The sequence below is a fragment of the Marmota monax genome, unplaced genomic scaffold, assembly GCF_021218885.2.
Source record: "Marmota monax isolate L192 unplaced genomic scaffold, Marmota_monax_Labrador192_F-V1.1 WCK01_AAM20220418_F8-fsc00006, whole genome shotgun sequence".
NCBI classification, from domain to species: Eukaryota; Metazoa; Chordata; class Mammalia; order Rodentia; family Sciuridae; genus Marmota; species Marmota monax.
This window is the reverse complement of record NW_026693712.1, coordinates 11779663-11901558: the sequence shown is the minus strand read 5'-3', so window position 1 is coordinate 11901558 and position 121896 is coordinate 11779663. Positions and strand designations below refer to the sequence as shown.

General features: G+C 40.0%; 1 protein-coding gene and 1 pseudogene across 2 annotated transcripts; both read right to left on the bottom strand.

Moving 5' to 3' along the window:
* Positions 1 to 1379: 1379 nt before the first annotated feature.
* On the bottom strand, positions 1380 to 106162 carry Dpysl3 (dihydropyrimidinase like 3). Of its 2 annotated transcripts, none has more exons than XM_046460310.2 (14): positions 105614 to 106162; positions 30779 to 30867; positions 26753 to 26937; positions 24367 to 24531; positions 21773 to 21834; positions 20803 to 20883; positions 17061 to 17129; positions 13799 to 13919; positions 9620 to 9776; positions 8832 to 8973; positions 7097 to 7267; positions 5698 to 5877; positions 3849 to 4011; positions 1380 to 2130 (listed from the first exon to the last, which is right to left on the bottom strand). In XM_046460310.2, exons 1-14 carry the CDS (start codon positions 105992 to 105994, stop codon positions 2042 to 2044), a joined length of 2055 nt encoding a protein of 684 aa, XP_046316266.1. In that variant the 5' UTR covers positions 105995 to 106162; the 3' UTR covers positions 1380 to 2041. The 2 variants fall into 2 exon arrangements, with proteins under 2 accessions (XP_046316266.1, XP_046316268.1); XM_046460312.2 differs by lacking the exon at positions 105614 to 106162 and adding an exon at positions 56501 to 56691.
* Positions 106163 to 110044: 3882 nt separating this feature from the next.
* On the bottom strand, positions 110045 to 110357 carry LOC124103700 (peptidyl-prolyl cis-trans isomerase A-like; annotated as a pseudogene).
* Positions 110358 to 121896: the final 11539 nt, after the last annotated feature.

Sequence of the window (121896 nt, the reverse complement as noted above, 5' to 3'; positions counted from 1 at the left end):
CCCAGCCTGGCTCCTGAGGTATGTTTCAGATCTGGCAAACTCCCTTTGTACATGAAAGTCATTCTGAGTTCCTTGAAAGGCCCCCAAATGTTTGAATTGTAAATTAAAGCTACATTTTACTTTTTATTTAAGTTTCCCTTAAAAAAAAAGCACCATAAGAGCCTTAAAATAGCAAGATTCCCTACTATGAGGTGAAAGTCTTTTTTTCATGACTAGAACAGAAAGTAGCTTGCTTGGAGAAATACTCTTCCTTAGGTATTTCTAAATAATTTTGTAGTCAAGTGTTCACTTTTCTCTAGTTCTCAACTTATTAAAACCTGCAGACAGGCCTAGGGGGCAGGTGGGTGTGGCTCAGTGGTAGAGAGCTTGTATAGCATGTGCAAGACCCTGGGTTTCATCCCCAGCACCAGAGGCAGGGAGGGAGGGAGAGAGAGAAAAAACAGACCAAAAAAAACCTCACACACACAAAAAAATCAGAACATGCAGTCAGAGGTAATGGTTTCTCCTAAGCACTGAAAAGGTGTCTGAGGCCTGCTCTTCTCTTCAAAGTACTTAGTACACAGAGTTATGGGTTCTACCAGCTGTATTCCCCACGGCATGGAAGTCGGATCCCAGGTTGAATATTTTCTTCCTGCATAAGAGTCTCTCAGTTCTGTACATCCTTGCCTTGCTCATAGAACTTGGTCCATCACTGAGTTTTCAGAGGTGGCCTGATAGAGGAAATGGACACATTGGTGCTACTTTCTTTTATGTGTACCATCAGGAAGGCCATGTCACGTCACTTCCACTCACCTCAGAGATTTTAGTACCGAAACTAAAAGTCCCCCCCAAGGATCAGCTAATGGAAGAGGAAATAGATGGTTTAGAATTGAAAAATGGAACCAAGTTATGTAATGAGCTCCCTCTGCTCCAGACTGGCTTTCTCAAATCCCTGCTTGACTCCCACATAAGCTGAGATTACCTCTTCATAGTGAAAGTTAGTGAATAACTCCTTTTTAGTCATGCTGTGCCTGATCTCAGGAGATCAAGAGCATCACTCACTGCTGCCAAGAGAGGCCCTTCATTCTGCCCCACGCAAGCTAAAATCTGGTCTCAGGATGCCAGACGCATGCTCTTCTCGTCTGTGGAGAGGTGACTTTTCCCATGTCTATAGGGAAGTGAACTTAGGTTTCTGCGGCCCTCCATGCTGAAGACCTGTGCTTTGCTCTCAGCTACTACTTATCAAGAGCACCAAGGAGACAGAAAGGACTAGAGGAAGAGAAGTGTCATTTGCTCTCTCCCAGTCTGGCCTTCCCACCACCAGGAAAGAAGGTTCGAAAGCAACATTGAGAAAGAGGCCCCAGCAAACACTGGCATAATCAAGCAGGTGGAAGAAATGGTTGGGTTTTGGCGTTTTAATTAGCATTCAAAGGAACAAAATCTACTAGGGAGGGACATGACAAAGTCCAGAACCCAAAGATCCCCGCTTTCTCTGCAGACCCTGGGGCACTGTGATAAAGTAAGGGCTGCCACAAGTGACCACCTTTCATGAAAATAAACACGCTTCATCGACACAATACACAATACCCCTTCAGCTCACCTGGCCCACCCACCTCCCTTCTACACGCCCTACCCTAGCCCTCTGCACCCTCCATCTTGCTCTGGGCTCCCACCACCCACTCACCCCAAATAATCTGTGTCCCTTTTGTTCATTTTCCTGACATCCCAGCTTTGTCTGTCCCCTTGTCATAAGATGCAGCACTACACACGCTCTCAACACTATAATATAGCAGACTCTTTTACCTTAGTGGCCTGTCTGATTGCATGCATGTAAATGAGGGAGAGGGTCAAACAAACCAAGGCTATGCATAAACAGAAAACAAAGCAATATTCGTAAAGCTAGGCAAGCGAGCGTAACATGGAGAAACATAAGGCTTGAGGCTTATTGATTCTTTAGATCACAGCCGTTTGGATTCGCTTTCCTTCTTAAACATTGGTGTACCATTTTGGCTTGGAAAAAAATCTCTTCTTGCATCTGCCCCTCTCTTCAGGGAGAGGTTGCTTAACTCAGGGATGTGATATTAGAACGGCCTCCAGGGGGCGCCACGATGCGCTTGCTGGCCGAGCGGACCCCCTCATCCACTTGGGTGCCTGTGGTGGAGAAGGGGTAATGGTAAAAAATAAATTGATTAAAGAATGTAAGAGAGTAAGTGTCTCCCTGTAAGAGAGTAAGTGTCTCCCTGGCCTCATCTCCCAAGAAACTTAGATGGAGCTTTTTTTTTTTTTTTTTTGAACTTTTCATATGCACTCCCCTAGCCCCTGGAAAATGACCTTCTGGTAGGAACAGCCAAGTTCTTATTTAGATTTCATCTAAGGCTCATAATAATACTAGGAAGAACAACAATGATAAGGATATGAAAGATAGCTGCTTGCATTATTGTGGCTGGCCATGTTGAAGAGTTCAAGGGGTACCCCATGGAGTCTCACCAGTGTGAGAGCCGCAGTCACTTGCCCAACACCCCACAGCTTGAAGTGGGGTGGTCAGGTCCCTGCAGCTACACAAAAGAAAGCATCAACCTGTGCCTGGATCCATTCAGAAAGGAGCCACTGAAAGCTTAAGGATTAAGGGAGCCAGGGAGCAATGGAATGAGTCCAACACACATACGAAGTTTCCTGGGACGTCCGGACCCCTGGCAAAGATTCATAAAATCTTAAGCACTTTTCCTTTGTCTTTCTCTACTTCTCTCATCTCTTTTCCTCCCTGTTTTTCCTGCTTCTTCCATTCTTCACTGATTTTCCTTTCCCTATAGACTGAGATTTTCCCTTTAAATATATCTTTTCTTTCATATTATCTTGCTTCTCTCACATTTAAATAGTGTGTTGTAGAGATGCAAATCTACATTTTTCCCCATATGAATCCTATTCATTATGGAGCAATTGAATGATTATTTTCATATACATACATATATATATTTCATATATATATATATATATTTCATATATATATATATATATATTAGTTGTAGATGGTCACAATATCTTTATTTATTTTTATGTGGTGCTGAGGATAGAACCCAGTGCCTCATAAGTGCAAGGTGGGTGCTCTACCACTAAGCTACAGCCCCAGCCCTTGAATGATTATTTTCTATTTGTAGAAACGTTCTTAAAGAAAAGATTAATAATATAGGCAACACATGGCAAATGTCCAATCAATCGAAACTACCATTAGCATTGTTGCTACTAGGGAAGGGAGACTAGAATAAAAATCCTACATTAAAAGAAGCTATTGCTGGACTGGGGTTGTGGTTCAGTGGTAGAGCACTTGCCTGGCATGTGTGAGGCACTGGGTTTGATCCCCAGCCCCATGTATAAATAAATAAAATAAAGGTCCATTGAACAACTAAAACAAAATTTTTTTTAAAAAAAGAAGCTACTGCTATTTAAGGATAAAAATAGTCTGAGTGTTCTTTAACCCTGAACAGTTTTTTAAAAACAAAACAAAACAAAAAAACACCCCCCACACACAACATACTGCCCAATTCTCATAGGTTAATGTAGAAAATCACTTCATAGTGGAAATCAACTCCTCTGCCTGCTTCTAACCCCAGCCAGGTCTGATCTCTGAGCAGAATTTGTCATCGTTTGAACTTGATCTCTAACTTGACTATGGCTTGTCTGATTTTTTTTCACTCTCACTGATAGAGCAAACCTTCCTGTTTGCCCTAGTAACCTTCTCCCTAAAGACTGTGCCCAGCTCTGGGCTGGAAAACACTCAGGCTGAGCTCTTAGGATCACACTCTAGCTTCGAGGGTGCACACTGACATTTCCCTCCTCCTTTTCTCCTCCCTGGATCAACCTGTCCCACTCACCTGACAGGCTAAATCCGGACTGGTGGAGATTCCTCACAGGTGGATTTGGCCGAGTGGGAGAGCCCCGGGTAGAGCCTGCAGGGGTGCCCCCTTTGGGGGTGGTGGTCAGGTCAAACACAGGCCCATCGTACATGCCCCTTGGGACGGCATGCAGGTCCGCCATCTGCAGCCAGAGAAACACATCAGCATTCAACAATTTAGGGTCTGCTCTAGGTTGCATAAGTGTATCGGTGAATAGTGTGTGTTGGGGGTGGGGCACCAGGATATAATAATGATAACGAAGGTACTTTCAAGGAAGGGAGAACTAGTGCAAAATAAAGCAGGTGTCATGGAGGAGGTCATTGAGGGGCCCTCTAGAAAGACAAGCTTGCCTCTGAAGGATCCAAAGACCCTGTTATGGGGTAGGGATTGGAGGTGGGAGAAGCCAGTGGGGGGATGCAGAGGAGTGGTGTGGATGGCAGAGGATCGGCAAGTACCAAGAGCTGAACGCAGAGATGTTGTGGGGTGTAAGAAACATCACACAGCTGCAGTGCAGCGATTAGGAAGGGCGGCAGTATGATGTGAGGCTGGACATGCTGGCCAGGATGGGATCACAAGGGAGCTCTTCTTCAGCACATAGACGAGCTGGCTGGCCCTGAAGTTTGAGTCTGTCTGTGGTCTGACCCACTGACCTCTAGCTGTGGCTGTGAACTTGCCCTGGACTGTGGAGCCAGCCAGCAACATCAACCAAGTACTCTGTGCTGGGCCTTGTGCCAAGGGTTGGGGTTTACAGTCACATGAAACACAGTGCCTTCCCCAAAGGGGCTTACAGTCTATTAGACAAACACTGCCAGACCACCCACAGCAGCAGTACAGTCGGCTGGCAACCTCCACCTAGGTCTTAGCAGGGCCCTGAGGGAGGCAGGGAAGACCCACTGCTAGGCGCGCTTGACAGTCCAGCATGGGTCAGTGCAGAATTCCAAGGGGGTGCTGCTGCCCATCCTTCCCTCCATGCCAGTGACTCAGAGCAGGCACAGGAGCCAAGCTCATCAATCTGCAGAAGCTAATGACACATGGAATGATGGCTGTATCTGTTCTCCCCAAACCAAGAACTCCAGATCATCAGCTTTTCTTTGGTTTCAGAATCTAAGTCACATTAATAGAAAGAGTTGATATTAGGGAAGTTTGAGTTTCATTCCCTTCTCAATCAGGAAAAACCTGGAATGTGGAGCTCAAATTCTGCAATCTCAGGGCTCCTCTAATCTTGCTTTGGATTAAGGTTATAGGAGGGTAGTCTGGAGAGTGAAGAGGGGAGGAGAACCAATGGGAAAAGGAATTTTCCCATTCATCCCTCAGTTAACTAGAGCCACCTGTGTTCGTGTGTGTGTGTGTGTGTGTGTGTGTGTGTGTGAAATCAGGGACATTAATAGGATTTTACTTGACCCCAATAACTCAAGTTTGTGAGCATTTGCCCCTGTGAAGCAATCCTGGGCCAGCTGGGACAGGGACAGGGAGGTGCAGACTACTTCTCATTTTAAGCCTGTAAGAGTAATTTGTTTTTATTAAAAATAAACTAATATTACAGTGCAATGTTGAAATTTTAAATTCTTTTAAATAAAAGCACTATTAAATATAGGGAAGTCATTTGGAAAAAAGTTTTTTTTTTTTTTTTTTGCCAAATGTTTTCAAACTCCCTTCCATAGCATGTTAAGTCTGTGTATTGTTCCTGAAGATGAGATCACTGCTATAGTTTTCTTTATCAGGGTCTGGAGAATGCAGGCCCCTCTGAAACTCGTGGTGGTCACTATCCCTGAACCTGAAAGGGACACACAGCCCCTGCCCCACCTCTGGGGTTCCACCTGCTCCTTACCTTCCTCCTGGCTTTAATGCGCTTGTAGACATAGTCGGAGAATGGGCTGCAAGGGATGAAGCGGCCTGCCCCTTGAGTCACATGTAGGTTTCCATCTTCCAGCATGATCTTGCCCTGGCAGATGACGACCAGAGGCGCCCCACGCAGCTCCATCCCTTCAAAGATGTTATATTCTGCAGCCTAGAGACGGGTGAGGCAAAGCAACAGCATGGGTGTAGGGAAAGGAAAAGAAGACCAAGGTTACCTTTTGTGTTGTCTTCAGTGTCCCTAGGAAATGGGTCACCAGGTAAGCCAGGAATAGCTCACAGTGTGTCTGCAAGCTGTCATGGGTAGAAGGCACAAGGAAACCGATGCTTACAAAGTATAAAGACTGGGCTTCTAGCAAAGAAAAGTGTCCAAACTTGATAAAGATCTTCAAGTACCTGTCAGTTTCTGTTGCTGGCAGTATTCAAAGAGAAACTGAAAAACCACCAGGGCTGCTCTACATGGAGTCTTGTGTTGAGAGCGTGGATTGAGGGAATACGTGGGTCCCTGCTGGCTCAAAATCATGTTATGTGACATGATGTGATGTTTAAGCAAAGACTGTTACCACTCAGAATGGGTTTCTCCCTACTTGCTTTGCTTATGCAACAAGGGAGAGACATTACTACAAAGTGGTTAAGGACATCAGCTGTAGTCATGTTGTCTCGGTTTCAATGTTAGCTTCACCATTGACTTGTTGCATACATTATTTAATTTCTCTGTACTTCCATTTCCTTATCTATAAAATGGGGGTAATAAAAGTACCTGTCTGTGGGAGAGTGTTTTGGAAATTCAATGAGCTAAAAACACAGTGCCTGAAACATAAATGCTTAAAAATATTAGCTATTGGGCTGGGATTGTGGCTCAGTGGTAGAGTGCTGCTCGCCTAGCACGGGAGGGACCCGGGTTCAACCCTCAGCACCACATAAAAATAAAGGCATTGTGTTGTGTCCATCAACACCTAAAAAATAAATATTAAAAAAAAATTTGCTATTTTACTAATAAGTATTTTTTGAAGGTATTAGGTTTGATTATTATCTTCCACATGAATAGGAATGTGACAAAAATATTTATATTTTCCCCTCCTCTCAAAACACAGAGTCTGTCTAAGCCTCAGCAATCACAGGAGTATGGGCAGAGGTGGAGACACCATCATTGTCCATCCCTGAGTGACACAGTCCCTCTGTTGCCGTGCCACTTTGGAAAGCAGAAATGAGAAACAAACAGTTTGAGTTTTAAGCCACTAAGATCTGGGAATGGGTCATTATTGCAGCCATCCCTGGACTAAGTATGCTGGCACACCACACAAACGAATTTCTCATGGCCAAGCTCTCTGCAGGCACTCTCCATCCCTGCACTCTGGCCAGCCCACACTCACCGACTGGTGGTTCTTGGCAGAGACAATCCTCACAGCATCTGGATCCCAGATGACCAGGTCGCTGTCAGAACCCACAGATATTCTTCCCTTGCGGGGATACAGGTTAAAGATCTTGGCAGCATTTGTGCTTGTCACAGCCACAAACTGGTTTTCATCCATTTTCCCAGTGGCCTATTGAAATACAAAAAATTTATATATCCATCTCTTTCTCTATATCAACAAATGCGAGGCTTCTGGGCTCAAAGGAAGAGGATCAGAAATCCAAAGAAGTACCCATGAATTAGTGAGCACAAATCCTCACCAGGAAGAGCTGGGCTGTCATGTTAACCAGGCAAAGAGGGTAAACTCGTGGTTTAAGATGAAAGTTAATGCTCCAGCAGAATGCATTTTCTGGATATGTATATACATTTACTTATTTACCTCTTATAATTCCAAAAAGGATTAGACAGAGTTCACAGTAAAAAGAAATGTGATTTTGATGTGACTTTTTAGATATGTGTGTGTGTATTTATGTGCTCGTAGGACAAATATACAAGATCCTCGGTGACAATAATAGTTACCCCTGGGTTGCAGAATTTTGAGGTTTTTTTTTTTCATGTACATGCTTGTCTGAGGTTTCCAAGTGTTTTTTATTAAGCATATATTACATTGGCAACTCCAAAATATAGTTATGCATCACTTTACAATGAGGATATGTCCTGAGAAAACTGTTGGTGGTGATTTTGTCCTTGCGTGAACCTCATAGAGTGTACTTACACAAACCAAGCTGGGCTATCAGTAAGTGAGATCATCTTACAGGGCCATTTATATACTCCATCATTGACCTAAATGTCATTATGCAGCACAGGAGGATGTGTATTACTTTTAAACAAATCTGTAGAGTGCCAGCATGCATACATACCTACATACATATGTACATACATTCACAAATACAGAACAGTGTAAAAAAATACAGAAGCTTAACTATGTGAAAGAAGAGACAAAAGGTTTCATATTTTACCTTTTCAATAAAAAGCCTGAGTAAGGAAAGAACTGCATTTAAAGGCTAGCCTTGAGCTTCTTGGGGACCGAGAAGAGACGTGAGTCCATGGGTTAACTATGTAGATGAATGGGGCACTAGCTCATATGTATTCTATTTGGTGCTGAATATAGGGAAGTAATTGACTTAATAATGAATTTATTATTAATGATGTTTCAGTCAATTTACTAAAATCTTGGAGAGGTCTTTATTTACTTGGCTATTTCTTTTACCAGCCCTTGTGATGTAAATGAGGACAATTAAAAAGTGAGGCCACTTTGCCAGAGACATTGGTAAACAGCAGCCTGGATGATCTCATGCTCGCAATACAGGGCATCCTTGATGAGCAGGATGACTGGGTACAGAATCACTGCTTACCATTTCAAAGTGCTATGTGTAGACCTTTCAAAAGAAGCCATAGAACGCTCCAAATGAAAAGAATTGATTCACTGGTATTCTAACTGCAGATGATGCATGCAGGGAGGTGAAAGAGCTGTGTGTTTGGTTCTGAATTCTTAACATTCTAGATGAAGGTCTCCTTAGAATCCTAGACCTCAGGACTCATCACTAGAAGGTAAGTCCCTACAACCCAAACCCTGAGCCTCCTCCCCAGGGCAGGCTGGAGGAGCTGTGCCTCAGGCTTGGTTGGTACAGGAGGCTCTGATCTGGCCCATGGATATTTGGGTCCTGGCCACCGTCATGACCTCAGTCCCTTACCACGGCCTTGTCCCAGATGACAGACATCCGCTCCTCCACACCATTGGTGCCCTCAGGAATGGCAGTGAAGTTGTCCTTCCCAATGGCTTTCTGGGCAGTGCTGAAGGTGCAGTGGGCACTGCCAGAGAGCTGAAGATCCCCACTGGAAAAGGAGAAGAGCTCTGTGTGAACAGATGGTATGGCTGGGGCCCCTCGGGGACCAGAGTCCAGTGTCCAGTGCCAGAGTTTGAAATCCCTTTCCTAATCCTTACTGTCTGTGTGAGCTTGGATGAGCTTTTTCCCCTCTGTAGGCTCAGTTACCTCATCTGGAAGGTGAGGGGGTGGGATGAGATCATCTCATTTGTAGCAAAACCAAAGGACCTCAAAGGAGTGATGGCCTGATCTTACATGTACACAGAGCAACAAATGAGTATCCCTATAATTTTGGCTAAGTGTCATCATGGTTGATTATTTGAATTTAGGCAAATTATTTTAACTTTTTTGGCTTAGAGTTGCTTAATCTGTAAATTGGGGATAGCAGAGCCTCACTTGTAAAGTTGCTAGGAAGAGCAGGTGAGATCATGTGTGGAGTTTCATCCTAGCTGGGCACACACAGGTATTCACTGCTGTGACCATTACCCACATTGTGACTGTATTATCATTTGAAATACAATGGGGGAGAGCCTGTGTTCTGTACTCAAGCCTGCAGGAGAACTTCTAGCTGGTGGACGGAACAACTGCAGCCCCCATCCCAGCTGGCCCCAAGATGCCCCCACAAAACCCCTGTAGCTCTACAATCCTGCACCAACCTGGCTAGCAAGGAGTTGATGTAGTCAGGAGTGGTCGGGTCAGGGCTCAGAGGCGGGGATGTCACAAATGCAGCCGCCTTGGCCCAGTTCTTGCTCCAGTAATGAGTTCCATCTGTACCAAGGCTGGCAGTAATGGGCTCTCCAAAGACCACATTTCCTGGAAGGGGGGAAATAGGCAATGGATTTGCATTAAGTATATGCTGCACTGAGCCATATTTAATCATAGCTCCTAAGCCTACCCAAGGCTATGGCTCTGCTGTTAGGCAGATCTGGGTTCAAGTCCACATTCCCACCTTTTCTAGGCTTTTTTTTTTTCTTTGTGCTAAATGTGAGGAATTTCATATTACTTGGATAGAAAGAATGTTAGATGCAGTATTAATCCACAAATTTTGAGGAAAATTAAAATTTGAGGCAAAGAAAAATATATATTTATTACAAGATTCATCCTTATTTCAGAAATATTGAAATGCAAGGTACGCCCTAGAATGGATGAAATGAGATGATGTCTACTTCCCAGGCTTGTTAAATTAAAGGATTTTTTCAGATATGAAGGATATGGCACGCAGGTGATTCTCAGGAAATACATATTTCTTTACCTCCCACTTTTTTTCCATTATAGTGCTCAAAGCCCTGAATGTGCCCTGCATCAATGGGAATTGCTAGATTCTTTTTTATAAGATCACACTTTTGTTTCCAGAAAGTCAAATCCATGAGCTCTCATGAGTATTTTCATTGAGTTTGTTACTTCTTAATCTAAGGAAAGAAGTGACTTGCTCCAGGAGACCCAAACACCTGACATGTGGCCATAGATGATGAGGCTGGCTTCTGGAAATCTGTGACAGGAACCAGGGGAATCAGGTGAGGAAGGAAAATAGAAAATACACTGATCTAAGCTTTAGTTGAGCTTCTTAAGGAAGAAGAGACAATGATACAGAAGGCAAAAGATGTCTCATAGAAAGTTGGTTGGTACCAAGTTAATCTATGCCAGCACCTTGGGCCAAGGATGCTTTGTATAAACCCTCAGTCTTTGGTCATCCATCTTTCACCATCAAAGTTTGTATATGGTCACATTCTGGGAGGCTCTATGGCCAGGATTATCAAGAAATTTTGCTTTGTTTCAATTCCAATCAATTGGTAATGGTTATCTAGAATTATAGGTAGGGAAGAATCTTAATAATGCTTCTGGTCTCACTAAAATAGATTTCTGATTGATTAGTGATGTTTGCCATAGGCAAAAGAAGAAAGCAATGGTGTGATTTGCATATAGCAGCCCTGTTTTTATGGGGTGCCCATAAAAAGGATCAACATGTAACTTAGGAGAATTTCAAGAGCTCTCTAAAAATATTGACCAAACTAAAGTATGCAGGACCACAAATAAATGAAAAAATGAAATGGATGGCACTAGAGCAGATTATGCTTAGAGAAGCTAGCCAATCCCTAAAAAACAAATACCAAATGTCTTCTTTGATATAATGAGAGCAACTAAGAACAGAGCAGGGAGGAAGAGCAGAAAGAAAAGATTAACATTAAACAGATACATGAGGTGGGAGGGAAAGGGAGAGAAAAGGGAAATTGCATGGTAATGGAGGGAGACCCTCATTGTTATACAAAATTACATATAAGAGGTTGTGAGGGGAATGGGGAAATAAACAAGCAGAGAAATGAATTACAGTAGATGGGGTAGAGAGAGAAGATGGGAGGGGAGGGGAGGGGGTATAGTAGAGGATAGGAAAAGTAGCAGAATACAACAGTTACTAATAGGGCATTATGTAAAAATGTGGATGTGTAACCGATGTGATTCTGCAATCTGTATTTGGAGTAAAATTGGGAGTTCATAACCAACTTGAATCTAATGTATGAAATATGATATGTCAAGAGCTTTGTAATGTTTTGAACAACCAATAAAAAAAAGAAAAAAATAAATAAAAGTGTTTTTTGACCATTAAAAAAAAAAGAAATTCAAGGCAAGCACTCAACTACTATTGAGAAAAAATGCAACCTTAACAATGGAGGAACTGTCTCTTTGGGCTACACTTAGCATGGAAATATAAAAAACAAAGATTGTCACTAGGAGTACTAGCTCTCCTACCTGGGACATCTAAACAGGTCATACTACAATTCCTACAAATGAAAAGGGTGATGGCAGTGCCCACAGCACATGCCTCAGAGTTCCTTAAGAATTCTGCATAATAATAAATATAAAGTATTTATCTCAGTGCTGGGTATTAGAGTTGGTTCTCATTAAATTGTAGCTTTTTAATATTAATTCTGGGCAGCCATGCTGAGCTGCTTAAGAGTCCTGGTGGTAGGTGATTAAACTTACAAGAACTTAAACAGAAACATGGTCAGGAAGGGAAGAGTAAGCACTGTGAGCCTCTGCCTTCCTGCTTGGAAGGCTCTTCCCTGAGAATGACAATCTATGAGATGTTTACTGGCTTCAATCTCAGCAGCCAGTTTTTCATCACTGAAATAGGACCTCCCTTCCACCCTGGAGGCACAGCTGCACAAGTTCTCTTGCCAGAGAATCAGGAGCCAGAAGACTAAGGAGGAGGAATTTTCTCTATGAAGTTTGAAATAAGACCAGCATACAACTGAAATGTCCCATGCTCCGGGGTGCCCAGGATATCCTGGTGATGAGTCCCAGGCAAGATAAAGCCGTCAGACAGAAGGCATGAGAGGGTGAAGATGGTGGGTGTTTATGGCCAGCGTGGTAGGGATGGGGGCGCCCATACAGTTTCTCCTTTCTCTCTCCCTGTCTCCACCACCAAGAATGGGTACAGAACATTGGGCTGCTTTCCTGCTTTCCAATGACTCACACCACCCAGGGGAACAACTGCTATTTCACTGGAGGCATTTAAATACTGCAAGAGATAACAGCAAGTCTACTATGAACATGAGGAGGTTGAAGATGCCTCAGAACCTACCTCAGACAAGTGATAAGACTCCTTCCCATAAGAAAGGGACTACTCTCAGCCAGAGGCCAGGCAATTGAAAACCCAGTTGGCCATCAGCTGGGACTATTCTTAGCCACTCCAGTCACTCACCCACACATGGAGTTTTTTAGACTAGTTGGGCAGATGAATCACTCATCTTGGGTCTCTCCACCACCAGGGCGGACACTGACACTACACAGCAGTAGCCACTGAACAACTAGGCAAGGTCAATTCTCTTTCACAACCAAACACAGAACCTTTATCTCCAGCTTCTCCACCATACCGTTCATTTCCCCGACTTCACAATCGAGCCCAGGGACCAAAAACAGAGAGCTTTGAAATGGGAGTACACTTAAGCTAAGCACAAGCCAAGCAACTGAAACCCAAGTAAACAGGAGTGGAGAAAAGGAGAAGGCAGAAGCTGACAGGGATAGAGCCCCAGGTCATGAAGCCATTGTTTTAAACATCCTCTGGAGACCCATTCAGCCCCTTTGCTAAAATACCTTGTGCTAAACTGTGTGCTCAGGCAGTGGGGCCCTGTCCCTGCATTCTGCCCCCAATCCTGGCCACATTAGACCATCCATCCCCACAGCTGTCTTTGGTGCAGTGATGTGAATATGGTCACAACCAAGACAATTACATGCTCCTGGACATTATTGCTTGAGCTGCTGCAAAAGATATGTTCTACTTCTCCATCATGTCTCACCAAGAACTGAAGAAAAAAGGTGTCTCCTGGCTTCTATTCTTGTCACCTACTGAACATAAAGCCATCAGGCAGGAAAGAGAGTCAAGAAGGGAATAAGATTGATAGAGTCCTAATGCCACTGTTGAAGCCCCTCAATCGATCTATGCCTGAAATACCCACAACCAACCACTGACTTCTGTTTGCTTATTGAAGCCAGTTGGGGGTAATCAGTGCAATGGAGACTAATAAGTCCATTTATAAAGTTCAGATAATGTGAACCGAAAATGACAGATCAAAAAGAGGAAGGAAGGTGCACTGAGTCTCAGAAGAACTGATTTGAGCTGTGTTGTCTTAGACAAATCACTGCCTCCGTTTGCTCATATACAGGTGGAAGAAATCTCAAGATCTTGGGTGTAGCAGAGGCTCTCTAGAGAGCAAGGCAATAAGGCAGTGAGCACTGATATTACATGGACCAGCCAGGGAAGGAAGGATGGACCAGCCAGGGAGGAAAGGGGCTTTGCAGTACATCACTGGCTCTGAGATCTTAGAAGCACAAATCACCTTTTTTCCTGGCTTGTGAGATGAGATCGGCTGCACTCTTGCTCATGACCTTGGTGATGTAGAGGGGGCAGTTGGTCTGGCTGGCGATGGTGATGGCACGGAACACAGCCTCAGCTTCCAGCTGCAGGAAAAAAAGAATGTTTCCAGGAGTCAATAGGAACCTGAGCCTCACCCCTGTCACGCAGCACCTCCACATACTGTGAGCAATGCAGAGGTTCAAACCCTGGCAGGGTCTGGAACAGGATGGCCTCAGACCCACCCCCTCCTGCTGTGTCTCTTCACTTAGCTCCTTGGTGCTTCCACCCTCCCTGGTAAAATGGAGGTAAGAGAGGGTGAAGCACAGGACTGCTGCCTGAGATCATCACTTAACAGAGAAAGTACTGATCTCCCGAAAGCCAGAGTTCTCCCTGTACCTCCTCTCTCCTTTCCCTGGGGTATCACAAATACTGCACCCAAACGGAGGCCTCTGCTCCCTAGTCTTCTCAGGGCAAATTCTTTGGGAAAATACAATCACCACACCATCCACTCTGGAATAACCAGTAAAGGCAATTAGGCATGTGGCTCCTCAAATCCTTCCCTGCAGCAATAGGTGGTCAGCAAAGGGTTAATTCGAGGAGGCATTTCTTATAAAAATAATTCCCAGGCTTCTCAGCACAAAGACTTCTTTTATTATTGATCTCTTCCATCCCACCCTAGTGTAGAATTCAAGTTTTCAAATATGCTAAGTAACCCAGTTGCATTTATTAAGCAAGAAGTAATGTGTTTTCCCTTATTTTATTAACAAAGTAGGATCCGAGAGCTCAGGCTCTCTCGCATGGCCTGATTCTGAGTCCTGATTCTGCTTCAGGCTGTGTGACTTCAGGTACCTTGCACAACTTCTCAATACCTTATTTCCTTGTCTTTGATGTGGGGATACTAACAGGACCTGTCAATCAGGGCTGCTGGGAGGATTAAATGAGTTAATCCTCCCACTTGTGGGCCAAAGCAAGTGTCCTTTGAGGAGTGGCTCTAGGTCTTACTGCTGATCACAGTTTCTGACCAGGTGAGAGTCTGTGTTACTACCCAAAGCCCCAGTTAGTTCAATTGAGCCCAGAGCAGAGACATTGGCATTTTTCCATTCAATCAGCAACAGATCCCTTTTGTATGGATATGACTTTCTGGTTTGCTAGTGCAGCCCAGAGCTTTTTTAAAAAAAAAAAAAACACCAAAAATAGCTTGCAGATGCCCAGTGGTTGTATAATGCAAACCAGTGACTATTTGTGGTGGATGCAGATCAGTAGAAAGGCTCCAGGAACTTGATGACTGAGCTGGCGACCCTCAACCTGCACTTCATTCCATGCAGACAAGATTCTGGAGGCCCCTTAGTGCAGGTGAATGCAGTCTCCCATCTGGAGCACCCAGAGGCCCTACCCTGGAGCGGCTGCTCTGTGCCTGGGGTTCTACTCTGAACAGCATCACTTGAGATGGAATCTGCGTGTGCTCTGAGTTGAAGAGGGGTCAGCCCCTCCTACACTCATTCCTACCCCCTCACGCCTTTGCTGACCACTTCAGCTCCCCCTTGACCTCAGCCCTGACCCCTTTGATGTCATTCCCTCCAGAACTGCAGGTTCTTCCACACTTCGACAACATGACTATCTTTGGAAGGTTACATCACCTTCCAACTTCACCCAAAAGGGTTTCCAGGGTTGTAGAGATTTGCAGTTCAGAGGCTTTTTTTTTTTTTTTTTTTACTAAAAAGGAGACAGAACTGAGAGAAGGTTGGGATGGTGGGGGTGGGGAGGAGGTTGAAAAAACAAACCAAGGAACAAAAATAGACTTTGTTCTGAAATCCCCTGGCTGCTGCTGAAGAAATCCGTCTTGCCAGCACATCTCTCCAGTGACCAGCATTTACAAAGTTTCACAAACAGTGCTGATCATTCTGGCCTGCTCACACTGCATAAATGATTTTCCAATCCTTCAAACATGATCAGTCAGTCGCTTAACTTCTCTGAGCCTCAGCTTCTTTACCTGTGCAATACAATGCCAACTACCTAGAGCAGCAGCAAGGATAACTGAGGTAATCTATGCAGTTACTACAGACTCAGTCAGGTGTGTAAGCTTTCCAAAGCACCCAGAATTACTAAAGAGACAGACTTCTCAGGAACACCTTGTACAATTAGAATCCCGATCACAAACTTATACATTATTTCAATGGGCAACAAAAATGTTATTAGACACCAGGGAGTTTCTGGGAGTTGATAATGTTCTCTATCACCACCTGTGTGCTTCTTGAACAAGTGTATCCAATTTGTGAAAAGCAATTGCATCCTTATGACAGGAACAATTTTCTGTATCTGTTGATTACATTTCAATTTTTAAAAAAAGCTCTAGAAGCAATGTGCAATGGAATGGCATCTTTTCTGGTTTTGATTCTTTCTTTTACCTCTTGTATAGTTTGGAACAACAACAGAAACAGGATTTGCTTCACTGACATGAAGAGCTTTAAATTCACTCCAGGTACCCGTCCCTGGTTGCTGTCCCAAAGCCAAGTTGCAGCCGTATGGCAGCCTCAGCTCTATGCCCCATGCCAGCAGGTAAGTTGTGGACATCCCAGAGAAATGTAATCAGTCACTAGTCACTAGTCACTAGTTACTGGCTTCTTCAGCTGCTAAACATAGGTGCACATCATCATTTATTTTATATGTGGGAAACTTCCATACCAGGATATAATCATCACCTTATGCAAATCAATGGGCATGGTCCCTGTGAAAAACTCACAGGCAAAATTTTGCAAGACTCAAAACACAAAATGAAATAAAGAATAAGTACAAATGTCTCCAAGATTCACAATGATGAAGAAAGAAATTAGAAACTTAACATTCCTACTGAAAATCCGAGGACACTGCAACTTGTATTATCTTTAGAGAGATTAAGGGGTCAAAAGGAAGTATCTCCTTTACATTCCTTTCTAATTTTCTCACAGCCCTTGAGCCAGGATCAGTCCAAAGTAGTCTTTGAAAGAAATGTTCCAATACTGCTGTCTGGTATTTATAAATTCTCACCACCTTTCAGCAATATTTACTCCTACCTTTGTATATGTGTGGCTCAGGAAAAAGATCAAACAGAAACACTTCAAAATCAAAGGAGTGGCAGGCCATGGCTAGGTGGCCAGGACTGTGATAAAAAGAGTCTCCCAGAAGATTCTGGTAAAAAAGAGAGCCCCCATTGCTACTGCTTCTGTCTCCCCTTCCCTACCCCCTAGGCCTCCAGCCCTGTAACATACCTCCTCTGGTCTGCTCAGAACATGTCCTTCTGGGCCAGTTATCCCAATTTCCAACATCCGGGTTTGCTCCTAGAATGAGAAAAAAAGTTTTAAAATTCTTCAACGAGTTTAGCTAAGATTTGAAAAAAAAAAAAATTACACTGGTATGTTCTGATCAAAAAATGTGCTTGAGAAGAAAAAATGTCTCTGAAACAAATATATTAATTCTATATTTAGAATTAAAATATAGGGTAGAGTCTTAACTAAAAAGTGGGGGAAAAATTTAAGCGTGGTTTCCTTTTATTAGGAGGAAGACAGTGAGTCTATTAAAGGGTCCACTTTTTGTCTGCATTAAGCATCAGAAGTCACATCAAATCACTTACTTGTCATCTATTTCAGCTGCCTCTGAGCATATGCTTGCTTAACTTGTTGGTTTGTTCATTCATGCACTTTAAACCCTTTTATTAAACAAAATGGGCTGAATATCAGCTTCATGCTAGGCTCTGGGTTAAGCACTTGAATTAAAGTGATACAGCCTCTGACCTCATGGAGTTTACCGTTTAGTGCTGCATTCCCCAAAGTGTGGTTCACCCACCACCTACATCACAATCACCTGAGATGCTTTTGTAGTGATGAAGATTTCTGGCCCTATTCTGGCCTTCAGATCAGAAGATGCAAGGCTGAATCCTAGCAATCTACAGTTAACAAACCCCTCTCAGTTTTTATGCTTTAACACCGTGGCTTAAATTAATGGATTCAGAATTTAACCAGACAAAATAATGCCTCTAGACAGCATTACTTAAATTAGTGTTTTGGTTCAAATTCTATTTAACTACATTGTGGATACTGCAGAACTGCCTGCCCCTCGTGGTTGGTTGCTAAATTCCTCTGACTTCTGGCCAGCTTTCACAAAGAAGCAGGTGGCTGGGCAGTGAACACACACAGGGGCTAATTGGAACTGGCAGAAACTCTAAGCCACTACATCTACAGTTTTGCTGGCATTCACTCTGAAATAACTGGTTCCTAAGAACTTCTGCTCCAGCAAGCCTAGCCTAATGGCCTGGGAGTATTCTGGTATTGCAGGGGAAATGGTGAATGGAGCAAGCCTTGTCTCACTTTGCAACTATGAGATCTAGAAGAAAGAATTATGACCACCTGGAAAAGAACTCCTCTTGTTTTTTTATGGAATAAAAAGGAAAATGCAAATGCAGGTACTAAAACCAATACAAAAAGGGAAGAAAAAAGAAACCCAACAAGGTCAGAAACTGATTTTTTCCTGATGAAGCACCTCCACTTTTCATTCTTGTAGTTTTCATTGGTTGAGTCTGGACTGGATAATATTTCTTCCAAACTCTTGTGGGTATTCACTCTGAATTGCCCCAAGTAATTAAAGGTGAAGGCTCACAGCCAGAGCTTCTTGGGAATTACACGACACTCGCTTTCTGCATGGTACAGGTGTGCAAGGATAATGCAGAAGGTGAAGCTAGCTCAAGCAGTCATTTCCAAATACATTCACCAGGGATACATCTTCAACGTACACTTTCCTGAACCCTACTACTGAACTACTCAATCAGAATCTCTGGAATCCATAAAACCTAGTGATTCTAATGTATTGCTCATGTTGGAAAGCCCTACTCTAAAATCCATGGTTCTCCTACAGCTGCAAGATTAGAAATGGCAACATGAAGACCCATCAATGGTGCCTGACACTGGGGTCCAGGGCAGTGAGGCGTTCATCAGTTACAACCAAATATCAGATGTGGTCATGGAACCCTTGTGGCTTGTGCCAGTGAGAAAAGGAGCCCATTCTTCATCCTCTCTCTCCAAGGCCTGGCACATAGTAGGCCTCTCAGACTATCTGCCAATTTGAAAATTTGAAACTTGCCCTTGTTGGTACCCAGAGGAAAAGACTTCTCACTCTTAAATCACTTGCAGAAATGCACCAAGAAACTCAGTACAGCAGCTGTCTCCATTTAGACAATGTGATAAAATCTTTCAGCTCAAGCTGAATTTAATAAACACACACAAAGAAACTCATCCAAATGGAAACATGCCCTTATTCCTTTCCTGACTGAGAACAGATCTCCCCAAGGTAGGAGAAGAGTGGGGGTGTAGGGGGACCAGAGAAACAAATGTCTGCCCTGAGAGGCCACAAGGGGAAAGGAGCTGAGATGAGGGTCTGAGGGCTGGAGTCCCTTTGCCTCTACTGAGGCTGGAATGAAGGAGCCAGGAGTTTGGATTCCAGCTGGGGGGGCGGGCTGGGACCTCTGGCTCCCCAACTGAACACTTGGAGACGAGAGAGGACTAGCAGTCCTGAAACACCCCCCCCCCCCCCCCGGAGCAAGGCAACTGGGCCCTCTATGGAAAATGATTTCACTATGTCTGGGTATGTGGGGGATGCACTGCTAGGGTCCTAATTAGTCTCCTTGGTCATAAGTGAGAGGAAACTGCACAGTTGGCTCCTCTCCCCTACAAGCGAGAGCATTCAGAGTCTGAAATCACAACAGCTGGAGCACACTGCAGGGGCACTGTGTCCCCAGGGGGCCTGTGACTGGGCTTGAGAAGCAAGGTACCCCAGATACACCATCTCTGGGTAAAGATGCCCCCCAAGGCAAATCACTTTAGAGGTTGACATCTATTTTTCCTAGTTATCTCCTGTGATCTTTGGGTCAATCCCTCTGAGCCTCAATGTTCTTGTCTATGAAACAGGGAGGATAGTAGCATCTTTGGAGGGCTGGAAGAAAACTAAATGAGAATACACTACAGCACTCACCAGTGCCTGGCACGCAGTAGAAAGTGTTCACCAAACGGCACCTGCTAGGAAGCTAATGGGTTTGAGATGAGGGTCTGCCTAGGCATGGCTCCACACCCCTGCCAGTCACATTCACCAAGTCCCAGACATCTGAAATGAAGGCACAGCCTGGTACTTGTGAGTATGGAATGCATCCGCTTTGGCTCACTTTTATAGACCAGTGCCTGGTGCAAAGTACTCAGGACACACTCTTTCAAAGAATGAATGATGGTTCTCACTGGTGCTAGCCAGTAGACTGAGAGAGCTCCCTCTTCTATCTTGGTTGCTTCCTCCTAGCAGAGGCCAATGCTGAATGTTCCTGAGATTAAGCAAACCCTGCCTAGGACACATCTGTTCATCTATTCCATTAAGCAACCCAGGAGATGAGTGGGAGTGGTTCTCTGCTTCCTTACAAATGGTCAATTGGGCCTTGGGGCCTCTGCTTTCTTCAGTCTTTCCTTGGTTTTTCAATGTGATTTCTAGGAAATGCATGAGATTTCTGATTCCCCCAAGACCTAAATTTTATTATCTAAGGCAGTAGGTTCACCAGACTTGGATTGGATTCCTGGCTTCTGAGAAATGCTGCCTTAGGGTTTTTCGTTAGGACAGAGAATGTTCTACAGTTTTGACTCATTTTCAGGAGAGAATCAGCACTGCCTTCCCATTAAATGGCCCAAATTGAAAGCCTCTTCTTTCAAAATTCCCATTCTGATTCTCCAGGAGGGCCAGACGGCTTCCTGTTGTACAGCATCTTCTAGTTTCTCTGTGTTTGTCTTCATCCCGCCTCCTTTCACCTTTTGTGCAGACTGTAAGATTCTTCAGGGCAAGTTCTGCCATTAGTAACCTGCTTATGATGGAGCCTTGCACATGCTGAGAGCTGAAGCAACGCTGAACAAATAAGGAAACAAATGGAAGCAGACCCAGAAAGCAACGCCCAAACAGAAAGCATGCCCCAGAGAGCAACGGGGTTACCTGGGCAATGATATCTCCATTCTCGGCATGGACTTGAGCAATGGCTCCCAGTTCTCCCAGGCAGGTGAAGATCTCATAGAGCTGAAATAGAAATGAATCTTTGTCCCCTTCACAGCCACTTTGAGCAACTTCACATAAAGACCAATTACTAAAGCCAGAGCTAAAATAAATGGAATAAACCAGAAGATATCAGGAACTAGGAAAACAGACTAAAATATGCATGAGCAAAGAGGAGTGTAGTCCAAAGAAACTCTCTCGGAGGTCCTATCTAAATGCAGAAGCTGTCCTGACTCCTGGAGAGGCAGGATAAACATGTGACAAAGTGCTGCTGGCCCCTCTCCTCTACCTCTGACACACATTTTTAATGGAATCACTTCCTACTGAGCTGAGACACAGCTTTAGAATCTTTCTCAACAAGGGCTCCAGAAAGGCATTAACAGCCCTGTCACAGCTAACACAAAACATGAAACCCTTATCTCTGAACGACTCAAGACAGACCTACCTTCACCCTTTAACCAGGAGGCATGGGAACTAATTTCTTACATTTTCTGTGATACTGGAGATTGGTCTAACACCAACACATGACATGACTTTCTAGGGACAGAGTCAGAGGCAAGTTGGTACAATTAGTCCAAATGGCAGGAGGCCCTCCCGATCTTGTTGGCAAAGAGCCCCGCACTTCCAATGAGATTATAAGGGATCATGCTATAGATGGAGATTTAGGCACGCCCTTCCTCTTTGCCTTCAAGAAAGCTGCTCCTAGTGGAAATCTAGCTCTCTGTCTTGCCATAGGCACCCTGCCCATTACCTTATTTTTAATGCAGCATGGACTGCAAGGACTTCAAGAAGCACGCTCGCCCAGCAGTCTCCCACAGTGACCACAGTGACTCATGTCAGAAGGGCCAAGGTCAACAGCAACACTATGAAATTTGTCAAAATACCCCAAACCACATAGCAAATGTGTTGTTACCTCTGTGTTGGACACTTGATATAAATCCTTATAGGCCATGTAAACCATGAAGGAGTTAACCCCTGCAAGACAGGGACGGGAGAAAAAACAGGAGACATTATCACAACCACCCTTCATCTTTACTCCCACTCTGTCACCCATGGGACCCAAGCACATTACTCAGGTGCTTGTTCAATATAAAGCCGATACTTGGAATCCTCCAAGAACGTTCTATTATACCCGCCCCTTTCCTATAAAAATCAGTAGTTCCTAAATGATGTCAAAGCAGAATGGTCTCTTCTTCTGCCCTACTTTTCACCTTCCACCTCCAGCACAGCAGCCCAGGAGGCCAATAAACTTAGACATTGCCCCCAAGCAGCAGACACCATGGAGAATCAGTCTAGCACAGTAGCTGTGGTCACTCACTGGGGTGAGTGGATCCACCACATATTTCAGTGAGTTGAGAGTACTTAACTCCCTGGGCCTTGATTTCCTCATCCATAAAATGGAAAAATAACAATATCCTACTTCATAAGGTGGCTGTGCACATTGACATGTGTTGTTACCTCTGTGTTGGACACTCGATACAAAACAGTGGTTGACAATGGTTGATAACACAATGAAGGAGAGTTCTGAGCATCCATTTTGACAGAATGCTGGTCTCCACGATGGGTCTCCTGGGATATGTTTATCTCACTATTAATGAATGCTTTCTCCACCACCATGCCTGTGCAGGGTGTGGTGTCCAAGAGGAGAATGAAGGAAACAAAATTAAACTCTTTAAAACCTGCTTCTAAGATGCCAGCAGGCATAGGAATCTTTTCTGGTTAACGAATTTGTACTTCTGATTATATCTATAGATACTGTTTTCTGTAAAAAAACAAAAACAGAAAAACTACTTTTGCTTTCCATTCTCTACAGTTTGTTTAAAGAGCAAAGTTCAAATTCAAATCTGGATATGTCAACCTAATAATACTCCTCATGATTTTGTAACAAAAAGATATTTGCCCTACATGCAGTTTTAAGAATTGTTCTTCAGGCAAGTATGGCACACACCTGTAATCCTAGCGGCTCAGGAGGCTGAGGCAGGAGGACGGCAAGTTCAAAGTCAGCCTCAGCAATTTAGCTAGGCCCTAAGCAACTTTACAAGACCTTGTCTCAAAATGAAAAACAAAAATGGCCTGGGAATGTGGCTGAGTGGTTAAGCACTGCTGGGTTTAATCTCTGGTATCAGAGGGAAAAAGAGAGGGAGAGAGAGATCAATCCCAAATTTGGGAACTAGAAGAGCTAATAGAGGCAGAAAGCAAGTTTTTAATACCTAAGTCATATGAGTTATAAGGAAAGAGCTATTTAATTTTCACCCAAAATAAATAGGTGGGACTTGGGAATAGGGGATCATTTTGAGGAAAGGAAGACAATTTTGGTCTTTAACCATTAAGGCCATCTCAGCCCACAGTGTTCCAGGCCAAAAATGGATTATAATTTGAGAACATCCCTACCCAGAGTGGTTCAACTCAGGGCAGTTTTCCCCAACACTACTCTTCCCGAAAGCCTCTATGTCACCCATGCAGTGACCCGACCCTATGTGGTTGTTAAAACCACTCAACTTTCTACCCCTGTTGAGATACCCTGAGTAAAAGAAGATACAGAGAGAAGGGAGGGAGCTAATGTCACTTTCTGTGTCCCCAAGGGTTGGGTAGGGCTTGGGAGAAAGGAGATGGATAGAAAGAACAGCTCATCTTTTGAGAGTTCATCATTTCCCCTCAACTCGGGCACACACTCTTTGCTGAGCTCCTAGCATTGTCTAGACAACTAATATGATAACCATGCTTGCATCTTGAGGCATGTGTTCTGTTGCTCTGCTTGGGATGGCTTCCTTTTGCATTGGATGCTCAGCAGAGGCACCTGAACTTCCCTAAATCCTTTGGGCTGCTTCACAGTGCTGAGCACATGGTACCTAGGTGTGCATGTGTCGGGTATGTGGGTACATGTGTTGAAGAGCTAAAGACCAAATCATAGAAAGAAGTAGAGAACAGAAGACTCTAATAAGATAATGGGACCTAAATCATGTCCTCATTGAGAGAACACACACATACACACATACACAATTTTCATATCCTATGTTCCTAGCCCATGTACCAGCATATCTTTGCTCCTTTCCTTAGGATGCTATTGTTATCTAATAATAATGGTTTATGACTCTGGAGTCAAAATAATAGAGGCTAAAAAAATTCCTAATTTCATATTTGCTAACCATGTGACCTTCTGTTGGGTAAGTGAAACTCTCCTTAGATTTTTCCTCTGAAAAAAAATGAGTAACACTGCCCAGAAGGGAACAGCATTGACTTTGGATAGATCTACTGCTTACTAACACTGTGATCTTAGGCACTTAATCTGACCCTGAGCGTCTCCATCTGCAAAGCAGGAGTAATGATCTCCAGCTCATGAGGATCCTGTGGGAAGTAAGATTGAGTAACAAAGTAGAACTCCTACATCCAGTACTTATGTGTAATGTTCAAGACTCCAAGCAAGAAGTGACTCAATTGGGTGGACAATGTGGGATGGAGAGGCAGGAGAAGCCAAGGGAAGAGGGAGGAGGGCACGCTGGGGCTGACCTTTGTCCTTGATGAGGTTCTGCACTTCCTGCTTGACGCTGTCGTTCCAGTGGGTGATGTCCACATGCAGGGCATAGTCACAGCAGCTCTTCCCATCAGCCCACTCACGCCACTTCTCATAGGCCTCCGTCAGGCCAGACTCAGGCTCCGGCACCACGTGGTCAACTGGACGATAGAGACCCAGATGGTGACTTAGACAGGGGTCCGCTCCCCCTACCAGGCCTGTGCCTGCTTGCTTAACTATGACATTAAACTTAGAAAGTGTTCCCTGATAGCTCCACAATGCTGAAGCGTTAAATGTCTCTTAGTTATGGGATTTGGGACAAATTACTAGTTTCTCTAAATCTCTGTTTTCTCTCCTCGAAACAGGTGACAAGGTGGACAACAGGATGTAATGGCATCTTCCATCTCAGTTTGTTATATCACTAAATGGTAAAAGTCATGTAAAGTGCTTTACTTGATGCTGGGCACGTGGTAAGTGCTCAGTAAATGTTAGCCAGCAATGAATGCCCACTAGGTGCTGTTATTACAGGGCCGAGTCACTGTTGATAAAATTGGGCTCTCTTCCCAGGGTGGGAGGAAGCACTTTAAAGCTACACCAGGTACAAGAAATCAAGGTGCTTCTGTTTACTTATGCAAAAAGGGCGGCATCAGGTAAGTGAAACTGAGGCCCAAAGATCTCATTTACATGTGAATTTTCTGGTAAGAATCCAGTTTCTTTGTGGTCCAAAACTACTCTTTCCCCTGCAACAATTAATAATTTTTAAAAAAATCACCACATCTACAATTGGTGGGGATAATGTAAAAGTTCCTCTCTCATATTCCCCCCTCCCCTGGGCAGCTGAGGTAACGTGTGAATTGGTACAACTCTCCTGAGAACAATTTTGAAATATATATAAAAAATATGGACATTTTTCATACCTTAATTCAATAATTATTCCCATGCTTAAGAGTTATTCCTATGGAAATAAGTGTGGCTTATTTATTATTATGTATGCAAAATTTCAGTTTCAAGGATTGTGCTAATATATTTATATAAGTGGAAAACCTGAAAATAATTCAAGCCTTTAATAATAGGGAAGTTTGTTTAAATACATAAATCAATGGTTAGGCATCCGTTTTTAAATATTGTGGTAGGGAAAAAAAAATAAAGAGTGGAAAGATATTCAGGATATATAATTTAGTGAAAACGTCAGGCTAAAATACAGTACAAATATGATGATTATTGTTGTTAAATGGGGAAAATGTGTGTAGACAGCCAACTCTAACAGTGATGTGGGATCATAAGGTTTCTTATTTATTTATCTATTTATTTTGCATATTTAGGGTTTCTAAGTTACCTGTGAGGGACACAAAAGCTTTCTGTGGCTCCTGCTCTGCTTTACCCTTGTCACCAGATCTTGGTTTCACCCATTCCTAACACAAAAGTTCAAGCAGGATGTGCATCTCAGGCTAGCTGAGCAGGTCCCACTGTGCGCCCACATGGCAGAAAGCCAAGACAAGATCACTCACTTTCTCTGCCTTGTGTCAAAGGCAGCCTGAGTGCACTTATCGGAAAGCAAATGCATGCAGCAGCGACATCGCTAATGTCTGGAGCAACACCAGGGCTTTCATGGGCAGCAACAGCCAAGAAGTCAGCTGCTTTCCCCTGGGACTGGAGAAATGCTTTCATCTCCCTGGACTGCACCTTTTATGGCCTTGATGCAGTTTTCCTGGGCTTCCACACCCAACTAGCTAAAGCTGAACCCTGCCAAAAGAGGTGCATGAGCAGTGGGTGATTCTAGGGCTCAGGCTGTTCCCTACGCAGGGTTGGATGTATATGATGTTAAAATAAACAGTGCTCTGGTTGACCAAGTTTGGAGCCAGTGCCGGAATAGGGCCCAATTCATTGAGATTGCTTCAGGACAGGAAGGACTGCCCTGGAATGCTATGGGTTCGGTAATCCAATGGCATGCAACTCCCTAGGCTTCTTTGGAATTACAAGTTACCAGAAACAAAACAAAACCAAAAAACAAAACACAAGGAAAACCACTCTCACAGCTTTGCCTCATCTTAAAGATACAAATTGGTCCGAATACAGCACAGATGAAATAGCACTAAATCCACTGAAGCCCACTATTTTCCCAAGAACTGCAAGTCTGAACTATCATTCTCTCTGTGAATTATCATTCTCTTAGCTGCATTTATGATCATGAGCTTCATGACTGTCCTCTACACAGCTACACGGAGCTGTCAATTTCCTTCGACCAACCTGCTTTTCTCAGGTCCAATAAGGTAAAATGTCTTGAAAGAAGCATACCAGATACCATCAGGGAGCACTTTGGTTGGTACAGTTGTAAAGCACACACCTTGGGGCATCAGGAGTGTGCAAAATCTGAAGACTTACTGATCATGGTGGTGCCACCTGCTAAGGCAGCCTTTGTGCCTTGGAAGAAGTCATCCACGGTGGTCATTCCCTTGTACGGCATCTGGAAGTGAGTGTGGACGTCGATGCCTCCAGGGATCACCATCTTCCCATTGGCTTCGATGGTCTTCACTCCTCCAGGGACAATCAGATTGTCTCCAATTTGCCTGGTGAGACAGTGAAACAACCAGCAATTTAAAAGACCAGACAAACATAGCATTTTAAACATTGTAATATATTTGTTGAAGTAGTCTTTGCAAATGACTCACAAGTCTAGCAATCTTTAAACAATGATAGCTATATATACAGAAAACATGTGTTTTTATTGACATGAAATGATCTGTTATGGGACTATGTGTCCTGGTTTTGGACCATAACTGCAGTGGTTTGACAGTGTCTAGAATATAGTGTGTGTAATGAACATTTTTGAAAAAATAAACATGTTCCTTTTGTTCTTCATTTAAGGGTGAAGAATAATTTTGGAAAGGCTAGAAGAAGTGTAAACTACTAGATTGTTATGAGAGACAGAAGAAGACAATGAATCATTTCAAGGACAGGTGTGGGAACTTTGTTACATTCTAAGCAGGTCATCTGTGCTCCTAATAAAAGGACTCTGCCTGGGTCATTTCCCACCTCTGTCCTCACTGCCAATCCAGATCTTTCCCTGGTGATTCACCAACCACAGCCGGTAGTAGATTTGTAGGGGATAAAGTAAAAAATTTGGATGCCTCTAGCACCAGCTGCTGTTGTGTGGTTAGCATCTCTGTAGAAGCTTCAAGCCAAGGTTGGTGATTATGACAACCTCCCCAAGACACAGCTTGGTCTGGGGAGCTTCAGAGCAATGGGGACTCAGGTGTGGAGTAAGCCGACCAGCATCTGAAAGGCACACCTCACCAGGAAAGTGTCAATAGCAACTGCTCCCTGCACATTGTTCCTTATAGACTACCCAAGGTTTGTTTGTTTTTATGTGATTTCATACCCTGGATTTAGACAGCAGGTCAAAACTGTCCAGGTAAAACCCAGATGCATAGCCTCGACATCATCACTGGACATCTCCTATCTTGGATATATAAGTACCCCACTACTGGTGGCTTGAGTACTTTTCCTTTCTGTACACAGGCAACTAGCAAGACTCTCTCCTGGGGCAGTAAGAAGACCAACACTGGCCTGCCAGACTTTCGAGTTCTGCATCTAAAGTATTTCTGACATCTCTAAGAGTTCAACTTTACCACATCACCACGGGTCATTCCAGAGCCGCCACAATTCAAAACACACTGTGGAAAAAATGCAGACTCTGATCCTAACTCTACTCTAGACCAGATACTGGCTAGTTCTGTTCCCATTTTTCTTCCTCATCAGTTTTCCTCTGGGAGAAACTGAGAATCAAGGGGATAAAGAACTGTTTGGCCTGTGTGTGTATGTGTATGTGTGTGTGTGTGTGTGCACGCACACGTTTGTGTTTTCACCGTTTTGACATTCAGCATTACACCAAGTCTGAAACAGGAATGCCTTCTCCTTTTTTCTCCACCATCCTGATCAATGTCACATAATTCTTGGAAGTTTCAGCATCCATCTCCTCCTCTTCAAGTTTCTATTGACAGCCAGTCTGTAATGAAGAGTGTGACTATGCTCTGGATGGAGGCTACCTGGTTTCCCATTTGCGGCTTACTCACCTGCAGTGTGACCATGGGCAACTTAGCCTCACCATGCCTCAATTATTTCATCTGTATAATGTAATGTGTCCTCTATAGAATTATGTACATTAAATGTTAGTTTCCGTTGAGCCTATACAAGACTAAAGGCATATTACAGTTCAATAATCACCAGCTGTTATAACTAACTAATGTCCAGCCCCCTCCCTCCTCTGAATTTCATCTATTTTTCTAATTTAATGCTTGATAGTATTAAATTAGTAAAATAAAATAATACCTCATGGTGTTAGGTTCTCTGTATATAAATTATATATATATATCAGTTTCCCTAAAAGACTATAAGTTCCCTGGGGAAGAAAGCATGATGACTAGTGCCTTAGACAGCTGCCTTGCTCATAGTAAGTATTCCATAAATATTCAGACAGGCAAACAATTTTGCAACAATTAAAGAGATTATTTCTGTCCTTATATTGGTGAGCTAGAAGGTTGTCAGAGATATACAAACTTTCAGGATTGGATAAAGATCACGTTCACCCAACCTTCTCTCTCTCACAGAACAAACAACTGATGGTCAATTCCTTCTGTAATATCCTCAACATGTGGCTTTGCAGTCTTTCTAATAAACATGGAAAAAAAGATTCATCCTATGTATTCAGTTCTGCTTGTGGATGCCTGAAATAACATGTGAAGATCTTAGGTTCAACTGCAAAAAAAGCTGTGTGGTCAATTAGTGATGACTGTCATGAGTGCTGAAATGAGGAGGAGGCATTAGGTACTGAATTTTTTTCCATCTGTGAAAGTCTCTAAGTGAGGGAGCGCATACCTCCAACAATATAATTTTTTAGTCATAGAAAAATATATACTCAATTTTGGTTTATATTTTCAAGAAATTGTTGCATTACACTGTGGTTTGCCTATTATTTCCACTTCTCTTCTAACATAGAAGAGTAAAAATGTGAATTTGCAAAGAAACTATGAATGAATATTTTTGTATTTGTTCATCCATTCATTCATTCACCCAGCCATTCAATGTATTTCACAGATGTGCTGACCTTTTGCTTATTTACTTTCTGTGTGTCTCTTTCTCCTTACCTAAGAAAGAGGGTGACAATAGTACTTATTCCACAGTGCTGCTGGCAGACTGAATGAGATAGCATGGAAAACATCTAACACAGTGTTTGGCACATAGTGCACACTCTGTAAAAGGTAACTCTACCCAAATCTGTAATGTGCTAAAGCACTAGATTAAGAGTCAAGGGTACAGAGATGAGCAAGATATGGTCCTTGCTCTAAGGGGACCTATGACAGAATTGCTGTGATTGATAAAAGCACAGAATGTTTTGAGAACACAGAAAGGGAAGCTTAGGCTTCCTTCCCTTAGCTTAGGCTTGGGATTTGATAAGAACATGTGCCTCCCTACAGAAAACTATATCTGAGCTAACTTTTCAAAGATAAATAAGAGGTCTCGTATAATCACAATCTTAAACTAACCAATGCAGTTTAGTAATATAAAAATAAAACTGAATGAGATCACAGGTAGCTAAGAAGATGGATTGGATACTCCAGTTTTATACAATGTCTTATCAGTGTGATTGGTGTAACTTGTGGTACATGATTAAAGACCTAAAAAACAAGACTGCAAAAATCAAATCCTTCTTTGAGGTTCATAAATAAGGAACTTATGCATAAAAATTAACTGGTATGCACTTATAGGCACCTAAGAGCCAACTATTTTTAAAGAAATTATACCTCTCTGATGAATCTATTTGGAAATCATGCCTGAAATCCATGTTCAATCTGTGCCCTGACATTCTAAGCCCTACCCCTTTGTCAAACTTCAACTTAAATACACTTTCTAGCACTGAGAGGCCAGTGCTGGGAAGTGATACTAGCCAAATTATATTCTTACATTGAATACATGCATGAATATGTAATATCAAATCCTACCATTATGTTCAACTATAACGCACCAATAAAAATCTGGAGAAAATAAATAAATACACTATCCCCCAAACCTTACCTATAAATGGATATCTTTCTGTGTACTTCTCTTATCCTGATTTCAACTTCTTTGATACCTTTTACTCAAGGCCAAGGGATTTTTATGGTGCTTTTTAAAGACTTTATTTTTCTTAGATTTAAAGCAATAGTGATGCCTTCAGAAACTGTGAGCAATACACACATGCCACTTTCCCATGACCCATAGAGTGCTGATCAATACAGCTTGTACAAAGCAGTCTTGAGAAATATCCTGCTAACCAAACTTAGATTTTTCACTTCATTAATGCAATACAGACTTCTTTCTAGGCCTCCATGAAGACAGTAAGTTTAAAAAGAAAAAGTTCTATGTACATACTTTATCAAGCCATCCTCCATGTAAATGTCAGCATAGAAGGACTGATCATCATTGACAATTCGGCCTCCCTTGATAAGGAGACGGTCACTCTAGAAAAGAAAGAAAACATGAGTTATTGTCATAGTTAGTTCTTCAGAGGAAAGTGGTCTGCCAAGTTTTCCCCCATTTGTTGTTCTGGAAATCTGGCAGGAATGTTTTTAATAAAGACATCTCATGTGCTCAAGACACTCAGCGTCTGAGCTGGGTGTATTTGTAGGGGATTCACACTTTTTTGTTTGTACCCAATTGAAATTATTATGGAGTTTCACGTCCTGCTTCTGCAATCTATCATGGCCACAGGCTTCTAAAAGTATTTATAATGACACAAGGACACATTCAGCTTATATTATATTTAAAATTCAGGATACTCATATATGTATATACACAAACACACAAGTTGTGATATATAAGGAAATCACTAAATAGAAACAGACAGAATATCTATATTGTTTAACTCAGGGTGAAGAAATCATGCAGGATTCATATTTATTTCATCATACTCAGTATTGCTCACAATTTCTGAAGGCATCCTTATTGCTTTAAACCTAAGAAAAATAAAAAAATTTTTACTTAGATGAAATTTGGATAAGTGATCCAAATGGAAACAATGAAAATATATTCCAAGGTTATTAACAAAAAATATGTTTTCTCTATATAGGTCAGGAGGTGGGTAAATTAGTGTCAACCCTAGGGATCATATATTTCATTAAACACATGAAGTTTAGACTGAAGCAGGAGCTTGTGACTGAACAGATGCAACTTTGTTGGTTAATGGGGAAGAAAAGTATTCCCAGGAGTCTGGCTGGTGGAGCTATGGTGTGAATAAAGAATGGCTGGCTGATTTTGTGAAGAATTCAACTTAGAGACTTCAACTCTGTCCACCTGTCCATCCATCCGTCCATCTACCCATCTATCCATTTGTCTATCATCCATCCACTGATACAGCAAATAATTATTGAATATTTATCATGAAACTTGTGGGGAGGGAACAGTTGTGAATAAGGCACGAATGTCACTGCTTTATGGAACATAAAGGGAAAGTCTAACAATAAAGAAGAAGAGAAAATTCAAAACAATGTAAAAGTGCATATTAAGTGTCAAGAATATAGGGGAAGGGGGCTTATTTAAACAAAGATGTAAAAAAAAGTCTTTCCAGGTTTGAGCAATTTTGACAGGGTGAGGATGTAGAACTTCTGCCGGCAGAAGGAACAGCATGTGCAGAAGGTCTGAAGTAGGAATAAAGCTTGTTTCTTTGAAAATCTGAAAAAAAGATCAAGTGGCCAGAGCTTAGGTTCAAGGACAGTAGCCTGAGATGAGGCTGAGAGGTGGGAAAGCTGTTCATGTTGGCATTGGTAAGAGTTTGGGTTTGAATGAAAACACACTGAGACACATGGAAGGACAATGATTGGAGGAGTGAAGAATGCCTATGTAGAAAAAGGAATCTGGCTGCAAAGCTCGGGGCAAATGTCCTCCATGGCTCTTTGACTCTGGGGGTGAAGGGTGGCAGGTCAAGGGGTCAAGGTCAGGAAGACCTCATATTCAGAACTATCCAACATCACCATTCCCATGATGTTCATTCCCTGGTCCCTATTTGATAAGATAGCTTCCAAAGAGTTTATGGAAGAAGCCCCACAGATGGGTGACTTGTGGCTTCAAAATACAAACATGTTAACAAGGCCAGAAATTGAGACATAGAAGTAGGGCCCCATGTGGGATATAGAAAATTACCACTTAGCTTCTGTTCCCAAGGTGTTGCAAGAGAATAAGAAATTTCATCATGCCATATTGTCAGGAGAGAGGACTTTAAAACAATACAGATCAAGGTAGTATTTATGAAAAAAAAAAAAGAACCTTAAACATGGGGCAGGGAAGCTGTGGTGATGAGGTCCAAAAGGTACTCCCACCAAACATGATGCAAAAGCCCCTCATGATCCAGTCTCTGCCAACATGTCCACCCTTATTCCTAGCATGTACTGCCTCAAACTCTGTGCAGTGATGAAACCATGAATCAGGTAGTTCTTGTCACCTATCAGGCTTCCTGGCCACCAAAGCTTTGCAAAAATGTTCTCTCTGCTTTCTTATATGTTCACCTGACACATTTTCCTTTGCCAAGCCTCCAGCCAAGGGGTTTCTCCACCCCACCCCCCAATGCATTACCTAACTTCTCAGCAAATTTCACCTGCTCCCACTGCAATTAAGTTTGATCAATTAAGAAGTCCTGAAATAGCTGATTTATGTTGTTTATTATCCTCTCACAAGTCCAAAGACTCCTTTAGTGTCTTGATCTGTTTGCCTTGGTTCCTAAAACTCATCTTAGAAAGCTGTCATGTATCAAAGAAATGGTAAAGGGTGGGACATAGGGGGCTGTATTATATCAGCATAAAATAAAGGCAACTGAGTCAAAAAAACACATGAAGTGGCTATGAATTTTTACCTTTGAGGGAAAAAAAATGATAGGATGGTGCAAGCTACTGTTTGAACAGTACTGCAAGGCTGTATGAGACAGCCTAGGTCTGTACTTCCAAACTCATGTACACATTAGAAAAATACCTCTTCCCAGTCCCTGCTCAGGTACCACATCTGTATTTCATAAGCTCCCAGGAGGCTCTTCTGCAGCCATGAGGCAGCCTTGCACTGAGTCACAGTCCAACACAGTCCCCCACATAGTTCTGTGTGTCTGTGAAGGCAGCAGAATCTCCAGTAGACGCTTCATAATGTAATACCTTGATAACCATAAGAGTTCCCTCTCAGGATTCAATGCTTTTCTAATGTTCTTTATCTTTCCAGCAAAGAGCTGAACTAAACTGGGTTTTGGAAAGGGGCCAATCTGAGAACAGTTATGAAACATGACCAGGCCGAGGACTAGGGTTTCAGCCCGAACCACTAATGTGATCATCACTTCCTTCAAAAAGCATCAAATGTCAATAAAGGGGAGGGACTCCTCTCAGGCCCCGTGGAGCCCTTAGGAGTAGAAGGAGCTGAGCCAAGTGGAATTAACACCATGGAGCTAGTGTCATTGGAAACCCTTCAAATGAGTATTAAATAAACTCTTTCTGGCTCAATGATCAAAGATGAATGATAGATCTGGTGTAGGTCTCAGAGAGGGGAGTGAAAAGACTCCTGCTGCATGGGTTATGGGTATTATTATTATTAGTCTTTATTTTTAAGAACAGGATATATCAAAACCTGAACTCATAGATCTCTAAAAATGCTTCTTTGGGGGTCTTTAGCTTGCTTTCCATTCTTTCCCCACTAAAAATGCACTTGATGATTCTGACCTCTTTCCATGCATGGTGTATCTACTATAAAGGGCAGCCCAGAACACAGAGTCACAGAGGCTGAAAAGGCACTGAGGAATTTGGGGGTTAGGTGTGACATAACTACTGACCATACCAGGCCACATAAAACCAAATGTCATGGGACACAGAAATACTTGTCTATAAACTCAAGGACCAGCCTCATAGATTAACATTCTGAGGTCAAAAGCTGAAAAGTTGAGCACTCAACATCTCTGATTACATGTCATCGTCAGTGATGAGCATCGCTTTTGGGGGCTCTTTGTTTTCTGTTTCTGGCAGCTAAGGCTTCTAAGCACCCACATTCTAGTTGGAGCTCAGCAGTCTTTCTCATGTAATGATATACATAAGGAATGGTGACATTTCTAGGGCATGCTGGGGTGATCTGGAGGGTCTCTGCACCCAAAATGAAACTATTCAGAGCCTCGTGTAACCAGCTGGAGACTCTGCTTGGGCCCTGTACATGCACCAAGGGCCAGTACTTCACCCTTCTGAAGCCCAGGAGGGTATCAGGCCACCAATTGGCAAGCTGTAGTCCAGCTATGTTCTCCCCACTACTGGGAAAATTAGACCACTCGACTAGGCATGGGATCTTAAGTTCAGGCTAAACATCTCAGAGCTTCAGGTTTTGTCTTTAGATCAGAGTGATGATAATACTTATCTCACCTCCCAGAGTCACTGCCAGGAATGAGGGTGAGGGTATTGAGGGGGGAGGAATGCAATACCTAGTCCAGAATAGTATACCTAATAAATATAAGTTATACGTTTTCCATTAGTATTATTTAGAGTATGTTAAATTGTTTTTAAAGCCTTAAGAAGTATACTAGAGAAAATTATTGCTCCCATTATCCAAATAGGGATACATACACAGAGAGGTGACTCACACCAAGAGACCCAGTGAATCAGTTACAGTCGCAGGTGTCTCACCTCTTGGTACTGATTTCCCTGAGGCTACTGTACCAAGTCTATTTAAGCCTTACAATAAAAGGCTCTTTCTGACAGGGCTCTCTTCTCTGATACCAAATCTGACTGTTTTAGTGTTTAAATTGCAGGCCAGTTCTCTGAAGTAGGTAACTTTACAAATACACTAAATCTAGCCAGAACTTACAAAATCAATGCATTAAACCTGCCCCTGTGGCCTGAAATGTTAATGCAGTAAAGGGAACTAATTTACAATTCAGGGTAGCAAAGGTCCTTGAAGCATGATAAAAGTGTAACCTCTTTTTCCTTCACTAGGGCATAATAAAGTTTAGAAAAATTTAAAATTATGGTTTTGTGAGAGAGAGAGAGAGAGAGGAAAAGAGAGAAGGAAGAAGGGAAGGAGGGAAGGAAAAGTAGGAGGGGAAAAGGAAAGAAGAGGGGAGAGAAGCAGGGCAAAGGCGTAGGTGATAAACCCTTAACAAGGATGTTAAGAACAGCAAGCACTGACTGATGACTGATTCCAACTAGCATAGGGAGTGAGAAGACAGCATCAGGAACTCAAGCTTATTGGGTATGTTGGTTCCCATTTTAATTTTCCTCCTCTAGTTCTCGTTGTCAAGAATGTAAGCTGCTATTATGCTAAGTGAAGCTAGCCAATCCCTAAAAAACAAATGCCAAATGTCTTCTTTGATATAAGGAGAGTAACTAAGAACAGAGTAGGGTCCAAGAGCATGAGAAGAAGATTAACATTAAACAGGGATGAGAGGTGGGAGGGAAAGGGAGAGAGAAGGGAAATTGCATGGAAATGGAAGGAGACCCTCAGAGTTATACAAAAGTACATACAAGAGGAAGTGAGGGGGAAGGGAAAAATAATACAAGGGGGACAAATGAATGTCAGTAGAGGGGGCAGAGAGAGAAGAGGGGAGGGGAGGGGAGGGGAGGGGGGATAGTAGAGGATAGGAAAGGCAGCAGAACACAACAGACACTAGTATGGCAATATGTAAATCAATGGATGTGTAACTGATGTGATTCTGCAATCTGTATATGGGGTAAAAATGGGAGCTCATAACCCACTTGAATCAAAGTGTGAAATATGATATATCAAGAACTATGTAATGTTTTGAACAACAAACAATAAAAAATTAAAAATAATAATAATAAAAAAAAGAATGTAAGCTGCTGGTTTTATCTTAGGCAAGGAGAATGTGCCACCAGAAGAAACCAGAGCTAAAGACTCATCTGTTCCATGCTCAGTAGACATTCCAGCAGCTCAGTATACAAGCTATAATCTCATAAAGAGAGAGAGAATAAAAAGTGGAGAATGAATCTTCTAGAATCAAATAATTTGTTACCTGCATTCAAATCACAAAGCACAGACTCTGAGTCCCAGTGGGGATTCAAAATCCTTTTAAAAGTCCAGATGAAGGCGTGGATAGTTATTTTAAGTAAATTCTCATTGGAGTGATTAGATTTGACTTTCAAAAAACATTCTCACTCTTAAGCATATATCAAGATGAAAAAAAAAAGAAGAATATATCAGGATGGATAGACCACATGGATGAAATCTTGTTGATTTTCTAAGAAGGTTCTAAGAAGACCTGCATGCAACCTTATTATGTATGCACCTTAGGTAAGGGCAGCTTAGGGTGCTGGTTTAAGGATTATGGGGCTTACTCTATATAAAACATTGATCTCTGCTTGGCACACTGTAAACACTCAATGTGTAGGAGCTACCAACATTATCATTCCTTATAATTATAACAAGCCACTGTAAAACTCTTCTCTTAGAAATAAAAACTGAACTAACATTTTGTTAATCAAAATATAACAGACCTTCCCATAAAGGGAATTCTGGAGACACCAGTCTCTAGCCAATCCTCACCAACTGTTCTGAGTTCCTGTCACCAGCTAAGACTTCTCCTTTTAAACCACCCGCACAGGGCAAGTTCCCATGGCCCTTCCAGGTCATTCTTCCTCTACAAAAAAAAAAAAAAAAAGCCCTTATGAAAAGATAAAAAGCTACTCTCTTCCAGCAGGAGAGTGGGTGGTAAGGTATTGCCCCACATCCACCCTCCCTACCAGCATATTGAACGGCTTTGGGACCCTCAATGACCAGCATGCCTGTGAGACAGAGATAGAGAAAGGTCTGCAAATCTTTATTGAAACTAGGCAGAGTTTAACAGGGTTGGCTCTTCCAAACCACTGACCTGCTGCGAGTCTCAAACACACTCTTCATTTTTCTCTTTATCCAAACACACTGGTGCCCACCAAGGTGTGCAGGATGGAAGTGAATGTGGGGCACTCCTTCACAACGCAACCCACTATGCAGAGTACACAGCACACGGGGAGCTCGCGCTGTTTCACGGTATTATGTTTGGCCCTGGAGGTAGAAAGTGGCAGGGAAAACAGAAAGGAGGAGACAAGAGTAGCCAAGGGCAGTATTAACCAGGGCAGAATGGCTGGTCAGCCTTCAGGAACAGAATATCAAAGCCAGTCCTATGCATTCTTCCCTCCCAAAACCTCATGCTTACCATTTTGAAGATGCAATTATCAAAGGGCCTGACAAGTGATGTAACCTGACTTGGATCAGAGTGGATAAGGAATAACTGTGGATGGCACTTTGGTCTCAGCCCCCTGATAAGTAGTCTGTCAATCTTCAAGAGTGTTCCAAACATGGATACGCTCAAATGATAGACATTATTGGAGAACCAGGCCAAAATCAAGAGGATGGGGGAGGGGCACTGGGCAGGAGGAACCATGGAGCCATTCGGTTCTTGTAGGGAGGTCAGCTGGGTCTACGCAGCCCAAATCTCAATTACTTATGCTCGCTTCTCCTTTACAATATTTGACATATCCTGTGCAAACTGTTCTGTTATTTAATATTATTCTTAAATAAACAATTTTAAAAGTAAACAACATCTTATTCCTATAAATTCTAAGCCAACATCATTTGCCAAAAATAGTAAACATAGAATAAATAAAATCATTAGTAAATTTTACATATATTTTGCTACCTTCAAAAAGTTTCAAAAAGGAGCCCAGTGCCATGCTACATGCCTGGGGCTCAGGAGGCTGAAGCAGGAGGATCCTGAATTCAAAGCCAGCCTCAGCAACATTGTGCAGCCCTAAGCAACTTTGTGAGACCTATCTCTAAATAAAATATAAAAATGGGCTGGGGATATGGCTCAGTGGTTAAGTGCCCCTGGGTTCAATCCCCAGTCCAAAAAAGGAAAGTTCAAAAAGGATATTTAGATCTCCTATTTTGTTAAAAAAATTATCAAGTATCAAGGAAGTGTTAATGAGAGATAACCATCAAATTGAGACTCCTTACTTGATCTCATCAGAAGATTTGAAAAAGAGGAAAAATTTCCCATTTGAGTCAATGTTATTTAATGCCCTCTTTCTGAAATAATCTGATTTAACAACAGAAATATCATGCTGATATGGGCCAGGCCAATATGGGAAGACATGAACCAACATGGCTTGGTTATGTATCTATACAAAGTTTACATATCTATGAAGTACAGATAAGAATGCCTATGTCACAGGCCTACGACAAGAATTAATGGCATGATGCAGGGCTGGACACTTTCAAAAGGCTCATGAGCAATAGCTATTACACAAAAGACTACTACTATTGTGCTACAATTTCTATTTTATTACTTCTATTATACAGATATACAATAAAAGTCAAATCCAAACTGCAGAAGAAATTTAAGGTAGCTATTATCATTATATATGAACTTCCTGAGAAACATGGTGCTCAGGACTAGTGTATAAAGTCCAGTATGAACTAAGAAAAGTCAGTGCTTTAGAGAACTAATTTGTCTCATTGGTCTAGATTCATGTGATGGTGTGTGTCTTGCTATTTTTTTGTTGTTGTTGTTGTTGTTTTCTATTGCATTATTCCTTCTTAGGCTTCCAATCCATGCACTGTGGGTGACAACATGTATACATGTGCAGCCTAGGGGAGTGGGATCCAGCCTCCATCAAACAGGATCTTTGTCCTGTTAGCTCCTGAGATTGTGCAAAAGCCAAATGTCTATTTCACCAGGAGCAAGTGCCTGGAATTCCAACCCAAGCCTCAATTCTAAGGATAAACCAATTTAATAACTCATTCCTGAAATATATACTTGCAGGATGACTAGCCATGATGTTCTATATTATGCAGAAGCAAAGATGAACCAGTAATAAAAGTAAGCTAGAAGAATGTGAAGAAAAAGACAAAGTTTCACTGTAGAAAGAGTAAAACAATTAGTGGTCACCAGTGGTGGGGGTCGGAGGTGAGAAGGGAAGAATGAGTTGGTAGTGAGAGGAACACAGGATTTTCAAGGAAGTGAAACCACCCAGATGAGGCTATAATGGTAGACAAATGATACCATACATTCAGCAAAATAAATGTGTCCTAATGGAAATTCAGACTTCTATCAATAATGCTATTGATATTGAGGAGTCACCAGTTCTAACAAATATACCATCCCAATGCAAGATAATAAAGGAGTTTTATGTACTTTATGCCTGATTTTTTAAAAAAAAAAAAAAAAACCTGAAGATACTTGAATAAAACAGTCTATTAATTGAGAAAGAGAAAAACCTTCTGGCAGTAATTGAGGAAGAGTCCATACAGGCCTCGTCTGACATGGATCTTCGGGACAGTGGCTAATTTGGACACAGGAATGGGCAAAGGCAGTTCTGACGACAGTGAGGATACAATAATTCATGATTAGTATTTACTGAAAATTTCCTATGTGCCAAAATTTATTAGAAGCTTTAGGAACCTTTCGTTCATTTAATCCTCAATAAAATACCCAATGAATTGATGAGGCTATGGAAGTGAAGGCATACAGCCAGCCTGCAGTGACCCTGCAGGAAGGCATTCAAAAAAATGACCCTGACTCCATTGGTCGCCTTCTCTCCAATCTCCTACTGGTGCCACATGAACTAAAGGCAACCAAAATCCCAAAGGCAAAAGGGCGTATTCATGGAGACTCCACAGTTCCAGGGCACAGAACATGGTACACAGAGTTGGAGAGAGTAGTGGGAGAGGCAAAAAGAAAATACTCAGCCTAGTCTGGAAATGTCCAACAATGGGACATGATTTAATAAGCTATAATACATTCCCACTATCGATTACTATTACTAGGGATACTCTTAAGTTCTTAAATTGGTTAAATCTGGTGGCTTATTTTTGTTTTATTTGTTTTGTTTTGAGACAAGGTCTCACTAAATTGTTTCGGGCCATGCTAAGTTGCAGAGGCTGGCTTTGAACTTGCAATCCTCCTGCCTCAGGCTCCCAAGAGGCTGGGATTACAGGCATGCACCACCACGCATGGCAAATATCTTGAACTGAAGAAATATCTAAAATGAGTAAACCATGGCATAATGGGCAAACTATGTTCTAGTTCTTGCAAAAGCAAACAAAAATGCTACATATGTTCATCATGTTTTTTGTTCAAGCAGGAAAAGGATCTGGAAGGATGTACATCAATTATTAATATTAGGTTTGGTGGAAGGGAAGGGATGCCAAAGGAGGAGGTATAGAGAACTTTTTTCTTCCCTTTCCTCTATTTGCATATTTACATTATTTCTTTAGTTGCAAAATGCACACGGCATTTAATAACTTTCTGAAGGAATTTAAGAAAGAAAATTTTTATAAAAAGGAAAAAAAATTAAATGATTGCTATGGCCCAGTGCAACAGCAAGAATATGGATTGGAACATGCATGACAAAATCAGAGAAAAGCATCTAAGGAAGTGAAAGAGAAGGGAAAATAATGTCAAACACAACTTCAGTTTCAAAGCAGGATGTCCAGGAAGGACTCACTAATTCAAGCAGAGAATAGAAAAAAGGAGCAAAAAAGCTGACCTGCTGAGTATAAATAATAATTTGGAGGGACTGGCCAACCACACAGCTATGTAGTAGAAATGGGGGCCTGGGATTTAGGAGTCATGTGTTAATGGATGGATCTGAGCTAATGCCATACTGGAAAGGCTAAGATAGTAAGAAGACTCCTGGAATGGGAATCAGGAGCCCTGGAATCTGGTCATGGCCCTGTGATCCAGCAAGTGACTTCACCACCTCTCTCTGCTGCTGTGTGGATGAATGGTACTCACCTCCCTCTTAAGAGGCAGCTCTCCTCTTTGATCATTTCTGACTGACAGCTGGCTTTGACTGGATCTTTACAATGACAGGGAAGCCTAGTGAATTCCCACCCTACTGCTTTTCAGAAACAAAAAACCTTTTCACTATATTTGAAAGCTGGCCAAAATGCAATTCCCAGAAGTGGAATGCAGGCTTGGGCCTTGGAATGTGTGAGCGGGCACCTTCAAATGACAGGCAGAGGCTCCCATCTATTTGTGGAGGCTAAAAGGATTCTTCTGCAAGTCAGATATTATACTTTTAAAGCTGGCGGGGACTTCTTGGGGATTGTGGTAAAAACACACAACCACTGGCTTATGCAACTTCCTAAACTTCTCCCACAGTGGATGAATTTAAGAGAATAACATAGTTGTGGGGCTCCAGATCCCACTACAAAGGGGGCCCTGAAGAGCAGGCATGGGAGGAAAGATGGCCCCCAGTCTGCTCTGCCTTGGAGTCCAAACATCAATGATTGAGTCTGGAGCTTCCTCTTCCTCATCCCAGCCCAAGAACGCAGGTGATCAATCAAAGCAGAGCAGCAGAATGGGAGAGGGCGGGAAGAAAGGCCTTTGAGTCCTGATTGTAAAATGAGGAGAATGATATATGCCCCCAAAGGGCTTCAGTGACCATTAAGCCCAGATCCTGGTGCATAGTAAATGCTCAATAAACAGGGCTTCCTTTAAAGGCTACAACCCAAATCTTCTCAGGTCACAAACATCCACCTGGATGCCCACCCTCCTTTCTCTGTAACCTTGAAAAGTAGTTTGACTTTTCATTTCTTTTTAATTCTGTTTAGTTTATATGTATACCTTAATTAAGGACCCAGACATACTTCCTAAAAAGGAACATGGAGCAGGGAGGGAAAGAAAGAGTCACTCTTTTTCTGTTTCTTTCTTGACACAAGAAACAGACTGTGGTGATGGCTAATTCTCTTAGTCACCACATTCCATCTGCTTAAAAGCTTATATTCTCATAGCTCTGCTTTCATTTGAGAGATAGGTAGCTATTAAAGCAGTGGCTATTTTTGACTCTTGGGCCCCAAACTTCCCATGTTATACTGAGAGAAAACTGCAGATGCTCCAAGAACAAGGACTTCAAGAGATCAGGCAGACCTGGAATGAAAGAAGCTCTTGAACTAGACACAAAGGAGGCACCACTTAAACCTTATCAGAACTCTCGGAGGGGGAGGGTAGTTAATCCTAAAACAAAAGATTTCTTCACCTTCAACATAGTTCCAAGGCTTTACACATAACAGGAACCTTCTGGAATGCATACAAGACTGTTTACTGTCTGCAAAGACTATGCTAATATTACAGAAATATGCCCCCTGTGCTCAAAGACACACAGACTTGATCTTACTCACATAGTCACCAGATTGTGCCTCTCTCTTCCTGATCATTATTCAACACTCATTGACTAACACCAGGAGTAAAGCCTTCTTTCGGAAACATTCTGAAAGAATCTTTTATGACTTGTCTCTGCTCATAAATGTTGCAGGCTAAAGTTTACAGTTGCCAGTGTTTTATGCTTACCAAAGCAAGATGTTCATTGTGACGTGTATTAAGAGATGTCTAAAAAAAGTAGCAAATAAGATACAACCTTTGTGGGACATCCCAGACACAGCAGGTTTTCACCAAGGCTACCACTGTCTCCCTGTTACCCCACATCTTCATCTTTTATTCACCATTCCTCTTATTCGAGGGTAGCCTTGGTGATGCAGGGATGTCCCTATCATCATGGAGCAGATGTCTAGTAGGCTTTTGATGCCTCTTCCTTGACACCTGCTCTTCCCAAACCACTTAACCAAGGGAAAGCATACAAGTGTCAAGTGAAGGAGATGTGTCACTTTTAAATCGTGAATTTATGCATTCATTCCTTCATTTAATGTTTATTAATGTCTTCTGTTTATAATACTACAGATATTATAGTGAGAAAAATAAACTCCCTGCCATGGTAGTGATTGAAAAGACAAGGATGGAGTAAGTTACTAGATAATTGGTATAATTATCTAGCAAATAATTGAGTGTGGAGCTTCAGCAAAAGGAATGTGTCCTAATGGAAACTATGGATTTCTATCAACAATGCTATTGATATTGAGGAGAAAAAGGACAAGGGCATGGGGGAACCCAGGGAGAGTCAGGAACTGCTTTTTAATATGAAGAAGGCATGTCTAGGAAGCTGTCAGCTGAACAGAGACTTGAATGATCTGAGTATTAGGAAAACTGTACTCCACTCTGAGGGAACAGAGAGCAGAACCTCTTAGTTGGACCTGAGCAGGTCATGTCCCAGGGAAGGCAAGAGGGGAGGACAGCCAATGCCCAGTCACTGAAGGCCAGAAGGCCTGAAGACCTGAAGACCTAGAGGTTGGCAGGGCCAGCCCAGCAGGATCTCAGAGCCATGGCCTGTGTTTCATTTGAAGTGCAACAGAAGATGTTTGAGCAGGGGAGTGAATTGATTTACATTTCAAAAGGCTAGCCCTGGTTATGCCTGCAGAATAAATTAGGGGTAGGCAAAATGGAAGCACAGAAACCAGTCAGGGAGTTCCTGCAGTACCACGACAGAGGCTTGAACTAGGGTGGTGGTGGTGATGAGAAATGAAGTGTTTGGATTAAAGATTCTAAAGGCAGAGCCAAGAAAGTTGCACAGGTATACCTAGTTGAGCTGGGATTCAACTCCAGTGTCTGCTGAAAACAAAACCCACTCACCTCTTGACTTGACTATTGTTTTCTTCCCACTAAATCTAATGTCTACATTTTAAGAACTGACAGACCACACAGCTTTAAGACAGGGAGGAGGAGCTGCTATAGAGCCATCTAGATGCAGTATTTAAAGTACCTCCTATTTCTTCTATCGTAACATCTACCTGGGTTTTCAGGGAGTTCAGGTTTTGTTTTGGTTTTGGATTTTGTTGGTTAAATGTTTATCACATCTTATTTACAATATTTCTAAAAACTCCCATTGTAAACTCTGGTCTAGACAATTTTCAAGTCTATTTACCTTATAGACGTGTGGGTTTGATTTCCTGCATTACTAAATATGACCCAGAGTGGGTTACTGATTCTCCTTCGGCAGATCAGATTTCTTCAGGGCCTGAAGTCCACCACTATGAACATTAGTTCTTCATTAGGTGTAACTGTTCATTTTGACATGTGAAAGTATGTCACCAGTGAGATTATAGTAAAGCCCAAATACCTTGGTTATTGTCTTGAATTTCCCTGATCTGTATTTTGTTCTAAGTCAGGAGCTAAATACTTTCTTTTTTTTAAATTTTTTTAGTTGTTGATGGACCTCTATTTTATTAATTATAAAGAGTTCTGAGAGTCAAACCCAATGCCTCACACATGTGAGGCAAGAGTTCTACCACTGAACCACAACTCCAGGCCAGGAGCTAAATATTTTCTATCTAATCAATTAAGTGGATTCCAGGTCATGGAGACATTGGAGGGCATTGTTTCTTTCGCCTACCATTAAACAATTTGATAAGTAAGCAGCTTGGACTAACTTCCTTATTGGGAAGTGGTCAGTGAAGATTTTAAAGTCAAAAAGAGGGTGAGTTTGAGTCCACCAGTTAGTTAATAACCATGTAATTTAAATAAACTAGCTTCCTGAGTCTCAATTTCCTCATCTATTAATTGGAGATAATAATAACTATAATCCAGGCATGTGATAAGGCTTGAATGAGATGAAAATTATGATTAAAAATCAATTAGCATGGGCTCTGGCCTGGTATTGTTTATTACACATATTAATTATCTTGGTCTCCCTGGTCTGTTCATTGAGAATTTCCCAAGATAGAAGTTTTGGATTTGTAAATTCTTTCATCTTAACTTTCCCTTGTATGACTTTGCTAAGATGCCATAAAGCAGTAACAGATCTGGTGGCTTAAATAGTAGCAACATGTCTTCTCCCTACTCTGCAGGCTAAGATCTGAGACCGTGGGTCTGGGCTTGTTTCTCTGAGCTCCTCTCCTTGACTTGTTGGGGGCCCTCTTCTCCCTGTGCCTTCTGTGTCTCCCTTTGGGTGTCGGTGACCTAACACTCTTCCTATGAGACTCTTGCTGGAGTAAGGCCCACCCTAATGACCTCATTTAACACGATTATCTCCTTAGAGACCCTCTTTCCAAGCAGTCACATTCTGAGGTACAAGAGGTTACAACTTCAACATATGAACTTCAGGGGGCTTGTCAGGGGATGATTTGTCCCCCAAATTCTCTTGTCTTTCTCCCTCAAAAAAGCATGAGGGAAAGCATGAACCAAAGCAAGGGAGAATGAATCTTATGAGCCCCGCCCCCTTTTAAAAACCTTATTTTACTGTTTGACCTTGGCCAAATTATTTTTCCTCTTTGACCCACATAGTCTTAGTCATATAAATGAAGGGGTCAGAATAACAGGTCCTTCTCTTCCTGCCCTTAACCTAGCAAAGGTAAGTTTTCCCCATGATTTCTCATAGCAAAAGGGAATCTATGCTAGAGCACACAATGAAACAACCAAAACAAAAACAAACATATCTTCTTTGGGAAATAAACTCAGGATGAAGTCTCTAGAAGCAGAGGATTACATTCAATTGCCTTACAAACTTCTTAATTACTTAAAGCCTTTTCTCTTTATAAGGCCATAATTTAAACCTACTTAGTTGGATAAACCAGAAATCCTGCTCTGAATTTATCAATATCCGTAAACAAAGTAACCTCATCAAGATTTGGGACCCAGATTGGCTTTGAGGGAAAGAGAGCATGTTTTCAAATAAAGGTCTCCTTGAAAGAATTAAGGGGAGAAGAGTTCTAAAAACAAACACACATACAGAGAGAAGATGTAAAATTAAAACCAGCTTCCAAGCTTATAGGTTAAGCCAACGAGGAGAGAGGGAATAGAAAACCGGCCATGTTTCCTCTCCAGCTGTGCAGCTTCAGGTCTCAGGACACTGTGTCCCTGTATACATGTCGACAGCCTCAACAAGGCAGGAAGGCAGGCAGGGGCAGGGGCGAGGAAACAAATGTGCTCATTTGAGAGCTGAAGAAAGCAGAGAGAGAAAGTGGTTTTCCATGGAAAATGGCACAAGGGATGAAGTAACTCGCATGGAGACATTCCAGAGACATGACATTGGGATGCAAGTCTACAGTCGGAGACTCCTGCACTGAGTGGCTTTGAGCAAGTTATTCAACCTTTCATCTTGGGGTGGCTTTTAATTGGACTTTAACTGAAAAACTTCAACTGAAAATAAATCTTTTATTTCATTTTTGTTGTTAATACAAAGATCCTGGAAACAACCAAGACTATTCAAACAAACCAAATGGGATTCATTTACCTTAATTCTTCAAGCAATGGGATGATATACAGCTAGTTGAAATTATGTTACGGGAGAATATTTAAGACATGGAAAGCTGTCGATGATATATAGTAGAATTGAAAAAAAAAAGGACATAAAACAGCATGAACAATTTGAGGTGCTATTTTAATAAGTAGCACCTACAGTCATAAGAAAAAACTTCTCAGCAAGGATACTAATTGGATTCACAATGGTTGTCTCTGAGTAATTTCATTGTGGTTTATTAATTTGTTTATATTTTTTGGTAAATTTTTCTACAGCCACTGTACTTTTTTTGCAATGGGGGGGGGGTCTCAGTTAACTTTTAAAATCTCAGTGTGCTACAGTAAACCAGCCAGTAGAAAAAGACCTAATTCATTTGGCCTCAGTTTCCTTGTCTGTAAAGGGAGACTGAACTTCAAAAAAAAAAAAAATCTTTAAGAATAAATTTTCAGATCACATTAAGACAAACTTCAGCAGAATCTTGCCTAGGATTTATTTCAGAGGATGGAACATGCAGGGTTGGGTTTGGAGAAGTTGGCATTCAAATTGTTAAGAAATCCTTTATTGGTATTTTTGTTAATTCAATGTAAAGCGGCTTTTGGAGCTGAGTGTGAGAGGCATCTCCCTAGCAAGTTGTTCCTGTAAGTACGACAGTGTGGAATTGCTATGGATATGCAGGAAAACAAGACTGTACCCAATAGCAAGGCTGAAAAACTTCCCCATGCCCAACCCACATGCAGAGAAGGGGCAGCAACTGGCCGCTCTTCACATCTCCCATCAGCTAAACCACTTAAGCCTGATGGGAAACAGGTGCAGAGAAGTAAGCCCTGGACTAGACATGAACTCAGACTGGACCCAGTGCTTTGGGATTCTAGAAGTGGGAGAAGATAAAAGAAGGCAGAATTTAATACAGCACTATGTAGTGGGGTTAATGAAGAGACAAAGATGATGTTGCCAAGAAATTAAGTATTATACATCTGTATCATGAGTGGTCATCTATTTAAAAAATACTAGTTATCATGATATTTGTGGTATATGACAATGATCAAAATATGTAATTAGTTATGCTTTATTTTCTTGCTTTAAATAAATGTTTATATTCTCGCTTATAAAAAAAAAAGAAGAAAGAACATGGGCTATGAATCTGATAAACTTAAGTTTGAATTTTGGTTTCACCACTGAAGGCTTGTGTGACTTAAAGAAAATTACTTCTGTGGGAAATCTAATTATGTTTTTCTGAGGATTGAGATTCTGAATAAAATACAATAAATACTAATTCTTATTATTATTAAACTAATTTTCCATGTGTATTTATCTAGATTAGATTTTTCCCATGCCAATATTTATGCTGTTAGGCCCAGAGCTGGTGGTCAATAAACACTTTTAATTAATTTAAAAAATAGAAAAAATGCTTTTATTACATATGATTTTATTATATGATATGATTATAATATATATAGTGCTTCAGATGATTTCTAACCAAAGGTTTAACATCCATGAATACATTTGACTAAATTTTCCTTCCCTTTCAGAGGCTTTCTTTAAAAGAATCTAATGAATTATTATTACATTGAGACCATAAACTATGTGGTTTATATTGAGATGATCTTGGCAAAATTGGCTTTAACTGACCCCACCCTTCAAAGCAAAGAATGAATGAAAATGAAAACTATTCTCAAGAATAGCTCCAAATAAAAGCCCAAAGAAATTTGACAGATGCAGTGGGGTGAGAGACTGAAAAATCTTTGAAAGAACACACACACAAACATCAAAACACTCCATTTAAATGGCCAACAATGGAAACAAACAAACAAACAAACAAAAATCTATGAGCTGCTCCTTGGCCAATATTTCTAAAAGGCCAAGTTTGCTGTACAAATGCAGACTGGCCTATCTAATTGCTGCTAATAACCCTCATGACTTTGTGATTTATGTACAAAGGCAGAAAGAGGCCTCAATTAAGATCTACATTGCATCCTAGTCAAACAGTCTTTGTAACAATTTCCTCTATTTGAAATGAGACTTAAAGGTCTATGTTACTTCTTTATATTGTTTGTAGTAAGAGAAATGATGTGACTGTTTGCAAGCAAGATGCACCCAAGTATGTCCCTGAAATATGTTCAGAATGAGCCCAGGTGCAGTTCGAAGGAAAGGAAAGGAGGCCAGGGAAGAAAGAAGAACAAATGATGGACAGGCTCCCTGGCACATCTGCCCAGGGCACGACCTGCATTATAATAACTTGCTTGTCCTGCTAAAGTGCTGTAATGTTTCTCTTGGCACAGGGATCCCATGCCAGTTTCTTATAGGCTTTATTTTAAGTCTTAAAATTCATATTCTATAAAGTCATCAATGAAAGGGAAGATGATGTTCAAGAACAAATGTGTGCACTCTCAGGTTATCCTTTTCCTTGGAATTATTCTTGCAAGTAAATGTTAAATATATCCATTCATTCAACAAATTGTGACAGAGGACCTAATATGGGCCAGGCAAAGACTTAAGTGCAAGAGATTCCCTTTGGTTGGTAACCTCATGCAGTACTCATGGTATTACTGGGTCTTTGAAGGTAGGTAGGTTATTTCCATGGAGAGTAGCCATCATACTTAAAATGTTGACAAGAGCAGCTGAAAAGAAAGCATATACACACTCAGAGTTGTTTTCTGTTTGTTTGCTTGTTTGACTCGTCTAGATTTGAGGCGATTGTCGCCTTTATGACTTTATCAATAGTAGCCTTCTGCAAAAGAAAGACTGTCTGTGATTGCAAATGAATCATGGCATCACTTTAATAATGTTCATTTTAATTAATACTAGAGCTCTGATAAGGAAAGAACCTATCAATCATCTTTATTCTGTTTCTCTTCTACACAATCTGCTAACTAAGTCTGCTCCCTAAATGAGAAAAGGGCTGGAATTTTAAGGGTAAAAAGCAACCAAAGCCCTTTATATCCAACACAGATGTTGGATGGTCCTGCTGAGTTCAAGCCAACAACTGCAGTTCTCATCCATTTTCTCCCAGCTCACTCTTGCCTCACAGCAAGGAATTGTAACTCCTCTCTATAAAATTGAAATAAACTGAGGTCGGGCTGGCTCAGAGGGTCATCTGAACTGGCCAGGATATCTGGGATCACCTAGTTCAAACTGTATCCATGCAGGAAATGAGAAGGATAATACAGGTTTCCCCAAAGTCACAAGTCAATCAGAGGCAAGGGCGTGTCTGACCACAACATGCTGATACTCTCCTCCAGAGTTCTCTTGCACTGCATCATAAAGCAAGAAGATGCTTTGGCTCTACTAGTCCCAGGGACACCTCTCCTAAATAATAAAATCTCAGCAGGGCGCAGTGGTGCATGCCTGTAATCACAGCAACTCAGGCTGAGGCAGGAGGATGGAGAGTTCAATCCCAGCCTCAGCAACTTAGCAAGGCCCTAAGCAACTTAGAGAGACCCTGTCTTTAAATGAAATATAAAAAAAAAGGTTGGGGATGCTGAGTGATTAAGTACTCCTGGGTTCAATCCCCAGTATCAAAATAAAATAAAATCTCATTTCTTCCTTCATATCTCATTGTCTAGTCTTTCCAGAAAAATAGAGATTAAGCCATGAGAAATGTGTCCTTGAATTCCAGATGTCCCAAATAGGTTGCTGGATCATTCTGCTGCGGAGCTCCCCCATCTGGCTTAGTGTACTGGGTGTGTCTCTGCTTGGCTGAATGGGAATGGGGAGCCTGGCTCCTAAGTCTGGGAAAAGGACAGGGTAGAGAGTGAAAAGGGGCCTTGAGCCCAGATCCACACTTAAGCAAGGCAGAAAAATAGCATCTGCTTTTCCATCCTGCATTCACACATGCTCCTGGACAAAACCCAGAAGCTAACGCAGACAGCTGGCAGAAGAAATTCATGAACCACCGCTAGGAGGACATACACTCAATTGTGGTTCCAACAGTGATGTGTGATAGGCTCAGTCAGACCTTCCTCACTACTTCCTTCCATTGAACACTGGCCCACATCTGTGAGCTACCAGGTGTGGGAAGTTGGAAATGATAGAGGGAGAGAGTAGTCACCTGTGCATATGGACCTACTGCTTTCTTGCCTACAAAACTCACTTCATCCTAGGAACAATCCTAGGATCTTGCTTTTTCAGCTGTGTGACTTTAGGCAAGTCACTTAATCTCTCTGAGCCTCTCTCCAGAATGCAAAATGGTGGCTCATAATTATACCTATGAGTTGTTGTGAGTTAAATGAAATTATCCACATAGTTTGCTATGAGTTGAACTAAATAATCCCAATAGTTTGTGCTTGGCACTCAGTAAATGGTAGATATTATAACAGCTCCACTGTGCATGGCTCCGTCTTTCAAACTAAACTGAGCTCCCTGCAATCTAATTAACAGAAGAAACATTCCTCAAGTCAAGTATGCTAGACTCCATGAAGGGACAGGGACCAAAAGAGGCCAGATAGAGAGGTTCATTCTATTCCACTAAACTAGTTTGGTTTGATTTGGGAAAGACTCTATTTCATAGGTTGAAATAGATGTGTGTTGAGTGTGATTCAATAGAAGAAGGACTTCACAGAAGAGTCTAAAAGCAAAGATGCCAATTTCTCTGGGGTTTCCAAGGTCTTTTCATTCATTTCCCATTGGCCTAAGGAAAAGGTGAGGTTGCACATAGATTTGAGGAGAGAGTAACCAGGGAGAGGTCTGGCTCTCCTATTAACATTAGTTAGGACCCTAACTCAATAGCTTCATCACTCAGGGAATGAAAACATATCCAAATTTCCAAGCCCCTTCTTATTAGAAGCATTGATTTAAACAAACAGAGGCACATTTGCATCCTAGGGACACATCCTTACTTTTATAAAAATTTTTGAACTTTTCAAATGTAATAAAATAGACATAAATGGTTCTGTAAAATATGCCAGTAGGTAAAGAAACAAGGGTCCTTTAGGATATAGAGGGTTTTTGTTCTTTTTTCAAATTCAATTTATTTTTCCAGCTGAGGAAAAAAGAGGAAAAACAACTAAAAGTCTTGTTGTGAATAATCACTTAGAAAGGACATCTATAACCTGTGTCACTCTAAGATGGAAGCCAACTGGGACTGAAAAACAATACAGTTCAACTAAACTAGGAAAACGTCCTGTCTTTAAGTTCAGGGAGAGTTCCTGGGTCAAACTTCACAATAGACTGATGGCCTTCACTGGACTGTCAAAAATGACAAGTACAATTCTGCAGAGTAACTGTAACATAACCAAAGCAAAAAACTCGGATTTCATATAACACAGCATTCATTTTTGTTTGTGAAAACTTGTTTTAAAAAAGAAGCTTCCCAAGTAGTTTCTTTCCAAAGTAGACCTTTGCCAAGTCTTTTATTAATTTCCACATTCCAAAGAAGTTGAGATTTTATAAATAAACCCATATTTACGACCTTAAAACATCCGGGTTCACAGACCACTCTCAAGGTCACTGCCTCATTTAAGTCTCCCAACAGCCCAGTGAGATAATAAAGGGGGCTTTTTATTTATAAGCTAATGGTTCTGCCACATAAACTTGAATTCTCTCAGGAAATCTATTTCTCTAGAATTCTCCAAAGTGCCCAGCTGGCTCAGTCACAGCAACTAACGTCCAGAGCTCTTTATACACCAGAGGCATTTTGCTAGTATTGGGAAAGAGGAAAACCTGGTTGGCAACCATTGCATACCTGCTCAAAATATCAAGTAACCAGTGAACACCCCAGGCAGGGCCTGGACAAGATTTCCACGATCAGATATCTAAGATGCTTTCCATTCCTCAGTGTTTGGTATTATTCTTCTGTCTTTTACTCTGGAATTTCCCTTCTTAGATGCCTTACATGGATAGGGCTGGTTTGGGGTAACTCCTTCTTTTAGTTTCTCCAACTCTAATCCTTCATCTCTTAATATTTTCTCCCATTCTTAAGTGATACCCTAAGAAGCAAAATGAAGGTATAGATTCAAGGGTGGGGCTTCCCTGGTCACTTCCTTAGGTTCTAGTCTAGTTTTAAGTCCCCAACTCAATAGCTTCAAAGAGCTGGGTGTTCCTCCAGTTCATAAGAACTGTCTTCTTAAAAAAACAAAACACAACAAAACCAAAACCTTATAGCACCTAAAATACTTTTAAGCAAGATCACAGAGCTCTGACTGCACACCTTAGACTGAACTCTCCAGGTGGAATTCCTAACTAAGGATGCTTCTTCCAGAAGTTCCCAAATAACATACACACAACTCAACCTCAAATGCAATTGAAACGTATTATCTGAAAGACAATATTTATAGACATCCAATTAGCATCCACTTACAAATAGTCAGTCCTCTATAGGGAATTCTGGAGCTCTTCATCTACACCTTTCAAAAACCTTAAGCTGCAGGTGGCTCTGGGAGGCAGAATTGAACCAGGGAAGCTTCAGCTTTGATGCTGGGCAAGCCCTGGGTGTAATCTCCAGCTTTGCCTCCAAATTCTCACTGAATGACTCTGGATAACTGACTTCACCTAGCTATGTTTCAATTTCCTTAACTGTGAGATGATTTCCTGCAGAGAAATTAGAAATTAGGAAAACTAATTAGAAAACCCATATAAAGCACTGGAACTAAAGTACCCACCCTTGTGGTCAGCTTCAAGTTATAGCTTATATAAGAGGAAACCAATGACTGCAACTACCAAAATTGTCCCCCTGTAAACTTGATATGGTGGCTACCATCCCAAATATTGTCTTTATGTTTTACTTAACATAAAAGGTAGAAGAGATTTTCTAAGTTTTTAATCCATGAAATAGGGATAGCTATAGTGACTGTCAGTATTGATTCAATGACTCAATGAGACAATGCATCCAAGGCACTTAACACAATGCCTGATGCACAATTAACATTCAACAGATATGACTTTTTATTATTAGAAATTATTTTTAAATCATGCAGTCATTTAACTGAAAATTATTAGGTATCCATGTGCCAAGCACTGGGCCAGACAGTGTATATGCAAGGTCTGTTGTCCTGATCTGATGAACCACCCAGAATGGTCAATCTCTGATATTTAGAAGCAAGGACTAGTGTGGAGGTAGAAAAGTTGATCCATAAAATACCCTGAGAGGGAACAAAAAAGATCAGAGGCCTGAGCTACTCAAAGGAAAAGGCCCAGCCAGTTCCACCAGTGACAGAGAACTGTGTCTCCTCTCCCTGCACCCAGGAAACCATAAACATAGGCTAGTGGGCATGTTTTAATCTCAGGAGAGAAGCAAAAATAAGTGGAAGGAGAAAAACAAAAACAAAAACATGACAAAATAATTCTTCTTTGGACCAAACATGGTGGCAGAAAGTGGTGACTAGAGAGGAAAAGGGGACAGGGTCAGGAAAGACTGCCCCCCTCAGTCTTCAGATTATAGTGACACTTCAGCAACTGGGTGGGGCAGCTTACACAGAAAGGAAGAGAGGGCGTAGGAAATCTAATTCAAATTGCAGAACATTACCATTTTTTAACTAGACTGATATTGACAATAAGCGATGGATGTTACATTTGGATCTTTAATCTCATTTTCTCTATGTGTAGCTCTGAGACCATATTTTAATGTTTTTAACTATACTTAATAAGGTATCTCAACCCTTATAGTACATAGATAATTATCATCTTCTATAGACATGAAAAAAATACACAAATAATCTATTCTAAACTAGAATTCTTGCTCATGAAAATACAAACACAAAGCATAAGGAAAAAAATCTACAAATAGATTCCCTATCCCCAAAGACCAACTGCTCTGGCCATACCCTTCCTTGTCATCCCTCTGGATTTAACAATGAATGTAAAGCAACCTGGCCTGAAGAAATTTCCAACCACTGTCCACTCCTGTTAAAGCTGCTGGAGACATAGCCCCAGCTTCGAGGCACAGGCTGCTATGCAGCACCACGCCCCACGCCCAGAGAAAGGATAGGAGCCGCACTGAAAATGAAGGATGTACCCCAGGGAAGATCATCCAAACAGAAACAAAAGGGAACCCACTGCAAACCTGGTCCTGAGATTAGGGCACCGCTACATTTCCTGGGGCTTTTAAAGCAAGTTATATCAAGGTTAAATCTCTTTATCTTTCTTTAAAGTGTCTTAAATGATACATAGAAGAATGGGCGTGGCCCGCAAAGCCATGTCACAGATCTTCCATAAGAAGAACCATTGCAGTTTCAGACTAGGAGGAAAAACAACCAATTGATACTTTGTATATCCCAAAAAGGAAAATTGGCAAATGCTTACTAAGTGTAAATAAGTGGAATATACATGCAGCATACCTCCAGCATGTAATAGCATGAGAGCTGTGGTTCTATCTCCTGAGTTAGAGAAATAAGTATAAAAATGGAGCTCTGGTCCCAATCAGCTTTTAAAGAATTTGGATGTTACCTTCTACAGATCTTTGCATAGACAATTGGCACTGAAAAGATATTTTGCACAGTAAAAGCAATGGTCCCTCAATAATGAAAAATGAATGATATTAGGTAGTGGCAAATCCAAAGCCTCTTCCCCGGGAAAATGATCCCTACCCAGTTCATCTCTTTTCCTTGGAGTGTTTCTTTCTTGGGACCAGCCTGTAGGGTTGGGGTGTATTTGTGTGAAGTGAAGCTCAGGTGCATGAAAAAGGTATGATGCTGCAATGGAAATAAACCAGTTGACAATAAAGTGCACTCACTAGAGGCAAGAGAGGCATCTTCCTGCCTGTGGAGAGTAAGGTACTGCATAGCAATAGCAATAGCAAACACACAGGGTGTTCCAAGAATAAGGAACAAGAGCAAACAGACTCCAGCCCACAGCAAAACCTGGTGGATCCTGGCAATTTAACTGGGGTGGCAGGTAAAGCTCTGCTCTGGGGCAGCTGCAGAACCTCCCAGGGGCCAGCAGATCACTTCCTTTGTTCGCCCTGCAAAGATGGAGTAGCCACCCATTCCTCCACTACACACACACACACACACAATCCTATTTACTATAGACAAAGCACAACCATACTGTTTCATACTAAACTAACAAATGTCAGTGGCTTTTGCTTTTTGATTGTTTTAGTGCCCATCCCAGACTGCCATATGGCCGTGTTATTCAGGGACATCATTGCAGCACACCACTGAGGAATCCCAGGTTGGGGCGCGGTATTTTACTCAGAAGAGCACCTTTCTGGACGCTGCTGAAGATGTGGGTTCTGTACCTGATAATGCCACATTCCCTCTCCACCCCGCCCTAGGTGCACGCCCAGCACATCTGACACCCTCCAGCCCCGGGTGGCTGGGTCTTGCACACAATGGCAGTAGGACACGACATGTACACAGCCTGTGCCTGCGACCACAAACTAAAATCACCAAAAACTCATCCTTTCTTGGGATGTGAGAAAGAAATGACACGAAAAAATTATAAAATAAATCGAAGGGAAAAGAAAGTTGATCATTCCCGCAGCAGCCACGTTATCTGTCCGGTCCCCAATATGACACACGGAAACATGAATCGCGCTGAACGCAGGCAAGAAGGCGACGCGCGAGGACTGGTGGTCCAGACACCCCACCACCCTCGCGGCGATGGGGGCCAGAGCCCTGGGACTGGAGCCAGGAGAGGGGCGCGGTCAGGCTGCCGAGTACCCCCGAGGAAAGGTATCATCTCCCCACACCCCAGTCCGGTCAAAAGGATCCTTCAACAAGCAACACTCCTCAACCTGGGCAGGCGCACCGAGCCCCGGGCGGAAAGGGAGTCCACGGAGAGCCCGTGCGCCCTCGGGAACTACGGGCAGTAGGAAAGGAGGAAAAATAATCCAAAGTTCTCTTTGCCACTGTTTGGGTTTCCTCTTTGTTTTGTTTCCCCCAAGCCCCCGGGTCGCTCAGTCTGTGTGGCGCCAGGCGCGCCGGCTGGACTGACCGCCGCTCCCCACCACCGGACAGCGGGTCCCCGTCTCTCCCCCGGGACCGGCTAGGGAAGCCGGCAGGACCAACCGCCCCGCCCGCGGCGCAGTGGGCAGCAAGTGAACCGGGGAGGAGGTGGCAGCGGCTCCCGCGCCTGGACTCACCGTGATCCGCGGGATGTTCTTCTTGCCTTGGTAGGACATGGTGGCGGCGGTGGCTGCAGCAGCTGCCTCCCTCCCTCCTTCTGCTCCTGCTCGCCTGAGCCTTGCTCAGCGCACAGCGCCCCGAGATCAGGTGGAGCGAATGGTGCGCTGGCCACGGCCGCCGCCTCCTCTCGCCTCCGCCCCCCTCCCGGGCTCCCGCGGTGGCTGCCAGAGACAATAGTAAATCTCCCTGGTCCCCCTTTCACCCCCGACCCCCCCGCCACACACACCCTCCTCCACTCGCGTTCACGCCCGGGTTTTGTTGTGTCTTTTTTTTTCTTTTGTGGTGCCAGCTGGGACCCCGTAAGACAAGAATGGCTGATCTGCGACTCCTCCCTCTTCTCTCTTATCCCTATTGATTTTCCTCTTTGCATCTGCCTCACCCACTTTTTCTTTTTCTTCCTTTTTTTCCCCCCTCCCTCCACCGGCTAGTGCAACGGAGCCAGCCTGCTCCACAGCCACCAGGGGGCGCGAGGGGCTTTTCTGGGCGGGGATGCTGCAGCTCTGGGTGTAAGAAGTACTAGCGTCGCCCTCCCTAGCCTTCTGGGCCAAGCCCCTCGACGCTCCAACGCCTCAAACAACCCTTAGACCGATTTTCCTTCGTCCCAACACTTGTTTCAGCAAAGAGATGGCATTGGACTTCCCTCCCGGAACCCGCTCTCCATCCCCGCGCGGGCTGACTGTGGCGGCAGCTGCCTTTGTTAGAGCCAAGGGCTGGGCGCTGCCTCTGCTAGTCGCAGTGTGTGTAAACAGCAGGCGCAGTCCTTTAGAAAGCAAAGACCTGGTCAGACTTTATGCAGCCTGGTCGATTTGCTGTTATCCTGAGACCATGAAAATACATATTGAGAAACCGTAAAGCAATTATTTGCTCTCAGGGGGCGATGAGGGGCACAGTATCTCATTAACTATTCTCTGTATTTAAAAAATATTCTCAGCCATATTAAAAAAAAAAAAGCCTACATTGTTGGATTCAAGAGAAAACATTAGTGTTCTGTGGATAAAAAGTAGAAAACACCTGTAGTGCCAAGACAGAAGCCTGGGCAATGTTCTGATGTGCAGCCATTGATTTTGTGAGTAGAACTACTACTGCTGCCACTCAGTGATCAACCATGTGCACTATTCAAAATTCTGCGTTTATTGCTGATAGAAATTATAGGACCCAAAACATGGCCTTTCAGCACTGAGATATATTGTTCTTTAGCTATGTGCTAAAATGAAACATTCAAAGGAAACCTATTTGGAGAGGCCACTATAGGTGGGGTCTTAGTGGTGATTGGGGTGTGGGGGCTTTCTTTGATCTGCTGAAAAATAATCCCAAACATACAATTTAAATAACAACAAAAATTTGGCTGTGTATGCAAAATTTATAAAATCCTCTATCACCCCCACTCTCCAACTGTCAATCCTAATATCCTACTAAAGAGAAATTTTGTAAATGCCATTTAGCATGACCAAATCTGTTAGGGATCTTGAATGCACACTTCTGTTAAATCAGGCCTCTGGTCACAGTTGTGGACATCTTGTCAATAGGTTGAAGGCTCATTTGCAGTAGAGAAGCTATATAAGGTATCCACAGAAGGAGGGTACAGAATGCAATAGTGTGGCTTTCCACAAACTTGAAATGAGCCAGCCTGGTGACATAATCAAAGGGCACTCTAACCCCCCTTAAGCACTCCCTCTCTGTGCTGAGTTAATCCAAGCTTCCAGTAAGTCATGGTTAACTGGACTAATGTGTCTTCACAGGAAAAGTCCACAGCAGTCTCCACTTGATTTCTGTGATAGTCTGGCAAGGAGGATGAATGCCAAGCAAGGTCACCTCCCTGTACTCTTTTGCAATATGCAGGGGGGGGAAAAAAAGAAAAGACTGGGCCAAAGGCACGCCCTAAACATTTTGCTTTGTTCTTAAAGCATAAACGCTGAGACCACTAGCCAGGAATTGTGAAATTACAAAGCATTCTGGGATTGGCATGCAAATGAGCAGGATTATATTTAGAGCAGAGTAAAAGGAGAATTAGTTACATACTATGAAACCTTGCAGAGCTCTGTCTCTTTCCCACATATTTTATTGCTCCACACTTGCTGGAAGGGATCTTGCAAACTTTGCTTTAGAAAAGTGAAGTTATGTACTGGACTTTTGACAATCTTAAAGAAATACCATTGCATCTTTTTTTTTTTTTAAATTGCCCTTTAATTTCATGGGTGTCTCTGCCTTACTTGCATCCGAGTTATCTCTTCTTTTAAAAGGTCATTATAATTCAGAAACTCTTTACCAAATATCTTAATACTATATTTTTTTAATCACTTGATAATTTTGTGTGTGTGTTGTGTGTTTTCAAATTACAAGACTTGATAAACCTTTTGAGGTTAGATTTGCCCACAAGAGGCTATTCTGAACAGGAATTCCAATGTGCTCCTCAGATCTGACTGTTGTGACAAGTCATGCACTGGAATACATAATAGCTAGCTAATCGGTTCAAGCTGTTGCCATCATCAGAAGCATACAACATACAATTTTTCCCTGTTTTGTTCTCTTCAATCATCTTTTACTTTCTTAAATAAAAATAAAGTCTCTAAGATGAATTTAAAGGAAAAATCCTTCCCTGGCTATGCTTTTCCTATTCCGGGAATAAGAAAGGCAGCCATCAATCAACACAGGATGCCTCTGTGTCTGGCCAAGGGAAAGAGAAGTGGAACCAGTATGGATGTTTTCCACAGTAGAATGACTCTGAATGGTTTTCCTTGGATACACAGCAGTGCTTGGCTTTAGGTCTTCAGGAAAATATGAGAGAGACACAGAGAAACAGAGACTTGACTTAGCTCCCAAAGAAACTTGATTTTGATCATTAAACCTGCCATTCTCTCAGACTTGATGGCTACCCTATGCTAGTTACTCAATGGTTTGGCCCCATTCTCGACTTCTCTCCTTCCATAACATTCCTACACTCTATATCCAATCTTCAGCTACTGATATTGCTTCTGTCCCTTCAATATATATCCATACTATGATCTCTGCATCTGCAAAGTTCTTCCTGCGTAGCCACCATCTGTTATTACTGGATTGCTGTATAACCTCCTAACTGGGCCGTTTTCTTCACCATCACTCATTCATTCACGCATTCTCATGACATATGACATTCACATAACATTTACCTTGTGCCATTATTTTTTCTAAGTGCTTGTGTTGCAAGGGTGAATAATAATGATGATAATGAAAATGTCCCATATCTCATAGTTTCCTTTATATCCTTAGTCAAAAGAGTACCATTTGTCATTTGCTAGCCCACTTTCCTGCTTTATTTATCTTCACAGTAATTTTTATCACCTGACATATTAATATATTATTGGGTATTATATTATCTTTCTTCCCCTCACAAGAATGCAAGCTCCTTGAGGTCAGGAGATATGTCGGTTTTATTCACTGAGTACCTGAAGTAGTCCTCTTGCCCATAGAAATTGCATAGAAATTAGAATTATTCGGTGAGTGAATGTAGAAATTTAAAAATCTATATCTGAAGAAAAGGTAATTAAGTGGAATAAAAGCTATCTTGTAACTAAACAGCAGGTAATTAGAACTTAGATTTTAAAATATCTATTTCTGCTCCTCTGTGGCTTCCTGGGTTTCCTGATTCTAGATTTCAGAGCAGGTGAATCCAAGATGGTGACAAGTCACTTTGCTAGTATGATAATTCCAAAATTGCAAGGCAACATATAGGCCAAAGAATGACCCAGCAGAATATATTTAGTACCTGAGCACTGATTAGAAGGCTGTGGCTTTGAAAGAGGCTGCCGACAAAGCCTATGGGGAAGATCAAAAATTATATGTTAAAGACTTTCTTTAAAGAAATAATATTGAATCCCAAGGAAAAAGTATGGACTATAATCCATAAGGGTGTGCTGTTTAAGGACCTGGATTTGGGAGTGAAAGGAACCACTTCCTATGTCCATGATCTTCAGCAGACTACTTTAACTTTCAGAGCCCTGGCTGGGTTCCTCATTTCTAAAATAGAGACTTTATTACCTACCTCACAATGTTTTTGTGATGGTTTATTAATTCATTCACCTAATATTATTGAATATCTACTATGTGTACCAAAGCACTAAGGATACAAATATTTGAACAAACCAGGTAAAATCCCTGATTCTCTGAAGCTTACATTATATCCTAGTCAAAGAGATGAGTCAAGATAAAAAGAGTTCAAATGGTGGTAAGTGCCTAGGGATAAATAAAGTAGAGAAGGGGAGGGGATAGTCTTCAATGTGTACTGAGAATAGGGTGACTTTTACACACAGGGGTCACTGAAGACTAGGTGAGATAACAGTAGATTGAACCAAATGGTAACAGTGAAGGTGGTTTAAAAAAAAAAGTCACATATTGGATATATTTCAAGGTAAAGCCATCAGTGTTTACAGATAGATTCAAATAGAGTGTGAGAGAAATAGCAATCAAGGGCCAAAGTTAATTTTTTTTTCACTTAAGCATCTCAGTGGAGGTGAAGGTGCAGTTGAGACTCAGAAAATGGGATCTCAGATCCTGTGCTTTGACATGCAAAGAAGTTTTAGACCCCACCTCTGAATCAAGGTCCCTCTGACCTTTGTTTGTCTCTCCCCATCTTAGCACAGAGAGCAGCTTTCTGCAAAGTTCCCTTATCTACCTGATGAGCTCTGCCAGAAGAAATGCAGTGCCTTCAGTCTTCAAACTAAAATTTCACTAACCAAAGACTAAAAGTCCTCAGAGGAAGAAAAGTTGTATGCCAATAGGGGTGATTCAGTGAAGTCTACACTTGGATACTCTTTTGTCACACCACTGTCATCTAATTCAGTCCCATAAAAGCCATTAACAATCCATTTTCTGTGGGCCAAACAGACTTGAACTCAGGCCACTGTGTATTCTCCAAGCATAATGGTTCCCCACCAATTCACTTATTATGGCCCTAAAAATTATCTACATTCTCCATTCTCCCTCTCTTCTATTGAATAAGGTATACAAGTTTCTGAGTCATGTTGGGCTGGTGGGTAATCATCATACCATGTGATGACTTCCATGCACATAATACATCTGTGTGTCTTTTTCTCCAATTAATCTGTCTTTGTCAGCTTCTTCCAGCAAACTTTAGAGGGTAAGGGGAAGATTTCCCTTTGCCCCTACTCATGGGAAATTCAAAGAAGGAATGGGATTAGGAAAAAAGTCAGAATGAGTTTGTGAACATTCCTACTAAACATGCAAATGAAGTGTTGAACATGCAGGTAGATATTTGAGATTAAAAAGGTAAGGGGGAAATCTAGACCAGAGATAAATATCTGGAAGTTGTCAAACTATAAGTATCATTTAAAGCAATAATTGTGGATGAAATTACCAAAGAAATGAGTGTGAGGGAGTGACATGACCATAAGAGTATGACATACTGACAATGTTTACTTTGTAAAGAAGGGCAAAATAAGATGAGAATGGATACTGGATGAAAGTGCTCTCAAGGTCACAAAGACCTTGACCAGAATATATATAAATGGGTATCTCAATATCTGCCTCATAGTGTTTTGTGGGGCATTTTGTGTATGTGTGTGTGTGTGTGTGTAGAAAGTGATTCAAGGGACATTTACTGAATATCTACTATGTATGCCAGGCAGTTTTCATGGGGTTGTGGGATGAAAACCTCACTGGAGTGTTTTTAGGAGAAAATCAAGGTGAAAACTTCAAACATATCATAGACAATTCTTTCAAAGGATTTTATTATAAACAGAGCAATGGATCAGTAGCTTGTCACTCCATGACACAGAAATAATAACATAGTTGTGTGTCAATGGGGGTGATTCAGTGATGAGAGGAAATTGCATGAGGCAGCAGAGAAATTAGACAACTGCTATATGGAAGTTCTTGAATGGGCAACACAGGTGACATCTAGTGTTCAAGTGCAGGGCTTCCTCTCAGCTGGGAACAGGAATGGTTCCTGCACAGTAATAACTCAAAGTATCCTGGCAGAGGCCAGTAGCTAGGTTAATTTCATGGAGGGAGTTTATGGAATTTGTCTTCTGACTGCATTTCTTTTCTCTGTAGTCAGGTAAAGCAGTCTGAGGGAGAAGGTACTGGAAGTTAAAGAAGAGTTGGCATGAAATTATTTTCCAGGAGAGTAAAAGGATTAGGAAAGCAATGGCAAGATTATCTGGCAGCACCCAGGAGTCCCTTCAGTTAGTGGCCATGAATTTAAATATAGATAGATAAACTTGGTTGTGACTGTTCCTTCAGCCACTGTAGCAGCATATGTGCAGGTCAGGAGTAGGGAGGGTGTGGAATTTAATATGGGTTCCCTTAGCTGAGTGTTGAGAAGGGAGAAAGAACTTCAAGGAAACTGAGGATGAAGAACGGGATCAGAGCTGGTTAAAACAGAAGGGAGGACACGCATGCACAAGGGAGTCAAGGACAGTGGATGTACTGATGACTAAATAAACATTCACATGAAGCTCTTAGAATAAAGTAAGTTAATCATGTGGCAGTTGTTCCTATGATTATTTTTAATGTTTTGATTATTACTTGCTGAACTTGTTGTGGTCAGGGACTATGTCTTATTTATTTTTACAGTCCCCAGTTCTTTTATAGTGTTTGGAATAGAATAAAACCAATGAGGGGAAAGTTAATTGCATAGATAGAAAAGTCCAGAAAATTCTTTGTTTTAATGTAAAAAATTTGTGTTCAATAATTTATAATTTTGACCACTAATAATATTTTCTACTCTTAAATATACACATTTATATTTTGCTATATTAATATGGGAAACATATTTCCCCATGGTCTTAATTTGAAAGTAGAGAAAAAAAAGAGTTCCAAAATAAATATAGAGGAGTACTGAAGGGGGAAAATCTACATACCAGGACTCTGTGAAATATACAAGCTACTATAATGTCATATAAATAAATATTTAATTTTAGAACTGTCCGTTAAGTCATTTGGGGTCATTAAATTTACCTACAACTCAAACAAAGGAAATCTTAGTCATATAATTCCACTGTTAGAGAATGAAAACCAAAGTGGTGATTCACTGCTATTATTAGATGTTGCATATTAAATACAGAAATAAACTAACAACCTTGTCTTTGATACCCAGAAGCCAAAAAAATTGTAAGTCACAAAAAGGTATGAATCAAGATCAAGGTCACTCCAGCTTGGGCAAAAGTGTATAAGCCTCTACATAGAGTTTTTCATTCCTTTCTTCAATTAGACAGTGATTCTGGAGGCTTCTGGCCTGTTCCCTGAGCTTTGCTAGCAGTTCATCTCAAAGCCACAAGTCAAGGTTATGGGTAAGTTCCGGTGGGAGGAATAAATTATTGTATGTTGATTTCTATATCTGATACAGCACATGCTAGACACACAGGTGAGCTACTCATTCTAATGGGAAAAAAAAAAATCTTGAAGCTTTGCTTTGAAGATCATAGGGGGAGACACTATGATCTGATTGATTGATTTAAACTTTAGGAATTTTTAAGATGTTGTTTTGCCAAAATTGCTGCTGTGAGACACTTTTCATCAAAGAATCCCAGTTTTTGGACTAATTATATTCATGAGATTGGGAAAGAAGACAGCCTGGCATATCATTCTTAATATCTAAGATCAGCTGTGGGTATAAGTGTAGGAACATTCACTGCCCCCACAGCAATAGCTTCCTTTCTTATTAAAACCACTTTTGAACTATGCTGTTCAGTTGATATCTGAATGTTTTTGAGAAGTGGTAGGACTTGAATTTGGAATTCAATATAAATTCAGACTTTTATCATTTATTCACCTATGATAAAATTTAGCAAATATTGTTTAATCCCTTTTTAGGTCAGGATTAATGTTAGAAATCATTTCTGCCACAACAGAGGCAGGTGGCAGCACTTAACCATGAAAAGCCAGGTGGATACAATTATCTGAAGCCCCAAGGTCACAGTGGTATCCAGGAACAAATGATCTGAAGAATTTTGAAGACGCTTAATAGATACTTACTGGTCAGAGAAGCAAGATGAATGGAAGTTGCCCAGATAAGTATGATGGTAGGCAGAATAACCCTCCCCACCACCATAAATATCCATGTCCTTCTCATCCCTACAACCTATGAAGATGTCACCTTACATGGTAAAATGGACTTTGTGATTAAGTTAAGGATCTTGTCATGGGAAAGTAATCCTAGAATATCTGAGGGGGCCCAATGTAACCACCAGAGACCTTATGAGGGATGGAAACTGAGTTGGACAGAGGAAGGGAGGGAGTTGTGACGAAGGAGGAGAGGGCCAGAGCCAAGGACATCAAGACATGACCATGAGCCATGGAAATTTTGCAGCCTCTAGAAGCTGGGAAAGACAAGGAACAGATTCTCTGCTAGAGTTTCCAGCAGGATAGACGCTATGCTGCCACCTTGATTTTAGCCCCATAGACACATATTAGACTTCTGATCCCGTGAACTGTACGAGAATAACTGCTGTTTTCAGCCTCTATGTGTAGTCATTTGTTATAGGAGTAATGAGGAACTATTATAAGGAATAGTAAAAGTAAATCAAGCACTGAATGATCAAGAGACTGAGGGTAGTCACCCCACTAAAAAGTCATGAATTCTGGCCCAATTTCTGAATCTGAGCTAGTTTTCAGGCTTGCAGTCCATTAAGTGAAGGCAAAGCTGTTTCATCAGGAGGAAGTAGCCTGCAATGCCATGCCCAGCACAAATGGTAATGACTCCTTTAGTCCCTGCACAACAGATCCTCATGGCCACGCACTGATGTGATTTAACTGGGAAAGGGGACAATCAAACATCTTGAGGACTGACAATACAGGTTCCCAAGTGACACTGATACTCAGAGACTTGAAATATTAGCATAGATCACTTGCAGAATGGAAACATGTGGAGAAGGCAAGTAATAAATGGGTTCCTGGCCTAGATGTGGCTTACTATTGGCCTCTGTGGTCATGTATGCACCTAACGGTCATTTTCACAGACTGCCATTGATTAACTGGAATAGACAGACAAGGGTAAGTAGCAAAACACCACTTCCACTTCGGTTTCTTAGTCTCTAGGGTAAGAGCTATCATACAAGGAAGTCTTGAGAAAACTTTAAAACTGACCTCCATTCTAACCTAAGATAGTAAATCAAAACATTTTTATTCTGAGGAGTGGCAGAGATTAAAATAGCACACGTAAAGACATGAAGATGCAGGACTGGTGTTCCCCATTGTGTCTCCATTTAATTCATTGATTTACACACTATAAATGCCAGACAAATCCCAAAGTGTGACTTGATCAAGTAATGGTCTAAAGCAGCTACTTTTCAAAAGCAGACTGACATGGCCTTGCATACACTGCATACAGCCATTGGTCTCGCAAAAAAAAGTGCTTTTCCATCAGAAAAGGGGATCCAAAGCACTTTGCACGTACTTAGAACAGACAAGAGTACACATGAATAGTCCCAAGCCCAGCATATGTTCACTATTATTCCTTATCACAACATAGTCTAAAAGACCTGTCTATATAGCTTGAACATTTCAATGGTACATTCTATTGATGGTATCATAAATTTGACTAGATGAGCAAGAAATAACAAGCTCATTGAAGACTTTGGTAAGACACATAAACTCTAGAGAGTGGGAGATCGGGTTTACAAAGATTCAGGGCCCAATCCGAAGTAAAATTTTAGGAGTCCAGTGGATTAGGGTACTCTGGGATATTTTCACCAAAATAAAAGATAAATTATTGCATTAGGCAACATTTTCTGCAAAGAAGGAAGCATAAAACCTGGAAGGCTTCTTCAAGTTTTAAAGACAATGTATTCCACACCTGAAAACATGTTCCAGCCCGAATACATAAAAAGCTGTCAACTTTTGAGTGTCTAGCCGAATGGGCCCTGTATCTAATCCAGTTACGTTTCCCTGCCACATGGGCCATAAAACCCAATAATACCTATGGTATAAGGGATACCTGTGGTGGATAAAGATGCCACATAGAGTTTATGCAAGTTCTAATAGAAGAATCCTAATTTAGACTCCTCTCACAAGAGAATTGTGCATTATTTTTAAAATAGATCCTTGAGAGCTATTAGACCCTGGTAGAAATGGAAGCCTGACCAGAGTCATTAAGTGAACATTTAGCCAGAAATGCCCATCATGAGCCAGGTTCCCCACATTATATGATCAGGTGGCCTATCAGCAATTCATTATAGATGGAAGTGATACATTAGCCCTTCTCATTGAGTTTTATCAAATACCATATCAATCAGAAGTTATGATCCTGAATGTGAAGGAATGGCCTATTTAAGGCCGAACTGAAGCACTGAGGTAGAGGTGATTCTGTGTAAGGGGAAGAATACCATCCTCCAGGATTCACTGTATATCTTAAATCAATGCCTTGTATATGATGCTGGGTCTTAAAAGGAAGGATAAATAAAAGAACCAAGGGGAAGAAGCAGGAATGACTGACCCTTTTCCCTTCACTCCCAAGGACCCAACTTGGGAAATGCTTGCTTTCCATCTCTGTAATTCTGGGTTATTTGGTGTCTTTTCCTCAGTGGGAAAATGTTTTCATCAAGGAGCATGACCCACAGGAGTACCCTTGAACCACAAGTCGCAGCAGCCACCTGGGTACTTTGGGCTCTTGTACCCAGGAAATAATCAGGCAAAGAGAGTCAACATTCTTGTAGGACCCTGACTGTCAGGAGGTAGGACTGTTATTACACAATCAGGGCAGGGAGGAGTATGCACAACACCCTGTGAACCACATGGGTTCTTGTAGATACTAACGCTCCCTAGCAGGAGCTCTGTCAGATGAGATTTCAGACCCAGGAAATAGATTCGGGATCCCAGCAGGAGGAAGAAGATGCAAGATGCAGTTGGAAATCAATGGATGTGTAATTGATGTGATTCTGCAATCTGTATCTGGGCTAAAAATGGGAGTTCATAACCCACTTGAAGCAAAGTGTGAAAGATGATATATCAAGAACTATGCAATGTTTTGAACAACCAACAATAAAAAAAAAAAGATGCAGTTGGGATAGTATTCAGGGGTGGCAATATCCCCTATCTAGCCCCCAACTCCAGCTACAGCCCCCATCCAGTTCCACTTTGCCCCCCAAGTCCTTTACATAGGCCTGTTTTTATATGTAAGCAAACAAAGAAGGCACACTGCCATAAGTGGGCACATGTTTACGACCTTGAGTACATACGCTGAATCAGAGTTTTTATGACCTTGACTACACACCAACCATAATAGAGCTGATTCATGACCTTAGCTACATACTAAAACTATAACATGGCTCACTGGAACCTCTGGCGAGGGAGCTTAGCTATAGGCATTTTGGGCTTGCACCAACAGGCTCTGATCCTCAAGATAAGGGTCCATGTCCCAACCCCAGGTAAATTACCTGGACCAGCAGAGTTCCTAGCTAAGAATGAGAAGAATCCAGAATGGTCATAAATAAAGGGGGTTAGTGTTAAGAGCAGCCATGAGAAAAGAAACCTAGAGACCTAAAAGGAGAAGACATTCCAAATCCCAGAATAGTTGCTCCAAGAAGTTACCCAAAGAAGTGAATCTGAACAGTACAAGGAGTGGTCTACATTAGACACTGTGGGACTAGATCTACCCAGATCCTTGTCGGGACTGGAGAGCCCACTCCCTCAGGTGCTCTCAACTCTTAGCCTACAGCCCCTCTGGCAAGTGCCCTTATTTAGGAATTGCTCACCCAAAGAGCAGCCTGATCCAACCCTTTGTTAACATGAGCAGATAAAGGCCTGCTTCCTCACACGAAAGGGCAACAACTCTTATGGGTCACTCTAGTTTCAGTGAGGAGTCCTGTGCAGTCAGCTCAAGTTTTTGATGAGACCCCATCACAGCTCAACTTATCCTTCTGCCAGATCCTTCTTTCCCTTGCACAGATGTGGATCCCAGGAACACTCCCTAGTGAACTTCCTGTACCCTCTTCTCCATCTCACAATCGGCTTCCCAGGAAACCCAACCCTGCAACAGTGAGACTGACATTAAACCTTGACAAAGATTTTTTATTTAGCCAGGATTTAAAATTTTATAGATTTTTACACTCACGTTTAGATTTCTTTAAAAATTAAAGGTCCTGGCAATTCTAGGCTCACCGACACAAATTAGTACCCATCACTGAGAGGCAAATACCAGCTGCCTTCTGACTGCACATGTATTCTCCAACTAGCCAGAAATCCTGTTGCCTCCTCTTCTTTTACATAGGACTGGCTTCCTTTTACGTATGTCACCTTCATGGTCTCTGGCCATTTAGATTTCTGACATCAGACCAACTGAAGACTCTGAGTTACTTAGAAATTATGGAATAGGGACTGTGTGTCTCAAAATGTGAAGGTTGTTCAAATTCAAAGAAGTCTTTGGTACCTGTATAGAATGGAAGTAGCAGTGACTTATCCTCAGGGAACTACCTCCTCCCCAGTCCACCCCACCCACACTGAGCCCTAAACCACAAGATTGAATCTCTGAATGCCCAGACCTTTTGTTAAAAGCCTATTTGAGAGCTTGTGCTAGGGCTGCTGAATCTTCAGATAAGAGCAATCAATTTCCCCCTTGGGTGAATGGAAACACATGTGATTTGCTTCCGATCTCCCCCTGTACAGCACAAGAGCTTACTCCCAGATGAAGGATGTCAGACTCATTTCTGGATCAAGGCTCAGAAGAGCAAGCCAATCCCCAAGTGCTAGGCTACAACCCCAGTTTATATTTTCCAGGTTTCCCATCTGTCTCCAGGAAGGAACTTTGGTTGTATGCTGTGGGTGTGTGTGTGTGTTTCTCTCTGGTTTCCTGTACATAGCTACAGCAATCACTCCAAGGCCACAGGGCCTCATCAGCCTCTGATTCCCTACCTTTTAGAGAAGAAGTAATGGCAGAGATATATGTCTGAGTTCTAAGTCACAAATTGCACTGAGAAAATTCCCAAGGGTGCCATGGAATGAGAAACAGTCATCTCTTGCACATAACTGACACACCAAGAAATGAGGGCTCCTTGATTGAACTGGTCACCTCTACACTATGATTCTCAAATGAGACCCTGTGCTTCTGACCAGGAGGCCCAATATCAAATGCTCACCAGACCCCCAGAATACTTGGATAGTTTTAAAGTTTTAAACATTCATTTCTTATCGATAACATGAACATAAGCATCAAAAAAAAAAAAAAAAAAAAAAAACCAGACGGAAACAAAAACAGCTTAATTTCTCAAATTCATTTAAAGTATTTGCAACTGGAATTTCAAGAAATACTGGGGCTTACTTGTCTTATCTATAAAATGGGTCAGTATAATAGATAAGTGGATATGCTGACACAATCATGAGGGGAAAGGTCTTATGGACTGATTCATTCATAAGGAGTTGCTGATATATATAATTATATCACAGAGTGATTAAGAGAAAAGATCTTGGAGTCTCTATAGATCAAATGGATAAAAAACGAAGGACCCCTGCTCTTCTTAGCCAGCAGTGACTCATTTTTATAATCATATGCCAAATTAGATAAGGACTTTCTGAACTTGGAGTGCAGTATATTGAGCATTTTCCAAAAAGCCATAATATTCATAACCAATTAATGCATATTTAAACAAGCAACCAGGTCCTGTTTTCACTACCTTAGAGTCACAAATTAATTTACAATGACTTCCTAAAACTCCAAGGTAATGTTGAAAGGGATGAATCATTTTGTGTTATTGACACCTGACTAGTTTTTACTTTTTATGAGGATTATCTTAGTCCATTCCTACCACTATAACAAAATATCTGAGATGGGGTAATTTACAAATAACACAAATTTACTTCTTATAGTTCTGAGAGCTGGGAGGTTCACAATAAGGCACCAGCAAGTTTGGTTTGGTTGAGGACCCTTTCCCCAGAGATGGTGCCCTCTGTGACTGCACAGGGCAGAGTGGGCAAGCTAGCTCCTGTTGGCCTCTTATCAGGGCACTAATTCCATACCTTAGGTTAAAGCCCTCATGATTAATCATTTCCCAAAAGGCCTCACCTCTTAATGCTATATCATGGGTTATTAGGTTTTGACATATGAATTTGGGTTGGGACACCAATATTCAGATCATAGCAGGGATACTCCATAGCCCAAGGGAAAGTGAAGCATAAAAAGATGCTAGTTAAAACAGTGGTTCTGTTATAATGAGAGTTTTAAACTAAAGCCACTGTGGAAAGCAATTCTCATTAACACCCCTATAGCTTTGATTCAGTCCTAATTAAAATTAAAGATCAGAGGGCCACTGTCTTTTTCTAAGCAGGAACCCTGGAAATCACTTGTAAGGCTAGTTTTAAGAAACCACTGTCACACGTGATTTCACAAATACAATGCCCTGGATTAGCAACTTGCCTTTGTTTAGGAAGATGGGGAAAAGATTAATGAACATTTATGCATGTCCATAGAATTTAAGCTGAATCTATATTCTCTATTTTATCACCATAAAGTTGAGTTTCTATGTCCTCTAATTAAAAAAAAAAAATTGCAGAGAAGTTCCTGCATTAGTGAAAGTTCATTTTAATAGACTCAAGCATCTGCAAAAATTTACCACAAGAAATTAGATGGTCGGAATGTTTGCTGTAAACCATTCTCAGATAAATGTAGAAACTGTTTGCCATAGAAAGTTCATTGACTCGTTAACTTTCTGATGACGATTTTATGATGACCTTGTTAACTGAGTTCTCTTTAACTAGTATTAGAAGATGGTAAGAGTAGATAGGCAGAATTAATAATAGCCACATGACATTCAACATGTAACAGAACACAACAAGCCAATTAACTTGAGAACACAATGCAGGCTTTCTATTTTCCATGATGACACCAAGAGAAAAATGTCTGAGATAGCCTATCATCCCTCACCAGGGACAGAGTGGGGGACCCCAATAAATATTGGGATGCCGTTGAGCTACCACCACACCCTGATAGCCTTGGCCACCTCCAGCTCTGAAACTGTCTGCCTAATGCCAACAATCCTCTCCTTCCCCACGTTACTCTACATCACTGACAACTGCTGAACATTGATATCAATAAACCTCATTGGCTGGTGCTGGGCCCCCTTTGTTCCTCCCCACCTGGCAAGCAGCCATTTTTTGCCTTGATAGGGCCAATGGGTTCAACCACAGAACTGAGAAATGGAGTCCAGCTCTGCTGGTCATGATGACATGTGCTTAAACTCTAGCTTTGTCCTGTAGTGACAAAAATGAACTTGTCCTGTGTTGCCTCTGGACAAGTTCTTTGAAACTCAGTTTTCTCCTCCGTAGAATGGGATAGTGGTTAAGTTATATGGCACACAGTGTAATAACAGAGAGGTCCTGATATTTTGTAGATGCTCCTAGAAACCGATCAATCAATCAAATTAATTAAGATATTACGTAATGTTGCTCAGGGTCAGAGGGTTGTTGAGTGAAATCTGTCAAAGGAGAGCCAGAAGACAAACCTCCAGAGATTACATGGTATTTATTTCTACACATCTTTCTGAGGGGGAGCATTTCTAGTTTTCTTCAGATTCTCAAAGACCCCAAAAACGTCATGCATTCTCTCACCACTGGTGTAAATTGCTTCCTAATCCTTATCTCTCACCAGACCTGTTGCCTCAGCTTCAGGCTCATAATCCAATTGTGTACAGGGCATCTCTACCAGAGTGAACCACAAGTGCCTCAACTCCAGTGTCGTGGACCCCATGTGCACAGTCCAGATCCCCTTTGGGAAATAAAGAACTTATGACTCCAGCTTCCACACATGCTGCTAGCAAAAGGATCTCAGCCACCAGCCATCTGTGGACACCTCTTCATCTAATGACATCTACCTTGCCTGAGATGACACAGCCTTGGGGGTTGACACACATCCAGTGATACCAATGATGTACACCAAAGCCATAAAGGCTGGGCCTTCCTATCCCAACTCAAGACAGAGCTGAAGGTTCATCCTCTCTTTAGAACTTGCGGGGCCAGATAAAGTCTCTGCTGAGGCTGTGTTCCTTCTCCACCCTTTTTCCTTTCCTTCCCTTCTATTGGTGTTGACCTTAAAAGCAGTCCCTGGTAAACTTTTTGCTTCCAGGGCTGCTGGACCACCCAACACATCTAAGAGATTTCCAGAATCCCCTCCTACACTTCCTGCAGGGCCGTGCAGCTCAGCTGGTGACAGCTCCTTTTGCCTGGTCACCCTAAGGGGAAACCTGATCCCCAGGCTCCAGTGCTGTTCCTCTCTCTGTTCCCTCTGCCTGGATCATGCTTAACTAGTTTTGCTCTTTCTTATCATTCAGATCTTATCTGAAACTTCACCTCCTCACTTACCTGTATATGAATCTCCATTATTCCCCAATACCCTCAGGTTAAAGCCCAGGATTCTTAATATGAATGTACAAGGCTGCCCAGCCTTGACCCCTGATCATCCCTGTGGCTTTATCTCTCTTATCCTTGACTCGCCTTCATGTACCAGAAACCCCAGGACCTAAGAATTCCTCTTTCTCATCATGCTGTTTCTTGTCTCCAAGCTCTTGTGAAGTCATGCCTTCTGCCTAAAACGGTTTAACCCTCCTTGACTTGGGAAACTCCGAATTATCCTTTAAGACAGCTCAGGCATTATCTCCTTCAGAAAGCTTTCTCTGACCTCTTCTCAATGTCCCTGATGCTTCTGACAGCTTCTGCTGACCTCCAGGACTGCCCTAATAAAATATGTTGCAATTATCTGTTTTGTTACCATCTCCCTTGGTTCTTTGAGCAGGGGGTTCTCTTTACTCTTTATTTTTTTCTTTTTTGGTACCAGGGATTGAACTCAGGAGCACTTGACCATTGAGCCACATCTCCAGCCCTATTTTTATTTTATTTAGGGACAAGGTCTCTCTGAGTTGCTTAACCCCTCGCTTTTGCTGAGGCTGGCTTTGAACTTGCAATCCTCCTACCTCAGCCTCCCAAGTGGCTGGGATTACGGGCATGCACCACCACGTCCAGCTCTTTTTACTCTTTATTGCATCTCCTGTGCCCCACATGGCACCTAGACTGTAGAAGATGACACTCATGAGATGCAAGTTGGTTGATTGCTTTGAATGAATACAAACATACAACTACACCACATACATACACAGAGGCAAACATACATAAACACATTCAAACCAAAGCCCACTTGAAGGCAGAATTCTGAAGCACAGATGGGTCGGGGGAAAGAAAGTTTTGGAGGTATTACCTGGGTTGACTATTGTCTTAATGAAAATACCTTGTTAAAAAGCTAAAGTTCACAATCCCAGTAAAACAATGGAAAATAAAGAAGGAAAAATATTAAAAAGATTCAAGTGTAAGTATCCAGAAAGGCTGGAATCAGGATCTATCAGCCACAGTCCTTCTTTTACCCCCTGAGGCTATATGGTCACTTTATCCACACCTCTAATTACATTAGCTACTTTTTTGTCTACACATTTGGCCACTCCATGTTTCTTTATTCTAGTCACATTCTGAGAAAATAAAATGAATATCTCTTGGTTCCGATTTCCAGTTGGAAAGATTCTGATTGTCTCTACTTGGGTCAGTGAATCTATAATCTAATCACCTATTGGGAAGCAATAGTAGAATCACATGACAAACAACTGTATGGTATTCACCCATGTAGACACAAGGACATTTCTGCCATTATGATGATGGAGGAATCCAAAAGAGACACCTGGTGGCCAGTTTCTTACCTGCTACCCAACAAAGGGAGCAAATATGGGTACACAGAAACTCATAGGTCATTATCAAGGAACTATATAGCAGAAACTATATAACAGCATAAAAATAAATTGAGATAAAATTTACAAGGGTTATTCTTGAAAATCTAGATCTGTCTGCTTGCCATAAACCAAGAAATGTTTTTAGTCCATATGTTCACATGTATACATCTCTCTCTCCCTCTCCCTCAGGCATCATGGTCTCTGTCTATTTACCCCAGCATCATTCATCTCTTAGATCTTCAAACAGATCAATTCCATAAAGCCAAAGGAATCAACCCATTCAGTTCAACATGTGAGACTAGGGAAGGCACGTGGTTTGCTCACCCCTAACTCCCTGTTAGTTCAGGGTTCTGGCTCCAAATCCAGAGATCCATCCTGTATCACACTCTGCTTCACTTCTTCCTAGAAAGAGAGGCAGAAACAGAGCTGGATTGCAGCCCCTCCCCTGTTCAAAGGTTCAGTAGTACTAAGGTAAGTTTCAAATGAAATAAATTTTTGCACAATATGAGAAAAGATGGGTGATATGAAGCAGAAACAGTTCACTCTTCTGAAATCCAAGACATAACACCAAGATGTTGTAGTGAAAAAAGAAAAAGAATAAAGGAATCAAGAGACCCAGGTTTGAACCATGTATGTTTTATTAACAAATTGTTTGATCTCAAGCAATTCTGTTAACCTTCCCTCTCTTCAATGAAGAATACATTCTTTGCTTCCAACTTCTTTGGGCTGATGATCAAATGAGATAATGGAAATGTCTCTGAAAAAAACCCCTTCATTCTTAAAGGCTACATGAACACCACCAGGCCCTTAGTATTATTTTTTAATCATGTTAGAAACATATCCAGGACTGATACACACTCAAAGGTCTATTTACAATTGATGCTTTCCAAGTATGAACCTGCCTTTAAGTACCTCTCTGTTTTTCAAATTATATATTTCTCCAGATGCATGTTTCCAGTTTTCCAGGCTGATCTCATTTGTTCATTTCCTGTCCATATTTCTAATCTCTCTCGGCTGCTCTGTACTATGTCTCTTCCTTACTGGTGTCTGTAACACCATCCTATTTACCCTCATCTGCAGATATAATTGCCATAATAGGTTTATGGCCTCTTTCCAAGCCATTAATAACAATGCAAAATGAAATGCATCTGAAGCTCATCTCTGCAGCATCCTTCTGGAACTTGCTGCATGCCTTTTTCATTCTCAAGTGGGTTTTGAAGACAATTTTAAGGTCACTTCTTATGGTTCACGGAATCTTCTATCATGACTCAAGAGTCTTTTTTTTTTCCTTTTATTCTCTTTTTCTTAACCATATGGGAACCAGAACTTGTTTCTTTTGCTCACAGTAAAATAAATAAAATAAAAGTAAAATAAGTTATAGAATAGAACGTATGCCCATGAAGCAGGGTACTTTTAAAGTCCTAACAATAAATTAGTACGTTCCTGTCCAAAGTTCTCTGCTCACATCAGTGTGAGTGCTCACTGTGATACTATCTTTGCGTTGATCCAAAGTTCAGGAAGATCTAAGGTTTCCAAATGGGATTCCAAATACTTGTGTTTCTTTCCAGTCGAGACTTGCAGCCAAGTTCTTCCATGAACCTGAGGAATGGGATGCATAAACTTTGAGGCTCACTACAAAAGAAAAAAACTTTCTTTGTTGTTTTTATTAATAAATGGGCAGGCATTAGAGTCCCTTTTTGGCTTATATTTCAACACGTGGCAGTTTCTAGAGAGAATGGAGTTTGAAGAAAAAAGTGCAAGAACACAAGGACTAATCCATGGGTGAATAAACTTGAGAAATGGTTTGTATGAGGTATTGTTGGAAACAATTTGCTTTTCTTAGTTTGGAATTCATTTTTCTTTTTTTGTTTTTAAACTGAGCTTGGCATGGGGTACTTCATCTTCTGATCTCTAGAATGTCTTTGTTTCTTTCCCAGCACTCCTGGTAATGGACTTTCCCACCCCCAGATTTCCTTTTTGTGGTTAAATTGTGATTCAATTTCTAAACAATTGGAATTTTTAAATTTGAGATCTCAACAGTTGAGACCTTTAAATTTCTTTTTAGTATACATTTTAAACACAACCTTAGAAGTGCTGAAATTTAGCTCCTGAATAGACAAGAAAGAAAATCTTCATATATCTTGATAACCTAAATTAATTGTAGTGTTTGGAAAAGTCTCATTTAAATCAATTCCTTTCATCTGTGAAAGAGGAAGCCCATGAACTTTGGACACAGAAAGACCTGGTTTTCTATCTGGGCTACATCAAATTCTTGCTTTATAAATCTGGGAAATGTTCTTAACCTTTTTGAGTTTGTTTCCTCTTCTATAAAATGAGGCTAAATAACACTCATCATATAGTTGTGTTTGGACTTAATATACATCTTGGTGACCAGTACAGTGGCTGTGCATAGTAGGGGATCACTAAATGTCAGCTGCTTCCCTTGCCTTCCCAGATACACAATGTGAAATCTGTCATCTTTTATTAATACACATGGCACACTCTCTCATAACACTATTACCATGCAATTATCAACTGCTAAAAGGAAAATGTCTTTTCATGGATTTAATAATAATGATAATGATACTATGTGGGCAGCATTCTAAGTGCTTTATATGCATTATATCACTTAATCCTCACAAAGGGAGGTACTTACACTATTCCTATTTACAGAAAAGGATTTGGAAGCATACAATAGTTAAATGACTAGCTAGTTGGTGGATGGGTCAAGACTGGGATTCAAGCAGTCCTCTGCCAGACCTCACACTGTAGCCATTCTATACTATTTTCTAACATAGTACTGTTTATGATAGCTTGGAGGTAATGACTATACTGCAAACAGTAATGTATATAAAGCAATGTATATAATGTGTACCACATGATAAATTCTTAATAAGTTACAAATAATAGTGAAGGAATGAGGTGTTTATTGTAATACAATTAGATCTTCTCTTGTAAGATCTTGTTTTTAAAAACATATTATCTATTGTGATAGAACTCACATAGCATGAAATGCACCCATTTAAAATGTCCAATTCACTAAGTTTTTAAGTGTATTTATAAACTTGTACGATTATCACAATGATCAAAGGATGAAACATTTTTGTTTCCTGAAAAAAATCCTTTGCTTTTACTTTTAAGCTATAGATGAACACAATACCTTATGTATTTTTATATGGTGCTGAGGATTGAACTCAGTGCCTCACACATGCTAGCAAGTGCTCTACCACTGAGCCACAACCCCAGCCCCAATCTTTTACTTTTAAGATCTAAATTTTCATAGATTAGGTCTTTTAAAGGAGATAATATGTACAATAAATAATACTTCTCCATATATGCTCATTAGAATATAAGATGATACAGTTACTCTAGAAAATAATTTGTCAATTTCTCATATAAGATTTTACATGTACTAATCATACAACTTAGCACTTGCACTCTTGGGCATTCATCCCAGAGAAATGAAAATGTACATTCCTACAAAAACCTGCATAGGAATGTTCATAGCAAGTCTATTCATAGTAGCTGAAAAATGGAAATGGCTAAGATGTTCTTGAATAGTTGAAAGGATAAGTGAAGTCTGATGCATGCACACAATATAATAGAAAAGAAGATACTATCATCACATGGATTTGTATTTAAGGGTACTCTGCTTAATGAACAAAAACAACTTTAATTAAAGTTATGCAGAGTAAGATTCCACATATATAACATCCTGAAAAATGACAAAACTTTAGTGATGGGAAATAGACCAGTAGTTGCCTGAGAACAGGGACAGGGAGGGTGTGATGATTAAGATACTCTATGAGTGACTTCTGGAAGTGATGGCACAATTCTGTATTTTGATTATAGTGGTGGCTACACATCTATACAAGGGATAAATCTGCACACAGCTATACACACACAACCCACATTCATGATACACTAATACACACAAAATGCATTCAAAAAATGGTGAAACCCAAATAAGGCCATGCCAGCTAGTTAACAGTGTGGTACTACTGTTATACAATAGCGAAAGCTGAGAGAAGGTGTTCAGGAGACCCTATGTACTATTTGTGCAACTTCCTGTGAGTCAGTCTCTAATCTTTTCAAAATTAAAAGGTTAAAATAATGGCATTTCAAAAGCAAAGCTGAGACAAGCTTTGAAGAAGATGTCCAAACCTGAAAGTTGGCAAGTATATGATTTTTGAGATTGTTCTTAGGATCAAGACAGCTTGATCACCATTGTGAAAGACCCAATTAGAAACATCAAAAATCCTAAAATAATGGAAAAATATTTAAGAGAATGGAAAAAAAAACCACTTTGGAAGAATACAAACAGAGCCTCAAAGTTAGTATATGAATGTAAACTAAATGAAAGAATAAAGAAAAGTTACCCAATGAAAAGTGCAAAAACCAAAGTAATTAGAAAGTAGAAAAGTAATTTCATGTGAAGAACTGTCTAACATATTATCATAATGAGGAAAACATTCTTAAATATTTTAGAGGGAAATTTGTAGTAAAAAACTCAGAAGTTAATTTATTTGGATTAACAATATAATCATAAAGTAGAAACAATGTACACATTCTCAAAAATGAATATATGATTATTACACTACTTGTATAGACAAAAAAAAAGAATAATGACAATAAGTCAAATTACTAGTGCTATAAACCCAGGAACTTTTCTTAATTTTTTACACCTATCAAGTTATTTAATTCTAAAAAAAAAAAAAAGAAAAGAAGAAAAAATCTGCTGTAGTTCATAGTATCATTATGGACAATTTCACAAATGAGAAAACTAAGACACAATGATTTTATATTACTTGACCAAGCTTAGACAACAAGTTAATTTGGTGGAGCTGGAATTGCAGTTGATATAAACACAAATGGGCATAAATTCTATTTTGAAATTTAAAACTAAATAAGGGATTATACTAATCTATAATTTTAAAAGGAAAATTAAGCCCTAATACTAATCATTTCCTCAATCACCTTGTTAAAAGAAGAAACAAACAGGTTTTATTTGAATTAACATAAAAATTCAGTTATCTGAGGTTCAATCAGAGGACAATTTTTTATAACTACAAATAATTGATGTTCATAATGATGAGTGAGCAATATGGAGGAGAGACAAGGTCCATACCAAATAAGGAGGGATTGGAAAGGAGACTTCCATATAAAACCCAGTTGTTTGATTAAAAAAGAAAAGAAACTAGGAAGATCTATCATGGACATAAGGTGATGTCATGGAGACTTTTTTTTTTTGTCTTGACTCATATTCTAGATGGCATGTTGTGAGGGAAGTCTCAGAATTTTTAACACTGATAAGATCCTCAGTTTGGGTGTTATCTCAAACCATTCAACTTCTGAAGTGAAGTATTAATATTAACAGCCACAGCAAAGATACTCTGGAATATCCAGCAAAACAAAAACCACAGGAGACACCCTTGACCCAGGGTCATGAGACCCTTTCAAAAAAAACAAAAAACAAAAAACAAAAAAACCACCAGCTGATAAGAGTTGCAAATACATTAAAAAATCTGCCCCAGGCAAGATGGGGCAAACACAGTATTTGAAGTCTCTCAAACCTTCATAAAATAAAACAGTTGGGTAGATAAGATAAAATCAGTTATGTTAAAATTGGTGAAATTCCCAAAACAAATTATATCTAAGTAAGTAAGAATAAGACAATATCCAAACAGAAAATGCAGATTTTTAAAAGAGAAAAGTATATAATGTCTAGAAATGAAAAAGAAAAAAAAAAAAGATGAGACCCAGTGAAATTAGACACTCCACAAATGGTTCAACAGCACATGATATACATCTGAGGAGAAAATCTGTGAGTTGGAATATAAATATGGTGAACTAGCTTTTATCATGGCAAAGGTAGAGATACAAAAACAGTGTGGAGGTTAAAACACCTGGACATTAGAGAAACGGCTCACCACAAAGTGGACAGCATCTCCAGGTAATGAAAGGAGAGGTAACAGAGAGAGACCATACTCACAGGATCACTTAGGGCTATTTTTGTTGAAAGATGGAATTCTCAGATAATGGCTCCTATGTTGAGTTCAAAGAAGGAAAAATAAAAACAACTAGACCTTTACTAAATTGGTAAACTTTAATGAAAGAAAAAAAAAGATGTTAAAGGCAAGCTGAAAGAAAGAATGATTACCTAGAATTACCTAGCCATAACAATTCTGAAACCATATTAGATTTTGAAAGACTCCTGGAATCTTTAAAGAAATATCAAACATCATCCAGTACAAGGTGAAGGCTTATTGTGTTTTAATTCTCAGTAATCCAGGAAAATGAAAATGATTTTAAAAAACCTTCTCCTTGTATGTCGTTTACAGCTTTTCAAAATTTCTTCCATATGATGAACTGAGTCATGAGCAGTTGATCTGTTAGCAGCTGATTCAGCTGGCAGGGATTCTAACTGCTAGAAGCTTCATGCCTTGGGCAAGTTAGTTCATCTCTCTGTCTCATTTCCTTTATCTACACAATGGTAGCGCTAACATTATAATATTTTGTGTTTAAATGAAATTATACATGTAAAAATGCTTAAAACTGCCTGAGATTCAGGATTCAACACGTGTCAGCTATTATTATTATTACCATAGTTTACTGGATCCCCACAATGGGGATCTGCAGTCCAGTTTGCTTGTCTCCATTTTCCAGGGAAATTCTATCATTTGAGAGTTAAAAGCTCATCTGGAATCACAATTAGACTTTTCAAAACTAGAATCAGAATTCATGTTTCTTATGCCCTCCCATTTTCAGTTCTCTTTTTAATTATTGTTTTTATTAAAAAATGATTTTCAATAAAGGATTTATCTTGGGTTACACCCTGCAGAACACAGTATCTCCATAGAGCTTCTCAACACAGATTGAGTTTTAAGTTTTTACTCCATCTCCAGTCAGCACAAATTAATGTCAATTAGGATTTCCATTTAGCAGTGCATAATCATATCTGTAAGAAAGACTGAAAAGCATAGTTTTTCGATCTGAGCATATCTCCTCCCTCAACAAAATCAGAGGTGCCTTAGTAAGAAAGAAGGAGGCAAACACTCATAACATCTAAGAAGAGTGGTCTTAGAAGCAGATCCTCTGGAAACAAGGCCGTCAAGGGATCCAAGATGTCTCCCAAGAAATCGGGCACAGCACCCACTCTATAAGATCCTGAAAAATTTGGCCCTGTTGACCTATCTGGCTTTGATCTTTGCTCCACTTATGCCCTTACTCTACAGAGAGGTTCCTGACCTTGTCTTTCTTTCTCGTTTATAGATCCTCTTCCTGGAACTTCCTTCAACCACCCACAATCCACATAAACCAGCACACATTTCCATCACCATGGCTTGCACACACATTTTCCCAGGCTATCTCAAATGTGCATTAAGGTCATGAGGAGTCTTCCTTGAACCCCAAGTCCTGGTCCAGTTCTCCATCTGTCTCTGAGCTACTAGGGTCTACTGTGCTCCCTCTCTCTCCTTCACAAATGGTTAGTAACTTGAAGTCAAGAATTATTCTATTTTAATTGGGTCAGATTCACATTTTGCTCATTTTTCTTTGCCAATTATGTATACAGTATCTGGCATCCATAAGGGAGCAATAAATATTTATGGAATATAGAAATCAGTAAATTTCACTCCAAATTTACCAAGCATTTATAAAAGGGAAAAATGGTGTACCCATGCAGTGATAACACCTATGACTTAACATGAGTTTACAAGCGTGAGGTATGATGGATTTACAGGGTTACAGGGATTTTCTTCTTTTATTTTTCCAAGAACCTACAACATTCCAATGATTGTTGTGGTCACAGTACAGATGAGAACAGTGAGGCTCTGAGAGATTATTTGCCCAAGGTCACAAAGCTTAATAAAACATTGGTCAAGAACCTGAACGCTGGTTTTGGTTGTGTCTACACCACAATCTACATCCTGAACTCTGGGCTGTGTTGCTGAAACACAAGCTTTGGCCCGTTTGGCTGTGTATTCTGAGAAGGTGGTGCAGCATGAGGTGCCAGAGCACAGAACAGCTGCTTGGTAGTGAGAATCTAGGGCATTTTATCTCGTCTGAGGATAGAATGAAAAGAGAGAAGTAAAAGGCGAGGGGAGCTTTATTTTGGGGAAGAGAGGAAGCAGGATGTCAAATGAAATAAACTGAGAATCCCACATCAGAGCAACCACAGATCCCGTCTAAGACAGGCATTTCATCTATCAACACCATTCTGACAACCAGCTAATTAAATCTCTCTGGGGAAAAGGTTCCCGTCTTGACTCACAAGGGCAAGTGCTGTGCCCTGAAGCCTGTTCCCCACATGGAGCTTAGGAAGGCCAGCTTCCCAGATGGCCTGATAATCGCTGCAGCAAGCTTAACACTGGAAAACAGGCAAAGGCCACAGATTATACAGAGAGCAAGCTTAGCATAATGAGAAAGGCTTACATTGACTGGACATTTAAAATAAGTCTCAAGCAACTGAGTGGTTATTTAATTGAATCCTCCAGAAGAATCTAATGAGATAGATATTATCCCATTTCACAGATATGGGACCACAGACAGTGATTGTACCTGGTTTTGCCTCCTGCTTCTCAGCTCCAAGCCCATCCTCCCTTACTTTACATTCTCTAATTTCTGTTTGGCTGGGGACTGTATAAACTGCATGGCTCAGGGCCCTTAACCAGCTACCTTCCTGTTAGATTCTACAAAGAGAAGACAGAAATTGGAGAACAGAAGGCCAGAGATATGAAAGCAGAATTCTTTCCTGTCCCTCTGTCCCATGAGCATCACCCCTGTAGGCATAGTTGTCTCCCCCTGCAGCTTAGTTCTGCCCTTCCTCCCCTGGTTTTGTCATACTCACTCAGGAGGACCAGGAGCAGCTGGGCCACAATCTATCCTCAGATATCTGAGCGCGGATCCTGCAGGGCAGCCCCACCTCTTTGTTCACTCAGCCTTGGGGGCTGCTGCTTCCTGTAGTTATTATCTCTGGACTCCTCTATGTTCCTTCGTTGCTTTTCAAATTCCAACATATATACAGTCAATTCTCTGCATTAGACCCCTCTAACTGAAGTACCTAGTAGTACTGTTCTTATGACAGAATCTGGACTGTCACAGAGACGTTGAATACCCTGTCCAGTGTCCTGCAGCTAGTAGGCCGCATGGCCATTGCTCAACTTGGGGTTTAACTAGGCAGCTTTGTCTACTGTGGAAAGCAAGAATCACAACCAACAATATTTGTTGAAATGAGCCAATTCCTTTTTTTTTTAATTAGAGCATTACATTTATACATAGTAAAAATCATACATGCATGGGCTTTGACTGACTGCATTTCGGTACCTGATCTTCCTTTCACTCATTTATTTATTTTTGATTGGTGCTTTCTACAAATTATGAAGGTGGAATTCCCTACTGTATATTTATATGCACACATAATGTGATTTTTGTTAAATTCATTCTTCATTTCCTCCCTTTCCCCATCCCTCCTCCTTTCCTATCAATCTCCTCCTTCTACTCCACTAATCTTTATGCCTGATTCCCTCCACTGTTTTCACTTATTTTGCTCAAGTTTCCACATAAGTGACAAGACATTCAATGCTTGATTTTCTAAGTATGGCATATTTGACTCAACATAATGTTCTCTATTTCCATCCGTTTATGGGCAAATGCCATCATTTCATTCTTCTTTATGGCTAAGAAATACTCCATTGTGTATATATACTACATTTTCTTAATCTATTCATTTATTGATGACTATCTGGGCTGGGTGAACCAACGGCTCACATTTTAACTATATTTTAATAAAAAATAATAACATGTATGTTTTCATAATTGTCACTTGATATAATTTGGAAGGAAATACATTATAGTTAAGGGTATAACTTTTGAAGAAATATAAGCTCAAGCTTAGTTTTGTTATGTAATGACTGTATGATGTTTGACAAATTACTGAACCTTGCTGAAATTTAGCTTTGTTATCTATAAAACATGGTTACTAGAACTACCTACTCATAGAGTTGCTATAATAATTTAATTAACATAATAGGTATATCAAGAACTGGGCAGAGTCTGAGATTGTTTTACTACTTGTAGTCTAACCAGCTATCCTGTCACTACTTCACAGGTGTTGGCAGAAGGAAGGAGACACCAGGATCAAGAACAAAGGGCTTTATCACTCAAGAAAAAAGCATTAGCCAGATCTTCCTGTTGGTTTTCATTGGTCATCCATGCTTCCCAAGTCTCCCAGGATGATGCAAAAGTTCCATGATGGATGGCTGCACACATGGTGGGTTCCACTACAGGAGAAGACCACAAAGCCTGTGGATGCACCATCTTTCTAGTAAGCTGTGACAAGACTGTTCTTTGTCTGGGGGAAATATTATCTCATCTCTCAAGATTGCTCACTGAAAACATAACCTTGAGAAATGATCTAGATAAAGAGCCACCAGAGCCTCACAATTTGATGCAACTAGCAAAAACATGCAAGCATACTCAAAGCCCTGATAGACTGCCTCTCCTCAAGCAATTTACCAAGGACTTACGAGTTACACAGGAAATGGTAGCTATTACCATGAATCTCATGAAACTCAATCATGAAAGAGTACCTTCCCCCATTTTTTAGATAAGGAGACTGGCTAAGAGAAGTGAAATGACTTTTGGGGAAGTGGTGGTTCTGGGTTCAAACCTCAGAAATCATGACCCCAAATCCCATGCCCATTCATCTCCACCGTCAAGATGACTTATCTGTAAGGATAAGTGGTACATATTATCATTCAGACTGGATATATAATCTGTGGGGCTTTTCCCATATTTCCAGAACTCTTGAACTTTACAGTCAGAAGTACCCTAAATATAACCTATTCTACTAATCAAAACTGGAACACACCACACTGTTCTCACCAAGGACCTTGCTTCCCACTGAACTTCCTCAGAGGATACCAAGAAATGGGGCTGGGGCAGTGAAGGGAGGTTCATTCACTATTTTCACTCAAATATTTAATGAGACTTTGTACCTGCCACGCAGGTACAAATGGTCCACGCACCTCCAATTTGGGGGGGAGACAGTTATGCATAAGATTTTTCCTGATGCTTTTCTAAAAGGGAAGGGTAAGTTGTTCACAGCTACTCAGGAGGCTGAGGTGGCCCACAAGTTTGAGGCCTGTCTAGACACCAAAGGAAGACTCAGTCTTTAAAAACAAAACAAAACAAAAAAAGCTGGACACAGTGGTGCATGCCTGTAATCCTAGAGGCTTGGGAGGCTGAGGTAGGAGAATCGCGAGTTCAAAGCTAGTCTCAGCAACAGTGGGGCATTAAGCAAATCAGTGACAATGAGACCCTGTTTCTAAATAAAATACAAAATAGGGCTGGGGATGTGACTCAATGGTTGAGTGCTCCTGAGTTCAATCCCCGATACCAAAATTAAATTAATAAATAAATTAAAATAAAACAGTCTCATCTTTAACTTGATTTTTAATCTAAACTGGAAAATTAAGATACAGAAAGGTAAAGGGATTTTACCAAATTTACATAGTGAGTAACAGAACCATGTCTCACCCTTGCTCTCTTGACTTTCAGACACATGTTATTTGCAACCACGCTGGGGGTGGCTCTCTGTTAAATGTAAGAACTGTTAGATCAGGAGATGTACTTCCAAAAGCAAGCAGTACCAAACCACTAGCAGGAAGTTGTGCTCTTTGAATTGCCTGGCCAGATCTGACAATGGCTGTCTACCCACCAACGCAACGCAGTGTCTGTAGTCAGAATACCTCGGTGGTGTCACTGACACACCAGGTAAGGAGCTCAATGGTTTGTTCACTATTTCACTAAAATATTTAATGAGGCTTTGTACCTGCCAGGCACGGTTTCAGTTCTTGGGAATACAACTGCAGAAATGATGGAGTTTGAATAGGTTACTGGAACTTTCTTATTCATCCATTTATTCAGAAACATACTAAGTACCTATTATGAGTCAATGCCAGGTTGGTGCTAGTTAGGTGCTAAGGTCATTGTTAGGTGCTAAGGACATTGCTCTCAAAGGACTACAAACTAGTGAAAAAGAGGTTAACAAATGTGTATAGTTAAGAGTAATAATTATCAAAGAGAGGTGCATTCAGCCTTGAAAGCCTGGGAAAGAGGGTCCCTGGAAGAACTAAAAGTGAAAAAGAAATGTGAAGGAAGGGAGCAAGGGTAGTCCAAGTATCTCACTTGTAAATTGGGAATAACGCTATCTTACTTTTGGGGATACCTTGAAGGTGCAATGAGAGATATTCACAAGGAAGGTCCAGCCTAGCACACGAGGGTAGGCACTGGACTTTGCTTTCTGTGTCTATCATCACACACACAGGAGCTGACCAGGACTTGTGTTTGTCAGCCTGCAGCTGATGACCCGTGAAACCAAAAGCCCAAAGAGGAAGTATTCTTTGTCTCCAGCTTCACTAGCACCAGAATCCAGCAAATAACCTGGCCCAGACACTGGCCTTGGAAAGGCGCCTGCAGTGCTGGCTACTTCATTCGGGAATTTCACCCTGTGGTAAAGACGGCACCAAACACAATTTTTCTCCTAAAGTGATTTCCTCCCCCATCGCCTCTTCCCTCACCAAGTGATTTATGTCTCATTGAGGGCCTTTTCCTCTTCAGAACCCATCTGGCCTTCCTGTCTCAGCCTGCAGGGAGGGTGTAATCCTGTGTTGCAGCATTACAGACGGTTTCTATGGAAATTATGACAATATTTCAGCTATTGTGGAGCCACATCACTGCTGATTGAATAAGAAGGGACTTGAAAGGGGAAATTTGGAATTCAATATCAACAACCGAAGTCCTTAGAGACAATGACTAGTTTTCGTCAAGTTGTTTCTATCAACAGTAACAAACAATAACAAACTAATATTATCATACAAAGGCAGATTATTTCTCAAACCCTTTGTTTAGATGACACAGTATAGATAGAATCAGGCCCTGTGCAAATGCTCACAGCAATATTCAGAAATGAGAGCCAGGAAAATTCTAGATAAGCGTTAGAGAATGGAGCAACTGAGTGCTTCAGATATCCACTGTGTCACCCAAGAGAGGCTGCAACTGCTTATGATTCGGAATGGTTTATTAACTGTTCTCTCAAATCAGCATAAGAAACTGGGAAATATGAAGCTTGTTTAGGGAAAAGGAGTGGTCAGCGTCCATTAATAGTTCCCAAATGCTGAGATAGGAAAAAAATAAGCATAAAACTGTAGCTCCACTTAGATTTCCCCACCAGCTTTGTTTCTGACTTTTTGTGTGGCTCTTTTTTTTTTTTTTTATACTTTTACAGTTTGCTGTGTTCCATTACAGGTTTGATCTGTTTTTTAATTTTATTTTATTATTTTTTTTTACTCAAATATGTTTTGACATTGATTTCTTTGTAAGAGAAATTGTACTGCTTTTATTCAATTACAAATGCAGTACAAGGCATTGTACACAATGTGGAAAATGTACTGAAGTAATAGACGAAAACACAAGTTACCCATTATGCCTCTGCTTAGAAATACACCCCTGCTAAGTTTTGTTAAATTTCTATTTCATTTCATTTTTGACTTGACTAAGAATGTGGGTTGAAAGGAATAGAAAGAATTCTGGCTTTGCAAGCTGTTTGAACTTGTGCAGGCTGTTAAACCTCTAAACCTCAGTTTTTCCACCTAAGAAACTGAAAAAGTCTACCTTTAGAGGGTTGAGGGACCAGATAAACCAAGGGTACTCTGTCACAACATTATTCCTCTCCGGCATCATCTTTAACAGCTCTATAGTACTTGATCACACAAATATGCTGTGATTTATTTACCATATCTTATTCATATTCAGTTGTTTTATATATTTACTATTAAATAAAACACACAAGGTACTTCTTAAAAATAATCTCTAGTCCTTTTGTTTTCTATGTATTATTCAGCAAACGAATTTGATTCAACTAATTTATATCGAACATAAAGAGCACCTGTGACTGTGGTGCACACTGAGGAAAAGCATTGCAGAGCATGTCTCCTGCCCAGGGAGGAGTGGGTAGAGACAGTGGAACAGCACTCTGCTGGGAAAGAAGAAACCTGAGTCTTGGTTCCGTCCTCCAGATTGCCTTCTACCAGCTGTAACTTGGGCAAGTGACCTGATTTTTCTTCTCTCATCTGTAAAATAGATAAAATTATAGTACTGCCTTCTGAGGATTTTTATGGGCAGGATGAAATTAATAAATGTAAATTTTTTAGAGTGCCTGGCACAGCACTATTCAAAATAACTAAAAAGTGGAAACATTCTAATGTCCTTCAACTGATGAGTAGAGAAACAAAATCTGATATATCCATATAATGGGATATTATCCAGCCATAAAGAGGAATAGTAGTGATACATGTGGGAACTGAGATGAACCTTGGAAACATTATAGCAAGTAAACCTAAAGTCAAAAGCTTTCATACCATATGATCATTTATATAAACTATACCCAACAGGCAAATCCATAGAGAAAGCAGAACAGGGATTGCCAGAGACTGGGGAGGGAGGGGAAGAATGGAGAGTGCTTGATGGGGACGGTCTCCTATTTTGGGGGGGCGGGGGGTATACCAGGGATTGAGTTTAGAGGCACTCAACCGCTGAGCCACATCCCCAGCCCTATTTTTGTATTTTATTTAGAGACAGGATCTCACTGAGTTACTTAATGCCTCGCTTTTGCTGAGGCTGACTTTGAACTTGCGATCCTCCTGCCTCAGCCTCCCGAATCTCTAGGATTACAGGTGTGTGCCACCACACCCAGCTGACAGTCTTCTTTTTGAGAGATGGAAAAGTTCTAGAATTAGACAGTTGCAATGATTGTACAATTTTGTAGAGGTACTTTTTGCCATTCATTGCACTTTAAAATGATTAAAAGGGTAAGAAGCATTACCTTAGGCATATTTTATCACAACTTAAAAAACAGGGCCTGACATATACTAAGCACTCAGTTTTTATTTTTCAACCTTATTCCCTTCTCAAGGCCTCATTTTCTTTCCTTGTAGAGTAGAAGGTGAGGGGGAAAAATAAAAGCTCTTTGAAATTGCTTCTAGTTCTGAGTCTACTGTCCAGTTGGACAAATCTGCCTCTTGATAAAGAAAATTTTCATGGCTATCAATTTCCTTCCTTCTCCCTCCTCTAGCCAGAAGGAGTCCAGTGCCCTTCAGGCGCTCATTCTGAAAGCTGCCATCACGTTAACACAGTCCCTTCGAGCTCATGATGGACATCTGGTGACTCTGAAGAGGCTCATGGTAGACACCCAGTAAATCTAGGTTGGGACCCTGAAAGGATGAAAGAATAAAAGAAGTTAAGAACGAGTACAGGGGAAGCCGTTGGCTCCACTGAATGTCTCAAGAGGACCTAACCCTGGCTGAATTCCTGATCGCTAAGTCATATTTCCTGAACAGCGAGAACACACCTTGCAATGGGGAATCAACTCATGCTCTGCAAACTCTTAACCACACTTTTATTAAACAAGCCATTATTTCAGCTCCTCAATCTCCATATATTTAAACTGTCAACAGGTCCTAGGCGTGAGTGAGCCCAGCCTTCTCCCCATTCATTTAATAATGTCACATCCTCTTAACAACCCCAAGTGGATTTCTTTCCACATCATCTCTCCCCTTTGCAGCCGCAAGCTATCTGCTGTCTTCCTGCTGCTCCTTCTCCAAGCACAGCAGCAAACGTTATTTTCAGGTTGACTTCCTTCTTCCTAATCCCTCCGACTTCCATTGTTGACTCCCCACTGTCATTTCCAGGTTACCCTCTTCTACCTCCCCCTTTCTCCTGTCTTTGTTCTTCAACAAGCCTTGCCTCCGCTTCATAAATTTGCCTTCTCTGAATATCCTGCATTGTTCTCCTCTTCCACTTCAGATATGCTTTTACTTTTTAATTTCCTCCTCCAATCTCAAGCATCCTGAAAGGGGAACAAGTGTGTCTGGGCCTTTCCGATCGCCTTGCTTAGTTACCACACTTACCTCAAACGTCTGAATCTTTTCATTGAGAAATTGCTATAGCTTACTCTGCCACTCACTCTAGAACTCCAGTCCATGGTACACACGCACACGTGCCCATTCTCTTGTATTAAAAAAAAAAAAAAGATTGGCAAACTACCCATGAGCAAAATCCAGCCTCCACCTGTTTTTGGAAATAAAGTTTTATTGGCATACAGCCACACACATGCATTGATATACTGTCTATGCCTGCTTTTGCTATACAGAGTTGAGTAGTTGGAACAAATATGTTACAGCTTGCAAAGTCTAAAATACTCTTACTATGTGGCTCTTTATAGGAAAAAAAAAAAAAACATTACCCACTCCTACCCTAGATAAATGAGAGAGAGAGAGAGAGAGAGCTCATCATTTATTTACAAACTTTCAGCTGACAGGATGTATTGCCAGATACACTGCCTTCATTACCACCCCCTCTTACCCATTTCAAATTCCCCACTCCTCACGTCATCCTGTAATCTCAGTAAAAATATCCCTTAGGGTACCACATTCTGATTTCTTGATCCTCCCTGGGTGGTGAGTAGGAGAAAACTATATATCTGGACATAGTCTTCCCTCCCTAACAAATTTATGAGATAACATTCATCAACTGCATATTTTCCTCCTCACTCAATACCCATTTGTTATGCAACTTTCCATCACATTGGTTGTATTTATTATTCTCTTAGTGGTAGATTATAGGAATATTACCCAAAGGAAAAGAACTCCTCCCTAGCCCACTTCCAACCAAATATAAGTATTAAATTTTTTTAGACATAATTTAACTTTTTGGAAATAAACTAAATGGTTCTGCATCAATGAAGATGATTTAGAATAGTGGTGTGTGGGCTTCAAGATCATATGGACCTGGGTTGAGCCCTATCTTAGAATACTATCTGTCCTTAGTGGATGCCTTTCAATCAGACCATCGCATCAGCCCCCAATAAACATTATTATCAGGTCTGAGTCCCTCTCCATTTTTCCATGTCTTACTCTTACCTCCCGACCTTGGGCCTTACACCTTCTGATGTCTTCTGCCACAGCTACTGTGTTCACATTGTGGACTTGAGCAAATTCTGCTTCTTATTTTGATTCAGATTTTATTTTGAATAACCCAAAGGATGGATCCCATTCAGCTCTGATGTGTAGCTGCCACCATACCAGAGAAGAAGAACACAGTGGCACACAGAAAGCAGTAGAGAGTCCTTGGGCTTCAATGCCAACTCTGTCCACTCCTAGCTGTAAGATTATAAAAACTCAAGTAACCTCTTTGATGCTTGATGTTCAGTTTCTCTTCTAGATTATGGGGCTATGGATGAAGAGTTATGAGGATGATGAGGGTCATCATTGTCTCAAATAAATGAGCATTCCATAAATGTAATGTTCTAGTAGAACTTATCTGTTGAACCTCATTTGTGCTCCCAGATTCAGGGAAAAGTAAAATTCTGAGAGATTACTGAGGGAACTACTTTGGCAGACAAAAATTATCTTATTTTAGTTAGATCTCATTTTACAATTTTAGCTTTCTTTTTATGTTTTAGTTTCCAGTTAAGATTCAAATTTTTTTTCTCTTCCCATGTGTTTTACTTTGTCTCCATTTACCTGGCTCTTGTGACTCCTGAATCTTATCTACTGTTGCCTCTACCCGGCTTCTCTTTTTTAACGTTTATACACAAGATTCACTTGCTTTGTACACTCTCAAATCCTGCCCCTAAAATCACAAGGAAGATGCATCCATCCCATGCCCAGTGTTTCTTCAGTGCATAAATGACCAGAGGGACTGGGGATGTTGCTCAGTGGTAGAGCATGTGCTTTGCATGCATGAGACTCTGGATTCAATCCAAGACAAAAGAAGAAAGAATTATCAGATCATTTATTTTAAAAATACTACCATTAGTATGCTAAGAAATTTTAAATAGAAAAAGTTTACAACATGCAAGAACAGAGAAATAAGATAAATTGACCAATAAAAACTACAAGAAGGAATCAAGAAAGAAACGCTGGGGACGAAAACACAAAGGAAAGGAAAGAAGAAAGGAAGGAAGGATGTCAGTCTAACACCACACTGTCATTTACAGGAATTTTATATTGACAAAAATCGTAATGAAATGAATGGTATAATAGTTTATCAGGAAGGAGGCTTACCCCTTCTTGTTTGCAAACAAAAGAAGAGAAAGTAAACATAAAATCAAAAATAAAAATATAAATATCAAATTATAAAGAATTAGTAGTTAAGTGTGTGACACATCGTACACCATATATCCATTGAAATTATGCTTTAGAAAATCTTTGTTGTGGAGCTGGGGATGTGGCTCAAGCGGTGGTGCGCTCGCCTGACATGCATGCGGCCCGGGTTCGATCCTCAGCACCACATACAAACAAAGATGTTGTATCTGCCAAAAAACTAAACAGTAAATAAATATTAAAATTCAAAAAAAAAAAAAAAAGAAAAGAAAATCTTTGTTGTTCCATGATGATGTCATAGTTACTGAAGTTTAAAAAAAACCGTTTAGGGTTTCTGGTCCAGCACACAGAAGCTTAGACGTCATCATTCCATCCTAACAACAAGGAAAAAGTTGAATGAACTGAAAAATCAATAATCCTTCTTAGATCTGGCAGGAAAGTACAGCAGAGCATTCTGTTCATACAACAAGGCCTGCCTTTGAAGAAATGACTTAACTAGAGCTGACCTGCTGAGATCTTACAAAAGCCTAATCTACCTGGGGAACAGGGGAATACCCAGCTCCAGCCAGATCAAACTTCCAAAGGGGAAAAAGAAACATAAATCCCAACCCTCCATCCACCCTATCCCATATGAGGAATAAAAAAAAAATCTAAGAGACCCTGATGAAGTTCACAGTTCAAGGGCACAGATTCATAGATTGAGGCCTCATCATAGGGCTATAAATCACTTATGTTCCCCCACACCTTACCGCTCTGTTACTAAAGACCTACTTCCTCAATTTCCTTCTACCCAGTATGTCATGTTCACCTTTGAACAAAAATCACAAGTCAAACTAACAGGCAAAAGCACAGAGACTGAACAAGCACCAAATCCAGAATCAGATATGGCAGGAATGTTGGAATTATCAGATCATTTATTTTAAAATTTTTAAATAGAAAAAGTATACAACATGCAAGAACAGAGAAATAAGATGAATGGGCCAATAAAAACTACAAGAAGGAATCAAGAAAGAAACGCTAGAGATAAAAACACAACAGAAATGAGTTTTTAATGGGCTGATTAGTTGTGGCTAAAGAAAGAAAGTCTAAGCTTGAGGATATGACAAAAGAAACCTGCACACCTAAAAAGCAAGAAGGGAAAAGGGCTGAAAAAGTAACAGGGTATCCAAGAACTGTGACACAACTGCAACGGGTGTAGGGTGTAGTGTATGCATGATGGGAATACCAGAAGGAGAAGAAAAAAAGAACAATTTTTAGAGCAAAAATGACTGAGAATTTGAGAATTTCCTCAGGAATCAAACAGACTCAGGAAACAAAGAGAACAATAATGCCTCCCCCCCAAAAAAAAAAAAAAAAAAAAAAAAAAAACTAAAGCTAGGTCTATCTTATTCAAACTTTAGAAAATTAAAGACAAGGAAAAAATCTTGAAAGAACCCAGAGCAAGGAGACACCTTATCTATAGAAAATCAAACATAATAATAACAGTTTTTTTCTCAGAAATGAAAAGTGGGATGAAATATTTATTAAATCAGTGAGGGTGAAAAAGCTACCTGCAATTCTGATCTTGTTAAATTAATCTTTAGAAATGAAGGAGAGCTGGGCATGGTGATGCACACCTGTAATCCCAGCAGCTCGGGAGGCAGGGGCAGGAGGATCATGAATTCAACGCTAGTCTCAGCAACGGCAAGGCACTAAGCAACTCAGTTAGACCATGTTTCTAAACAAAATACAAAAAAGGGCTGGGATATGGTTCAGTGGTTGAGTGCCCCTGAGTTCAATTCCCAGTACCCCATGCCCTCAGCAAAAGAAAAAAGAAAGAAAGAAAGAAATGAAGGAGCTATGAAGACTTCCTCAAATATACAAAACTTCAAAACTTGAGGAAATTGATTTCTTGAAGACTAACCTTATAAGATATGTTAAAACAAATTCTTCAGTGGCTGGGAATGTAGTTCAGTGGTAGATGTTTGCCTAGCATGCCTGAGGCCTTGGGTTTGATCCCCAGCACCACAGTAAATTAATTAATTCATTTTTTAAAATAGAGAGAAATAAAATGATATAGATGAAAAACTCAGATCTGCATAAAGGAAGAACATCAAGAACAAATAAGTTAAGGTAAAATGAAATATTTGTCTAACAGATACATTTTTTCAAATTATAATAGCAATAATGTATTTGATCATGTAAGCATATATACATATGTAAGTTTAAGGATAACTGAAATGAATGAAAGTAAGATACAAGGAATGAGAGGGAGAAATTAAAAATCTGGAGACTATCGTGCTAAGTGAAAAAAGTCAATCCCAAAAAACAAAGGTTGAATGTTCTCTCTGATATGTGGAAGCTAACCCACAATAAGGGGGTGAGTTTTATAGAAAGAATAGAAGTTCAGTGGATTAGACAAAGTGGAATGAAGGGAAGGGAGAAAAGATGGGAAAAGGAAGGACAGTGGAATACATCTGATATAACTTGCTTATGCCCATCTATGAATATACCACAGTGAATACACCATTATATACATCCACAAAAACTAATGAAGAAAAATAACTATGTGGAGAACCTACATCTTGGGAGCGAATTTTTATCTCTCACACATCAGATAGACCACTAATCTCTAGGGTATACAAAGAATTCAAAAAGCTAAGCACCAAAAAACCAAATAACCCAATCAATAAATGGGCCAAGGACAGGAATAGACACTTCTCAGAAGATGATATACAATCAATCAACAAATATATGAAAAAAAAAATGTTCATCATCTCTAGCAATTAGAGAAATGCAAATCAAAACTACTCTAAGATATCATCTCACTCCAGTCAGAATGGCAGCTATTATGAAGACAAACAAAAATAAGTGTTGGCGAGGATGTGGGGAAAGAGGTACACTCATACATTGCCAGTGGGACTGCAAATTGATGCAGCCAATATGGAAAGCAGTATGCAGATTCCTTGGAAATCTGGGAATGGAACCACCATTTGATCCAGCTATCCCTCTCCTCCGTCTATACCTAAAGGACTTTAAAACAGCATACTGCAGGGACACAGCCACATCAATGTTTATAGCAGCACAATACACAATAGCTAAACTGTGGAACCAACCTAGATGCCCTTCAATAGATGAATGGATAAAGAAAATGTGGTACATATACACAATGGAATATTACTGTGCAATAAAAGAGAATAAAATCATGGCATTTGTAGGTAAATGGCTGGAGTTGGAGAAGATAATGCTAAGTAAAGTTAGCCAATCCCCCCCCCAAAAAAAATTTCGAATGTTTTCTCTGATATAAGGAGGATGATGCATAGTAGGGTGGGAGGGGGAGCATGGGAGGAATAGACAAACTCTAGATAGGGCAGAGGGATGGGAAGGGAAAGGAGGTGGCAGGGGGTTAGCAATGATGGTGGAATGTGATGGACATCATTATCCAAAGTACATGTATGAGGACATGAATTGGTGTGAACATACTTTATATACAGAGATATGAAAAATTGTGCTCTATATGTGTAATAAGTATTGTAGTGCATTTGCTGTCATGTATTTAAAAAATAAAATCAATTTAAAAATAACTATGGGTAGGTAGCAAAAAAATCAGTAGAGGGAAGAGAATAGGGAGTGGGAGAAGGGAGGGGAAGAAGTACTGGAGACTGAATTGGAACAAGATACATTCCATATTTTTAAAATTATATCAAAATAGATTCTACTGTCATATAAAACTAAAAACAACCAATTAAAAAAAGATGCTCAGGCCTGGGATTATGGCTCAGTGGTAGAGCACTTGCCTAGCATGTGTGAGGCACTGGGTTCGATTCTCAGCACAGCATATAAATAAATAAAACAAAGGAATCTTTTCCAAGAATAGAAGCATAGAAATATTCCTAACTCATTCTATAAAATCAATGTCATTATAAAACCAAAGCCATATACAGACCCTATGAAGAAAACTACATACCAAAATTTCTTGTGAACATAGATGTAAAAAAAAACAATCCTCAACAAAATATTGGTAAATCAAATCCAGAAATGTATGAAGAGTTATATACCACAATCAAACAGAATTTATTCCAGACATATAAAGCTGGCTTGAAACTTTTTTTTTTTTTTTTGATACCAGGGATTGAACCAGGGGCGCTTAACCACTGAGCATTTTTTTATATTTTATTTAGAGACAGGGCCTGGCCAAGTTGCCTAGGGCCTGGCTGAGAGGCCGGGTTTGAATCCAAGAGTCTCCTGCCTCCGCCTTTCAAACTTCTGGGATCACAGGCATGTGCCACAGTTCCTGGCTGGCCTGAAACATTTTGAAGTCAATTCATGTACTACATCATTTCAACAGGCTAAACAAGAAAAATAGCATTAGTATAACAATCATCTATTATATAGAAAGAAAAAAAAATTTACAAAATCCAACACACATTCCTGGTAAAAACTCAGCAAAGTATTAACAGAAGTGTTCTCCACTGGGCACAGAACAAGTACAAAAAGCCTACGACCAATATCACACTTAATAGTGAGGTACTCACACTTCCCTGCAAAGATTAGGAGCAAGGCAAGATCAAACCTCTCATCATGGCTCTTAAACATTAAATTGGAAGTCCTGGCTAATGCAATTAGACAAGAAAAGAGAAGAAAAAGGAATATAGATTGGAAAGAAGGGAAAAAAAATCTTTGTTGACAAATAACATGATCACTTATATAAAAAATCCAAAAAGATTGACTAAAAAAAAATCCTCCTGGAACTAATAAGTGATTAGAGTAAGCTTTTAGGACATAAGGTTAATATACAATTTGACTTCTTCCCTATACACCAGTATCAAATAAGTTGAATTTCAAAGTCATACATTATCACTTACGATAGCAACCCACAAACAAAATACTAATGAACAAATCTAACAACATATATATGGGATCTATGTGAGTAAAACTACAAAACTCTCACGAAAGATACTAAAGAAGAACTAAATTAATGGAGATATATTCAATGTCCATGGATAAGACTCAATATTTTTGAACTGTCATTTCTTTATAGATTCAATTCCAATCCAAAGCAAGTTATTTTGTGGATATAATGAAATTCATTATAAAGATTTTATGGAAAGATAAAAGATTTATACTAGGCAACACAATATGAAGAAGAACAAAATCAGAAGACTAACATAACCCAACTTCAAGACTTACTATAAAGCTATAGAGATCAAGATAGTGTGGTGTTGGGGAAAAAAGATATATAGATTAATGGAACAGAATAAAGATCCCAGGAACAGACTAAAATAAATATAGTCAACTGATCTTTGCAAAGAAGTAAAGGCAATACAATGAAGAAAAGATGGCCTTTTCAAAAAATGGTGCTAAAACAACTGAACAACCATGCGAAAAAAAAAAAAAATCTAAATGGAGACCTTAAACTAACATTCATAAAAAATTAACTCCAAATAAAACATAGATATAAAAGTAAAATGTAAAACTACAAATTCTAATAAGGTAACATAAGAGAAAACTTCAATGACCTTTGGTAGGGTGATGGGTTTTTTTTATATGTAGTATGTAAGGTATAATTTATGAAAAAACTAATTGATAAACTGGACTTCATTGACATTAAAAAAACTTTTGCTCTGTGAAAGACAATGTTGAGACAAGGAGAAGGATAATCACAGTAGGAGAAAATATTTGCAAAAAATACATCTGATGAAGGACTGTTTTTCAAAATATACAATAATTTTTAAAACCCCCAAACCAGAAAAGAAACTGATTTTAAAACTGTACCAAAAACTTTAACAGAGACTTCCCCAAAGAAGATACATAGATGTCAATTAAGTATATGAAAATATTCCATATCATATGTCATTAAAGAATCACAAATTAAAATAATAAGAATCTACTACACAACTATTAGAATGTCCAAAATATGACATTAACTGATGTTGAAAGTGTGAAGCAACAGGAAGTCTCAATCATTGCTGGTGAAAATGGAAACTGCTACAGCCACTTTGGAAGGTAATTTGGTAGCTTCTTATAAAACTCAACATACTTTTCCCATATGATTCAGCAACTGGGCTCCTTGGTACGTTACCCAGATGAGTTGAAAATTTATGTCTGCACAAATGCACATGGATGTTTACAGTAGCTTTATTCACAATTTTATTCATTTAGAAGCAACTGAGATGACCTTCAGGAATTAAGTGAATAAATAAATTATGATACATCCAGACACTCGAATATTATTCAGTACTAATAAGAAATGAACTATCAAGCCATAGAAAGACATCGAAGAAAACGAAAGAAACCAACATGAAAACCAATATGATTCCAGCTACAGTCAGTGCTCTGTACCCATGGATTCCATATAAATGCATATGGAAGGCAGACTTAAGGGACTTGAGCATCCGTGGATTTGTGTATCTGCAGGTAGTCCGGAATAAATCCCCTGAGGATACTAGAGAAGACCTGGATATGACATTCTGGAAAAGGAGAAAGTATGGAGGCAATAAAATGATTAGTGGTTGACAGGGGATGCAGGTGAGGTAGGGATGAACAGGCAGAGCACAGGGGATTTTTAGTACAGTGAAATTTCTGTAAGATACTACAATGGTGGAGACATGTAGTAGTAGTTTCTGGTTTGTAGACCAGCTGATTAAGCAATCCTATGTCAGCCTTCCAAGTAGCTGAGACCACAGTTAAGTACCACAGCACACAGTTTTGTAGAATTCATCTTTGTTTTTCCAACTTTTGTTTTGATTGTGATTTAATAAATTATTTTTGAATGAATAAATAAAGAAAAAATATCAGGGAGTAAAGGGAGATTTGAGGACTCCTCCTTACATTTACAGTGTACTAGTAAACAATACCCCATTGTCCCAATCCCACATATATTTATAAAAAGGAGATACCAGTACCTCATATATACCCTTATAACCACATCTAATTTTGAAATTTTCTCCTTTAAACTGTTCAATAAAAGGGCATATATCACTACAGAACTCAGACTAACAATGAACTCAATTAATGACTATCTTAAAAGCACTAACAGTTATGTCTTTGGTCCAGAGATCAAAGACCCAAGCACTCTCCCAAATGGTTGGGTAAGACAAACCATTAGGATATAGGAAAAAAAATAACAGAATTTGTATTTGTATTTTAATGACTTCTCTTTTTTATAGTTTATATTTTACTTGCATTTTTAATTCTCATAACATATTAGTACAATATTTTATGTTTTATACACACACCCATATATCCATATGTATACGCATATATTCATACGCACACACACACGGAATATGGAGCTTGTCCAATTTCTTTTTTTTTTTTATAGAGCTGAACCATCAAACAAGTTTAAAGACTATTACCGTAGTGACCATGTGATCCACCACCCTCCTTTTAGAAAGGAGGAAACCAGGGCTCTGAGAGAAGGGAGGTAACTTGCTCAAGCTGTACAGCAGATTCAAGGTCAGATCTGGAAGCTGACTGCTCATACTTCATCCAGTTTTGTTTTACTGTTTTTCTGCTTCTTTGTTCTTTGATGGAGTAGAATAGTTTTTATAATGCCGTATAATTCCACATAAAAAAGTACAGATGCATTTTTAACATTAGATTTTGTTAGACATTTAGTTTTAAAAGTGCTTGTACTCCTAAAAAGACTTTCTGTCTCCTCCAGAAAATGGGGGGCTAAGCTTGCTGTCACAGATTATGTTCTCTTCAGCCAGATTTTCCGGTCCTAGAAAGCTTTATCCAGTCTCACAGGAACATTATTGCAGGTGGAATGCCCACTGGAAATCAATCACGATGAGTATCAGCTAAGGGAGTCATGGACAGAAAGCATTACAGACAGCACTCTGGCCGTCTTAAACATTACAAGAGCCTTTAGCAAAATCTGGTCTCCAGGGACCATTTCTTGACGGGAACTCTGCCAATCACAGCATTACTTAGAAGGCACTTTTTTTTTTTTTTTTTTTAATGTTCCTCAAATGCCTACTGTCAAAGTAAACCAAAGTTCAGAAAAGTTTCAAATACTTCCAAGTTTGGGTAAAGAAACACATTTCCAGATTTAAGTGTGTCTGTGAGCCAGGTAAGAAGGAGCACTTTTTAAAAACAACATACAAACTTTCCTTTGTCAGAGCAGCCTTGTAAAATTCATTTACACTACAAGACTTGGATTCAGATGGTTGCAGAGGCCTTGAAAAACCTAGAATTCTATTAACAGCAGTCTTTCACTATGCAGGGTAAGGAGGAGAACATTGATCTCTCAGAGTCATTTTGAAAACTTTATCCCAGGATAAAAACAGACAAATAGCAAAGGGTAAACAGGCAAGGGCCACATCTTATTTGTTTCAAGTAGTCTCCCTCTACACATACAGTCCCTACTGATTTCACAAAAGAAAGATCTTGTGCAAAAGTGGTCCACATAGGAAGCAGGAAACTAGAAATGACCCAAGCTCCTGATAGATAGTTATCAATAAATCTATGCAATCATAATGTCATTACTTTGTTTTCACTGGATGTCAAAGTCTTTGCAGTATCATTTTTTCCTGACAGACCATTTATCACAAATTTTCTCCTCTTAGTAATTTTTTGCCGCTTGGAAAAGTCTACATGCACAGAAAAACATTTTGAGAAATGATGAAAAATATTTACTTTATACTTAGAATTGCTTTTCTATGCAATTTAGTGTCAAAATATAAACAAATAGCTGTTAAAATTATCAACAAACAACTGTGGAGGACTTTGCCAATATCAATGCCTTTCATGGAGAAAATCTAAATCCATTACTTTTTAAACAGTGTTTACATGTAGGTCCAGAACCACAGTTTTAGCTCCTAGTGATAACTTTAAACCCTGAAATCGGGCATTCTTATATTTTTTATTTTGTCAAATGCTTTTGTTACTTATTTAACCTCTTCATTATTTACTGAATAAATTCATAAAAATGGGTTCCTAAATAGAATAAGATATATTCCATGCTTGTATAATTATATCAAAATAAATTCTATTATCATGTATAAACAAAAATAATCCAATAAAAACAATTCATTGAATAAATCCATTTCCTTAAAATGGTATAATATAATTAATGGTATGCCAGACCTGAAGTTTATTAAAATTTTATCAAGGTGTTTTTTTTTTAAATCTCTTCTGACAATTCTGTAATCAACTTGGAAGAATAAAGATTCATAGCAATTGTTTTCACAGGTTGAGGAACTGGTCTCAAAACTTCTCTGAGTAATGGGCTAGTGGCAAAATAGCAGAGGTTTCAAGAGGAGTTGGGGTAAGATCCTTCCTCGCCCTGTGTTATATTAACATGTCAGGAGCTGACACAATGGTCAGGCTGGTTGAATTACAATAATGAAGATGTGTCCATCTGCAAAGAGCAGGGACTGCAGAATTAGGTAAATCCGTTTGAATTCCAGTTCCCCCCACTTACCATCTATGTGACTTGGGACTAAACATTTAGTCACTGGGTTTTAATTTCCACATCTGTACAAGGAAAACAATACACACACACACACACACACACACAATAGGCATATAGAAAGTGCTCAGAAAGTGGTACTTACTATCAAATTTGCAGATAATCCAAAACTGAGGATAGGAGCTATATTATAGAAGATTCAAAATCATTATGATGGAGTAGAGAAATAAGCTTAGATAGTGACAAATATAGAGGGAAGAAAAAAAATAAAATCCATAGTTAAATTCTCTTTAAATTTTTTATTTTGCTTTAAATTCATTTGTACCAGCATAGAACGAGATCATCCTGACTTAATAGCAGCTTATATGAAAAAAATTTTCTGAAAACTTCACTGATGGGGAGTTTACTATGGGGACAATAATAGCATGCCACAGATACTTAATTATTGGGTATAATTTTGTACTACATAAGCATATACTATATGTAAATCCAGAAAGTTAAGTAGCCTAGTGCACTTTGCAATGGACACATCCCATCTGGATCATAATGTTCAGTTCTAGACACTGAATTTTCAGAAGAATATTTACAAAACAATGCAACCTAAAATGGAAATCAGAACGATGAAGTGCTCAAAAGATTGCTGAAGGGGCTGGAGTTGTGATAGAGCCCTTGCCTAGCATGTGTGCGGCACTGGGTTCCATTCTCAGCACCACATATAAAAAAAATAATAACGACCCATTGACAATGAAAAAAAAAGTTGTAATTGAAAAAGAAAGAGAGCTGAAGACACTGGGAATAAGGCTGACTGAAAAATTTAGGAAAATTGTGATAACTGCCTTCAAATATATGAATTACTATAAAAAATTGAATAGTAATTCTAATAGCAAATATATTATGAATACTGATCATGTTAAAAAATAGACACAGTTATCCTTACTTTGCAGGTGAAAAAACTGAGGCACAAGGAAACTAAGTTACAACTCCTAAGGGCTAGGCCAGCTTGTCCCCCAGTAGCCCATCCCCAAATCTGGGGAAGATATTAGAGCTATTTGCCAAATATTTATAGTCTTAAAGGATCATGATAAGATGGCACTCGGCCCCCCACCCCCTCCCCCACCCCCACCCCCTTTTCTTCACAGTTGGCTATGGTCACATGATCTGCTTTGGCCAATGAAATGTGAGCTTACACCATATTCATCACTTTCAAAAGAGAGTTTAAGCGTCTGCATACAGCTTGCCACATACTCTCCCAACTGCAGATGTGCAGAGATGGAGCCTCCATTAATTGAGGTCTCTGAGGGACAATGATGAACAGAGCTTCCCTGCTGACCCATGTGGGAGAAGTGGCAGGAGCAAGAAATTGGCTGTTATTGTTTGTTTAAGTCACTGAGGTTCAAGGGTTGTTTCTTTTGCAAGGGCATCACTCCCCTTCAGACAGACACATGAGCCCACATACTTAAAATCATCAGCATACTGAGGCAGGAGGATTGCAAGTTCAAAGACAGCCTCAGCAAAAGCAAGGCACTAAGCAACTCAGTGAGATGCTGTCTCTAAAAAAAAAAATACAAAATAGGGCTGGGGATGTGGCTCAGAAGTTGAGCATTCCTGAGTTCAATCCCCAGCACCCCCCCCCCCGCAAAAAAAAAGTCATCAGAATATCTCAGAATAATAAAACATATTTATTCTATTTTCAGAACTAAAAGAATAATTTGTAGAAACTATGGATGGGCAGACTGGGGCTTTCTAATTTAATTTTATTTTTTTATAAAAATTATCTAAAAGTTGCTTCATGAGGTGGTGAGCTCCCTAATGATGGCAGTATTTGCTGAGAGGCCAGATGATCATTTTACATCTATATACAAAACAGATGTCTTAATGAAGGGAATTCAAGGTATCAAACATTTATTGAATACCTGCAATGTGCCAGGCATTCCAGTCACAAAGAGAAATCCAAACACACAATCCTTATCCTCTAAGAAATAGCAATCAAGTTCAGAACTACATAACCTCTGATTTTTTTTAACAGTGTGATTCATCCAAATTAGACATAATAACATGGCCAGGATAAAGCTGACAGCAAGCCTCAACTTACAAATAACCATGTACCACTAGAAATCCTGCTGATGCTTAGGTTGTATTATTATTTTTCAATTAGAAGCCAAAAGTATAGGGTTTACAAAAGGGAGGAAAACGGGAGAATTGCTGGGTTTAAAGGAGAAACATTTTTCCTTTCTCTAGTTACCATTCTTTAATCTTGCAAACCAGGCATATTATCTGGCTTACATCAGGGGTGTTCCAGCAAAGGGAATAGACTGACTCACAGCAATTGTTACTGACCTTTTCCATCACTTCTCCCACCCCTTAGAGACAGGAAGGGAACATTTTGGTGCTGACCAATTTACACCCCAAAACAGGCAATCACTTCTCTATAAAGAGCTATTCTTCAGTTAAGATGTCAGTCAAAGCCTTTCCAAAATATCAAAACTTTTCCCAAAAGGGTATGTGGGCAGGGCCTAAAGAAATGCCACATTCAAAAGAAGATGTGAAAATCTCAAACTAAATGAGTGATTCCAAGAGACACTGTTATTGTTTCACAAATGGCACCTTTAAACAGTACTGATTTCCATATTTCATCTCAGTAGCTAAAAGTTTGTTTTTTAAAACTTTTGAAAATCAATCAGGGAGAGATACTATCCTTTCACTGGCTCACTGCCTTTTAATGGAAAAACAACTAAGAACTGGATAAGCATTAACTGTAATTGTTCTGAGGCAGACATTTCCATTTCAGGTTATCATTCATGATTGTATTAAAGCAGAATAATATATGTGGATGGGTTTTGCAGCCATTACCTAGACACTGCTAAGGGCATCTGATGACTATTGTTCTTCAATTCAAAAGTGTCAGTTTTAACTTTGAATCCTTCAGCCCTGCCTAGGCCCTGAATTTTCTGACCCATGGCTCTGATTTTCTATGAAATAGTCACAAAAATCAGGGCATGCTGATCAATGCCATCCTTCCCATCAGTTTGGTATGGCACGAGTGTCTCTAAAACACATACAGAAGAAATTGGCTTTAGCACATGTAAAAGCAGCAGGGAATTTACAGCTCGTGCACCCTTAATACCCTCTTCTATTTTAAAAAATACAATAATATTCTTGCAGAGACAGCTGGATCCCTGTGATACCCAGTCTTGTGCCAAGCTGTGTACAAATATACTCTTTACAAAACAGATGTGAAACGTGCTATGACAGAAGCAAGACAAAAAAGATTCGCGTGTTTAGTGGCTCCACACCCAAAAGTTTCAGGCACAGAGCTGATGTTTGAACAGTGAAAGGGAAGACCGCCCATCCTGTACTTTCATCCGGGCACTATGGAGATGACCCCATTTCCTAGAATCAGTTTGCCCTCTGCCCTAAAGACCTGGGTTGAGATTTAATTTGGGACCAGAGTGGGCCAAGACAATTGTGCTGTTGGTTACTCAGAGAGAAGGTCTGAAATCTCCAAGACAGCCCAGGCTAACTGGGCTGACACACCCACCCAGAACTAATGGCCCAGCGGTCCAGCAGGGAAGCTGGGGTAGGGAAGCAGAGCCGGGTAGGGGGTCTGGGACCCTTACAGTGAGCTTAGGAAGATGCTGCACCTGCGAACCCAGGGACGGGACTAGAAGGTCACGATGTGCTCAGCACAGGATGCCCTTTTCCTCCCTCTAGTCGCCCATCCCCTTGGAAAGTGAGCGCGAGAAAGTTGCGCCCCGGCCATGGCGGCGAGAACTGGAGAAGGGGACAGGGCAGGCAGAGAAGGGAACTGGGCCCCCTTACCTTGTCCTCCGGATCAAGGTTCTGCAACACCTCCTTGCCTGTGGCGCTCAGGATCTCCACCCCGGCGGGCTCGAGCGACTCAGGCGCCGGCTCACTGCTCTCCTCCCGGGCTTGGGTTCTGCGTGGGGTGTCCCCCTCGACCCCGGGCCGAGTCCCTGAGCCGCGGCCGCTGCCCTGGCTGCTCCGGGGAGTCTTTGCGCCTCGCTGCCCCACGCTCAGGGCATCGAAATCCAGCGTCTTGCTCTCGAAGGCTCCCTCCACGTTGCAGAACATGCCGCCGTACTTCTGCCGTGGGACCTGGTCGGTGGTTCCCGGCCTGGCCAGGTACACGGGCAGATCATCCTCGTGGGAGCTGTCCCAGCCTCGTCGTCCGGAGGCCATGGTTCAAGCGCGACAGCGGCCCGCTGGTTTTCTTCCCCAGAGACGGAAAGGGCAGCCGGCGGCAGCGTGCACCGAGCCACAGTGACTGGGGCGGGAGGAGGCGCCTGAGCCTTCGCGCCAGAGGCGGCAGTGCTGCTCCGATTCCTGTCTGTCCCCAGCGAGCCAGCCAGCCAGCCAGCCAGGGAGCGTGCGAGCGGCGCAGGGGCCCGGAGCTCCCTCGCTCGCCCGGGGGACCTCTCGCCCGCCCGCCGGGAGGAAACCGCCTGCTGCACCTCCCCAGGCACCCCCAGCCTTAACGTGGGCTCGCGGGCTGGCGCAGTGTTGGTGCCCATCACAAACACAAATCCAAACTTGGCGCGCCGCGCGCATGTACACACACACACACACACACACACACACACACTCCCCCCCTCACGCAAGAAGCTCCAGACTTGTTTCATACTTAGACACAATTCAGATGTCTTAAAAATGCTCACACTCGGAGAACTTACTCCCATATGCACACAAACTAACTGTTTTCCCCGCATTAGCTCCCAAGTTTGCCTCCCAAACACCAATCTTTTTGACTCTCTCATGCACAAAATCCAAACTGACCCAGGTGTGTTCATCTCAAAGCCAAGTCCTGATTTACAACAAACACATACAAATTCGGATTTAGAACAGACTCACAGTCTTACCCATAACCCCAGATGGCCTTATCCTGATTTTGAGTTGTCTCACAATTACACTAGTTCCAGAATCTGCCTAGCAAACCTGCACCTTCATATGATAAATTCCTGAATTGAATTACACATATCCAATACAACACACACAGAAGAGGGGAAGACCATTTTTCTTCATTGACATTCACAAAAACCCAGAATTGACTCACATAAACCCATTCCTACCTCATACATACTATCCTAGAATGTGCTTTTTACCCAACCTTAATTTGCCTCACAAAATTACACTATAGATCACAGACATGCATACTTGCATAGATTTTGCATTGCAAAATGATCTGTCCATCATACAACAAACTACAGGCTTCTACCTCACACAGAGACTCCTTTAGAACCTCCTTTAGAACCTTACACTTAGTTCACACACAAATTAGATTTATTTCAAAAAATGCACAACCAAAGAACTTTGCCTTCCATGTTACCTCACACATACAAAGACTTATGTGCATACATGCTCTCATGATCTCATTCCCATCCTCACATCTACCCATATGTGTTCTGCCTGACCCAGTTGTTGCCATATAAACACAGAATCCACAAACTTGAAAAACTTGAATCCTATCAGTGCATATAGCCTAAGCCCAGAATCTTTGCTGTCCAAATTTAACTGAATCTCCTCTCAGAAATGTATGCATTCATTTGTTTATTCAGCCAACAAGAACCAAGTGACTCATTGGCCCATTTGCTCTTCACAAAATACTGGAACAACAGTGTTAAAAAGACAAATGAGGTCTGACCACCAAGAGTGTAGTTGTAGCCATCCATCTAAGCACCATCATTCAGGGTTTATTTTCTGACTTCATTCCCTGAATCCTACTCCCCCCGTTCTTCTAAGCTCCACAAAGGCAGAGATCTGGTCTGTTTAGTTTACCTTTATATATCTTGTGAATAGGACATATTCAGGCACATAACAGGTACTCAATAAATGTTTTTAATAAATGAATGATAACAACAAGGAACATTTAAGAAGCTGTTGATAATGTGCCAATCGCTATTGTAATTCTTTCATATATACTAACTTATTTCTCTGTGCATATAGGCACAGTCTTTGAAGGCATCTGAGCTGAGTTTGATGACCTGAAATTCCAGTTTTGGAGTGAGATAAGGACACTAGGAATTATAACACTGAATCCCTGTGACAGTCACAAAGATTTGGAACATGGAAGTCGACCTGGACTCAGAGCAGACAGGTGCATTGACAAAAGTTATACCTACCCACAGTGAAGAGAAAAAAAACATTCACTAACCAGCCTGCACTCTATCAAAATTATTTATTATTTCTTAAACTCACTTCCTCTGGGAAGCTTCTCCTTTTAAACAAATGCTGATTAGTGATAAACCTAGAATTTCACTTGAAAATTGGTAATATAGCTTATTTCTTCCATCTTTGCTGACATAGATGGTTTCCCTCACCTTTTTAATTGCTACTGACTTCTTCTCCAGTCATTAACTAATTATAGGCTTGTAGGAGGACACTTGCTTTGTGTCCAGTGCTGTTGCAGGTCCTCTCCTCTGTAGAACATAATTCTAGTGGGGGGAAACAAACGAAGAGAAAAAAATCAAGGCAGAGAGTCATAGAGCTATAAAAGGCTATGAAGAAAATAAGATAACTAGCTACGATATATCAAGAATTTAGGAGTGTCTGACTCTGTGTAAAGGGCATACCATGCAGTCTGTTTACTAGCTTTTATAATTCTGCAGATCATGTACTATTATTCTTTTTTATAAACAAGGAAGCCCAACTTTTGGCAGAGTCATAACCTAAATGAAATATGTATAAAGGGTCTAAGGGTTCCTTGAAAGGGCCTATTCTGAATGTCGGTGCATGCATGTATGTGCTATTGTAAGTGGGTGTATGGGATACACAACCAGTTTTGTTGTTAGAGGAGCAGCTCCATTATCTCACTACTCTCTATATGATGCTATAGCTATGCCCAACAATTATATTTGTTGACAAAATATCACATTTAAAAGTCAACTGCTGCATATTCACATATGTGATTAATTAAGAAAGCAAAGCAGCCTATTACAAAAAAGACTGAAATAAGAATGGCTCATCTCACCCTAGTTCTGCAAGTATGTGGCCTTAGGCATGTGACTTACTTAATTTATTGTCTTTCTTCTTTGTATTTGCCTCACCTACCAAACAGGTTTATTAAGGACTTCATTCTCTGAGCAAGGCATTGTGCAAAGAATTTTATATGCATCGACTTAATTTTCATCAGGACTCCATAAACTGTGATGATTATTCCCCCTCCTTTTTTTAAACCAGTGGAGAAAACAAGGCCTAGACCAGTGAAGTTCCTTGTTCAAAGTAGCACAGTTAGCACTTCAAATTGAAATTCAAACCTTCTACTTTCTGACCAGAGCCTGTGTTCAGAGAGCTCTGATAGCTCTTTCATGAAAATCTAGAGAAATGATACATGGGAAGACCAAAGGTAACATGTTAACCAATAAAATAAGCACTTAAGTTGATCTTAGATAGAAGCTAAGTTTAAGACAAACACTCATATAAAGAAATATCCTAACACTCTCAAAGGTATTAATCTCACAAACACACAGCAATTTTGTCATGTAAATTACTTAAGTTGGAGAATAAAGGTGTCACTCACAAGCACAAGAGCAACAGTATGCCTATAGATTCCTTAACTGAGACTAGCCAGGAAGGTATTTCATAAAATAATGCTCAAACAGCAAACTATTTCTGTAATGTAGGCAGCAAAAAGAGTTTTCAACTTGTCACATGCCAGATCAAATTTGCATTTCTTGTAACTCTGCAGTAAATCACATGCCACTTCGCACTGAGATGACTTGTGATGGAAGCCCAGAGCATATCCGATGATAACTTTAGGAAAATGTATTCCGGAGGCATCTTCTATTACCTATAGATCAGCGGAAGCAGAGAATCCTAGACAGTAAGCAGTGGCACCAGGCAATCTTGATATGCCAGCACACAGAATGTATTTTATGTAAAAACAAATTACACTGCATTTTTATGAGGCAAAAAAATTGACCCATCAGAAGCTAAAATTTTAATATTCACTCAGGTCATGCTGCCATATTCAAAATAAGAGGGAAATAGAGGAGTTATACAGTTTACCTTGACTCAACGGTGAATTTATTTTTGTCACTTCATTTCTATTTCATAATCATAAACGTAACTCTACAATCCAGCTAGACATGAAGAGGAATAAGGAAAATTTGGAAACTAAAGCACAACTGTAGCAAAAACACAAACATTATAGAATATTGCAAGCAGGTAGGATAAGAGGTGTTCTCCTGAGCTACAGAAGGTCTATTGTTTGAGATAAAAAATGAATTAGATGTACTAGAGTTTTCCACAGTCATCTATGATGACCTTGTTGCTGGTCTTGCCATTCCTAGACCCAAAGTCCACCATGACTTCCATCACAGCCACGCCCTTTTCCTCAATCCTAAAGGTCACCTGCCTGCCATCCAACCACTGAGTTCTGGCGGTACAGATAAAAAATGAGAATCATTTGGGCTCAGCCTAACATTTGCCACGAACAAGATGCCAGGACCTATATATTTCAGAATGAAGTTCCAATCCTCAAATTTCTTCTTCTCATAGACGGACTTTCCATGCCATTATGGCGTGTGAAGTCACTATCCCAGAACATAAATGTACTTGAATAATTCTACAAAACCAGGAAAACTTATGGCCTAATCCTTTGTCTTCAGTGCTCAGAGCACAAAAATGGTCTGCTACCTTTAGAACTTGGTCTGCTAACAGCTTGAAGCAGCTGGTGGCCTAAGGGCCCGCTGTTGACAGCTATGTTGAGGAACTTGACCCCTGGCAACCAACAGCTCCAGGTGACAGTGGCTTCCGCAAAGTCTTAAGAGTTAATTTAAATATTTCTAATCATAACTCATCCTTTTTGTTTTCCTTCCTTGGATTACAGGAATTTGAACCCTCATCATCTTTTTTCCCCATTTCATGGACCTCAAAGTTTGAAGCCTTGTTTTTCAACCATGAATATATGAAACAATGTTTTAAAAATGGACAACCCTTTGCCTGACACAGAGTAGGGACTCAATAAACCTTAGTTCCAATTTCCTCAGGGTATATATACATCATTAATCTCACACAGAATTTGCAATGAGCTTGACTATGTTCTATAATTTTAATTTGGCAGAATTTTATGAGCAAATTGATACCGACTATAATATTGTTTGGGATAGACGTTAAAAATGACTGCTGTCTTCCATATACTTTCATCATAACCTTTGAATTTTCCTGACAGACTGCCACTGAGTTTTGTCTCAATATTTGGTGACCAAAGACTTAATTAAAAACATAAAACAAGGTATTTTCCAAATAGATGCAAAACAGTAAAACTAGATTATAAAATATTTTCAGTAATCCTAATTGCACATGCAGAAAAAAATCCCTGCTCTTTTATGAATATACACATGTAAAGGAAAAAACATACAAGAATATGTATCAAAATACTGAATTAGTAGAGTATAAGTCATAGGAAAATTGTAAATTTTTGTTTCTTCCTTTATGTTCGTTTATGTTTTCCTAAAATTGCCTTATAGATATTTTATTGATGCATATTAATTGTACAAAATAGTGGGTTTCATTGTAGCACATTTGTACATGCTTATAACAATTTCACTACCCACTACCTTCCCTTTCCCTTCCCCCACCTTCCTCTAATTCCCTTCCTGTACCCTAATAGTCTCCCCTTTACTTTCATGAGATCCTTTTTTAATGTTTTTTTGTCCCCCTAACTTCCACATAGTAGAGAAAACTTGAGACACTGAGATTCTGAGTCTGGCTTATTTTACCTCATATGATGCTCTTCGATTCCATCCATTTTCAAAATATTAAGTATGAGTTTACTTTTATAATCAAAAACATTGTTCTTTCCAAATGTGTGTCTAAGTTGTTATTTTAGATAAAAATACATTGATTGAATCTGGTAAAAATTGCTGATGAAGAATTATTGAACCAAACTGTTATCTCCCTGCTGTATCAAAAAGACCTATTATTCAAAATAAAAAATAAAAATAAAATTAGTTCCCTCATCCAAGTTGAGTCACTACCTCATGCAGAACACATCAGCAGTTGGACAGCTGAGTGGGGAAGGGCCATTATGACGAGGATGTGAAATGAGGGCTTACAAATGTCCTCGAGGTAAATCCTTTCCACCAAAGGATTAGTTAATAGGACATGACATAATCACCTTCCTGGTGGGGAGTGGTGGGGTTTTCTTTCCAATGTTCTACGCTGAGTGTGTCTCTTTGATTTTATCATACTCGAATATTTGAGAGCCAGTTCCAAACAGAATTTCCTTTTGCCTTAAGTGGGAAGGAGACAAATGTTAAAGTAGTGGCTGAGCAATATCATAAAAAAGATACTCACTTCAAATGCTTTAATGCTCTACTTTCCTTGCTCACAGATGCAATTAAATCTCCTAAATGAAGATCTCTAAGAACAAGTCAGACAGTAAATTGAGTTACAAGAGGTAATGGGGGAGAAAAAACCCAAACCAAAAACCTGTCCAACCTCTTTGCCAGTCAAAATGGCTCACAATAATTCACAATGTTTCCAAGCTTTGGAAAAAATGTGCTTATTTTGTTTATTCTTCCAGTTCCTCTTCATATTTTTTATCTGTTTTACAAAACAATCTCATTGGGCTTACAATATTATTATAACAATTTTGTTCTGATTATTTGAAACAAAATGATTCTCTTAGCTTTTATTCTTCAAAGATAAAAATAACAGTGAATCCCTTGTTTATCTCTCTCCCCCTTCTTTGCCCCTTCCTTCCTTCCTTCCTTCCTTCCTTCCTTTTCAATGAAAATTTAAAAATATGGAAAGACAGAGAGTAATTTAGTCTGTGTACTCACTGTCTAGGATCTATAAATGCTAATTTTTCATGGTATTTTGCTCATATGTTTTACAGAATTCATGCACCTTAGGCATCCCTTAGCTGTTCTGTCTCTCCTCTTCTCTCTCACTTTCTATAAAAAAGAACATATTGATAGCTGATATTTTCCTATAGTCTGCTCTCTCATGGAAGCTGTTCCTTAATTGGAATTTTTAAACTTGTTTTCTTTATCCACTTAATCACTATATCTTAGTTTATTTGCTTTTGAGTATCATCTTTGGCCAGGGACGGTGTAGAGAAGTCTCTCCCTCCTAGAACACTGAGGCTTGCAACAATAACATTAGGTTTACTGGGGACATGTTTTCTTTTATTATACTTTGGGGACGCTCAAGGAACCTGGACATGAGAGTTACATATAACATTCAAAAAGGCAACCTTCATTTTTCATATTTCCTGGAGCCTAAAATAAGTTATACTTAAAGAAAAGTAGTCAAACAGTAGGACCGCCTGAAAGGAGAGCTTCTTTGAATTCAGAGAGAAACTCGCTGGCTCCCCCAAATTAGGGTACATCCGGGCTCAAACACAAGCAGCAAAAAAACAGGCGAATATATGAATGACAGACACTAAAGATATGGGAGAAAAATAGAAAAATGGTGACTAATACCTTCATTGAGAATTTTATGTTATGTGTAGATTCAGAAAACATAAATGCATTGGTTATGCCCTCTCACCACAGTACTTCTGTCTGATTTCATGTTTCTGTTAATAAATAATGCCTTGTCTAGGCAGCTCCCTGGAATGTTTTTTCCTCCAGTTCTGTCATAATTAAGATGAATGGATAGGAAACAGGCTCCCCTATACATTTCCCAGCTTTCAGAATTCATACTGGAAACATGAAGAAAAACAAATGCAGACAAGTAGTCTAAACATCTAGACACAATTTTCGTGTCTTACAAAGATATATCACAGCATTTATGTGATGTGTGATATGACTTTTAAAAAAGCATGACACTTGAGGTCAGAAAATCTGGATCACAATTCTGGGTGCACTACTGGATGAGTGAATTTGGAGGAATTACATAAACTTTATTTGGTTCCTTCATCATCAAAATGGAAAAAAAAAGCACTGAAAAATAAATTGAGAAGTTTCCTGCTAAGTTGCAATTGTTCTGTACAATGTTACTGTTTTATTGTCTTTGGAGAATGGCCCCAATTTCTTTATCTAATAAGTAAAACAATAAACGTCTGTTGAGTTAATGTTATCTGTAATTTTTGTTTTTCAGTGGTAGAACAGAATATAGTGTGTAGCTACTGATTATTAATCAGTCTTAGGTATGACCAAAGTGATAAATATATTTTGGGACACAAAATCAGATTACTTTCCATTCTAATCATAAAACTCTTAGACATTTGTCCTTTGAAAGTATACTTAGATCAAAGATATAATCAAATGCATATATGAACCTTATTATATAAACATACACTAAAATTTTAAGGTAGAAAGTGTTCTTAAATATTCATTTTTTAAACAGAGATCATATTAAAATTTATTCAGCTTTGATATTGTGATGTTTAACAATTCATTTAATTCTTAATGTTGTCTGGTCACTAAGAATTGTTTTCATATTTGAAGTAGGACATTAATTTGCTAAATCATTTATTTCTTATCAAAAATATCAATATAACTATTCACTCAAATAATGTACTATTAAATTATTAGTTGTACCAGAAAGAAATTTTTGAGCCTAAAAGTCACATCTACAAAAATACGTATTGCAGTCTTTTGCTATAAAGCTGATTGATCAGATGTAGGCATCATTATGGCATATCAGGATGAATGGACTCATTTAAAATTTTTATAGTCATACATCTATTGAAAATATGTTAGGAAGGGTTTTCAGTACAAAATCGGAAGCTAAAGACCAGGCAAAAATGATCACTGATTATTTATCTGGAAAATATTTTATTTTTAATACAATAAACTTTATTCTATTTTAACTAAAAAATAATTCTCAACCTAAAAATATTAAGTGACTTAAGAGATAAGTAGGGGTTGGGGTTGTGGCTCAGTGGTAGAGTGCTTGCCTAGCATGTGTGAGGCACTGGTTCAATTCTCAACACCACATATAAATAAAATAAAGGTACATTGACAACTAAAAAAGTATTTTAAAAAAAGAGGTAGGTAGGATTTATAAAATGTATGTATAATATTTCAGTAAATCTTGTGGATGTAAACCTTGCACAAAATAAGGGTATAATATTGTTAGCTGGGTTACTCATTGCTATGAATAAAACTATTGTCATTGACTAGAAATTTAATACTTAGACACCTAATAATAGCTAATTAAAAATATAAACATAAATCATGTAATGATGATTGATTTCACCATTTGGATTTTTATAACCAGTAAGGTTTGCAACTGTAAATTAAGAAATCTTTAATTCAGGAAAAGATATAAATGAAAATTTTCCCCTTAAGAAAGACATATCTGCTTTTATTTGAATGACAACTTTCCAAAATTGTGTATTCCTCGTGATATAAAAATTAAATTTGTGCTGAGTGTAGTGGCAAACACCAGTAATTCTCGCTACTTGGGAGGCTGAGGCAGGAAGACTTCAAATGCAAGGCCAGCCTCAGCAACTTAGGGAGGCCTTAAACACCTTAGTGAGACCCTGTCTCAAAATAAAAAATAAAAGAGTCTGGGACTGGAGACTATCTTGCTAAGTGAAATAAGCCAGTTCTCAAATGCAAGGGCTGAATATTCTCTCTGATATGCAGATGCTAGCACATAATAAGGCAGGGGCAGGGGAAAGAATAGAAGTTCACTGGATTGGACAAAGGGGAAATGTAGGGAAGCCGGGGTGGGAATAAGAAAGACAGTGGAATGAATGAGACATAACTTTCCTATGTTCATATATGAATACATGACCAGTGTAACTCTACATCATGTACAACTATAAAAATGGGAATTTATACCCCATTTATGTATAACACATCAAAATACACTACAGTGTCATGTATACTAAAAAGGGCAAATAAAAAGTTTTTAAAAAATTAAAAAATTAAATTGGCATGAACTGGAGATGTAGCTCAATGGTAGAACATTTGCCTAGCATGTAAAACGTTCTAGGTTTGATTTCCCAGCACCTCAAAGAAGAAAATAAGTTTTGCTTATTTTTTTTTTATTCTTGGTAAAAAGGATAAGACATTGAATGATATCTAAAATAATTGAAAAAATTGGATCATTTCTAAGAAAACCACTTGGAAATTTGTTCTTGGAAAGAGAAAACTGTTAAGTTTTAAATTAGCCTTATTCATACATTTTTTTGTATCCAATGAACATGTTTTTTGTGACTTTTTGCAGGGGGAGGGTACTAGTGATTGAACCCAGGAACTCATAACAACTGATCCATATACCAGCCCTTTTTGTTTTTTATTTTGAGACAGGGTCTTGCTAAATTGCTGAGGCTGTCTTTGAACTTGTGAGCCTCCTGCCTCTGCCTCTTGAGCTGCTGGGATTACAGGCAAGCTACATTGTATCCGGCTTGGGCATTTTGTTTGTTTGTTTGTTCTTTTAGGATACATGACACCATGGTGTATTTTGACATATTTGATACGCATAGAGTATAACTTATTCTAATTATATCGCATTCTTGCAGTTGTACATGATGTGGAGTTATATTGGTCATGTATTCACATATGAACATAGAAAGTTATGTCCAATTCATTCTACTGTCTTTCCTATTTCCACTCCCCTCCCTTTCCTTCCTTCTCCTTTGTCTAATCCACTGAACTTCTATTCTTCCCTGACCCCTTTGGAGTGTTAGTTTTCACGTATCAGAGAGAACATTTCAGTTTTGTCCTGAAATAATCCAAATGGTTAAGAGGTAATGTCTGAGCCAAGTCCCCTCTCCCTTAGCTTAGAGAGGATGAGAACTTTGCTGGAGTAACTAAAGGGAAATGATTTTTTAAAAATCAGTTCAATTCATTACATATTTATTGAGCATTTACTTTTTCCCAGGGTATATTGAAGACATTATGGAAGTTTATGAATACAGTAAATAAGAAAAGTATTCAAATCTAATGCTGCTCAGATTGCAATAAGTGTCATCATAAGAGGAACATTGGGCTACAGATTAGTAAAGGCATTTGGAAAGCAAACATGTAATGAAGAATAAATGAAATTTTGACAGAGGAATATGGACGAAGTCGTTCCTGGCAGAGTGAGAAATGTTGGGAAAGGAGAGAATGATCCTGCCGGACTAGAGAGCACAGTGCTTAGAGGGTAATACTGGATGGGTTCAGGAAGATTAGACAGGGCTCAGATATGGGGAACCAGAATAAAAGCTAAGAAATTTTCCTATTATGCATAGGAAAGTGATTATACACTGAGGCTCACCTGCTTTGCAATACTAAGCTCAACCGTAGCCATGAACAACAGAATTTGATCTTAGTAGTAACAAATCATTTCTACCTTGGCCCTCTGCTCACATTTCCCTGTCCTCATATTGCTGTCTGAAATCATTTCAAAGACCTGTGTTCTATAACTTAGGACACCAATGCTTTTGTCAGTGCAAATTTTCCTGACAGTGATTAACACTTCCAGCTATCAGCAAATACATTTCCAGTCCCTTGCTAAGTGAGTTCAGGAGGTTAAGAAAATGTTGGAGAGTTAAATCTCAGAATGGGGTACAGTAAATTTTTGGAAGCAGGGAAAGGGAGAGTTTCTAAAGGAGGCTTTTGGTCTCTTTTTTGGCAAGGATTGCTGGTGGAGAACAATTGTTGGAAAACCAATGATTCAACAGTAAAACAGAAAGCCTCGGGCCGTGACTCATGAGGAGATGAACAAATGTCTGTCTTTCTGGAGAGTGCTGGGGGTGGAGTAGGGTATCAAATATAAGATTAATTAATAAATGTGGGCATCTGAAGAAAAGTTTCCATTCTCCCTGTTTGAGGATATATTGGGTTTGTGTAATAAATTACTGTGAATTTAGTATCTTAAAACAACAACAATTTATTATCTCAGTGTCTATGGGTCAGATATTTGAATACAGGTTAGCGGTATCCCCTACTCAAGCTAAATTAAGGTGTCACACAGCACTGAAATGAGTCTGTGGTCATCTTCCAGGCTCATAGATTGTTGACAGAATTTAGTTGTTTGACTTTGCAAATCTGCCCATCATTTTCTTATTGACTGTCAACCAAGAAGTACTGGAGAACACCCTTCTGTGATAAACTCTTGCCTTATTTGACATGAAAGATGATGCTCCTTGATCTATTGCTGCTATTGCAACCACAGAAGCCCCTTTCAACTCCATTTGGCCTCAGATATTTATGTGATGAAGATAAGAAGTGGTCTATAGCTGAAGCCTGGAGACTTTATATGCACATGGCTAAGCTTCCAGCTTGCTTTTTGCCCTTGCAAGGTAAGATGAAATAGAAATTTCTCCATTTCCTAAATTTTTTTTTTAAAAAGTGAATATTGGAAATGCATGGGGAAGATTTGAGGCTTATCTCTCTGATTACAACTATGGCTGACTTGGCTTTGATAGTAGTCATCAGCAAACTATAGCCCAAGGATCAAATCCATCCCCACATCTGTTTTTCTGTGGCCCACAAAATAAGAATAATTTTAATGTTTTTAGATATTTGATAAAATTTAAAAATTAATGACAAAAAATTTGTAAAATTCAAATTTCAAGTGAAATAAAATTTTATTGTAACACAAACACCTATTTGTTTGTGTACTGTCTATGGTCACTTTGTGCTGCAAGACCAGAGGTGAATAATTGCAACAGAGAATGCACTGAAAATATTTTCTCACAGCAAAAATTTGCAAAACCTTAGTCTATAGCATATTCTGTTTGGTGAGTGTGCAGTAACGTAGGCTCTTACATCCATCACTTTTGGGAGTATTTGTGGGTACAGCACTTTTAGAAGGCAGCTAGACAATAGATTCCAAGAGTCTTAGCATATTCAATACATCTGTGTGTTGAGACTGGTCCCTCAGGTGATTCTGCTGCAGGTGTTTCTCAAGCCGTATTCTGAAATGTGTTCTCTGGTGCCTCTGATGTGAGACCTTTTCTGATAAAACTTTTTTATATTAGATGCTGTTGGCACATCCTAACTTGGAGAAGATTCTTTGTTAGTGTAGGTGAAAAAATCTTCAATAGGAACTGTTCTTTCAGCACCACGTCCTTCAGGTTCTTTTAAGTGCAGTTCACACACCTGAATACAATCTCAGAATTAACGGGTCCTTCAATAAACAAATCCTCATTACTCTCAGAAATCTCTATTTTAAATATAACAACCTCATATTGATTGCAAAACACAAAGTTTGAGATTTTTCCTAATTCCATTAGAATGCTCTGACTGATTTAAAGTTTCTGATTTTCTTTAAAGAGTGTGTTTTGATCTTCTTTTGGGAGGTCATAACTTCACTGTCAGGCAAAGGATCTGGTACAGAGTTCTTATGATATAGAATTATGCCTTGGATTGATTGGTTTTTAAGCCAAAACAGCATTGCTTTAAATTTTAACATTAATTGCACAGAATGAAAATTGTGTTATTCCATGTGTTAAGAAGAACATAAAATCTAGACTGAAGTTAGCAAGCAAATTAGCTCAATTTTCCCCTATTCCTGCTTTAAGTCTGGAACAAATGGATAGTTAACATCTTTCTCTTTGTCAAAATGCAAAGTCCATTATCCCACAGAAAACCAATAAATGAAAAAAAGAAGAAGGGAAAGATACTGATTAAGTAAAACAGGTCTAAATGTTCTTTGCCATTTTTTATGGGACAACCTTGGTTCTACTTCACAGATACAGGGATTTGAAATCATGTGACAAATCACATGTCAACTCCCTGCCCATGCAGAGATTGAAACCACATGTGGTGAGCCTAGATAATTCAGTGTGAATTATGGACATAGGAATTAATTATGTTATTTTTTTAAGCAAAAATTTCCTGTGGATCTTCCCTGTGTGGTACTTTGCCATGTACATCTGATAAAATAATCTTTGCAGCATAGGAGCTCCAAGCCTCTTGGGAAACATAAACCAATGAATTGAAAATGAAAATACAGCCTAATGGGTACTACCAAAAGGATGAGACAGACATGGGATACACAATGCCATCTTCAGAGTTAAAGACAACTGTGTTCTAAAGAATGAGTAGGGAGAAGAAGAATGATATTGAAGAATCACTCTGCAGAAAAAAAAAAGATTATATGCAAAAAGATCAGTGGCAAGAGACTGCTTTGCTGGTTTTTAACAGCAAATAATATCCTAGAAACAAGAAGAGGAGGAGCTATGAAGAATAGACATCATTTAGGTATGTAAATACAATCACATAACTTGGAACATGTTAAATATTTCATTAGTTTAAAAGTAAAAATATGGGACTGGAGATGTAACTCAGTGGTAGAGCTCTTGTCTAGCATGAGACTCTGGGTTCAATTTCCAGCATTTCAAAATAAACAAACAAACAAACAAACAAAAATAAATAAATAAAAGTATGTGTTAAACGTTTAGAAGAGGTGGTTCAAGGAAAAGTATAATGCCTATACATAATGTACTTGCTCTCTGATTAGAGCTAGAAAAAAGGGCAGAATCTAAATAGGTCTTACCTTGTCGCACAGGTTAAACAGGAATTTGATGCAATGGTTAAGAGCCAGATAGACTTGGATTCAAATCCAGATGTTCAATATTAGCTCTGTACCCATGGGCAGGTTTTTTAACCTCTCTAAGCCTGTTTCCTCATCTGTAAAATGAAGATAATAGTATTTCATTCACAGAGCTGTTGTGGGGGCTAAATGCAGTAATATATGTAAAATCATTAGCACAAATTGACTGGCACAGAGAAAGCACACACAAAAAAGGGTTGCTCACATCATTACAAAAGGAGACATTCGACATGTGGCGGAGATTGGGGAACATTCCCAGAAGATGCATGGTGATGAGGACAATCGTCTCAGCTGGATGTGAATTCAGTCTTGCTGTGGCTGGGTCTGCTTGTAAAGAAGAATAATCCCATGGATGAATAGGCAGTCAGCTAAGAGAGCTTGATCTTCGCACTGGTTCTAGCCAGGAAATCTGAGTGTGAGTAGAATGTGAATCACCTGCTTACTGTAAATTAATTACTATTATTCATTCAGCAAAGAGGAAAAGATGCTTGGTCAGAATTAATCATCTAAAAAAACTGAGTTATTTGAAATTCATTAATTTGAATATGGTAATGAGACATTTGTCACTTTTATAACTCTTTGTGGGGGAACTGTCTATTGTAGAATGGAAAAGGATTAACATAATTTTTAGAGTGTACCTTTATCTTTTCTTTTTCCATATTTATTAAAGCTTAATATAATGTGTATTATAAATCTTCATTTTATGGGTAAGGAAACAGCCTTTGAGTTGGAAGTGGCTTATAGAGACCACATAGTTTTTAAGAAAGTGAAACGATATTAAATTGAGATCTTTCTGAGTCTAATTACTGGTACTCACATTTGAATCACTAGAGATTTTTTTGTTTGTTTGTTTGTTTAAATAATGATGCCCAGGGACTAGCACTAAAGATTTTGATTAAGTTGTTCAAAGTTAAAAAGTTTATAAATTTGGAAATTTCAAGTCAAAATATCTTCCTTAAAATATTTAGTACATAAATGATTTAAGTATTTTAAATATGAATCTATTGTTTAGGGAAAAACCAAACTAGGCAATAAATAGATTTTTTTTCTTCTGCTCTATTCAATTCAGAAGCAGGTTAAAAGCAGAAGAATGAATCCAACCATTTATGCTATATTGGGGGAGGGGAAAATAATTTTCTCCCCCTGACCTTTGAGATGAGTCACTGATAGCCTTATTGTGGTGACTTTTCAGCCTCATCAGGGAACAAATCCCTCCAAACATTCTACATAATCCGAACATTATCCAACACTTGAATGAACTTGGTTCACATCACTTAATCAGTTGACCTTGAAACTAGTTTCTCCAAAGGAAAGATGAACCATTTTCTCTATATTTCTTATGTCACTCAAAAGACAAGAATTCCAATAAATGGTCTCTTTGTTGTTCTGTGAAATTGCAGAGACCATGTACATTTGCGGCTCCTTGGTATCATTCTTTCTCTCCCTGTAGTACATGCACTTCAAGTGCTGGCCTTGGAGGAGAGATATAACAAAGGGAGTCGAAGCAATTCTTCACTTGCATGTTCCCATTGCCCACTGACTGGAAGAGATGACAAAATGATTCCCCTTTTTAAATCCTCTGAAGCAGAGAGTCTTAAACTTGGGGTAATCCCAAATCCTTTTATGTAGCTAAG

Excerpts from the sequence above, each read along its gene's own strand:
- Dpysl3 (XM_046460310.2), bottom strand. The coding sequence starts at position 105,994 with ATGGCCTCCGGACGACGAGGCTGGGACAGCTCCCACGAGGATGATCTG. Across the intron at positions 17,130-20,802 it reads ATGGAGATATCATTGCCCAG|GAGCAAACCCGGATGTTGGA; the intron begins GTAACCCCGTTG and ends TTCTCATTCTAG. Across the intron at positions 2,131-3,848 it reads GTCCGGATTTAGCCTGTCAG|GCACCCAAGTGGATGAGGGG; the intron begins GTGAGTGGGACA and ends TCTCCACCACAG.